At 36.3% G+C, this 108,815-nt stretch overlaps 3 protein-coding genes across 3 annotated transcripts; all 3 read right to left on the bottom strand.

The window, feature by feature from the left end:
* Nucleotides 1-8,787: 8,787 nt before the first annotated feature.
* LOC115420171 (interferon-induced GTP-binding protein Mx-like) lies at nt 8,788-17,951 on the bottom strand. The gene is made up of 12 exons (XM_030135423.1): nt 17,565-17,951; nt 15,006-15,143; nt 14,729-14,883; nt 14,052-14,190; nt 13,723-13,921; nt 13,550-13,628; nt 11,556-11,678; nt 11,318-11,459; nt 11,067-11,225; nt 9,835-9,911; nt 9,218-9,481; nt 8,788-9,132 (listed from the first exon to the last, which is right to left on the bottom strand). Exons 1-12 carry the CDS (start codon nt 17,749-17,751, stop codon nt 8,908-8,910), a joined length of 1,887 nt encoding a protein of 628 aa, XP_029991283.1. The 5' UTR covers nt 17,752-17,951; the 3' UTR covers nt 8,788-8,907.
* A 4,765-nt stretch (nt 17,952-22,716) lies between these two features.
* On the bottom strand, nt 22,717-32,185 carry LOC115420172 (interferon-induced GTP-binding protein Mx-like). The gene is made up of 12 exons (XM_030135424.1): nt 31,861-32,185; nt 30,461-30,598; nt 30,217-30,371; nt 27,842-27,980; nt 27,554-27,752; nt 27,384-27,462; nt 27,167-27,289; nt 25,240-25,375; nt 24,976-25,134; nt 24,797-24,873; nt 24,482-24,712; nt 22,717-23,224 (listed from the first exon to the last, which is right to left on the bottom strand). Exons 1-12 carry the CDS (start codon nt 32,045-32,047, stop codon nt 22,976-22,978), a joined length of 1,872 nt encoding a protein of 623 aa, XP_029991284.1. The 5' UTR covers nt 32,048-32,185; the 3' UTR covers nt 22,717-22,975.
* Nucleotides 32,186-37,850: 5,665 nt separating this feature from the next.
* On the bottom strand, nt 37,851-102,677 carry synpra (synaptoporin a). The gene is made up of 6 exons (XM_030135425.1): nt 102,534-102,677; nt 102,332-102,397; nt 47,251-47,375; nt 44,745-44,943; nt 41,645-41,836; nt 37,851-39,506 (listed from the first exon to the last, which is right to left on the bottom strand). The coding sequence occupies exons 1-6, from the start codon at nt 102,549-102,551 to the stop codon at nt 39,270-39,272; spliced, it is 837 nt and encodes a 278-aa protein (XP_029991285.1). The 5' UTR covers nt 102,552-102,677; the 3' UTR covers nt 37,851-39,269.
* Between the last annotated feature and the right edge of the window lie 6,138 nt (nt 102,678-108,815).

The following is a 108,815-nucleotide window of genomic DNA, read 5'->3' as shown; positions in this document are numbered from 1 at the left end:
ATGTGCCAGCATAGGAGCACTGCCTGGATGTGTGAGACCTGTGAGCTGACAGAAGCGTTTCTGCAGAACCATGAACATGAAGGCACTCTGCAGACACAGAATGGACAAATGCCCTGTGTGTGTGGGTAAAACACCTGTAGAGTTTGCACTTTTACCCTGTTTTTTGCACAATATAAGGCAAATACTCAGTTTGTCGTAAATAATTTTTATACTTTTCAAAGTTCATATTTAACATTCAAATCTTGTATGCTGTGACAAATACAACTGGAACCCAAATGCAGACCGACACAGAGGTAAGAGTTAGAAAAGCCTTTACTGAAACTGTGCTGTAGCAGCAGGTGTTCAATATTACAGCACACAGTCTCAAACAAAGTCTCTGAAAGCCAACAGGGGTAAGGCAAAGGGGGACGTCAGGGACAGGCAGAAAATCCAGTAACAGGAGAGACAGATGAATCCAGAGGAGCAGTAACTGAAGACAGGGTCTGAGACGGAAACAGGTCGGTACCAGGCAGCGGACGGAGAGACGTGGTCTGGGACGAAGGGCAGGTTGAGTACCAGGGAACGGACGAAGAGGCAGAAGCAGGCAGACAGGTCAGGCAGGGGATCAGGGATGAACTGGGTCAAGAACGGATGGTCAGGCTGGAAAGTTTTCACACAGGGCCAAAGAACAATCTGACAACAACAGACATCAGAGCAGTGAATATATACACCACCCCTGATGAGACGCAGCTGCGCTCACAGGTGAGTGGAATCAGGATCATGAGGAGGTGTGTCAGGGTTAAAGGGCCAGAGAGAGAAAAAGAGCAGAGAAAACAGACAGAGATATGACATATCCATGTGAAATTTCAGTGTTTATCTCTGCTAAAACTAAAAAAAACAAATTCTGTGTTTGTGTTTTTCATCATTTTAAACTGTTATTACAGTATTAAAACAAGCAGTGAATTATAAATGACTGCTATATTGAACGTTTGACGTGTTCTGCAAAAATGGGCAATAGGACTCAAAGGATATTTTCTGACCTTTTTATGGTCAAAATAAGAAAACAAGTCCAGGTGAACCATTTTAGGCTCAGGAGTATAAAGGATTTTAACACAATGCGCACATCCTCCTTTCTCATAGACCATTCACTCTTGGTGCACATCCACCTGTATCCACGAAGCTGCCCACAACTGTGAAGCTGGGCAAATATGAATTTCATTCAGAAACCGTTGGAATTTTTCCGATCAGACAAATAATAAAAGTGTTAGGGTCATACTACACAGGACAGGGGGGCATGTCAGACCTGGCACAGTAACTGGAGCCCAACCTATTATGTACAGACCTCAAGCAAGAGAGAGCATATATGATTGCAATATAACGCAAAAACTATTGCATTAGACAGTGACAGATGACCGACAATGACACCGGACGCCACATGACGACAATAGCTTACGGCCTGTCGGCTGGTAAGCTAACTAGGTTAGCTTCAGTTTAAGTTAGTTTACAAATCATGTAGCGCACAAGGTTGATAATCATAAAATGAAGACAAAAACCATGAAAGATGTGATCATGAAACCAAGAGCTTTACTAAGAAGTAACGTTAGCCAAAACAATACGTAATTTAAGGTATGATTTTACCCAAAAATACAGCATAAATTAACGTTACCTGACAAGAAAGGAGATTTACAAATCTAGGTTTGGTTTCCTGGATTCGTGGATCCATCTATTTCTCTTTTCTTTGTCTTTCGGTGTCTGTAAAACGATAGCTCCGACTGCTTTTCAAACCTGTTCATACAATCAATAGCACAACAGCTTGTCCCCATTTTTTTTGTTTTTTTATTATATATTGTTCTTCAGTTTAGACAGTATTGAAGCCAACGCTGCCACTCATGTCCCTCTTTCTGCCACTCAGTGGGCAGAACCGCAGTGACTTTTGCTTACAGTGACGTCACGTGCATACCCTCTATAAATTGTAGCCCTTTCAGAAAAAAAAAAAAAAAAGTCATTATGATGGCTGAAAATTGCAGTATCTTGTCTATATTTCTACATTCATCTTTTGCTTCTATTTCTAATATGTTCATTTTTTTCATTAAAAACTACAAGACTAGAAAGGTTTAGATTTTACCCATGATTTATTTCACTGCACTCGGTATACTATTTTAATATATTCAATGAATTTTAATCTACATTTGCAGGGGAGACCCTGGGACAGGTGTTGGCAGCCATGCAGGCCTGGCAGATCTTGGAGGGAACTTTGCCCTTATCAACTCTTGCATTACTAAGAATATTGAAATGAAAGGCACCCCCACAAAAACCTTTAATGTTATTAATGTTCTTCTTTAGTTTTGGTTCTTTTTGCTGTGTGACACTCACTGTCATTTACCTGAATTATTTAATCCTTTCATGCATGAATTATGACAGCCTTAACCTAGATTTTTTCCTCTTTAGGCATGAAAAAAAAAAAAAAAAAAAAGCGATTGAAATTTTTTTAATGAGCCTATTTTTAATGGAATTTAAAAAATGTCCACTTGGCTGGACACCATGCGTTTCATTTCTGAAGTAAAGAAACATGCTAATCTGATGTTTTCTCACATTTTAACATACTCTAATACTATTCATTACTCACCTCATGGAGATAATATGCAAAAGAAAAAAAAAAAAAAATTTGGTTTAAAAAAAAAAAAAAACCTAACCAAACTGTTAATTACAGTCTAATAACAATATGTATGTGCTGCCCTTTACCATTAGTGCTATTGTAGTTTGTTTTTTTTTTTCTTACCATTGTTGGTATGTAATTATTGCTGTTCTTTACCACTTGTGGTACTGCAGTTTTTTTGTCTTTACCATTGTTGGTATGTAATTATTATCATGTAAATTGACGGTTAACTGTTACCTGTGCTAACACCACCAGGAATGTACTTTGTTTCTTTTTTTTTTTTTTTACACACATTTTGGTTATGTAAAGTAAATACTGTCAAATGAGTTTATTCTAATTTGGTATAGGCCTATTTTGTTCTATTTTGTTCATTGTTCTGGCTTGAAGTCGAAGGACAGGAGTGAATATTTAAAATGTTATTATGTTCAGTTATTTGATGATGAGAATGGGGGTGGGATTACATGAGTTTTCTTCTTTCCACTCCTTTTCGAGTATAAATGAATGATTTTTGGGGGGGGAATTTTGAATTTGCTTGTATACTATAAATGCTCGAAATAAACAAACAAATGAATGAAATGAATGAATAACAAGGTCAAGGTTTATTTATATAGCACACTTAAAAACAGACACTACTGTCCCAAAGTGCTGTATATAATGTGTATAATAATGAAACAGAATAGGAGTAAAAGACAATAAATAGAATAAAACAATACTGGCACATAGTTCCTGCATTGAAAACAAGCAATTGATTTACACTTAAACTTGTTAGTGCAGATCAGGTTTATCAAAAACAGCAAAGTTACAGTAACAGTATGACTGTCAGTGTATGGGATGCTGCATGAGTGTCCACTGTGTCAGCTGATATGGAACTAAAACAACAAAACACATGAATATATAAGAGAACGGCCGGAGAATAGCTGTCCACTGCAGTGACCAGTATGCATGAAAGGGTTAACCGTAAAACACTGACTCTCTGTGTAGTATCAGCTCAGTTCGAACATTAGCTGTGTACAGTAGTGTTTAGAGGAGTACAACAGAGAGTACAACTCACAAAACCTGTTTTATCTGTGTTTACAGGTGGGTTAAGTGCACAAGCATTTTACAGGGAACAGTATAAGAAGTTCATTTAAGCGTAGGACAATGTTTTATTCATCCAGATTGCATTGTGAGGTTGTTCTGTTTATTTAAAGTGTATGCTAACTGGCACTAGCTTAAACGTTAAGTACCTTTAGCTTCTGTGCATTGATGTTTGTCTCGTGAAAGTTATTAAGGAATATTCTTGTTCATGAATGTGGTATTACAAGGTACGAGTTATGTAGATTCATTTATGCATTTGCGCAGTTGTACAAATAATAAGAGCAAGGCTGAACATTCTACTGTACATTTTTAAGACCATATGTTAAGTTCATTGTTATTTTCATATAGAAATGAACATGTGGTTCTGTTGTTAGTTTTTTTCATGCATATATGTATAAAATGTAAAATTATTAAAATATTAATATGCATAGTAATAACGCAGAAACAGCTCAGTTCAAGCATAAGTTGTGTACAGTGGTCGCTGTAAACCCGGAGTTTGTATTTACTAAAATGCTTTAATTACAGTGCACTTAAATGATTTAAGTTTTATGACATTACAATAAAATGTTCAGCATATTCTACTAATTTGTAGACATAGTTGAAAGTACAAAAAAGTTTAAGTTGAATGGAATGAAATCACTAAGTTTTAGTCATGACCACACCTTTTTAGCTTCGCATTGCATTGTGGGTATTGGGCATGTTGTTGAAAATGTGTTATTATTCTGTGCAGGGGTTCAGCGGGGTTGTGGTGTTAGTGTTAATTTGGATTTAATGTGTGTATGGCAGTGTTTATTGGCCTTTTTGTGTTTGTTTTTGTATTTTTGTACAGCTGCACCATGAGCCAGAGCCATAGGAAGAATTATGGCTTTCCTGTTCAGCTAATAGCATTATTGAACAATGAAACTTATGATGTCTTATGAAATTACACACACTACCTGTACTGACAAATATCATTAAATTAGCTTACATTAGTACAATAATATATTGAGTTGAATGCTTTCACATCTATAATGGTCAGGAATAGAATTTTGAGTTTGATTAACTTAAAAGTTGCTTAATCAATGATAAATTAATCTGGCTGCAATTGAGAAAATTAGTCAGTGTAACCTAAAATGCTGAGTTGAATGGTTGGCCAGTAGGGTTGATTTTACAACAGATTTAAAGTACAAATAACTTGTCTTTTAGTGCTTTCTACTTAATAGTATAAGTTCAATACTTTTAGCATTAAAGTTGAACCTATGTAAACCAATTGATTAGTCGATCATTACTCAAATAATTTAAGTGCTATCACTTGCCACAAATGTTTTGAGTAAACTACTTATCTGGGCTTACAGTGTACTGCTGTTTACAATGGCCCAGGTAAAACATCTCACATGTCACATCATAGTAGTAGGAATCTGTCATCATGTGCTCTGTTATTGATTTTAGCATTTTTATTACTTTTCACTTAGGAAAGCAACAAAGGGACCGGGACCATGGAGTTCCAGACCGGCTGTCTTGGACCAGCTGGTCCACACACTGGTCCAGAGGCCTGAACCTTTCACATGTGTTTATTTCCCTTTTAATCTCAAAGCACCTTGTATTTTATTATTTTTTTTTAATTTTTTTTGCATCTTTTGTTTTGTTTCAATTTTTAATAGAAAAAAAATTCTAACCTAATATTGTCTGTTCATTTACTGGGCATCAAAATATGAGTAGAGTGTAAGTATTTTTATCAGTAATATGCAGTCGAATTAAATGCAGTCATTTGTGTAAATCTGTCTGACTTTAGGGTTGAACCTGGACTATATCTATAAAACAATAGAAATTTAAAAAAAAAAACAAAAAAAACCCCCCATCAATCACACTTAAAGTTAGAAGTGACTGACTTTAAGGAATGAAAAGTTGAAAATACATGTTCTACCATTTCTGAATAGAAATGAAGGATATGTAATGATGGTTAACTTCATTTAAAATGTATTCCAGATGGATTAAGTGATTCAGTAACCAGTAAAACATTTAACCCAAACCATCCGCTTAAGTACTGTGTCATTTTATTGTGTTAGAGGTTAGTTTGTGAATGTACATGAACTGGACTACAGGTTCTTTTACTGCTCCCTCATATATCATCAACCTGATTTGAATAAATTACCCTGAACTTTGGGGTGCAATGGAAACGCAATTACCAGGAATTCTTTTACCCAAATAGGTTCCTGGTAAACAAGATCCTGATAATAAAGTTCCTGGGCTTTTGGTGGAAAAGGGCCCTCTTCTCGCATTGTGTATCTTCCTCAGTCATAGAAACACCCATCAGTCAGTATTTCTCCATTCTCTGAAATTAGAGAGATTCTCAATAAAAGTGCAGATTTTAAACCCACATCAAAGTAAGCATAAAACTAACCTGTCATTCGGCAAATTATAGGAATGTTTATGGTTAATGTATGTTACAGTGACTAATTTCAAGAAGAAATATCAATCTGCTTCAGTTAATACCACTGCAATGGAGAGCTGATCTGGAAGCAGCAGCTTTATTTTTTTATTTTATTTATTTATTTATTTATTTTTATTATTTCGAACATGCAAAGAAAAATAAGACAAAACAAAGCAAATTAAGACACAAACAAAATAACATTTAAATGGACAGAATCTGTCTTCAAGCACATACAAGTCTGAATATTGCATGGTCGAAAAGGAGTAGGAAGAAGTATAAACTTAGCCAAACTATGCCCAACAGCATGATGGGATATGTATGCATTTCCAGAAAACAAACTAACATTTGTTCAACGTAAGCAGCAGAAGACCTAACAGTCAACTGTGAACTATAAACTTATGAATTGATGATCCTACCTCAGGTTGGTCCTAGCTAGTTAATGATAATGTTTACAGAGCTGTTCTTCAGCTAACTGTATCAGCATTAGTAGGCATGCTACTGAGTAAAGAAAATGGATACACACAAAAAGTTATTATCACTTTTCCTGCTAACTAAGCACTTAAACACTATTTCATTCCACACCATTATTTCACTGGAAAATAAACTTACCTTCCTGCTATGAAGAACACAGGGCCTTCTGTCCACTATAATAATGATCCTAGCAAGAACTGTTAGCCACTTGGCACGTCCTTCTCGCGCCTCTCCTGTTTTGATTGGTTGCTTGATTGAACCATTCACAACAGTTTCTGCCCTCAGAACATCAATCAGTAAGAAAAACTCCCATCTGCAAATAAATGCATCTTCCTTCTTCTTGATTTTTATCAGTGGGAACCATATCAAAACAATCGTAAATCAGATAAGTACCACCCTCTGATGTGTCAGAGTGTGATTACTGGTTCTACATCACTTCATTATCTAGGATCGATTTGTTTGGACTTGCAGTGCAGGATAACCAATCAGATGTTAGTTTCTATTGACAAGCCACGGTGACAGTTAAAATATATTCATTGTGGCGTTCTTGGGCAGACACCATGAAACAATTAATTAAAAAGTGTAATAATTATATATGCATAGATTGCTATTTTAATTAATTCACAACCCATTTAAGTAATTATTGATAGATGTATTGATTTATTTAATATATGTATTTCCAATTTTAATTAATTAATGACACATTTAAGGACTTTTTAAATGATGTATTCATTTATTTTTCAATTATTTTGGCAGCCCTGGTCTTCCATACTTTTCTGTGACTTTTATTGTAAAAAGGAAAATGTTTACTAATGTAATTCCCCTATGTAACTACACAGGTGAGCTAAAGTACATGGTGTTCATACCAAGGTTATAATTGTTAACGAAAACGAACGAAATGATGAAAACTAAAACTGAAAAAACATTTTCGTTAACTGAAATAAATAAAAACTCTAATTAAAAGAAAACAACGATAACTGAAACTGTATTGTGAGCTTACAAAACTAACTAAAACGTATAAAAATTATGGATAAAATTCCTTCGTTTTCGTCTTTGTCAATGTCGGATTGATATCAAATTGATTTATTTCACTCCAGCAGTTTTAGCTAGCAGCACCATATGACACTTCACAGTCTGTCATGTGTGGTCACTGGTGGTTTCCAGTCGTCTTCTGGTCCCCACTCTACCTGGAACATACAGACTAAAGCTGGGACACAGCAGCACAGTCCTGTCTGGGATTTACTTTAGTGATGGGGTCGGGTTTTTTTTTTTTTTTTTTTTTTTGCGCTCACTGTGTGTGCGTGTGAGTGACAGAGACAGAGCAGAGCTAAAGGACAGTGTCAGTGTTGAACTAGCATCCAGGTAAAAACTGGAGAGTTTATCACCATGAAAAAGCCTTCCAAGCCCTGAACTGCACAGTTTAGAAGAGGAGAAAAGAGGAGGATGAAAACTAATCCAATTACAGAGGTATGGAACCTGTTAGAATGTTAAAAAAACGTTTGATGTTACTAGCTACAGCTAGCTGAACTGAAATGAAGCAAAGTTGGCTAATAATGGAACTAGAGATGATTAAGATATGAGATATCTGCTAAGGTGTGGTTTACCGCTGCTGAACTGGGTTATATATGTTTATGTATGTTTCTATGCGGTTTAACTGCTGGTTAGCTGGTTTATGTATGTTTCTATCTGGTTTAACTGCTGGCTAACTGTTTATATATGTTTCTATCTGGTTTAACTGCTGGCTGCTTTGTGCATCTCCTCTCACGCTTTGCACATCTTCGCATTGTTTTCACATAAGTGATGTTGTGTATGGATCACACACACACACCCAACCCGCTATAGGGAATTTATACATCATAATGTACATGTGTTTGTGTCTCTGCTCAGTCAGTGAGCCGCCCTAACCCAACCCCCAAATAAAGTGTCCAGAGTAACCCGCTGATTTGCACCTCACTAATTTCTTCGAATAGGATGGTGGGGAAGATAAAATATATGAAATAACTAAAACTAATACTAAAACTAAACTAAACTAAACTAAAACTAAGCATTCAAAAAAAAAAACAATAACTAATAAAAACTAGCAAACATCCTCTAAAAACTAATTAAAACTAACTGAATTAGAAAAAAAAAGTCAAAACTAAATAAAACTAAACTATAATTAAAAATCCAAAACTATTATAACCTTGGTTCATACTTCAACATAGTCTTAATCTATTGCTCATAATTTGCGCAGGTGTTTGCAGCCAGGCACCACCAGACTAACACAGCTAAACTTTACTTGTGGTCATGACTCATACTGTCAGTCCTTTGCTCTCTAGAACTTCACCAGGTATGCTCGAGCCTGCACGAGGCGTTTATGGCGACTCTGCAGAGCAGCCCTTTTGCTGCCGATATCGAAATCCTCTTTCAGTAGGAGCTCAAGATCTCCCTTGTCCTGAAGCATCTGCAGCATCTCCCTCTGCAAGTCGGTTGCCATCTCCTGGAGCATCTGGTAACGGATTACCAGAGGGATCTGGTCAGCCAAACGCAGACTGGCAATCTGGAAAAATAAAATAAAGGAATAAATAGGTATTCTTCTGTTAAAATCCAACACTACATTTTTACTCACTGAACATTAGACTTACACGGTAGTATGACTTAATGTGCAACATCAGCTCTTGGATTGTGGCCTTACTATCCTCGCAGAACACAATGCTTTGTGCTTTTTTTAACCTAAATGGTTTTGCAAGCTGCATTTCTTCATAGTCTTCCTCCTCTCTCTTTCTTTCACTCAGACTGTTGCTGTAGGTCCGGTCCTGGGTGTAAACAATCAGCTCCATCTTGAACTGAGTTCTCAATGTGACCTCTGCAGTTGACTCCTTTTCTTGCTTAATGGACTCGATCTTTGCCTGGAAAATGAGATTGTGGCGACTCAGATAACTGTCCAATATAACAAAAAGGTGACAATGATTATCATTTATTCAAGTGGCTTCATAAAGCCACCTTAACCTCCTAAGACCCAGGAAATGTCAGCAAAGTACAAGCTTTTTTGTTTTTTTATTAAATAAGTGCCTATATTGGAAACATCATGATGCGATAGTTTTTTCAGATACAGTTTTTAAAATTTTTATGGAATGTCCTTTGTGGTGGATAGTTTTCTCTTCTTTTTTTTGTATAATGTTGTGAAACTCTTGTCCACAAATGTGGACAGAAAACCCATAGCTGGGTCTTAGGAGGTTAATGATGTCTCTTTAATGGCTACCTTGACTGCTTTCAGAAGGTTAGGAAATCCAGTGAAGCTGATGTGGGCCAGTTGTATGAAAACCTTCCTGACGATATCTGGAAGAAAATAAAAATACAATAAAACGTTCCTATATATTGTACAGGGTACTTGCACAGGTCTTGAAAGTCTTAAAAAGTATGGGATTTTGAAACACCGTTTTCCAGACCTTGATAAGTCTGGAATTTTGTGTGAAAGTCTTAAAGTATTGAAAAAAGTTTCTCTCACAGTTGAATTTTAGAGTATGATTAAAGGCGCATAATCTTGTAAGATAACAAATATATGAGGAAAGTATTAGTTACTCAGTTTCAGTTTATTTTGAATATGCAAAAAAAAAGTAATCCTACTTTTGTCCTTAGAAATACAACAGATTGCAAGAAAACATGAAAAACTTATATAAACACATGAAAACAACATATGACTTCATTCGCATATTTGAAAAGGAGTGGGAGGAAGTATAACTTATAACACTTACAAAGCATATGAAAACTTGATATGATTTCACTAACTGGTTGGTACTGGAATGATTCTAGTGAAACTTGATTGTGTAACACATTTTTGTGATTTTCAAATGTTTTGATAATATTTCTGTCAGTAAAACATTATTTACTGCGAATTATGCATTCATTCATTTATAAAAATGAACTCTACTACTACACATAACACGTACAATCTCAACCAAAAAAGCAGACACACAAGTATAAAAGTACAGAAAGTCAAGGTCTACAGGGAAAGAAAATAGCAGTTTTGAAAAAGTCTGGAATTTTAATTTGAATAAAGAGCAAGTACCCTGATTCTATATGCATTATAGACACTTTTAAATCCAGTCCAACCTTTCCTTCTCATGGTCCTGTGTTTGAACTCTAAAATGTACACTTGATTCTTATTGCACTCTAAGTCTCAATTAATTTTTTACCACAAAGTATGACTTATTGTTATATTATACTTGGGTTCAAACCATTCTAGTAACTCTTTAAGTATTGTATTCTCTTTTGTTACAATTTTCTAGACTTTCTTTTCTTGGTAATTCACTCTTCTGTTAGTGTTCCAGCATTTTGTTTTGTTTTTGTCTGGATTTCTCATTTAGACACATTGAGTTGTTCTTGTGTATGAAATGCTCTATGAATGTACCAGTATTGCAAATGAGTAGATTATCTGGGTATGTATGGTATTATGGAATTATTAAAAACATCATCAGATACATCTATACATACCTCCTATGTCTTTAAGTCTCCTCACAGCTGGTTCCTCTAGCTTCTTGATCTGCTCCTTGATCATCCCCTCAAAGGTTTTGTAGTTGATGAAACCTGGCAGTTCTCTTCCACGATACTTGTCTTCATATTGCTCCACCTCTTTTTCAATTCTGACATTAACTGCAATAGATTTCATATTTTTGTTGATGTAAGAACCTAGTGTCAGATGACAGATCCAGATCACCATCAGCAGACCAACAGGTTGCACTTACAGTCATCTCCTGATCGATCAAGGAGGTCTCTCCATTTTGCAAATTCTCTTCTGAGTGCAGAAAAGACATTGAGCTTCTCTCCACACCTGAGTTCCTCTCCTACGGTCAGATTGAGTGCGTCTTGGTTGAACGCTGTAACTTTCTAAAACACACATTTGACCACAAACAATGTCATTCACAGGTATTTGATATTTATGTGCTGATATCTATTTACAACATCTTTGTAAATGGACGTTACATCGATGAGGAATGTAAGTCTCTCTGCTGCATCAGTTGGAGGTCCAGAGCCATATCTCTCCATCTCTGCCTGAGTTTGAGCTAGTTTCACCTCAATTTGCTCCTCCAGTCGAGGTAGAGACTTCTGCAAAACACACCAGCATCAATAATTTAAATCCTTTTGGTTTAAAGCCAACGGAAACACTGGAACACAATGGACCCACACCCCCCTCGCCGTAATACGTGACCGACCAATCTGCGCAGACTCCGATCAGATGGACTGGAGTTCAGATTCATACACAGGAGAGGACTGAATTGCAATAAACCGTCATCTTCAGTCCTGTGTAAAAGTCTATGGTCCATGTCCATGTCAATAAAAAACTAAACTAGAAAAGCACTCGGAGAGTGCAGACCACCACCAAGGCAGATCAGTGCCCCCCCTGATCACCACCAAATTTTAGTCATTTGTTCCTTGTGCCAGTATCAACATTTCCTGAAATTTTCATCCAAATCCGTCCTTAACTTTTTGAGTTATCTTGCACGCGGACAGACAGACAGACGAACAGACAAACCAACGCCGGCAAAAACATAACCTCCTTGGCGGAGGTAACCAGAAAAGCACCTGGAGAGCGCAGACCTCCGACAAGGCAGATCAGTGCCCCCCCCCATCACCACCAGAATTTAATCATTTGTTCCTCGTGCCAGTATCAACATTTCCTGAAAATTTCATCCAAATCCGTCCTTAACTTTTTGAGTTATCTTGCACATGGACAGACAGACAGAAAAACCAACACCAGCAAAAACATAACCTCCTTGGCGGAGGTAATAAGAGCCATTATATTTCTTCCTAATCTGTGTGTTACACCCCTAAATTTACTCTAATCTGTGTGTTACACCAGTAAGTTTAGTCAAATCATCCCATAATGTGAATGTGATGAAGTCATACAGTAACATTACTGTAAAGCCCTTTCAAAGAAATATTTAAGGTCACTATGAATGCATTCTTTCCTGTTACTTTAGATTTAAATACAAAAGAAATGAGGGCCATTATATTTTTTCCTAATTTGTGTGTTACACCACTAAATTTAACTCAACTCCCCATTTTATGAACTCTACTGCTTCTAGAACCCGTTGATTCCCATGGGTCAACACGCTAGTTACACATAACTGTATTGTACATTTCTCATTGCAACTATTGCACATGATAATATTGCACATTTCTCCCAATCTCTATTGCAAATATCCCTGTCTTCATCACACATAAATACACTATACATGTCCCATTATCACTATTGCACATAACCCTGTAACACTATTGCACTTGTTTTTAACCATTTTCTAACACTAACTCTGGTAAACCTATGTTTAATAAGGTATCTATTAATAAAACCATGCCTCATTGGTTCAGACTATGGCACATCTATTTTATCAATTTAGAATTTTCTGCAGTTTATAAAGGTAGTAAAAATTGTTTGCTTAGTTATTCTCTGGTAAAAATGTGCCGCTGATAGCTAAAGTTTGCCCCGCTTACACTGATATGTGTATTTTTTTAAAACAGGTATTTTAAAAAGAAACAGTACACATGACCTTCACTTTACAAAATATTAAAAATGACTCGAAGAAATCAGTGTTAATGTTGGACTTTACATTTCTGACATTACACAACGATCGGAAGTGAAGAAGAAGAAGAAGAAGAAGAAGAAGAAGAAGAAGAAGAAGAAGAAGTGAAAAGTGTTCATTTGGGTTTTTGAACTACATGTTATATAGGTTTTTCCATAACACCAGTACATATGTCCACCTCCCAAATGTGTCTGTGCTGACTTTGACCTACTGGAAGTAAAACATTACTTTACACATCTATGCGACCTATGTTTGATGTTTGAAGTGCATATTAATTACACAAACTGGGTGGGACACCATGTTTTTCTGATTTGTTGGAGTTATTGAAGTCTACATGTGGACAAAAGGCTCAAACATAATTAAAGTGTATACTTTGTGGACAGATGATTAACTCACCTCAATATGATGCACCAGTTCAAGAGTGAGTTTTTCAGCCAGTTTAGGAATAGTGGCATGGCCGTCATCATAAAGCGCACTACAGAAAAAATAAAAATGTACTTTGAGAATATGCAGATCAGTCACCAAACAATGCAAATACCTTGCAAATTCACCAAATACATTAAACTTACTTGAAAAATGTATGATCTTTGAAGAAGGCTTCCTCTCTTTCGATTGCATCAGTGAGGGACACCTTCTCTGTGATCTCCTTCTGACCCCTGCACCTGACGATCATGTAGCCCTTCTTCAGATGGATAACCTCATTATGGACGATGTCGACCACCGTCTCTTCTGTGCCTTTGTCGACCAGATCAGGTTTGGTCAAGATACCTGAGAGAGAGAGAGAGAGAGAGAGAGAGAGAGAGAGAGAGAGAGAGAGAGAGAGGTAAAGTGACTTACATGACTGTGGTGGGATTGGAGGAAGGCCTGGAGGATTCTTTTTGTCATTGTGTCTGTTTACCCAGAGTCCTCTCTCCATCCGGATCCACTTCCTGTGCCATCTTCAAAGCCTCTGTGGTGGCTATGTCCACATTACATGGAACGACCACCAAACTGATGGTCTCTTGTTTTTTGATGAACTTACTGATTAGTCTTTTTATCTGCAAGTATGTTACACAAAAAAATCATGATATGAGCAGAACTATTGAAACAAGTGAAAAAGGAAGTTACTAACACTGTGCGCCTCCTGCTCCTTGATACCCTATCTACCCATGGATTAAATTTTGAGTCGTTACTTTCAATCTTCTGAGCAACTTTTTAAAAAAATATTTAAAAAAAAATGCAAAAACTGAGAGAAAAGCATATGCAAAGAACATGTGTCAAATTTGAAAAGAATCGGATGAATAGTGTCAGAAATTGGTTGGATAAAAATCTCAGATGGACGTAATTCCAGGTATATCTATATATTACAACCGTGCCCTATAGTGCAGAGGGTGGGGGTACAATTATATTGTTCTTAGTATGTTCTCACACATAATTTGCGAATATAGAGAAAAAAATCTATACATGATCTGGGTGAAAAGCTGGATATCTCTAGACTCAATTAGTTTCCTGAAACTTCTGAAACTGTCACTGAAGCATCCTTCTGTAAATCACTGCTCCTTATGAAAACTGTCCAGCATCTGGACTGAGACAGACCTGATCTCCAATATTCTCAGGTTGTCCCTTCACGGCCACTCTGGCGATGCCGGGCAGGTCGATCAGTGTCAGATCTGGAACATCAGGAGAGGCGATCTCCAGACTGATGAGCTCATCACTGATCCCCAACCCGATCCCAGCCATCTCATTCTGAGCTGAAAGGAAAGCACACAATATTAAAAAAAGACGAGGTCATGTCTGACATTAAATAAAAGCATGTTGAAGCTGTCACAGCCCATGCTCACTTTTTAAATTTCTATTTAACAATGTTACATACCTTCTTTAATCTTTTTCTCCACATCTGCAGGGTCATCTATATCTTCCTCATGATCCTGGTAACTTATCTTTCCGTACCACTCCTCCCCTGATTTCTGTCTCTTCATCTTCAGTTCCAGGGGGCATCTTGTCACAATACCTACAATAATAATAATAATAATAATAATAATAATAATAATAATACAAAGTGAATAATAAGCAACAAGAGGAAGAGTAGTAAAATTTGTTTGCTAAGTTATTCTCTGGTAAAATATGCTGTTGATAGTAGGGGTGGGGAAAAAAATAGATACAGCATAGTATCACAATATTTTACGTGGCGATATTGTATCGATACATAGACACCAAGTATTGATCTTTTATTAGGCTCTGAAATTGCAAATATGTAATGAGCTTTTTGTGCACTAGACAACTAAAATATGCTACCTTTTAAATCCACTAGATGGAGATGTTGATTTGTTCCTAGTGAGGTCAGCCGAGATGAATGTCAAGGTATGGGGGACAGCAGAAGTGTAGTCCAGGGTATACGGGGGTATACAGAGTATACCAACTTATTTTCAGTCAGCATTTTATATACCCACTTCTAAATCCCCTTGATGTGTATACCATTCAGTAGTATCTGAGCCAAATTGCCCATTTTTTCCCCTCAAATGGTGAAACCATGACCCGCCCTACTCTGCCTCTAATTGGCTAGTACTCGCTGCCTTCACTGATTAGATCGGTTAATTTTAGGCATGAGGACTGATGAGCCAATCAGAGGCAGAGTAGGGCGGGCTATGCTAAGGAAAATATTGCTAACTAGTGCTGGCCACCTCTGGAACCTTATTGGACACCTCAGGTGCCAGCGCCACCCCGGCTGATTGACAGGTCACTGCACATCTCATTGAAAGATGCGATTATTGGAAATAAGAAAGGCAGAATAAACATCTTTCAAATGAGTGGCACATGTCGAGAGAACCTACTTTCATGGAATACATAATTCTGAGGTCAGTTTTAAAGTGGTTTCAGAATGAGTTACCATTTTAAACTACTGGCCATATGACTGCTCATTTAGAGAAGAAGAGATGGTGTCACCAACAGTTAAACTGTGTGAGTAGGCTAACGTTATGAAAGGCTAACGTTATGAAAGACTAATGTCATGGAAGGCTAACGTTATCCTATGTTTGCCTCATGTTGAATACATTTACATTCATGCAGCTGCTTGTGTGACCAGTAATACCTACAAACTGTCCTGATCAAGTCATGATAATTTTATAATAGTAAGCAAATACTACTGATAGATTTTTGGATAAATTAGAGTAGTCTGACATGTCACTGTTTCTAAAACAGCGTTTTTGTGGACTTTAAAAACAAAAACAGAAGAAGCCAAGAATTTAGAGTACACCCACTTCTCCAGGGACCACTACACCACTGGGGGAAAGTGGGTAAAACAAAGATCGAGTCACTGGAGAATGAGACCAGGAATGCGCCATTAGCCTTTAAATCAAATGTATGGTTTTATTTTGGATTTTTCAACAAGAAAGGGACAAAGAAAATGGATATGACCCACACGGTTTGCTGTCCATGCTATGCTGTCCACGGTAAAGGACATTCCATTAAAAATGTCTTTATTTATCATTGTAACATGTACAATGAAATTAAAAGTGCCATCTAATCTGTACATATGGTCTCAGGAGGTTGAAACTGACAAAAAAGACAGCATATTTAAATGAAACTGACAATTTCTCAGTTCGACCATCATTTATCTAATGTCTTACGTCCATTTTACCCCTTTTTTCCTTTTTAACCCTTTTGTATCGATTTTGTTTTTTCTTTACATTTTTTAATATCATAAATGCATCCCAGCATTCCTGTTCTAGAGAGTTTAGTTCTTAATTTTGTATCGTAAAAATTACATGTTTTGTTTTACTGAGGGAGGACTAATCATCCTTTGTTTGTATTGTCTGTGGAGTCATGGAAGTATCACTGTGTGATTCAATTGTAATTTTCAGATGAATGGATGAGAATGGTGAATTATTTTGAGAATAAACATGTGAACCATGGAAAACCCTAATAAAACGAGAATGGGCTCTATGCACAGCCCCACTACTTCCTGAACTTCAGGTGGCTCCTTTATTTCCTGTCTTTCATTATCGGACACACTAATTAATCCAGATGTGTCTGCTACTTCTTGTTGTGACTGTTGATTAATTAGGCACACCTGGATTAATTAGTGTGTCCAATAATGAAAGACAGGAAATGAAGGAGGATTGAAAAAAAAAAAAAAAAAAAAAAAAAAAAAACCTGACAATTTCTGAGTGAAATTTTACATGACACAGTCACAGGCTAATTTTAAATGTTAAATCATTTATTTTTCTGTTTCCTAAAATACATACAGTATTATACAGGATTTTAAGTTTTGTGATTAAACTATTTTGCATATTTTGAGAAAACCAGTCTCCTAAAATAAAACAATAAATAAATAAGGTTCATTCATATCTCTAACTTCACTGCTTCCTGGTCCTTTTCTTTTATCGCCTGTTGTTTCAGAGCTCTTATGTGTTTTAAAGTGATGGAGACCTACCACTTCCTCTGGGCAGAGCCACCCCTGACAGCGCCTCCAACACTGAACTCTTCCCGGAGCTTTGGTCTCCGATCACGGCGATGGCAGGCAGCGCCAGGTCCTTCTCCACTCCCAGAGAACGGAGGGAGTCGATGAGGTCGATGCAGGGCCGGACCTTCTCCTCATACTGCTGGTTCAGTGTGTTCATGATGGATGCAGACTGTCTCCTGCAAACACTCACTATTTACCGCACACACAGTCTGACTGATAGGAGACACTGGACCAGCCTTTAGGTTCAGATGGAGACAGGAGATGATCCGCCCAACACATGGAGAAAAAGAAACTTAATTCATTGAGTTTCGTTTCTCTTCCTCAAACACTGGGTATATGATACCTGACCCAGGGCGCCTGTATGGAGGACCGACCTTGCCAGATTCAGAAATATAAAAATGGTTCAATAGATTACACTGGGTTACAAAAAAATGCCACAAAAACGCCACAAAGTACCCAAAGTGCTGTACAAACAGGGACATAAAAATACAAGATATGTAAAAATTAGTAAAAACAAGTCTTGCTAGGCACAACAAGCCCCGCCCCTCACACATATTGTAGCTTATTTTGGCATTGATCCAGCTGATGTCATCATGTCTATGCATGTGATGATGTCAGCATATCAATTGCCTCTATATATGTGCCAAGTTTGAAGTAAATTGAAACAAAGTTGATGTTTTTTTTAAACATGTGAAATTTTGCCCATTATACGTAAATGGGAGGAAAAAAAGATTCATCAAAAATTTTAACTTTGACCTACTTGTTGTATTTTGCACATCTTCCCTGAACAGTTTCAAGTAATTAGAGGAAAAAGGAAACTTTTAAATTTTTGTTTATTACAAGCCAGTTGAGTCATTTCTTTGAAATGGAAAGATATTCAAGGACCCACAGCGAACCAATGGATTAAAGAAATGTTTTCTAACCTGGCAATGGAAAAGCTGACGTACCTGGCTAAAGGAAAGATCAAAGACTTTTATAAGATTTGGACACCTTTCTTGCAGTTTTTAAAGGACTTGTCTGTATAGTCAATAAAGTTGTGTCAGACAAGTATGTTTTGTTGCACCGGGAGTGGATGCTATTGTGTGGGTGGGGGGTGGTAGAGATTGTTTTGATGTGTTATGTTTTTTGCTTGTTATTATAAAACAATGAAAAAGGACAATAAATATATTTATGAAAAAAAAACTTTGACCTACTTTTCTGGGTCACTGCCAATCTATCAACCCAATTTGGTGTTAATTCAACCAATAGTTTTCCTGCTACAGACATTTTAAATTTCGCCCATTATAAGTAAATGGGGAAAAAAACGTTTTAAAAATTCATAAAAAATTTGATCTGTGACCTTCTTTTTCTAAAATGTAATCACATCTATTACACTGGGTTACAAAAAAATGTTTTTTGCAAGTTGTCTAGGTTTTTTCAACTGAATTAGGACTATTTTGCACCGCTAAATCCAAAAATGACATCTGTTTTTCTCAATCGGGTCAGGTTTTTTTGCTAATTTGATTTTGAAAAATTTGATCCTCTCACAAAATTGATTACATTTTTGTGACTTTATCAGTTGATTTTTCTTATATAGTTCTCACCCAAAATAGGTTTTAAGAGAAAAAAAATCATTTTCTAACAGGATTCCTGTTAGGTACAATGGTGTATTCACCGCAGATGTAGCAGAATACGTCAGGCTTATTTTGGCAAGATCTTCTAGTCGAAGCCATTTCATTTGCCTGTAATGTTAAAAAAAAAACAATCATAAATTGGCAAAAGTAAAATCTTCAGAACTCGTTTATTGCAAGAAATATGAAAGAATTTTGTATCATATGATGTGAAAATGCCCATAAATGTAAGCAAAAATGTTAAAAAGCCAATATGTAGCATAGTTCAGAAAGTTGACCTGATTGAGCACAATTAATGTGATTTTTGGATTCAGCAGACCAAAATTATCCTAGATCAGATCAAAAAACTTAAACAATGAATTTGTTGTTGACCAATGTTATTTCATGTGCCAATATATGGCACAAAAAATGAAACGATATTTTCTATGACCTTATCTATAAAATGTGACAAAAATGGTTATTTGCATTGTCATTTCTAACCGTTTTAATTTCATTTTGTGTTAAAAACCCTAATTCTTTACTTTAACATTTTATCTACTGTACCATTTATTTATTTATTTTGTCCTTATTTATATTTTTTCGTTTAATTTTTTTATCCCTGCATTTATTTTTGCATTGTTTTCTATTTACATTTTCTTCATCTCTTTATGACCCCAAAATTATTTATTTCTTTGTTTTATTTTCATCTGACATTTTATTAATTTATTGGCATTTTTTTTATTCAGTCATATTTACCTCCCCAGTATTCCTCCTCTTGCATTTTCTTCCTCTATTTGTTTCTCCAAGCCTATTTATTCCTGCGTCCCTATTTTAAATTTCTGCATGTCCTTTTTACCCCCCCCCCCCCCCCCCCCCCCCCACACACACACACACACACACATTTCATGACAGGTGCTAACCCTATATATTATATTTCATTATTATATTGCATTTGTAAATAAGTAAAAAAAAAAAAAAAAAATCTAATGCTGTTATCATTGACATATTTTTTTATGTAAAAGGTGGCCTGCACCTTTCTCATCAACCTTGCACAAAAATAATAAAATCTATTGTAAGCAGAGTGTTGATCTATGCCTGCACAGTGTTGCACTTTAAAGATTTCCACGGTTTGTGGCACTGAAGTGGTAAGGCCCAAAGTAGTATTTATTTATTTTTATTTTTTTTTTCCACAGGGCCTCAAATCCCTGGCAGCACCCCTGCATGTACAGTATCTATCTTTTCTTTAAACACATGGCCTGACCACATTGACTTAATTCCATATCATAACACTGCCCCCACCAGCTTGTACTGTAGGCACTAAGCATGACGGGTAATTACTCCATCTGCCTCTCTTCCCACCGTGATGTAACCACACCTTCATTCTGTGTGGTTTCTCTCAGTCTCTCAGTTTTCACTATTGTAAGATCTATTGTAAGTGTCATCATACTTAGATTAAATATCCATTAATATTATTAAATATAATTTAATATCAATAAAACCTATCAATAAACCTAAACCTATACCTGAAGGTGTGGTCAGATCTACACCTGGACCTGGACCACAGTGGCACTCAGTCAGTGGTTTTCTCAAAGTCCTTCATTTTCCACCCAAGTAAGTTCTGTCAGAAGTATCTTCTACATGTAAATGTCATAATACATATATTAAATTAAAAAAAAAAAAAAAAAAAAAAAAAAAAAAAAAAAAAAAACTATCAATAAACCTAACCTAAACATCTCTGCTTAATACAACACATTTCAACAACAGTCTTAACCCTAATTTTCCAGCTGCTTTGTATTTTCATATACATTCAGATCCTTTTTGGATCAAAAGTAGCTGTGAAACCAGTTTGAATATTTTCAGTTCAATTCAGTTAGCACAGTTAAATAGAAATACAATGCAAATATTTTATTTACATTAAGATGCTGCATGGTGTCTCAGTTTGATGATATGCAAAGTGCTGACATCTGTTCATCCACAACCACAACCACTCCTATTTTTTATTTTTTTTTAGTAAGTTTCATTTTTACTCATACTGCAAGGTCTAACCAAACCTGGCATCTCCAAAATTTCATGGCATTACAGTTTATTTGTAACTGTCTCATTAAGAAAAACTATTCTCATGACAATGCATTGTTTGTGATGGTTATTAACTGTCTCCTGTAAACAAAGATTGTTTGATAAAACACTTCAGATAAAAAAAAAAAGTGAATAAAAGCTACAGTTTTGACTGATGCAGACAGGAAATGACAAATTCACTGAGAGATCAACAGAAAAAACTTGTCAAGAAACAGAAACTTTACAGATTTAGTTCCACTGAAATGAAATAGTAGTTTCATTTGCCTGTAATCTACTCAAAGAAATCTACCAGAGTATAATGTGTCATGTCAAGTAATGAAAAATACCAAGGTTTATTTGGTTGCATTGGGTTTATTATTAGGCTTATTATGTATCAACACCTAAGCCATCACATTTAGGTTGGATACATGTCTGGTGAAAGTGAACACAAATAGTCTAAATGAGGGAAACACATAAACCACTGAAAAGCAAAAGTTATTTAAAGACAGTTTGGTTGATTTAAATTTGCCCTCTCTGGAAAGGTCATAGTAGAGCAACAGACAAGAAATGCATCTAGAGAAATGTATAATACGTAACAAGTCTTTTGCCAAATTTTGCTCTAAGGTAGGTATGATAAACTGCAAGTAGTGAGCTTGGGTTCCCAAAAACCACTAATATTGAAAATCCATAAAATCATCAAACACACACATTAACATCTAACAACACTACACAACTATTATCCAACTAAACTGACAAAGCTTCCACTTAATATATGAAATAGATGTATCTTACATCTAATAATGTAACAGGAACCTCCTCTATTATACAAGTGGTTGAAATTGCCTGATTTTAGATGTTTAAAAAACACCATCTAAAGACTAAAGGTGATAGAGCCTTTTCTGTGGCGGGTCCAAGGCTCTGGAACATTCTGGCTCAAAAAATCATACATGCACTGTCCACTGAGCACTTCAGATCTCTTTTAAAGACACACCTATTTGCACTGGCTTTCAAAACAAGTGTGTGACTTTTGTTTTTATTACCCTGCCCCCCCAAAGGGGAGGCAAGGGGAATTGCTTTTGGTTCGGTTTGTTTGTTTGTTTAACACTCTAGCAGTAAAACCGTATGTTGAATTCATACCAAACTGGGTTTATAGATTGCCAGTGATGCAGAATAGATGTCATTATATTTTGGGAAAAATAGGTCAAAGTTTCAATTTTTTCTGAATTTTTAAAATCTTTTTTCCCCATTTAATTATGATAGGCAAAATTTCAAATGTCTGTAACAGCAAAACTATTGGTTGAATTCATACCACATTGGGTTTATAGATTGCCAGTGACCCAGAATAGATATAGTTACATTTTGGGAAAAATAGGTCAAAGTTCAAATGTTTTATGGATTTTTTAAATCTTTTTTTTTCTCCCATTTACTTATAATGGGTAAAATTTTAAATGTCTACAAAAATATAAATTTTGCTTCAATTTACTTCAAACTTGGCACATATATAGAAGCAACTGTTATGCTGACATCACCACACGCATAGACATGATGACATCAGCTGGATCGATGCCAAAATAAGCTACAATATGTGTGAGGGGCGGGGTTTCTTGTGCCTAGCAACACTTGTTTTTACTAGTTTTTACATATCTTGTATTTTTATCTCCAAGTTTGTACAGCACTTTGGGTACTTTGTGGCATTTTACATGTGCTACATAAATAAACTTGACCTTGATTTTAAATCTAGAACACAATCATCCTGGCGTTGTGAAATTCAGACAAGCGAGCGTGTGCCTTTGTCAGGCGTTTACAGCGACCCTGTAGATTGGCTCTCTTGTTCTTTATGCCGCAGTCTTCTTTAAGCAGGAGCTCAATCCTCGTCTTGTCCTGAAGCATCTGCAGCATCTCCCTCTGCAGCTGGACTCCAGTTTCCTTCAGCATCTGGTAGCGAATCACCAAGGGGATCTGATCAGCCAGACGACTACCAGCAATCTGGGATTTGGTGAGAAAAATAGTTTTAGATTGTTTACAAGATTCACTTTAATATAATGGCTGACTTAATAAATCCCTAAATTTCTGCATTTCCAGATTGATTTGATTTCATTTATTTGAATGGGACAGCATATACTAATAAATAAACAATGCAAAATTGTTGTAAATACAGGTAGCACAATTGATAATTTCCATTCGTAGTCCCCAGACATAAAAGCACACATAAAGGCAACATTGTAGACATAAAAACAATACACCACATACAGTATCAACAGCAGATATAAGACAGCCTATAAATAAAGTGCCTATTTTTAAAATAATTTTCAGAATAGTTCCGATTCATAATTAACCAATTCCTCCAACACAGCGAAATAACTTGTTTGTTTCTGCTTTGATCATACATGACTATAATTTTCATGGTTTTGAAAAAAAAAAGTCTGTGCACACCTACTTCGGCAACAAATATATTTGAGAGGTGAACTCTGAAAACAACAATAAAAAACCTCACACACTGTAACTTTAAATCTTTAAAATGATGTTTGAATGTTTATCAAAGGCTAAAGTCAATGTTAAATGTGACCTCTGACCCCATGACAAGAAGCAGCACACACTGTTAAAAATATTAGATGTTTGTTGAATGAAACTTGGTATACAACATTAGAAAATGAATGCCATGAATGTCATATTGTCTCAACAAAAGGGTTAAAGCACAAAGGGACGTCACACTAAATAATACCTCTTTGGTTTATAGAAGCCGTTTCATTCCCTGAAACTTTAGTGTTTACTGCTGTACATTCTTCCTATATGTCCAGATTTGATCTTAATACAAAAACAGAGTCACTATAACTCATTATGAAACCAATAAACCTAATGTTGGCCTTGGACTTTTGCACAATATTGTATATATGTCTGAGAGTAGCTCATTATCAAATGAAAAAATGGAAACATTGATAATATTAAAAAAAAGAGGGAGAGAGAAGCAAGATGAGTGTGTAGGAGCTTTTTTCTCATTTTCATTAACATGTTGATAAAAACGAAGACCCAAAGTAATCTAGTTTGTAATTCTAGGCTGTTTTCAATGTAATAAGCAACCCGTCAGACCATGGAGAACCACTATGAAAGTTTTTGTGTATTTTTTAACAGAAACTTCAAAACTACAACTGCATCAAACTTTTCACAGCACTTATGTATACAAATCATTACTAATGTTGTGCACTGATACTTTCAACAAATCACACAACATTAAATGGCACGTACTTGGTAGTATGATTTCAGATGTTTCATCATCTCTTTCAGGGTGGCTGAGGTGTCACCTTCTGCTCTGATATGGTTAAACCCCTTGAGTGCATCTTCCTCTCTCTTCCGCTTCCCTAACTTTTTGCTGTATCTGCTGTCCTGGGTGTAAACAATCGACTCCATCTTGAACTGAGTCCTCAGCATAGACTCAGCAATAGTTTTCTTCTCCTGACTGATGGCTTCAATCTGAAACTATAAAACAAAGAAACTGTGACGAAATACTGAACTCATACTTACAGTCTTATATACATAAGTAATGGAAAATAACATTGAGACCTTAGCTGCATTAATGAGGTTCGGGAATCCAACAAAACTGTTCTCTGCCAGATTAAACAACCGTTCCTTTATCATTTCTAAAAAACAAAAAGGCAAAATCATAGCACAAATAAAGAGGAAAAGGTAATTAATGTAATTTGCTTTTTCTGTAATCACTGAAAAATTATCATGAGACTTGCCTGCTACATCTTCGAGTTTCTGAACAGCAGGCTTCTCGAGAAGTGTGATCTGCTCTTTGATCATTCGCTCAAAAGTCTTGTAGCTGATGAATCCTGGCAATTCTCTACCACGATACCTTATGTCATACTGAGCAACCTCTTTTTCGAGTTTCGAGTTGACTGTATTATAAATAAGCTTGTTAAAGAAAAGCTAAACATAAAATACTTTTGTTCAAACAGTGGTTAATTAACAATAAACTAGAACATCAAAAGTGATGTACTTACATGCTCGGCCAGAGTTCTCTACTCGAGACCTCCAGTTCTCAAACTCTTGTCTCAGTGTGTAGTAGATATTTTCTCCAAATTTTTGTTCCTCCCCTGTTGTGAGACTGATCATATCCTGAAGAAATGCAGTCACTTTCTAAAAAATGTTCAGATAAAAAGAACAGGGTCAATCAAAGTAGACACATGTGAGTTATCTCAATGGAGCTATTGGTGTGGACAGTGTGTGTAAAGTTTCCTGATATTATGTCAAAGATGTCACATCAGTATTCTGTATTGTAGAAGTATGAACTAAATTTATTCAGTCACAGGCTGGCATGTCACTGTGAATGTATACAACCACTAGAGGGAGTAGTGAGTCAATCTGCCACCCTCCCATGGAGTTAAACATAACATGTGCACACTTAAAAACCCTCGGCCTGACTTATCAGGCGCACTACTACCCCCAGTAGCCTGACTTATCATTGCATGCCAAAGGTTTTGGACAGACAGACAGACGGATGACCAACTGATGACAATACCCTGCAGCCAGTGTGGCCAAGGGTAAAAACTAACGCTAATATCAAGTTGTGGATGAAAATCGGTTACTGATAAAAATAGAAGCTTTGCTGTTGTTTTCACTGCTGGACACAGCTCTAAAGTAAATGTACTAAGCTCAATGCTGAAGTCAGATGAGTCTGATTATGAGGCTTATGAATGTATAAAGTTACTATGTTATAGTGTTATATACTAGAGGTAGACCGATATTGATTTTTTTTCAATATCGGCTATTGGCCTTAATTTTTTTTTTTTTTGAAAGACGATATTTGATCAGTAGTAAAAATGTTATAAGATATTTGATCAGGTATCTGTGTGGACAGTACTTGAAGTTCAGTAAATGCTAAAAGAGTACAATGTGTATGTGTATTAATAATTTCATTTATATTGCTGCATAAAAATCTTAATTATCTGAGTGTTTTAATTGTATTTTACAGTCTATGTGCTTTAAATAAAAAAAATTGGCCTAAGTATCAGCCTCAAAAATTGCCTGCAGATATTAGCCATTGGCTGACTAAATTTTTTAAAAATCAGCATCGACCTTACAAAAAACTCATATTGGTCAACCTCTATTATGTATGTCAAATTTACTATTTGATGACGCACGATTCAGACTAAACTGTGATAGGTCTGACCTTGTTCGGACAATTCCAAACAGATCTTTAGGGCAGTTCTTTACCAACCAAACCATATGGAAAACAAAAAATTCTGGTTTTACTGCAGATGTTTTAAGATAAGATAAGATAAGATAAGATAAGATAAGATAAGATAATGTGGGGAAACTTCATAAACAGCTCTGTTTTTTTCTGTCAAAAATCAGAGTTAAGCTAACAGAGCTGACAATATTTGAGAGAGTTTCCATCACGTGGTACCAGCTCCACTCAACTTGAACTTTTTGTTTCCATTATGTAAAAGAACGTGGAATCTGGTACCCAATACCTTTTTTTAGTATCTGCTCAGCCAAGCAGCATGTGGAGATGATAAGAAGCACTGTTGTTTTGACTAAAATAATTTGAGGGACAAAACTTGTTGAACTTTATTCAGTGGAGACGCAGCATTAATTAATTGGTAGATTTGCTAGCTTTGAGGGCATTCTGGCATGCATCTTCCCCCTGCTGTTGATAGTTTAGAACAGGGGTCAGCAACCCTGGTCCTCGAGAGCCACTATCCTACATGTTTTAGATGTATCCCCCTTCCAACACACCTGATTCAAATAATAAGCCTATCATCAAACTGCAGAAGCCTGATAATGACCGTCAGGTGTGCTGGAAGAGGGAAACATCTAAAACATGCAGGATGGTGGTTCTCAAGGACCAGGATTGCTGACCCCTGGTTTAGAATATCAATACTACTTATAACCCCATATAACAACACAAAACAGGACATGACTCACATCAATAAGGAAACTGCCATTGTCACTTTTATCGGTTGGAGGTCCATCACCATATCTCTGCAGCTCTGCATTAGTTTGGATGAGTTTATTCTTTATCTGCTCTTCCAGTTGAGGCAGACACTTCTGAAAAAAAAAAATATCACAGGCATGGTTCAAAGTTTTTAAAGCAGAAGAGAACTAATAAGTGGTAGTAGGGGAAGTGGTTAGAGTTACTCACCTCAATATGATGCACAAGCTCCAGAGTGAGATTTTCAGCCAATTTAGGAATAGTGGCATGGCCGTCATCATAAAGCACACTACAGAAAAAAAAAAAAAAAGTACTTTGAGTATATGCAGATCAGTCACTTCAAACAATGCAAATACCTTGCAAATTTAACAAATACTTGCTTGAAAAATGCATGTTCTTTGAAGAAGGCTTTCTCTTTTCGGATAGCTTCACTGAGGGACACGTTCTTTGTGATCTCCTTCTGACCCCTGCACCTGACAATCATGTAGCCCTTCTTCAAATGGATAACCTCATTACGGACGATTTCAATTACTGTCTGTTCTGTGCCTTTGTCAACCAGATCAGGTTTGGTCAAGATACCTGAGAGGAAGGCGCAAGAGAGATTCTATAAGAGTTGAGAGGCAGCAAGAGCTGGATAAGCTTTTGTACCGTCAACCACGTCTGTTTACCCAGAGTCCTCTCTCCATCTGGATCCACTTCCTGTGCCATCTTCAAAGCCTCTGTGGTGGCAATGTCCACATTGCATGGAACGACCACCAAGCTGATGGTCTCTTGTCTTTTAATGAACTTTTCAATTAGTGATTTTATCTGAAAATATTGAAGACTAACGTAAGTTAGAGATTAAAGCATCAATGGGCATGGTCAAGCGGTCACGTAGGGTAAAAAAATTGCTCAGATGATAATGAGTCAGCCTACATTTACCTGACATATAAGTGTAATACATGGATGGAAAGGGTATTTCTAGTACTTTGAGGCCATGAAAGACATTTGTCAGTTTCAGCCATTTTCACTGAAAGCTTTGTGGAAAAACTTCTCGGTTCCATAGGGTAAAAAACGACATCAAAAATTGGCAAATTTTTCAACATATCAAAAGTTGCTGTTTTCATTTGAAGTTGCCAAAATCAACATTACTATTGTGTCACATATATTGTTGACTGCAAATCCTGCAATTTTGGTGAAAAAAAATAATGGGTCTAGGATTGGGGGATATCAGTATGAGGGGAGGTCTGGTTACGTAGAGTAAATTGTCAAGTCCTCGAGGCTGGTAACCAAAATTATCTGTCAAGCACAATTGATTTAAAGATATACCGTACGATGTGGCATTTTCACACTTTTCTTTTGTGATCTTAAAATGCTCCTAATAAGCATGTGTCAAACTAAAATGTAAAAGAAATCCACCAGTTATTGAAACTCAAAAATGTTTAATTCTCATATATTGCTCATATTTCTGATAAAATTCTGACCAATCATTTTATTCAGTATAAATGAAATAATTGGCTGTGCCTGACTGAGCCTCCTGTCAATCATCCATTACGGCCGTCCAGCATCTGATCCATTATCGCCGTTCCGTATCCAATATGGGTCCCTCTGAATCTGATGCTTCAGTCGCGCTGCTTCTCCTGTCACTGACCACAGTCTACTGTCTAGGGATGTGTTTGGATAGAACTCAAATGCACATATGGAAGGGAGAAATTGTATTTATTAACAGAAACAACAACCAAGGAGAACAAACAGGAGTCTGATGAATGAAGGATGGAGATAAAAGTCCGGAAGTCTTGGTGTACTGGACAAAACAGACAGGTCTGCACAAAGCTCAGCTTTTATGACCGTGGGACTCATACAGGTACATGTACTTGGTGTCACACAATGTAGGATGATGTAGGATGATAAATGCATGGACTATGAAACCTCAAATGTCCACGGAAAATTTGCGGAGGCCACGCGTTCACAGTGTGCGCACCCATCGCCTGGGCACCTCATCTCCCAGGTGATGAGTGAAGACACTGACCCAGCGCTGCACAGACCAGACCCTTAAATACAGGGTGTACTGATGAAACAGGAGCCGCAGGCCCACGGGAGGTGAATGATGTGTCTGATTACTGAGGGAGGGGTCCACGAACATGCCAAAGCGGATCAGACCTCCGTCTCCACCTCCGCATCAGGTGAGAGGAAGGGAGCATCAGAGCTCAGGCAGGGGGAAGTGGGCGGGGCTTTGGAGTGAGGCAGGTTGTTCATGTTCAAACTTTTACTAAGTGCTGTGAGAAATGCCACATCGGTAGGTATAGCTTTAATATTATCCCAATATCATGCTTTGAGTGAATAATTCTAAGTGTAAATAATGTTTAAAACCTAAGGTTGCAATATAAACCAGTACTCTCTCAGGAAAATAAAGTATGAAACAAAAATGTAAATGCAGACGTCTAATACAGTCTTTTAAAACAATGAAAATCAGTCGGCTCTCTTTTTTTGTAGACATAATTTAGAAACAGTAAAGTTGGTTTTAGGACTCCCAAACAGTTAGGCCTCTGACAAAATAAGTCTATCTTAAAGTTTTTGTTTTTTTTTCACCTATGTTCATAGTCCCCTGACTGTGCCCCAATGTATCTCATTCTTCAAATAGGCTTCTACGGACCTCTTCAACCACACAGAATGTTACTGACACTAAATCAGTGCAAAAGTTATGTGGATCCATTGGCTTAAGACTGTGGCTAAGAACAACTAGAACGATACCAAAACCAGAGTGTGGGAAATATGTGGTGAAACATGTGTCAGTGTGTTTGTAGTAGCAGAGCTGTAGTTGCAGGTCTGAGCTGGTTCCCAGACATCATCTCATTTATGATATTAAATAAACAACGATCCAACAAATTAGTCATATTCCCAAACTTGTGGTCTAAATTGATCTTGAAATAAAAGTCCAGACTCCTCTTTGTTTAACATAGTATAAAAAACACAGGTGAGACCTAGACATTCAAAAAGTGGCCTTGAGGTTTGTTTCATGACCAAGACTCATCCTGAGTTCTACAGTGTTATGGCACCCTTTTACCTGATCTCCAATGTTCTCTGGTTGATCCTTCACGGCCACCCTGGTGATGCCCGGCAGGTCAATCAGTGTCAGATCTGGAACATTAGGACAGGCGATCTCCAGACTGATGAGCTCATCACTGATCCCCGACCCGGCCCCAGCCAAACTTTCTTGAGCTGGAGAAAATTTCACATGATATACACATTATATGCACACTCATATAAAAATCAACCAAAAACTATGTGTAAAGTTTAATGCACAGTACCTTCTCTAATCTTGCTCTCCACATCGGCAGGATTGTTTAGCTTCTCGTCATGATTCCGGTAGGATATCCGTCCATACCACTCCTCTCCCTTTTTCTTTCTTTTCATCTTCAGTTCAAGTGGGCACCGTGTCACAATACCTGCATTGTAATGTGAGTGCTTACAGACATGTCTATATTGTTGTGCCCAGGCTTCTAAGAATCTACACTGAACAAAAATATAAATGCAACACTTTTGTTTTTGCCTCCCTTTTTCATGAGCTGAATTCAAAGATACAAAACTTTTTCTATGCACACAAAAGGCCTATTTCTCTCAAATATTGTTCACAAATGTGTCTAAATCTGTGTTGGTGTGTGCTTCTCCTTTGCTCAGATAATCCATCCACCTCACAGGTGTGGCAAATCAAGATGCTGATTAGACACTATGGTTATTGCACAGGTGTGCTTTGGGCTGGCCACTATAAAAGGCCACTCTATAGTAATAGTAACAGAAAATATATAGTGAGTTGAGAGAGATAATCACAATACACAAAAGACATGACAAACTGTGAAGCTGAAACTGAAGCACTGTGGTTCTGTTTATCTGTCAAATGTTGATTGTGGTCAGTTTCAGATGCTGCAGCTCTTTCATAATTCACAGTTTGACTTATTGTTTGTTCAGTATTAATTGTCAGCCTTGTAAATCTAAGCTGGACTGACTGTACATATCCTGACCAAGGAAAATAAAATTCTCACTTTGTGCAGTAATCTACACCTGGCTTTTCTGCCACCGTCCATAATAATATAGATTATATAGACTAAATGTCACTTAAAATTAACATTTATTTGCAATATAGTAAAGCAAACTAATACATGATCAAAAATAAATTAATTTTTGCAAAAAAAATTAAAAAAAATAAAAATAAATCACCAGAAATTTTTGATGTTAAAATGGGGTCACGAGCCAAAAAAGGTTGGGAACCACTGCACTAAATAGTCACTTCAACCTTTCGAACCTATTTAGTTCAATTCTTTGTGTCTTCTATCTTAAGAAAAGAAAATGAGAATGTCTGCTCATTTCAACCCTGCATAAACAATAATGTTAAAGGGGGGCAAAGACTTTTGCACAGTGCTGTATATTAGATACTTTCTGATGGCATCTTTAATATTACACACCAAAATACTGACATATATATATATATATATATATATATATATATATATATATATATATATATATACATATATATATATATATGTGTGTGTGTGTGTGTGTGTGTGTGTGTGTGTGTGTGTGTGAAAAAGAAACACTGATCTGAAAAATTACTTAAAGTTTAAATATTCATTTTTTGTTCCACACACAACTTTTGCATTATGGAACCTCATGTGCGTGCAGAATCTACAGATAAACCTTGTGGACCTACCACTTCCTCTGGGCAGAGCCACCCCTGACAGCGCCTCCAACACTGAACTCTTCCCGGAGCTTTGGTCTCCGATCACGGCGATGGCAGGCAGCGCCAGGTCCTTCTCTACTCCCAGAGAACGGAGGGAGTCGATGAGGTCGATGCAGGGCCGGACCTTCTCCTCATACTGCTGGTTCAGTGTGTTCATGATGGTTACAGCAGGTCACAAACACTAAGGATCTCCTGGTTTTGTTTTGTTTTTTAGGAAGAATAAAGACGCACTGTTGAGTCTGAATTCAAGGGATGGAAATGATCACACTATTTCCTGATGAAGGTATAACCAACCCACAAGAAACATTCAGAGGAAAGTGCAACTGAACTAGGAAAATGAAACTGAACTTTTTTTTTTTTAAATTCATTACATTTTTGGACACTAGAGGGCGTAGCAGCCAAATGTGCCATCCCCCCTTCATAGTATTTGCCATAACATTACACTTCATGAGAATATGTTATATTTTTATTTATCTGATCTATGACAGACTGTTGTTATATTTATATTCTTTAAGTATGGATTTGGAAACATTTACTTATTTTTTAAATTGAGTTTATAGAATTCAAAGTGTCACAGAACTGTACATCCACAGTCAAGTGCAAAAGTTTGGTGTTAGTGTTTTAATCTTGTTAAAAACATGCTTTTTTTCAATTCACTTGCTATAATAATGTATATATAACTACATATGATGTGAATGACACACACACACACACACACACACACACACACACACACACACACACACACACCAAATACTCAATTAATAAACAAAAATATATAATAAATGTAGTGTTCCTCTGAAGTTATGATTAAGTCTGCTGTGTTTTTTAATTTATTACTTAATAATTTGTAGTTGATTTCACTTGTGAGGCCTACTTTTTTCTGAAGGAACTGTTAAAAAAAACCAAAAAAACCCCAAAAACAAGTGGATTAAATTGCATAAGTTAGTGTACTCGTGGTAATGGGTTGAAAGAAAAAAAAAAACAAAAACGGTGTGTACTTGTTACTTGATCCTCTTTCATTTCCACAAACCTGAAACTGAACTTGTGTTATTGACTTTTAGTGTCATTTACAGACTCATCATCTCACCTTACTGGTGCCTACACCAATACTCGTTTCACTCAGTTATGCACATAGTTGTGATAGTGTTTATTATTTAGTTTCATGGATGGTATACATTTCTATTATTGGTACTAACAGTTGCAGTAGTTGTATATCCGCTGTTAATACTTGTTTTCGGAGTAGTAGTATTAACAGTTATGGACATTTGTTCTAGCTACTGGTAATTATACTAGCACCAGCTGTTCTAGTCTTCCAGTCACTCTCTCTCTCTTCCTTTATTCCTTTACCCTCTCTTTAACCCCCACTGGTCAAGGCAGACAACCATCCTCCAGAGTTGGGGTCTGCTCCAGGTTTGTACCTATTAAAAGGACATTTTTCCTTCCACTGTCAACAAGTGTTTGCTCCTGGAGGATTCTGTCAGGTTTCTGTAAATTAGCTTAAAAGTCTGGTTTAGACCAGCTCTAAATGTAAAATGTCATGAGATAACTTTTGTTATGATGTTTATTGTTTATATGGATCCCCATTAGCTTCCACCATAGTGGTTGCTACTCTTCCTGGGGTCTGTTAAAATACAAATACAGTTACAAAATACTTACATAAATAAAAACAAGTTCACAGTTCATTGTTATCATCAGCCAGCTGAACATTTCATCTCAACACATACGCCATAAAACATTTAAACTTTTATCTGAACAGGAACTTGGATTGCGATAGTCAAAACAATCATTTGCAACCCTGTATTTCCTTGAGTAGTTCCTGTTTGAGTGGGTTTTTTTTAATGAAAATGAGCTTTAAGTGTGTTTGATGTATAAAGATAACTTATTTCATAGTCTGGAGGCCCTGTAAATGACAGAATATTTCAATCGATTAATTTTTGGTTTGGGAAGTTCAAGGTGTCTCATGCTAACCTGTCTGGTGCCATGATTATATTGTACACCTCTATTCCTCACTGTGTCGGTCTGAAAGTCAGGTTTCCTGTTCACAATAGCACTAGAGCCAATGTGACAGCTCTATTTTGAATCAGTTGTATTTTTTAAGCTCTTTTTTTTGCTGCACAGGACCACATTGATTGATTGATTGATTGATTGATTGAACATATTTCAAGTGGTTGCATGTCTGGACCACACAGATAGTATTTCTATGCCCACAGTGGTTCAGTGTAATCAGTTGTAATCAATGTAATCTGAGTTGTCTGCTTCTCTTCATTTCTATATTTTGCATGTTAAAATTCTAAACTAAATTTAGCAGATAAGTCAGCAGGTAAATTTGACAGCAGTTGGTACTGGTACTAGTCTTAGACACAGTTGTATGTATGTTTAAGGCTTAGATGCTGTAAGTAAAAACTGTATGGTATCAATTGATACTACATTTCACTACCAATAATCTACATATTAATTATATTATGCCAGCAGACAACTTCAAACAGTGTTTTTATGCGATAGAAATGAGTGTAGAAAAGCCCCAATGAACTGAAAAATAAAACTATGAGTGATGTTACTTTCTCTTGTTCAAGTATTGAAAAAGTATTGTTTAGGAAATGGTACTTAACCCTTTAACCCTGATGTGTCTGTGGTGAGTGTTCTGAATGTATGATTTATTTTAACTATTAATAAAAATTAAACTGTTTGCTCAATAAGAAACATTTCAAAACATGCTGAGAGAACAGACCTTGTTCTGTCCGTAGACATCTGAGCATGCTCAGTGCACCCTCCACCACCTGTGGACCAGGGGGTAAAACACAGAGCAGTGAGTGAGACTGACTCGCTATAAAAATAGACGGTTTGGGCCTTTTTGTTCCCTCACACTGTTGTCTTTGTCATTTATTGTTTTTACTGTTGTTTGCAGTGTTGTGTTGATTTTTCTGGATTTTTTTTCTGTGTTTTGACCAAGTTTTGACCGTGTACTGTTTTTTGGAGTTCAACCAGGTGTCAAACAGCAGCTGGACTGCTTTAGAAAAAGACAGCCTCAAAACAAAAACTACTGGTTCAAAATTCAAATACTTGTTGTTCACTGTATTCCAGTTAAGCGTTCATGTTCAACATCCTAAATGTCTTATTGATGTTCATTCTGAGTGCCTTTTTTAGTAAAAATGTGTAAAACTTTTCTCTTTTTGTCTTTTTCTGTTATTCCACCCTGTGTTGACCTTAAAACACACAGTAAAGCAAAACCACTGAAGAAAAGGAACATAGGTACATACTGCAGCTTTTATGACACTGAATCAGACACTTTTTTTTAACACTGCCCCACCCATGGTGACGCACTAACAGGAATCTAGTGTCTCCTCACCTTTTAAATTTTCCCTCGGGATCTATAACTGTGTGAATTCATGATACAGGTGATCTCACCTTCGCTGACTGATGCAGATGTTCTGAATCCACCAGAACCAGGCTCAGCTTGGATGTCAGTCAGTAATCTGGGGAAGTGTGAGGGTGGTTCCGAGGGTGGTTCCTTCAGGCTGTCTTCTTTCACAAACTGAGGAGACACTGACATCACACAGCTGCCTCCAGGACGCTCCTCACTGATCAGTCCTCTGCTCATGCTCCTCTTCATTTGCAGGATGTTCTGCTGATCTGGGTTCAGGAGAAGTCTAATCTTGAGAGGAATGGGCCTCTGAGTAAATCAACAGGATGACCACATTTCTTCTAAATGTATCTACTGTGTACTTGAAGGACATAGTTCTATCATACTAAGTAAAATACTGCATTCATTAGAAACAGGTGGGGCCAGGTACAACAAACCCCGCCCCTCACATGTATTGTATCTTATTTTGGCATCGATCAACTCTTTCATCCTTATTTAATATTTGTTAAATATGAAAATTATATATGTGCCAAGTTTGATGTAAATTGAAATAAAATTAATGTTTTTATAGACATTTGAAATTTCGCTCATTATAAGTAAATGGGAAAAGAAAAAGATTTTAAAAAATGTAACAAAATATTTCAAAAACAAGCTATCACTCAGATATTTTGCAGAGTGGTGTCTAAAATTAATCTCTATATCTCTGCAATGTTTTAAGTACAGTACATTGAGTTAAAATTGATGTTTTTATAGCAATTTGAAATTTTGCCCATTATAAGTAAATAGGGGAAAAAACATTTTAAAAATTAATAGAAAAAATGTTTTACTTTGACCTACTTTTCCCAAAATGTAATCACATTCTGGGTAACTGGCAATCTATAAACCCAATTTGGTTTGAATTCAACCAATAGTTTTGCTGCTAGGGTGTTAACAAACAAAGAAACAAACAAACTGAACCAAAAACAATACCCCTTGCCTCCCCTTCGAGAGAAAAGTGTATGATCATATTAGTTGCTTTTCCGCTGACCCTCAAATTGCACAAATATAGATTGCGCAAAAAAAAAATTTACCTAAAGGAAAAATGACAATTTCGCCAAAAGTCTCATTTTTTGATTAAAAATTTTTGCGCTGGGAAGAGGTGTTTTTTTTTTTTAGTGTAGCACAAATGGTATATTACACAAAACTGCAATGGAGAGACCTTTTTTTGCAACTAGAGTCAGATGAATTAAAAAAAATGGATGTTGACGTACGTTACAGCAAGAGAAGAAGAAGACAAAACATGTCGCGGTATGTGTGGACACCAGGAAACCCAATCATTTTTTAATTTAGTACGAGATAGAGGGGTAATATGTAATAATAATGAATATATCTGTAAATCAACACCATGTTTACGTTGGTAGCCATGTTTATGGAATGACTTCTCGTGTCATCTTGCGATAATAAATAAACAAATTATCGCATTTGTGATTTAATGGAAAAAACGACATTATGCACTTCTGTTTTTTCGACATTTTGTAAATATCAGTAAAGTTTTGCGCAGATGTCCAATGGAAAAGCGACTAGTGTCTGTGTAGGTTCTCATTTGCCAAGGTCTGAGACACTACTTATTAAAAACCTACAACACCATTTTAAATAACATTACCAAAAAGTTTTCAACCAACAACCTTCCATACCTGGACCAAGGTTATAACAGTTTTGGATTTTTCATTATAGTTTAGTTTTATTTAGTTTTGACTTTTTTTTCTCTAATTCAGTTAGTTTTAATTCATTTTTAGAGGACGTTCTCTAGTTTTAATTAGTTATCTTTTTTTTTTCTGAATGCTTAGTTTTAGTATTAATTTTAGCTTTGTCGTATCTTTTTCTCTTCTTCGCTGTCGTATTCAAATAAATCCCAGACAGGACTCTGCTGCTTTCTCCCAACTTTAGTCTCCATGTTTCCAGGTAGAGTAGAGACGAGAAGACGACTAAACGACAAGCGACAAGAAGTGACTGAGTGTGAAGTGCTGTATGGTGCCGCTAGCTAAAATTGCTAGAGTGAAATAAATCGCTTTCGTATCAATCCGACATTGACAAAGATGAAAACGAAGGGAATTTTATCCATAATTTTTATAAGTTTTAGTTAGTTTTGTAAACACACAATACAGTTTCAGTGAGTTATCGTTTTTTTTCTTTTAATTATAGTTTTTATTTATTTCAGTTAACGAAAATGTTTTTTCAATTCTAGTTTTCGTTATTTCGTTCGTTTTCGTTAACGATAATAACCTTGACCTGGACTCACCTGAAACCAAACAATTGAAGAATTTGAACAGTGGCCCACCCCTTTGGTCAACGACACACAATACCTACCAACGACCCTACCCCAGGGACACACCCCCCAACACTTTAATTGGGATGAACACCTACACAGACCACTCCCCCCTGCAGGTTTATAAATTCATCTTCCCCAACCAGTTATTAAAACTAAAGAAGGATGAGAGACTAAGTGTTTTCAAAAGAGCTAAACCAGACCAGTTGAACTGGGAAGAACTACCAAAATGTATAATCATATTAATTGAGAACAAATGAACTGTTTTCACACAAATCAGGAAACATGATGCAAATGCCCATCAAATATGGACAAATTTGTGCTTCTTTATTTGCTTTAAATGCCTGTAAAGTATCATCCGCACTCAGGAAACTAATGCCAGTAAATGGATCCATACACAATATTATTGACATCAGACTATAATACATACATGGGTGTTTAATCGGCTTTGTTACACTGATGCAAGCCACATGCTTAGGAGGTAAGGAGACGGGGTTGCACAAGTCATATTAATGTAAACAAACAGCAACCAAAATGATCCTTTCATAATCACTACACATGAATTGCACAGACGTTTATAGTTTTGCAAACCTGAATTGTCGCTTTAAGTAAACAAATGCTCCATTATAGTTATGTACAGGTATGAGCCCACCGTTGATGATTCTTGAATTTTCACTGTGGAACTGATGTGCTTTTTTGCAGGGCTTTAACAAGATACATGGTTACTGTGGACATGCTTAATAGAGGTATACTTTTTTTTTTTTTTTTTTTTTTAAATAATTTTCCCAGTATTCTCAGGGTAGCATAGAAAACAGTCACAGTAACTTGTAGCAGGAGCAGCCACTTGTAAACAACAAGGAAGTCAATCTTCCTGTTTAAAAAAAGTGCTAAAAAATTCAAAAATGGAAAAAAAAAAACAAAACATGAAATTGTGGGTGATGTATGTATTTTTCCTGATATAAATCCTGTATAGATTAATTTGTTGTGTACAGTTATTGCTTCCAAATTGTCTGACATCAAAAGTAATACATGAAATTCACAACGACCTGCACTATATTTAACCTAAATGTGTATCAGAATTATAAACGTCATTATCAAATATATTTTGGCTGTTCTGTTAGATTAAAAACAAATATAACAAAATGAACCTGACTAAACTTCCAGAAGTAAGGGCAGTGTAAATTCTGTAAACTTTAAGAGATTAAAATGTACGTTTCTTTTTCCTGTTTTCACATAGATAGAACATTTGCACACAACATCATGCACTTGAAACTGTACAAACAGAGAGCACTTTTCCCCTTCAAAAACAGTGCAAACTAGTTTGAAAGAGACATCCAGTCAAAAGAATGAGTGTCCACTGAGCACAGATAAAGAGAAACTGTCACTAACATGTTTCAAACCACAAGAAGTACAATATTCAGCAAACAACACCTCCGAAGGAGAAGGAGAAGAGGACTATGTCTAATTATTTTGTACAATACCCAACAATACCTGTATCTACAATGGGTGTACGTAGTATTGACTCACAGACGTCTTTCTTTGACACTTTCTTTTTACGACCTTTTATGTTTTTCTTGCACAGACAGACTGAAACTGACCAAACTGTGTAGAAGATGAAAGTTTAACCCACTGCCCTTCTTTTCTTTAAGCCCCACCCACCCACAGCCCCATTGGCCCTGGTTTAAAATGCAGGAAAATAAAAAGGCATGACTACATTTGGTTGGAGTAGGACGTGGGCCCTCCCACCTGGCTATACTCAGATGGCTGAGTGTTGTAGCTCCCTGACTGATCAAAAGTACCCTGGTTGTATGGCTGTTGGTTAAAAGCGCCGGTCTGTTTCTCAGATGCTGCGTTTGGAAACTTTGAAGCACCCTTGTGCCAACTGGTCTCCTTAAAGACAAACCAGATGTTTCCTGCCCACAGAACAAAGTTGAGGAACCCAAAGACCTGGAGAAAAAGAGAAGGGAGAGAGAGATATGAAACATGGGGTAGATCAGAAAGTCTTATTTATTCATTTATTCATTCATTTTATTACCCCGCCCCACAAAGAGGAAGCAAGGGGTATTGTTTTTGGTTCGGTTTGTTTGTTTCTTTGTTTTTTTAACACTCTAGCAGCAAAACTATTAGTTGAATTCATACCAAATTTGGTTTATAGATTGCTATTAACACTGGACAACAACAAATTTATTGTTTAAGTTTTTTGAGCTGATTTAGGATAATTTTGGTGTGCTGAATCCAAAAATCACATTAATTTGGCTCAATCAGGTCAACTTTCTGAACTATGCTACATATTGGCTTTTTAACATTTTTGCTTACATTTATGGGCATTTTCACATCATATGATACAAAATTCTTTCATATTTCTTGCAATAAACGAGTTCTGAAGATTTTACTTTTGCCAATTTATGATTAATGGTTTTTTTAATATTACAGGTGAATGAAATGGCTTCGACTAGAAGATCTTGCAAAAATAAGCCTGACGTATTCTGCTACATCTGCGGTGAATACATAATAAATAATAAATACATCCTGTTAGAAAATGATTTTTTTTCTCTTAAAACCTACAGGGGTTGGACAAAATAATGGAAACACCTTAAAAAATCAACAAAATATAATTTAATATGGTGTAGGTCCGCCTTTTGCGGCAATTACAGCCTAAATTCTCCGAGGTATTGATTCATACAACTTGTGAATTGTTTCCAAAGGAATTTTAAGCCATTCTTCAGTTAGAATACCCTCCAACTCTTTTAGAGACGATGGCGGTGGAAATCGACGTCTTACTTGAATCTCTAAAACTGACCATAAATGCTCAATAATGTTGAGGTCTGGGGACTGTGCCGGCCGTATATGAGATGCTCAACTTCATTAGAATGTTCCTCATGCCATTCTTTAACAATTCTAGCTGTATGGATTGGGGCATTATCATCTTGAGGTGAAGGTGTTTCCATTATTTTGTCCAACCCCTGTATTTTGGGTGAGAACTATATAAAAAAATCAACTGATAAAGTCTCTAAAATGTAATCAATTTTGTGAGAAGATCAAATTTTTCAAAATCAAATTAGCAAAAAAACCTGACCTGACTGAGAAAAACAGATGTCATTTTTGGATTTAGCGGTGCAAAATGGTCCTAATTCAGTTGAAAAAACCTAGACAACTTGCAAAAAACATTTTTTTGTAACCCAGTGTAATAGATGTGATTACATTTTAGAAAAAGAAGGTCACAGATCAAATTTTTTATGAATTTTTAAAACTTTTTTTTTTCCCATTTACTTATAATGGGCAAAATTTAAAATATCTGTAGCAGCAAAACTATTGGTTGAATTAACACCAAATTGGGTTGATAGATTGGCAGTGACCCAGAAAAGTAGGTCAAAGTTTTTTTTTTCATAAATATATTTATTGTCCTTTTTCATTGTTTTATAATAACAAGCAAAAAACAACACATCAAAACAATCTCTACCACCCCCCATGCACACAATAGCATCCACTCCCGGTGCAACAAAACATACTTGTCAGACACAACTTAATTGACTATACAGACAAGTCCTTTAAAAATTGCAAAAAGGAGTCCAAATCTTATAAAAGTCTTTGATCTTCCCTTTAGCCAGGTACGTCAGCTTTTCCATTGCCAGGTTAGAAAACATTTCTTTAATCCATTGGTTCGCTGTGGGTCCTTGAATATCTTTCCATTTCAAAAAAATGACTCGTTTGGCTTGTAATAAACAAAAATGTAAAAGTTTCCTTTTTCCTCTAATTACTTGAAACTGTTCAGGGAAGATGTGCAAAATACAACAAGTAGGTCAAAGTTAAAATTTTTGATGAATATTTTTTTCTCCCATTTACGTATAATGGGCAAAATTTCACATGTTTAAAAAAACATCAATTTTGTTTCAATTTACTTCAAACTTGGCACATATATAGAAGCAACTGATATGCTGACATCATCACATGCATAGACATGATGACATCAGCTGGATCAATGTCAAAATAAGCTACAATATGTGCGAGGGGCGGTGTTTGTTGTGCTTGCACCACTTGTTTATTTATTTATTCACTCACTCACTCACTCATTCTGTGTTTCCTACCACTGAGGTGTTGAGTCCAGACCAGCGCGGTCCGTGCACAGAGCCACATTTGTTGGTCGGCTCTTTGCATGCAGAGATGAGGAGCTGCACTTCGTCTGGATCTGTGGCTAGTTTGACATCAGACAAAGCCTTGGCCCAAGCAGAGGAGCTGACCAGCCACATGAAGGAGAACACCACTGTCACTACGAAGTCCTGACGGCGTGAACGAGACAAAGGACAAATGACAAAAACAAATTTTGAAATGGGTAAGGTCTGGATCTGCAGACGCAACTCTATTAAAGGAACATGTGAATTTAAAATATGTGAATGTCTGATGCACTTTTTTACCTCTGCCAAGGACGTTATGTTTTTGTTGGTGTTGGTTTGTCTGTTTGTCTGTCTGTGTGCAAGATCACTCAAAAAGTTACAGACAGATTTGGATGAAAATTTCAGGAAATGTACGAGGGCTGTTCAATAAGTTCATGGCCTCACCCAGAAATACTGGTTGTTATAATACAGGATGTTACATTCTTTCGTGATGGGATAGTGATGCTTGAACATCGATGGACCAAGTGCATTGCTGTAAATGGAGATTATGTTGAAAAATAAAATATAAATTATCAGTCTGTGTTGTTCTGTTCTGGGTGAGGCCATGAACTTATTGAACGGCCCTCGTACATACTGGCACAAGGAACAAATGATAAAATTTTGGTGGTGATCGAGGGTGGGGTGGGGGGGCACTGATCTGCCTTGGCGGAGGTCTGCGCTGTGTTTTCTAGAAAAGCACTCGTAGAGCGCAGACCTCCGCCAAGGCAGATCAGTGCCCCCCCACCCCACCCTCGATCACCACCAAAATTTAATCATTTGTTCCTTGTGCCAGTATCAACATTTCCTGAAATTTTCATCTAAATCTGGGGCACTGATCTGCCTTGGCGGAGGTCTGCGCTCTCCAAGTGCTTCTAGTTTATGTCATTCTTCAAAACATAGGTAGAGGAATATGAATCCTACTAAATGTATACTGTTCCAAACATGGATCAAACTCACAACCTTTGATTCCAGAGTCGACTGTTCATTATGGTGGTCTTTAGGGAGTTGGAAGGTTTTTGCAATGAGGCTTATTTACATAGAAATGGGGCAGTTTGATCAATAAAGTCTGTCTTGTCATGTCTGCTCCCAGACTGTGGATTTGTCTGTCTTTTCTGTTTTGTCTGTCATTTCCTGTTTTATTTTGTTAAGTTTCCCTCATGTGTCTTGTCTGGTGTCTTTACTTCCTCTCCCTGATCGTGTTCACCTTTTCCCTGATTACCTGGCTCCACCCTGATGTGTTCCACCTGTGTCCAATTGTCTTCCCGCCCTCTTGTGTATTTAAACCCTGTGTCTTCCCCTGTCTAGTTGCCAGTTTGTGTTCTACAACTTGTGCTCACTCACCAGCGTTTTTGGATCCTGTTCGTTTGTCTGCCTGTTTTCGACCCGTTTTCGTCCCTCGACCACCGAATCTGCCTGTTCCTATCCTGCCTGCTCGTCAACGACCTGGTTTGTGTTCCCGACTCTGTCTCTGCCTTCTCCCTTTAATACCTCAGCCTCTACCAGTTACCTGTACTTCGACCATCCGCCTGGATTACTGACCGTGAATTCTGTCTGTCCCCCATGTACCGTTGCTTTATTGTTTGCTCCCCTGTGTATGACCTGGCTTGTTTTTTGACCTCCCTCTGTTTGTCCCTAGTGGGGATTCCGTTGGGGTTTTCCCGGCTCGGCCTTGCTGGTCGTCAGCCATTTCCACCCGCAGCCCAGACGTCTATCCCCGGACTCAGTGGCTTCACAGAATTAATATTTTCTCTGTGTTGTATTTTTTTTTTTTCACTTGTTAAAGTGTTTAATAAAAACACTCAACTTTACTTGTACTCTGTGGTCTTGCTTTTGGGTTCAGCCTTTGTACTTAGCCTTCTACATGTCTGTCTGTAAATCAGGGGTGTTAAACTCATTTTACTTCAGGGGCCACATTCAGTCCAATATGATCTCAAGTGGGCTGAACCAATAAAACAATTACAATGAAAAAAGTAACATTACATTATGAAAATGATGACATCTACAAATGATCCTTTAAAAATGTGAATAACATGAACAACCTGAAATTTCTTCTGAAAAATAAAGGGCAATTTTAGGTCTGTGTATCATTTACAAATGTGCATTACAACTTACACATCACAGTGGATCTATAAATACATAGAACATTTAATAACAGAATATTGGTAAAAATTTGCAGGTTACATTTATACATTTTTAAGGTTACATTTACTTTTCAGGTTCATATTTCTTCAGGTTATTCACATTTTTTTGTGGAAGGATAGTTTATTAATGTCAACATCGTCATGAAATTTTCCTTTTTAACACTAAAACAGAGAAAACTGTGAAGTTGTCAGTATTTATAGGTTATTATGATGATGATTATGTATTTTACTGGTCTGATCCACTTTAGATCATATTGGTCTGTACATCCTTGATTGTTAATATATTCAGTGTCATTTTTCCATTACACAGATTCATCCCACGAACCCTTTGGCAGGCCGGTTTTGGTCCACGGGTCATATGTTTGACACCTGTGATATAAATGATTTCGACACACCATTGTACTAATCGCTTGTCAGTGTAGTTTGCATTAAATTTAATTTGTGACTGCTCTGTGAATTACATGCTATATTTTGGTCTTGTTTTTTTTGGATAGTGCCCAGTGAGGTTCCAAAAAATTATATACCCCTGAGTTTGTTTGGTTGAAATAAAAAGTTGACAGAATAGAAAAGAAGGTCTAGATACGATTTAGATTTCACAAGTCATGATTATGGTGACAACAACACAGGCAGAAATTGTTATAACTATGCAAAACACTTGTAGATATTAGTGCACATTTTAATGCGATGCATTCATATTTATTTTACGTCTCCCTTTGATTTCTTGTGTTGCATTTTTTCCACTGAAGAAAAATGTCGAGCCCATTATCTTCACTTGAAAATGCTTTTGCTTTTGCCCCCCACAACCAGTTTTAGTGCCATAATAATATGGAAGAAGTAATAAAAAACAATAGAGAAAACAAGAAATTGCCCAGATTAGAGGCTGCTACACTCACAATCAGTGGTCCTCGGCTGATTTCACGATATCTGTTCAGAAAGAAGACGTACACGCCGGTGGCCACAAGTGAGTAAAGGAAGGCAAACACTGCAATGGTGACGAAGAACTCTGCAGACGATGAATAGTCTCCAATGAGATAAACGCGGTCCCTCCTCATAGCTTCACATGCAGGGGCCTCGAAGGACACCTGGTACAACCTAAAAACACAGAGAGAAGAACAGGAACAATTCACCTGAATACCTCCAAAAACACTGAGAGGTGGGATCTGGAAAACTATGTAGTTTACAGTTAGATTTCAAACTGAGTCTACAGGAATGAAACTGTAAGTTTAGATTTAATGAATTAACCCATAAAGGCACAATGCTACTTTTACGGCAGTTCCCAAATGAACTTTTCTCTCTATTTAAACTTTCTTAAGTGATTTATCACCATTTATTACGATATTATCCTCTGTATTTTGCATTTTTTCAATAAAAATCAGGCATTTTCCCATATTTCATTCACTGATAGTGAATGTAATAGTGACATTGCACTTTACTAACTTATTTAGTTATTTATTCTATTTCTTTGCTCTATTTATTATTATTTTGACTTGAAAATTTTTAAATTTTATGTTCTTATCTGGTTTTTATCCCGGATTGTTTTTATCTTTTCTGGTTTTTATTGTGTTTTATTGCATCTTGTTTTTATTTATTTGATCTTATCTTTTTTATTTACTTATCCATGCTGCTATACCCATGAATGGTGGAACACTGAGCACTTTTTGTCCTGTCTGTAAGCGTGATCAAGTGCCTGTCTTGCATGTTTAATATATGTGTTGTTGTAATACCAAGGCAATCACTTAGACTGCAAAACAAATCTACCTACGGGTATAAATAAAGTAACCTTGACCTTGACCTTGACTTGATCATGTAAATGTCCATAAAACAGGGTTCCCATTCTTTCCCTGAAATTATTTTCCAGGACATTTTCAGCCTCTGCAGAGAAAAGTTATCACATCATACACTAATCCATTCCCCTGTCCTCCTCATTCTTTTGAAGTGCTCTTTTCTACCTTTGTAACTTGCATTTACTCAGATTGTTTCTGTTTATTACTCAGACATTTGATGTGCAGTCTATGGCTATAATTTATCTATGAAAAATAATTATGACAAATGTATCATAGAACAACGCAAACACATCCACAGATTACAGCGTAGCACTTCATTAGCCTGACAAACTGGAGTTACAATGTTCAGCTGGGCAATTTTCAACTTAAGTTTCTCTTCTCTTCTACTTTCTCTCCTGCACTTTCTCTAAAAAATATTTGTATATTTTCAATAAATCACTGAAAAACTATCTCGTTTGTTTCATCTCAGTTTAGGTGCTAGGAGTGTTAGAAAATATCAGTTCTGCAATACATCGTGATATTTCATTTCACAATATTGTATCGACATTAAAAAGTACTGTATCAATATTTTTAGGTATTTATTCAAATGCAGATATTGTGGAGGTTCATTTTTGTTTTTCTTTTTCGTTTATATTTTATTTATTTATTTTAACCCTCTTTTATTAAATAATGTTAGTTCTTTTGTTGGGTTTGCACAAAAATAATGTTATGATGTTAGTTCTGAACTAATAGAAAATGAACATTTGAGCAGCATCTTAAACTGTAATGTCTGTAAAATATAATTTAAGTTTTAACCCAGGAACATTTTGTGATATAACATTAGATCCTTTTGATCAAATAAAAATGTGTTTAGTATTTGTGCATATTTCTGGTGTAACTCAATTCTTCCAGGAAATAATTATTTCTAAAAAGAAACAAACAAAAAAAATGCCTTTTTAACAGTATCATGATACATCGTGATATATCGTATCATGATCATAGTATTGTGATTTATATCATATCGCCAGATTCTTGCCAATACACACTCCTATTAAGCACATAAGGTCACAAGACAGGGAGGATCAATAATTTTCCAGGATAATTTAACCGTTTCCAGGACATTTGACCTTTTTTTCTCATTTTCCATATGTTTTCCATGACTGGAAAATACGTTAATCATTTTCCGGGATTCCAGGATGCATGGGAACCTTGATAAAACCTCAGATTAATGAGAAAAAGGAAGAGAACGTGATTTTTTTCTATAACATATATTATTAACTGAACATAAAATAAGTATGTTCATCCTCTGTCATTGATTCAACTCCATGGGCTTTACTGGTGAATCAATATTGTAGGAGATGATGGTGTTTCCACGGTAACTATGGAGCCTCTGAGCGTCCAAATGGGTCATATCTGATGACTATGAAAAGATAACAAACTGCATTTTATTCTAATTATTTACATGTATTGATAGGATTAGTGGATCGCCAGTGGCTGTTTGGGTCTTTATGGGTTAAAGAAACACAAAAGTTATGAGGGGTTGTGACTCATTGGCGTACGACTAATAAGGCACAGTACTAGCAAACTTTAAGACAATTAATTATGACGTACACATGCTGAGATTGCAGTTTCTCACCTGAACGGATAGGCGAAGTCAATGCCGATGCTGAGGTTGCTGCTGGCCTTCTCCATGCAGTCCACGCTGACCCGCAGCTGACCAGAGTAGCCCCCACATGTCGCAAATGCAAAAATGGCAAAAAGCTACAAATACACAGAGAAAGCAAAAATATGATATTAACTATCAGGTAATGACAGTTACGCAAAATATCATTATACTTCTATATTATCTGTAGCAAACGTATCCACAACTCACAACCACACATGTACAAACTGACTTTCATACTGTATTTATTTCAAGAAAGTAATTACATAACATTTGTGTACATTAAAAGAACAGCGCTTACGACTGGTCTGAACATTTCCTGAGATAGCAATAGAGCAGAAAGAGCTGGTGTATCAAAGAAGTAAACTCTACAATGTGTGTCATCTTGCATTAACCTGTTTAACCCTGACCATATTTTCAGAAAAACGCCTAAAAAGACATACCCAAAGTAAATGAAGAATTACTTCACAATAATAAGGTTCATATGGATGTTCTTAGTGTCTATGGACATTTAGAGACCTCACAGAATCTATTCCCATTGTCTAAAATATTGTATCTATTACTATACCTGAGTAAACTGTAACAAACTAAAAGAGAAATTGGAATTTTTTATCCTCGCCTGTTTTTTTTCGGCTGGATTGACGATGATATGCATAAATTAATTGTTCATGTCGGAGATTTTTAATAGCGTATATTTCACCCCACAAAGATTAAAAATCATGTTTGAACATTAAAGTTTGCACTAAAATACACTTTTGATGTACTTTTATTAACATTAGGGTCTAAACTTTGAGCAAAAGTTGAAAAAAAACATTCATTGTCCTGATTTATTACATTTTTATAGTAGATGAATATTAATATAATTTTTTTGGCCTACGGGCGGGCCGATAGGGCTAAAAGGGTTAAAAGTAAGAATGAATGTACTCAAATTAATCTGAAATCTAGTTTTAAAGGGGTCATATTTTGCTAAACCCACTTTTATTAGTCTTTGGTACATTTATTTGTGTATTTGGAGACCCTAATAGTTCATAAAGTTTCATTTTGAACCGTGCTGCAAAGCTATCTTCATATTCATTCCGGCAAAAATCGAGTGGATTTCTACAACCCGTTTTAATTCCTTCTTAATCTGTTACTTTTTATAACTAGTTACATCACGACATTTGCACACATAAGGTCAAGACTTCCGACGAACATTTCTCAGAGTACATTATAATTGTTTGTCAGCCACAGCGGTTGTAGTAAAAACTGAAAATATGTCCAAACTTCGAGCTGATTACCTAAAATGTTCAGTTGTTGGTTGTATTAATGAACACAAGTGGCTGAACGGGACACAGCAGCACAGCCAACAACCTGGAAGGGGGTGGGGTCATGTGTACAGGGTGGGGAAGCAAAATTTACAATGAACATTTAGTTGTTTTTTATCAGCAGGCACTACGTCAATTGTTTTGAAACCAAACATATATTGATGTCATAATCATACCTAACACTATTATCCATACCTTTTCAGAAACTTTTGCCCATATGAGTAATCAGGAAAGCAAACGTCAAAAAGTGTGTGATTTGCCGAATGCACTCGTCACACCAAAGAAGATTTCAAAAATAGTTGGAGTGTCCATAAAGACTGTTTATAATGGAAAGAAGAGAATGACTATGAGCAAAACTATTACGAGAAAGTCTGGAAGATACTATTAAAGAAGAATGGGAGAAGTTGTCACCCGAATATTTGAGCAACACTTGCACAAGTTTCAGGAAGCGTGTGAAGGCAGTTATTGAGAAAGGAGGAGGACACATAGAATAAAAACATTTTCTATTATGTCAATTTTCTTGTGGCAAATAAATTCTCATGACTTTCAATCAACTAATTGGTCATACACTGTCTTTCAATCCCTGCCTCAAAATATTGTAAATTTTGCTTCCCCACCCTGTACTTAAAGGGCCAGCTCTCAAAACAACCTTAAATAGGGTTTAAGATGGGCCTGTGGAGATATCCATAGCAAATGTATCCACACCCACTCATGTACAAACAGTGACTTGCCGACTTTCACACTGTGTTTATCTCAGCAAAGTAATTACATAACATTTGTGTATATTATAAAAACAGGGCTTACGACTGGCCTGAACCTTTTCTGAGTTAGCAATAGAGCAGAAAGAGCTGGTGTATCAAAGAATCAAACTTTATAATGTGTGTCATCTTGCATTAAATGTAAAAACAAATCTACTCAAATTAATCTGAAATCTAGTTTTAAACAAACCCAATGGATTTTGTCAACAACTATTAGAGAACGACTTGATATATAGCATTAAGAACATAGATGGATGGACGGATGGATGGATGTAGCCTGGACAGCCATCCGTCTTTCTCAATAAGAAATCCGTCTGGAATCGTGGGGCTTAAATCCAAATATGAAGGCGGGACTAACAGGTACCGAGTAAACCAATCACAGATCAGATGGATGTGATTACTGTCACTTTTGTCAGAGAAACTTGAGAATACAGGGTGTAATCTGTAATTCAATCCTTATTTTTGTGTCAAGTAAACAACCTACAACAGTTGTAAAAAGATTTGCGGACTTGGAAGTGACTTTGACCTGCAACAAAAAGAAATCGGTGCATAAGACACACCCGCCCCCCCAGACTTGTGATTGGTCCGGCATAGAATAGATCAGGCATGTCCAAAGTCCGGCCCGGGGGCCAATCATGGCCCGCGGTCAGATTTTCTACGGCCCACAGCTTCAGTTTTATAATGTATTATTTATGGCCCGCTTGGACTGTTGAACCGAGTACATGAATCATAAAAGGTTCAAAATGCAGTTTCTCTTTTCACCTCATGGTGGCAGCACCACTCTAACTCTATCTGGCTCTGTGACCTTGCCGTGAACCCTTTTCGCTAATTTCTAACCATAGCGCCTGTAAATAAAAAAAGGAAAGTTGACAGTGAGGGCCGCTGCTTCCAGGAGAGATGGGAATTACAATTTTTTTTCACTGAAAATCGAGGCGATTGTGTTTGCCTAATTTGTCGAGAGACTGTTGCCTTGTTTAAGGAATTCAATGTAAAGAGACACTAGCAGACAAAACATGCTAACGCATACGACAAGCTAGCAGGGAGTGAGCGCTCCGAAAAAGTGAAGCAAATTCAAGCTGCTTTAAACTCACAACAGTGACTCTTCATGTGAACCTGAGTTCAGTGAATTCACCACCAGGGCAGGCTACCAAGTTGCCAGGTTAGTTGCCTATAATTGCTAGTGTTATGTACTTGTAGATGTGACACAAATATTACTTTCTGAACGATTTTGTGAAAGACAAGAGTAAGAGTCATATGTTTTCATCTTAAACGTTAACAGACTTTGCATTACTGAGTAATATATGAGTAATGATTACTCATATAAATCATGTTTAAAATGAATGTGGGGTTAAGATTTGTATCGACTTCTTGGACGTTTAAGATACTCCACACAGTTTGTTCTATGTTATCTGACTCCAGAAAGGAAGGCAGAAATGTCTTTTTTTTTTTTTTTTTAATTTGTTCACACCTGAGTGGTGTAGATTTGGTTACATTGCCATTTAAAAAAAATTATATTGTGACACTGAAAATAAAATTATTGTAGAACAGCGCATTTATATGTAATTTTTACTGTTTAAAAAACGTCTGAAGGGACCACTGGCCCCTGGCAATGTCCACATTATCAGATCTGGCCCTCTTTAAAAAAAAGTTTGGACACCCCTGGAATAGATCGTACATTTCACAGCAACTGGCACGATTTGAGACTGTTTTCTCAGTACTGAATACGCTGACAAAACCGGATGGCTGGCCAGGCTAGGATGGATGGATGGATGGTTGATAAAAATGTAATACAATTGTTCAGATTAGGGATGTAACGATATGAAAATTTCATATCACGGTTATTGTGACCAAAATTATCACGGTTATCATTATTATCGCGGTATTGTTGAAATTGTGCTCAAAATGTTCAAAAAGTACTAATACACACACTAAAATAATTTAACCAAGTTGTATTTTGAAAAAAAAATAAAATAAAATAAAATAATTGGCAAAATGTACTTTCCGTTGGCAGAAACATTCAAATCTTAACTCTTAGTGGTCTGAGTATTTTGGCCGTTTTTCAGTCCTTTTGATTTTGCCTTTATATACTATATAAACAAATATTTACTATACCCATGTTTGGTATCTTTTTTTTCAGCACAACTTCATCTCTATCATCTGCCTATTATTTTTTCACTTTAACCTACTATATCAACACAAAAGGACAGAAAACACAAGAAAATATATAAAATCCTGTTTGGAAAATGTATAACGAACGAAGATGTTTAACAAACCTTTTCAAAGACTTTAAAAGTGAATATTGGTTCCAAGTATTAGGTATATAAAATTAAAATTGTAATAAATTAAAACTATACTCAAATATTTGACATAAAAGCATAGCTTTACATAAGCGTTTTCTCCAGAAAAGTGCGGTAATCAAACACAGTTATCATGATAATTAGAATTTAAACGGTAATACTAACCGTTGGCAATTTTACCGTGGTTTATCGTTATACCGGTAATCATTACATCCCTAGTTCAGATACAAATGATGGATTTACCCACTGGCTCACCTTACCCCATTCTCCCCTACACAATAATATGATGACACTTTTAATGAATAGAAAAAAATATAGGGCTGTCACAAAATGCTATTTCTGAAAGTGATATTGGATTAGCCTATACCTCAAGCTCAAGCTGGACCTGCTGACTCTACACTAATAATATGAGACTCAGATCAACAGCTGATGGAAAAACAGGAAATAGAAGTGAATTCATTATGGGCAGGTTAAACAAACAGCAGCAGGCGCAAACATGGTGAGCAGAACTCAGTGGAGATGCAGATGCTAAGTGGATGCCTTCTGCTAGCACAACATAATTTAATAAAAAGGGGTGAAAATATTAAACATGGCTGCAGTTTGTGTGCTAAACCCCACAATGCATGCATTATGTAATCAATCAGAGGAAGCAGTGGAAACATAATGCTCATAAAATGTCCAACATGTTTAAACTAAAAATGTGTGATCTGTTGAAGGGTCAAAACACGGTATTCGAAATCTCTCTGACGGGACATTTTAGAAACAATTTGACAGATCAGTGTTGCTAAATGACCCACATTTTTACTTTTAAATTCATTTTTGCTTTAGTTGGACCGTAAGGGATTATCCAAAACAAGGAGCTACTTTATATTGAACTACATGTTTGAATGGCAATCAATTAAAGTTCGCTCTCTGACGGGACATTACTGTGTTTTGACCCGAAAATACAAACAGGAGTGTTTTGTCTGGTATTAAAATCTACACACACTTACAAAGACATATACACACACCAATTTAATGGTTGTTCTTTTTCGTAAATGTGTAAGTAGTCTTCATAACAGTCAGCTTTTCTCTCACATCTGTAACTGCATTTCTATTGAAAAGACTAGAGTATGTTGGCACGCTTCCCCTTCCACTGCTGTGACTTAATTAAGTTGTTGCCTCTCTTGGCCACTTCAATAACACTGTGGCCCAAAGAGACATATTCATGAAGCTGTATGTAGAGTAACCGCCGAGAACTTCCGCTGTCTCTTTGCCTGCTTCATTTCACAAACAGGAGGATAATTAGCTCTCCTTTCACCACTTATCTCTAAAAATGGTAGTTTTAATCGCATGAGTAGCAGCCCTGAATGAGCAGTAAAATCGATCAAAACAGTACACCACAAAGCCAAAGACGACACTTCTACAGAATTAATTTGGCACAGATGTTTTAGCTTCATCATAGATAATGGTGATAACATTAATTTAATGAGTCATTATGTGAAGCCAGTGACTCAGATCAACTCCAGTTACTGTGTTTTCACCCTAGGGTGCAGTAGGATGCACAGCAAAACTGCAAGAAATTAATTGAACAAAAAACAGTGAGGAGACAAGTTTGGTATGTATGCAAAATAGTATTTGAAGAATGGAGCAACACAGTTCTGTAATTGGAATTCAGTTTAGATGCACTGCTGCACCTAAATATATCCCTAAATATGGACAAAAACTTTGACTTTATTGACATTTATAAGCTGAGGACTGCTTCTGCACTGTAAGCCCGGACTTTGTATTTACTAAAATGCTTTAATTACAATGTACTTCAGTGATTTAAGTTTTATTACATTACTATAAAATGTTCAGTATATTCTACTTATTTGTAGACGTAGTCGAAAGTACGAAAAAGTTGAAGTCTAATGGAATTAAATCCCTAAATTTTAGTCATGACCACACCTTTTTATCTGCGCATTGCATTGTGGGTAGTGGGCGTGTTGTTGAAAATGTGTTCTTTTTCTGTGCAGGGGTTCATCGGGGTTGTGGTGTTAGTGTTAATTTGGACTGAATGTGTGTATGTCAGTGTTTATTGGCCTTTTTGTGTTTGTTTTTGTATTTTTGTAGAGCTGCGCCATGAGTCAGAGCCATAGGAAGAACAATAGCTTTACTGTTCAGCTTGTATTATTTTTGTGCAATATAAATCTTTATTCTGTGCCCAAAACTACTTCTTGTGAAGGACAAAGTACAGTGAGCTATCTTCCTGCTGAACTTCCATTCACACTGCAATATATTAAGTAGAAAAATTACATAAAGCAATATATATTGCAAAAGATTATAATTTAAATCCTCTTGGAATTAAGTCCAATGAACTGATGATATTAAGTTAATGATTATGGAAGGCAATTGACATTGGAACAAATTTTAAGTAAAATTAACTTGGCATTTAGTGTGTTGTACTTAAAATAGCAATTCCATTCAAATCAAGCATTTAAGTTTAATACACTCAAGTTTTCATTACTCATTACTTGAATTTTTTAAGGCAACGGGTTACCTCAGATTTTTTAAGTAAACTCAACTTATCCGGTCTTACAGTGTGGGGTGTCCTATTACAAACTGTATCTTCTAAATGAATTGTCCATTTTGACTGTTTGTAAAAATTTTGTAATAAATTGATTGATTGATTAACTTAGCCTGCAGCCACCAATTGGTAAAAATACACCCTATCTATTTTGCTACTGTGTATCACTCTGTTTAAAGAGGAATTATGCAAGATTCTTCTTTCTTCCTTGTTGTATTTGTAGCATTTTTCTCTATGGAGCTCCCCCTACAGTTTGGAAGTGTATATTCACTGTCATAAAACCCACACCTAACCCTCCCCCTTCCGACCATGTGCATTTGTTTTCAATGAAGCCTGCGATAAGAAGGCCATCCTGGGTCATATAATGAACTACATACATCTCACAAAAACTATGAAACTGGGTTCATTTTGGTATCTGGCACTTTGACAGCTTTCTAGACCCAAAAATAAAAGTGAAATTTGACATATTTCCCCCCAGGATGTACCTTATAATGAAAAAAGTTGTACTCTTGCTCTGAGCCATCCCAAAATTAATGAATTTTTAATAAAATATTGGGGCCAAAATTGGGACAGGAAAAGCTATCTTCAGTGCATTTATCTTGACAAATGGCTGTAAATGGTCTTATATATGGCTAAAAATAAAGACACTGTGTGAACTTTGTCGATCCTAGTGGTTTTTCTAATCCAGACACGTGGGTTTTTCATGACTCTCAGTCTCATTCCAGCTTTTGTGTGTAACTCATCGTGTCCACTCGTGTACATGCAGAACCTGCCCAGTTAAACACATAAATCGCAAGTGACTTTGCAACAGCGGCCATTTTTGTGAATCACTCCACCTTATATATTTACTTTGATTCCCAAACCTGTGAGAGAATAAAAACATATTCGAAAAAACAGTAGCGCATAATTTTTGTGTCCTTTTTTACTGTGTTACATGCGGATTTTTGTATAAAAATAATATAAAAATTTGTTATATCTGAAAAATAGTTTCTCTTTTATCTCAGTAAATATTTATTTTTTAAAATAGACCCAAAGTGCTTCCAAACTTGCTTCACAACATTAGTCTATATTTTGTTTGAATGTTTAGCCCCTCTGTCCTGTTTTTAGGGACCAGTTTCAAACAAGCACCCAGATTCAACTGACAACATTCTGTGGCTAGTAGGAAAAACGCACTCCTGAGGCAGACAAAGAGCGATCTAATAAACTAAACAAACACACACCTAACAACTGTGATTAGTGAGTATGCTAACATCTTTGCTAGCTAGCAAGCATCCAGGCATCGTTCATAAAATGAGTTCATAAGCGATAAACAAGCCATTTAACCATCGCAATTACTTTGAAGTTGTTTAAGGTAAAAATCTTGCAAAGTTCCCCTTTAAATAAAGTGCTGCGGTAACCACAGTTTTTACTTTTCTCTGTGTTGTGTTATATTCCCTATTGTTAATTACAGTGGCCAACTGGATCAAATTTACCCATATAGAATTCAGTGATATTTACATAGACCTGGACCATGTCATGATGTTAGACTGTAATCAATCTTAATATGTCATATAATCTACTTGTCAGCTAACATTAATGATAAATGACCTGTTTATCACTGTAATTGTGATATTTTCCAGAGAGCATCGCAGTAACTTGCAGTAAAGTCTGGGTTTGTAGCATTAATGTCATTAGCACATGCTGCTAGGCTAGTGAGTTTACATAATTCGGTACATGGTGATACTTTAACATCTGTCCCCTTTAAAGTGTGTCAGTCTGCATTAAGTTGCAGAGTTTGTGTAACATGCTGTTTCATGGCTGTTGAAGAAATGATCAAAAATGATCAGGCAGTCAGCAGTGGGTGTGGCTTATGAAATCTGACATGCAGTGAGTGTGATTGCAGTAGCTCAAGAGTTCTGAAAAGGTTATTAACCCTTTCATGCATACTGGTCACTCCAGTGGACAGTTATTCTACGGCTGTTCTATTGTTTATTCATGGGTTTTGTTGTTTTAGTTCCATATCAGGACTCTTATGCATCATCCAAAACACTGCAATACATACAATTACTGTAACTTTGCTGTTCTTGATAAACCTGATCTGCAGTAACATGTTTTAGTGGAAATCAATTGCTAATTCTTATGAGACTGAAATTAACAAACACATTTTTTTTTGCATATCCCCCTGAGACCCAGCAATGCATTTTGTCCTCGGTAGGGGACAAAAGTTTGACAGTTTTACTATAAAAATGCTGTGCATTGCAAAGGACATTCCATTAAAAAAAAATCACTCAATAAATAAAAATAGTTTTAAAAATGTATCTGAAAAAACTGTTGCATAATGCACTTTCCAATCAAGACAATTTTTTAATGTAAAAAAGCTAAAACTGTCAAATTCCTGGGTCTCAGGAGGATTTTATCTCCATGAAATGAGTAATAACTAATATTAGAGTATGATAAAATGTGAGAAAACAGTAGCAATTTAGCAATTAGTGGTGTAGCCGGATGACGGTGGAGTGAGTGAACAGACTCAAAAACAGAATCATAAATTATATTATCTTCCTCTCCGTGTCAAACCAAATTCCTGAACAACCATGCTGATTGGTCCGTCACCAGGTCAAAGCTGGGACATCCTCTACAAATGACATTTACAAAGACAGATGATCTTAAAGAATGAGCCTAATGGACTCGGTTTTGACACTAAGCTGACCTTTTGCCTCTCAACATCTGTGTCCCATTATTCTTGCTTATCCAGAGGTGAAGATGAACCCAGAAACGAACAAAGGACTGAATGATAAAATCACTCTATGTGCCATGTAAATAATGTATTACATTATGTGTTAATGTTGATTAACTCAGCACGTTAACTCTTTTATGCATGTAATACTTAAGCCATTTGCCTGACCTGTGGTTTCACATATGTGTATCCTGATCATGTTCACGGTAAATTATGTGAAAGTAAGAGTATCACTGCTTATAGCATGTCTGAATAATCATGCTATTATTTTACTGATGCTTAAGTGAGGTTACAGGTGATGTATAAAGTTTAAGAGGATCTTATTTGAGGATGCAAAGTTTTCTTACAAGGCTAAGCCACAGTCCTCTCCCCCTCTGTCTTCCCAAGAGGGAAGAGAAACGTGATATTTTTGAATATTCACGAGGAGGCGTTTTCCCGCCGAAAACAGACAAAGAAGGCAACGCCCCAAGGCATCGATGACTCATCTATATTCATGAGGAAGGTGTTCCGGGTTGGTTTTTGGACAAACTATAAAAGTAAAGGAAACCAACTTTTCATAAGAGCTTTTTCCACCCTTGCTGCTCTCACCTACGCAAAGAGCTTTTTCCACCCTTGCTGCTCTCACCTACGCAAAGAGCTTTCTCCACCTCTTCTGAGCTCTCACCTAAGAACAAAGAGCTTTCTCCAAGGAGTCTTGACCATCTCCTTGGCTCTCAGAGCTGTTCCATCTTCTCCTGGTGAGCTTTCCAGAACCAGCCACCAGAGCCAGCTGTGAACCTCCTCCAGCCATCAGAACTTCAGAACTTCAGAGCATCAGAACTTCAGAACTCCAGACCTTCAGGCCTCCAGCGCAAGCACGTCGCTTCACAGCCTGTTCCTGCTTCGAACTACGTCAGAAGACTTCATCCATCCGCCGTCAAGGCTGTGCCAGTTGCTGCATCCGCACCGCAACAACTTGTAAGAAAACTTGCTCCTGATTTATCTGAGTTGGTGTTATTCCAATTTAAGTAGGTTTACCTCAACGTAACCTCACTAACATTATAATATCTTGAATATAGCTGTCTGCCAGCTTAATCTACATAGTCTCCTGTCCATAATGTCCTGCTCCTTTGGTTGTATTTGTCTTATGTCTTTATGTTATTTGTGTGTCTTAGTTTAGTTAATAAAGTATTTATATGTATATAAATCCATTGCCTCAGTTGTGCTTTGTGTACTATTATTCACACATGGGTTCACTGTGCAGTCAACGAACTATCACCTATGCAAGATTTCCAAATTATTGTTTTGAGTTGATTTAAGTTTAAGTTTGGTTATAAATCTATAATTAAATTAATCAATAAATCAACACTCAATTAATCAATAAATTGGTATCCTATTCTTGCTACAGTGGCATTAAAAATGCTTTTATTTCATAGTTTTTACACAATAGATCACTTTCTGATGATGATTTTTAAATAAATGTTTCTTTGCTTCAAAACTTAAATGCATGGTGTCCAGCTGAGTGGACATTTTTGTAACTCCATGAAAAATATGTTCATAAAAAAAAAAAAAAAATCAATTGCATTGTTTTTTTTCATGCCTAAAGTGGAACAAAAACACTCAAGAAAAAAAATATTGACTATGGTTCTCATAATTTGTGCATGAAAGGGTTAATTCATTATAAAACTCCAAAGGGGCAAAATTAACCATCACAATCTGGATAATTAATGGAAACACTGCAGCTGTATGTGTAAGAAAATCAAGTTCAGGTTTACGTGTCCTTTGTACTCATTTGCATGTGTGTTTATAGCATAAATATGATAAAATGCAAATAAATGGGGTGTACTCTGTCTCTGTCTCAACCCTTAAAATCTATGAATAACACAAATAATGCTATAAAAACCATTAAACAATACCTATGACAAATGTAAAACAAAAAATAGAGCATTCATAACAGCAGTGGTGTATATCAGAAATGTAGAAATGTATGTTTACTTTATCAGGTCTAATGTCAAATTATTGAATAATTTCAGTCAAAAATGATGCAAAAATGCAGTTTTTAGTTACATAACAACACAAAGTCTTCATATCCAGCCTCAGCCTCCAGAAACAAGAGGCTATAACTTGAAACTTGCCTGCATTTGAGAAAACTGTAATTCTACCTCAAAAGATCTCATATCATTTTGTGGCAAATTCACACAGCCCAATTTTTCCCACACAATTTATGCAAATTTATTGTAGTAGGTTTTTTTTTTTGTTTGCTTAATTTGTGTGATCTGAAAATATGTCTCTTTTTTATGACTGCAATGAAAAAGAGACAGAGATTCATGAACTAAAACAATATGCAGATGTTTTCTTCTAATACTACTGTCATTTTAGAATGATTTTGACATCTGTGCTGTGATTAGTGTTCTCAGAGATACTTAGAAAACCCGATAACCAAAGCAAATTCATTTTATGACTTGATTCATACCTTGATGAAGAGAATGACTTAATACAATGGGAGAAGGATATAGGTAAATGTGACCTTTTTGGCTGTTTTAGGTATATATAGCAACTTCTGGTGGATAAAAGTACAGTAGATACAGATGTGGAAAGTTACTGAGGCATTACGTCAGTGATGCAAAACATAAAGGTAAATGTAAAACCATGAACCCATGACCCAATGATGTGATGATTCCTGATATGAAATGTGTTTCTACTGGGAAGATATTCATGTTTTACTTTTAAAACAAACTTTCTAGACACATCAACACTGTGAATTTAACTTGCAGGACCGAAAACATCGCCAGGACATCCTTAACAGGCGTCTAATTGAAATCAACAAATGTGGAAACTGTAGCAAACACATGATTACACACACACACATCCAACCTTCTAACACACACACCCTTGGCCTTAATAGGCTCTCTCTCTGCCCAGTTTTCCGTATAAAGCTTCAATAGCCTCAAGAGTACTCACAACCATGATCACCATAATCAGACCTGACGCCTAGTTAGCATGAGCCTCCTCGCTCTCATATTACAAGCAGCTGGATGTGCAGATTGCCAGCAGCAGGGGAGGGCGCCTCTGTAGTTAAAACACGCATTAATCTCTGGGGGGGGCGCTAGTCACTGCACTTAAATTGTACATGATAGTTTAACCAGACTGCATGGATGCTGAATACACATGGACACTACCTTATTACAGTACATTGCTGCTATCTTTTAATATTGTATTTATTGAGCATCAATGTTACATGGTGCAGGTATCCACATGGTACGTAGTGTTCATATAACAATCACAAAAGTGCCTTCAAACAATACTCATCCCTTACTTTATTTTTTTCCCCTCCCATAATCCACCCCCCACACCCACCCTTCCAAGAACATAGAGGACACAAACCCAGAGAGAGAAAATAGTAATAATAGTAATAATAATAATAATAATAATAATAATAATAAATAAGATAAAATAAAATTAGAATAAACATATACATAGGTTCATTACTGTTATAGCTGTGCGGTATAAGTTTTGATTTACATTAGTGCAGGGGTGTCAAACTCATTTTAGTTCAGGGGCCACATACAGCCTAATATGATATAAAGTGGGCCAGACCAGGAAAATAATATAAACTAGAAGCACTCAGAGAGCGCAGACCTCCGCCAAGGCTGATCAGTGGGCCCCCCCGTGGGCCCCCCCACCCCCGATCACCACCAAAATTTTATCATTTCTTCCTTATCCCATTTCCAACAAACCCTGAAAATTTCATCCAAATCTGTCCATAACTTTTTGAGTTATGTTGCACACTAACGGACAGACAAACAAACAGACAAACAAACAAACAAACCCTGGCAAAAACATAACCTCCTTGGCGGAGGTAATAATAGGATAAGAACTTTTGAGTGAAAAAAGTAAATCTACGAACTGTACTTGAACGTAACATGAGCAAATATGAATAACCTGAAAATTTATTAGTAAAGTAGGTGCAATATTAACAATATATGCCTTAGTTTATCATTTATACATGTGAATCACAACTTAGAGTTTACAGTGGATCTACAAATACACAAAACATTAAATAACAGGGAGAATATTATTACAATTCCACATACTTCTCTTAAGACATTTCAGATATTCACATTTTTTGTAAAAGGCTAGTCTGTAAATGTAAACATTTTTGTACAATTTTACTTTTTTTACACTAAAACAAAGAGAGATTTACAGTTTTCATTATTTATAGGTTATTATGATAGTATTTTACTGATCTGATCCACTGAAGACTGAAATGATTTTAACATCCTTGATTGCTAATATCTTCAATGTAATTTTTGCATTTCACAAATTCATCCCACGGGCCAGATTGAACCCTTTGGCGGGCCGGATTTGGCCCCCGGGCCGCATGTTTGACACCTATGCATTAGTGGTTCTCAAACTTTTTACGGTGGAGTACCCCTTGAAAAATATTTTAAAGTACAAATACCCGCCAACTCTTGCTTCAGGATTTTTGATCGAAAAAAAATTGGCAAAATTTGTTCCTGTGCCAAAGGTGTCTGTTTATATTTTCAAAACTTTGTAAACAAACAACATATACTTAACTGTAATCTATTTTTTAAAAAATAACAAATTTTTTAAAGTAAATTTTGTGTGCAAAATATAAACTGAGAAGTGCCCTCTTTCATTGATAATAAAAAAATAAATAAATTGGTCAATAATTAATAAACAAACCTTTCGTCAACAAAAAATAATTACTTAACTACTCAGATAAACTCATTTTGAATAATATAAAATAGAATTGTTTTTAAAATGTTACCAAAGCTTAAACATGATGATTGACAATAAAACTATTAAATGAATGTATTTATTGTGTTTTATATTTCACCATTAAATCTCATTATTTATTTTGTATTCAGTACATGATGACTTATTTAATATATTTTTCCCCAAAAAATTTCAAGCACCCCCTGGGCTTCTTCCAAGTACCCCTGGGGGTACACGAACCCCTGATTTACATGGACGAATAATTTAAATACAACATTACTCCTATCTTTAATGCTAAAAGGTTACATATGTAACATAAATATGCACTTACAACCAATAATTCACCCTAAAATACCTTATCATTATATTTTCTGGCTTATTAAATAATGGCATAAATGTTCTTTGTGCTAAAGCTTGAATATTATGGCAACATTTAGGGCAGTGTTTCAACTATTGGCTTGGTTCAATGGCCTGAGAAAAAAAACTTAGAAATGTCTGGCTTGTCATCTCTGTTTCCCATCCAAACACTGACCTTTTCAGGTTTCCACAGGTTCATTATTATTGTGGTTACTCTACTGTTAACTTGTGTCTGCCTACACAAATCTGTAGCTCCACTGACAAAATGCAACAAGCTGATACTGATTCTCTGAAAATACTGTTTTTTATGTTCATAATAAACCCACATGAGATGGCTTTGATTAATAATTTCACATTTTCACAATTTGATCTTGCTTGGATACTGTTAACTTATTCCTCTATCAAATTACAATAGTACTAAAGTTAAGATAAGATAAGATAAGATAAGATAAGATAAGATAAGATAAGATAAGATAAGATAAGATAAGATTTATTTGTCCCACAGTGGGGAAATTGCAGCATTACAATAGCAGAGTACAAAAGCAATAGTGGAAAAGAGTTCCAGGATCAAAAATATTTAAGATAAGTGGAGTAAAAAATATAAGAAATATAAAAATCAACATAAACATAGAGTGCGTATAGACAGAAACTAGAATAATAATCTCTTATGTACAGTGAGTGATCAGCAGTGAGTGACTGAAAGTATTGCACAGGGTGACTGCAAATGGATGACACAGCTAATAATGTTGGTTGTAGAGCCTGACAGCAGCAGGAAGGAAAGACCTGTGGAATTTCTGCTTCACACACCGAGGGTGAATCAATCTGTCACTGAAGCTGCTCTACAGAGCAGACAGGGATTCTATTCTATTCTATTCTATTCTATTCTATTCTATTCTATTCTATTCTATTCTATTCTATTCTTCTTTTATAACTCTGACTAATATGTTCCAAGGATAGCTTTAAATGCTGGTTATAACTAAACAAACTCAAGCACAGTTTTTTGGTTAAATGTGCCCCCCCCCCAAAAACAAAAAACAAAACAAAAGCTGAACAATCTCCACCCTCCGAGTAATGAACAGTGCAATACTCACCCTACCTCAGCACAATAGCCACAACACATGTACCTTACTACTTATTGGTTATACATACCTCTTATCTGTAGTATACGGTCAGCTTTTATATATTTCTTTTGTATATTTTGTTCATTTCAGGAGTTGTTGTAGTACTTCTGTAGCATATGTGTATTAATATTTTATTCTGAAGCCTTTGCACTTTCCTACTTTTTCTTAATACTCTGTGGAATATTTTTCTTATACAGTCCCTTTTGCACTAAGTGTTTTGCTGCTAAATTGAACTGAGCTGCTGAACTGATTTTCATTGTTCCTGTGACACTGACAATACAATTCTATTCTATTCTATTCTATTCTATTCTATTCTATTCTATTCTACAGGGTGTCCCATAAGTCTCCATACATAGGAGACATAATACATATGGTTCTAACATGTATTTCTTTATATTTCTTCTTTATAGTTCTTCAGCAGTGGAGGACACGCATTGAAATATGTTCCCGACAAAATGGCGGTCATATAGAGCATATTATATAAATAAAAATGGTTTATGTCAAGAAACGTTTATTTTTCCTATGTATGGAGACTTATGGGACACCACGTATTCTTCTAAATTGAATGCATGGATGGGTGATTTAGTAGCAGATAAATTAGGGATGCACTGATACCGCTTTTTTCCAGACTGAGTACAAGTACAAGTACTTACATTTGAGTACTTGCCGATACTGAGTACTGATATGAGTGCTTACTTATACCTTTTTTTTTTTCCAGTTTTTAGTTACTTTTGAAAATGTACTTTATTGTCGTTGTTATTAGTCGGACTGTAACAAATGCTGCTACTGACATTTAATGTGTTGGAATGAGCGTTTCTCAATCAGTCCACCAGGGGGCGCCACTCTTAATTAACCATACTGGACGAATACCACGAAGAAAAGTGAAGTTTTTTGAGAAGAAGAAAGTCAGTGATAACAAAACATGAAGACGACAGAGGTAACACTAATGTGATACTAATGTTGATGTTGATACTGATGAGGGTAGTTGTCATAAATATGTCAGTAGTTTTTCTCTAACTCACACAGTCGCTGTTTGAACAGATCCTCTACCTCCACGGTTCCCGGGGGTATTCTCTGTCTGGGTACGCATCAGTGAGCACCTGGAAAACGGATGGAATGTAGGCAGAGGACAGACAGAACGCTCCATCCATATCGATCTTTTGTGTCTTTAACGTTACTTTTGTCACCATCATTTATTTTGAAAAATCTCTACACTGCTGACATTACTCCTCCACTGCGTACCTGCTGCACTTAACTGCAAATGTCATGCTGCCGTAACTGGTATCGGTGCACTTGTATCGGAGTATTTTTATGAGTACGAATACAAGTACACACGCTGAGTATCGGACCCGATACCCGATACTAGGGATGCACCGATACAGATACGAGTATCAGGCATCGGCTCCAATACTTAGTGTGTGTACTCGTATTCGTACTCATAAAAGTAATCTGATACAAATGCACCGATACCACTTATGGCCGTGTGACATTCACAGTTCAGTGCAGCAGGTACGAGGAGGAGGAATAATGTGTGTGGAATGTGAAGAGTGTGGAGATTTTTCAAAACAAATGACGGTGATAAAAGTAACACTGACTGCAAGTAACGTTAAAGACACAGACGGATACGGACGCAGCGTTCTGTCCGTCCTCTGCATACATTCCATCTGTTTTCCAGGGGCTGGCGGATGCATACCCAGACAGAGAATATCAACGGGAGTACGGAGCGGTGCGGACCACCAACTGAAGCTAAGTTTTTAAACCTTACCAGTGAAAACGCTGCAATATTAGTATCACATTACTGTTACCTCTGTCGTCTCCGTGTTTGTTATTACTGACTTTTGTCTTCTTCTTCTCAAAAAAACTTTACTCTTCTTAATGGTATTTGTCCAGTATGGTTAATTCAGAGCGGCGCCCCCTGCTGGATTAATTGAGAAACGCTCATTCCAGCACATTAAATGTCAGTAGAAGCACTTTTTTCAAGTCAGACTGATGACAACGACAATAAAGCACATTTACAAAAGGAACTAAGAACTAGAATGGGATTATTAAGTACTCGTATCAGTACTCGGTATCAGCAAGTACTCAAATGTAAGTACTCATACTCATACTCGGTCTGGAAAAAAGTGTTATCGGTGCATCCCTACCCGATACTGGTATCAGTGCATCCCTAAGATAAATCAGTCTGCACAAAGGCCCACACTCAATCACTATTCAACTATGGTTACTATAGTATCAGTGGCTAATATCAGTATATTTCACCGTAGCTAAATTGAATCAATACAATAGTAACATCCCAGATTTTGTTTCAGTATGAGGTGAAGGGGACAATATTTCCCTATGTTTGGAAAAACAAAATCCATTGTGGTACAGACAAGAAAAGCAATTAAAAAAAAAAAAAGAAGATTATTTTAAAACACCGTCTGGTCCTGTCATTGGTTTTTCCTCTAGTCCAGGGGTGTCAAACTCATTTTAGTTCAGGGGCCACATTCTGCTAAATTTGATCTGAAGAGGGCCGAACCAGTAAAAAAATAACATAATAATATATAAACAATGTCAACTCCAAACTTTTCTCTATGTTTTAGAGCGAAAAAAGTTAATTTGCACTATGAAAAGGTTTACATCTACAAACTATCCCTCCAAAAGATGTGAATAACATGAACAAACTGAAAAAATAAGTGGAATTTTAACAATATTATGCCTTAGTTTATCATTTACACATTTACATTATAATATAAAAAATACACCAAACATTTAATAACAGGCAGAATCTTGTTAAAATTGTACTTACTTCTCTTAAGACATTTCAGTTTGTTCATATTTGTTCAGGTTATTCACATTTTTTGCGAAATTATACTTTGTTTTAGTGTAAATACATGAAAATATTTACATTTACAGAGAAACATTTGGAGTTGTCATTATTTATATGTTATTTTGATAGCATTTTACTGGTCCTGCCCACTTGAGATTGAATTGGTCTGAATGTGGAACCTGAACTAAAAGGATTGTTAATATCTTAGTGTAATATTTGCATTTCACAAATTCATCCCACAGGCCGGACTGGACCCTTTGGCGGGCCAGATTTGGCCCGCGGGCCGCATGTTTGACACCTGTGCTCTAGTCCTATATCCCAAAGCTCAGAGTAATGTAAATGGTGAAAAAAGATGCTGTTTTCTGTATAAAATGCTGATTCTTTGTATGAAAAAATTGTTTAATGTCTATATCGGACTGGCAGAAAACCTAACCTAACACCACATGACCATGAAAATGTGGTCGACACTTAACAGAACATGGGTTGTCATTCCATGGTAATAAAAGTTTGATATCAGCTGCACAAAAATGACTCATTCCTTCTGGGTTAAGGATCCAAATGACTGTAACAGAACATATCGTACAGAACATAACGTATATCTTTTGGTGTGTCAGAGTAATAGTTTTATCAAGGGTGCCTGTACAGTGTGCTTAGACTTTATAATAACCACATAACTAGGAAGGAAAATACTTGATTTAACTTTAAGTTATTAGAGATAGTATATTTTAGTCTAATACAAATATGGGATGACTGATTTAACATGACTTGGTCCCTTAATATGGTGTTGTTTCCATTAGTTCTTTATTGTTTAGTAGAATCCTCTGTTACAGGTATTCAGGTGTATAAAACAAACACACCTTTCCAGCGGACCTGTATTAGTTCTCAATGAATTGATTGCCTGCTGGGGGGTGTGGTTATCTTACAAATGTTTGTTCATTGATGTTTTTTTTGTGTGTATGTGTCAAAGCAAAGTGAAGAAAATAGAAACAGAACTCTGTCTTCCTTGAAAACAAGTAACGTCATGCAGCATCTTCTGCTTCTGTGTTTAGTTGATTTGAATTTAAACTATATAACGCTGATGTCAAAGGCTCTATATTGGTAACCTGAGTAAACGAACAAAAACAAAGATTTTTGGGCACATTTAAATGCTGTTTTTAATGTGTTTCATACGTAAGGCCACAGTGTTGAACCAGTAGACTCTTTAATACCCCCTTGTGGTTAAATGTAGACACTGACATTGGTAAAAGTTCAACTCACGTCCTCTCTGTAAACCCAACTTTAAGGTTTTACTCTCTGAACCCGATCACAGAACACAAAAATATATAATTCAGTAAATCCTCTTTGAATTCTATGGTTTTACATATGGGAGATATTATAAAAATCACCTTTTCCTAAAACTAAAATGACTTAAATCTAGCCTCAAATGTAAAACAACACAATCCACTATGTCATTGTTTAACAAAAATAAAGCAAAAATAAACAATCTGAGAAAAACTAAATTTTATTTATTGTTCATAAGCTTGTAAAAACTCCTTTTGTACCAATATCTTGAAATAATCATTTTCTCCAGGACTTTATCGGTTTCTCACATTGTTTTGGTGGCATTTTATCACACTCTTTTGTACAATAAGACCTCAGTTCATGTACGTTTTTGGACAATTATGTATGTACAGCTCTCTTAAAGGGGTCATATTTTGCTAAACCCACTTTTATTATTAGTCTTTGGTTCATTTATTTGTGTATTTGGACCCTAATAGTTCATAAAGTTTGAATTTGAACCCTCCAGGTGCTGCAAAGCTATCTTTATATTCATTCCAGCAAAAATCGAGTGGATTTCTTCAACCTTTTTTAATTCCTGCTTAATTTGTTATGTCTGTAACTACTTATGTTACGACATTTGCACATATAAGGTCAAGACTTCCGACAAACATTTCTCCGAGTACGCCATAACTGTTTGTCAGCAGCAGCAGTTGTAGTCCATACTGAAAATATGTCCAAACTTCGAGCCGATTACCTAAAATGTTCAGTTGTTGGTTGAACGAGACAGAGCAGCACAGTCAACAACCTGGAGGGGGCGGGGTCATTTGCATTTAAAGGACCAGCGCTAAAAATGACCTTTTTTGTGTCATTACTCAGAAATAGGATTGAAGATGGATGTGTGGAGTTGAATTAATGAAGAATTCAGACCCAAGCATAACATTTATAGTTTGCATAGAGCACAGGGAGGTGTTTTAAAATATGCAATTCTATTTAAAAAAATCAAAAATATCAGTCCTTCAAGATCTAGCAAGAGTATTTCAGTCGGGTTGAGATGTAGACACTGACTTTGATTCTTTTGTTTCAGCCTTTTCTTTTTCTGTTCTAGGTTTGCAACCTCATAGTAGCAGCAGAATTCCTGTACATTATTAATGTTCCAAAACGCCTAATGATACAATTACACATTCGCTTTTAAAAAATAGTCTTATTTATCTCTGCCATAAATCCTCACATGGATGTTTTGTCTGCTCACAGAGCCAGAACTGAACAGCAGTAGACGATAGAAAAGGCTAATCTGGGTCACAAAGGCATAAGTGAGGTTTGGCTGTGTTAGTGTAGCTAAAATCAAAGCTGTGTGATAAACCTCAAGCTTGAATTTCCAGTCATTTCCTGCAGCCTCAGGTGGAGGATTCACGCCGTTTACCTGGCTGAGATGCCCAGCTGGAGCCTCTGCAGACAGATGCAGTGTTTTTACAAGTAATTCACTTTCAAGCTGCCTTTACACTGAGGCAACTAAGGCCACAAACAAACACTTAGAAATGTGTTTACATGTGTGCCCACGCACTTTTTATAAGCTCAAAAAAGGCGAGTATTCAGCTACATCATATGCAGCTAAAAGATAAACACCACACATGCAGGCTGTAGTTATCTGAGCAAACAAATGGAAGAAGAAAAGTGACCAGAAGAGAGAGAGAGAGAATAAATACTCCCTCCTAATTATCACAAACACCCCCAGATAAGTATCTCTCTGGCTTTCTCTCTGCACATCTCCACTTTCTCTTTTTCTCTCACAGCTGCCTCCTCTCCCTGTGATTTTCGGCTCCGGTTTAGCCCCTCTCATTTCTGGCTGGGGCCTTTGAACAGGAGAGCGTGGCATTGTGGAAGGAGGGTGGGTGCTAAGCCCTGTGCCCCCGTGTGTTTATCTGCCTCTCCCAGCTGGGCTCCTCAGGGAACAAGAAATAGAGAGAAAGAGGGGGGAAAGTAAGAGAGAGAGAGAGAGAGAGAGAGAGAGAGAGAGAGAAAGAGAGAAGGCAGGGTGCAGGAATGAAAACCAGTACAAACAAAGCTGTCAAACATCTCCCTGTTTACCATGCTCTCCACTGACCTACATGGCATTGAGGAGCACAACATTAATACAGACACATGAAAAGCATGGCCGCCCTTCTGTCAAACATTAACCCATAAAAACCCAGTACTACTTTTGTGGCAGTTCCCAAATACGGCTGAAAGATATATCATTATTGTATCTATATCTAAATATGAACATTCGAGATATTAATATCGAAAAAGCAACGATATAAACGATATAGATTTCCCCCGCGCTCGCCCTGCATGTACAGCTCTGGAAGTCAAAACAAATTTCAAAATGTTTGATTTGTAATTTATTTATTTGTACTTTATGTTAATGTTGATGACTGGCAGTGAGTTCTTACAAACAAAACTGCACTTTCCACATTCTTTTGTATTATGATGTTTGTATTTTTCTGAAAAATGCTTGGTTTTCGCCGAACCCGTAGTCATATCGTATTGTATCAATATCACTGGTCTACAAGGAAAATGCTTCCAGAATAAAAGTAATGAAATTTTACCACATGAGAGTCACTGATAAAGAAAAATCAAGTCAAAAATGCTGGTTGGCTGAACTTTCCAAGATACAGCCTTGGCTCAAAATGTGAAATTCAAGAATTAACAAGAGAATGGGTTTGACTCAAAAGGAATATTTGTCTCAGAGCTACAAGATCTACTTCAAAACACTGTCTGCACATTAGAATACATTCACTTTACAGGTTCTATTTAGTGGAAGATTTATAAAATTATAATATAAATGTACATAAATCAATATATATGTGTAATAACACTTTATCATGTACCTTGAAAACATCAGCAAACCGGCACTTTTGTCACGTTTTCCAATTATTCTTATTAAAATACGAAACATTTAGCACATTTAATCTCTGAAGCAAATCATTTCTAAAAATTTGTAGACCAGTGTATCGAGATATCTGGCATTGATATCGAGATATGAAATTTTGTCCATATCGTTTAGCCCTATTCCCAAATATATTTTTCTCTATATTTAAAGTAGTGTATGACTTTCATCACAAAGGTTTTTTCAAATGTCTCAAACCCCAGTGATATCCTAGTTAACACTAATCCATTAGTCTTTCCGTGCTTACACACCTGAATTACTTCCCTCAACACCTTCGAAGATGACTCTATCATAAACACAGTCCACTTGTTTACATAACAAACTGAAATGTCACTCGGGCCTTTTTGGAAATTTTGTCATGAAGTGCATTGTGGGAATGGGAGTTCCACACAGCAGCAATTTCGCTGTGTCTTGGTGAGTGCTGAACCCAAATGTGGCCTTTACCTCCATCCACCGAATATACTCTAATGGAATTTTCTGATTCCCTTCTTTGTTTCCATATCGTTTCCTGATCACTCTTCCCAATTGCATGCTAATTTTCTGAATACCCCCCACTGCACGCTAACTTTCCTGTCTCCCTACCTAAATTCCCCTACTGTGTGTGTAAATTTTCTTGCAAGGTAACAAAAGGTGACTGATTGTTAAAGCCATGAGTTCATCATTCAATCAAAAGGCCCTTTGAGGAGACTGGAGGTGTCACTTGCAAATGTGATTCACCCTATAAAAGGTGGACCTTGTGAGAAGCTCTTTGTCTTTTCTTCACAATCGCCGCTCGTGTGCAGAACTGACCTTTCTTGACAAAGAAATAAAATATTGTTGGCCGGCAGATGTCTCTATTTCATTACTCACCAGCAGCAGAGAAAAACTTCCATAACAATACCCATTCTGTAAAACAACTCTGGTGGACTGGAGAATTTTATGTTGTAGCGATCTGGCTCGTTTTCTTGCCAAATCTGTGAGAAACCGCTTTTGCTTCCCACAATGCACTTGCAAAATTTCACAATGCACAATGCAAAATGTCCGAAAAGGCCTGAGTGACATTTGGGTTTGTTACTTAAACATAGGCACTGTGTTTATGATGGAGTCATCTTCAAAGTTGTGTGAAGTGATTTAGGTGCGTAAACACAGAAAGACTAATGGATTAGTGATACAGTCTACTCTCGTTAAACCGCCCGCCGTTATACCGCCATTTTCGCTCACCGCCGACCAAAACCATTGCACAAAAATCCCCAATGCATTATTCCATTAGCTACCGCCATTTCCGCCTATCGCCATCCGCCAGCCCAGTTCCATGCACAAACAACACTTATACCATTGATTTCCCGACCGTTATACCGCCAGCGTGATTGCCATCGAGTACACATAAATTTTAACAATGCACTGAAACAAACGCGCCAGACGCTGATCGCGACAAGCTACGAGTAGGTCTACGGAACAGCCACCGTTCATTTATCGCAGAACACTCCGTAGGTCAGGATGTCGGGAAGAGGACGTGGGATTAAGCCAAAGCCTCAAGATGATGGGGTGTCATTTCCCGACACGGTATAATAATGCTTAAAGTGTTTCCCCACTTTAAATGATCCCTTACAACATAACAGAATCAAGATTTATTTAGAAACGCAATTAGAACGGGTTAACGGAGGCAGCATAGACATCATATAGTAAAGACATGCACGTTATGGACGCAACCCGTTGTAACGCCATTTTCGCTATACCGCCAATTTGGCCGTGAACGGAAGTTGGCGGTATAACGAGAGTAGACTGTAATTAGGCTATCACTGGGGTTGGACACATTTGAAAAAAAAATTGTGATGAAAGTCATATGCTGCTTTAACCTTTCTTAAGTGATTTGTCACTATTAATTGTAATATTTATTACAATATTATCCTCTCTGTCAGCCCTGCGATGAACTGATGACATGTCCAGGGTTAACCCCGCCTTCGCCCATAAGTAGCTGGGATAGGCTCCAGCCCCCTGACCCTAGTGAGGATAAAGCAGGTTCAGATAATGAGTGTAAGTATGAATAAATTATCCTCTGTATTTTGCATTTTTCAGTGTAAATCAGGTATTTTCCTCTATTTAATTCACTGATCATGTAGATGTTCATTAAAGCACAGAGTAAATTCAAAGCTTGTTATATCACAACCTAACAGAGAAACAGAGAAAACTGAAGAAAAAGTGACTTTTTCAGTAAAATCTATCATTAACTGAATATACACTTAGTGTGTCCATCCACTGTCATTGATCCAACTCCATGGGTTTTACTGGTGAATCAATGTTGTAGTAGATGACGGTGTTTCCACGGTAACAACGGAGCCTTTGAATGTCCAAATGGGTCATATCTGATGACCATGAAAAGATGACAAACTGTATTTTACACCAATTATTTCAATATGTTGATAGATTTATTGGTTCATAAATTATTAAACATTTTCGATCAGTAGTTGATTTGGTTGCCAGTGGCTGTTTCTTGGGTCTTCATGGGTTAAAAATATAATCACAGACATTACCTGCAGATTTAGGTGAATGGATATGACTTAGAGGGTGAATGTAAGGGATTGAGACATGAGAAATTGTGGTAGGCTGATGATTATGAAACCGATTTACTGGCATCAGGCTTGAACAGTCTGTGTCATTACAGACATCCTCCAAAAAAAGGAGAACAGGAAAACAAAGATGGAGTCAGAAGAGGGGACCATTGGCTGAAAACTGACAAGAGAAAAGTGTAGACGAACAACAAACAGAGGCGCTGCTCAAACAAGAGGATGTGATAAGAGCGACAGAAGAGGCGAGGGAGGTAGCGCTGAGTGGGGAGGTGAGGATCACGTTAAGTGGCAGACGAGCTAAAAGGTGCATTCACTGATGAGCTGCACTTGACATTTTCACACACACACACACACACATGCACACACACGCTGTCCACCTGCTCTATTCAGGTAGATAGAAATCGTTGCGGTGTCAAGTGGCCGCCTAGGGAGAAGAAAAACGCCTCAGATGTTGAGCCCCTTCCCCTGACTGACTGGGAAAAAAAAAAAAAAAAAAAAATCTAGGACACTCTTTATGAAGACAGGAAGAAGGATGAAACACAGACAGAGACTGAGAAAGGGTGTCCTATCTCTTTAAATTTGCTTATCCGTCCTACACTATAATTTACAGAATGAAAGAATCTGAGCCCCCCTCACATATAATACAGCGATGTGGAGTGTAGCTTAAGTAGTGAGAAGGCAAAATTGGCAAACAAGTAACAAATTTTTATGTGGTAATATCCTTTATTTCTCTTGCTGTCACTGTATTCCTTTAAAAAAAAAAAACGAAAGCAGTAAAGAAGTGATCCCACTAACAAGTAACGCCTGTTAAGCCAAACACTGACATACTGTATCTTAATCCTCTGCCATCGGGCTCCATTATTGAGCCAAAACAATTCTATGTGGTTGAAAAGAGAACTAGGCTTCAGATCAGGTTTATGACAGGGTTGAGCTGCAGAGCCTCGGTGACATTAATGAAAAAGTCACAAAAATGAGACAGTTCATTTTCTGAGGAGTCGATAATAAATGAGGAGTTTAAGGAAAAACACTGGAGCACACTGATAATTCAGTGGCTTTTAACCCATAAAGACCCAGTGCTACTTTTGTGTCAGTTCCCAAATAATTTTTTTCTCTATATTTAACCTTTCTTAAGTGATTTATCACCATTTATTATAATATTATCCTCTATATTTTGCGTTTTTCAATGTAAATCGTGTATTTTCCTATATTTAATTTTCTATATTTGATTTAGATATTCATGACGACTCAGAGTTAATTCAAAGGTTATTATATCAAAACAGAAAAAACTGAAGAAAAAGTGAGTTTTGCAGCAATGATATAACAAACTGAATGTAAATCAAGCATCTCCATCCACTTTCACTGATCAAACTTGATGGATTTTAGTGGTGGATCAATGTTGTAGAAGATGACGGTGTTTCCATGGTAACTACAGAACCTCTGAACATCCAAATGGGTCGTATCTGATGACCATGAAAAGACGACAAACTGCATTTGACACCAATTATTGACATGTATTAATAGGATTAATGGATCAGCTGGTATTAAATATACTAGTCAACATTTGCTAGGGATCAGTTTTATATTTGCACAATAATTGATGTTGTATAATATTTTGGGTGACTTCATATATTATGTGTGTACTTTGGCTAGTCATGTAAAGAAAAATGGACCAAAAGGTAAAAAACCATAAATTTTTATTGCACTTTCAGGCAAAAGGATGATACAACCCTAGAAATTAGAGTTCACAACAATTACTCTTCCAATTTTGTTTTCATTGAAACCACTCAGAATGTTCTGAAACACATATGGTGTGATGTCAATAATGTGTGTGGCCACCATCCGCATCCGCAGGCTGTACTCCACTGGGAAAATAAACTGTCAATTTTCCAGACTTACACCCCCGAATATAGCAAAGTTATAGTCCTGATCCCTAGCAAATGTTGACTAGTGTATTTTAGATCAGTAGATAGTTTTGATCATCAGTGGATGTTTGGGTCTTTAAGGGTTAAAGTTGAGGATTATTATATCAGAAACAGAAAAAAAAACTGAAGAAAAAGTGAGTTTTTCAGCAAATATATCAACAGCTGAACATAAAAACAAGTGTGTCCATCCACTGTCATTGATTCAACTCCATGGGTTTTACTGGTGAATCAATGTTGTAGAAGATGATGGTGTTTCCATGGTAACTACAGAGCCTCTGAACGTCCAAATGGGTCATATCTGATGACCATGAAAAGATGACAAACTGCATTTTATACTAATTATTTACATGGATTGATAGGGTTAGTGGATCAGCAGATATTAAATATTTTAGGTCAGTAGATGGTTTTGGTCGCTGGTGGATGTTTGGGTCTTTATGGGTTAATGGTGCCAACACGTTTCAACACTACTGTCATCAGAAAAAAACAGTAGTCTCAAATCAGTAATAATTGCATGAAATGTAAATGCGTACATATTATAGGTAAAAATCAAGGGGGGTACAGGAATTCTTATGTACTATTTATGTTATATTCTACATCACATGAAACTAAAAACTCACACTAACCACAGGAGAAACGGAGCAGCTAGAGTTTCAGTTGGACTTCAAACAAAAACAGTAAAACAATGCAAAGAATTTACAGCATTTTTATGACTTTCAGTCGATGAAGCCAATATCTGAGCTCTCCTAGCAGAAAAGTATTAACCTGTAAGGACCCAGTGGGACTTCTGTAGCAAATCCCAAATATTTTTTTCCTTCTATTTAAGCTTTCCTATGTGATTTATCACTATTTATTATAATATTATCTTCTGAATTGTGCATTTTTCCAGGTGCAAATGATCTATTTTCCTATGTTTAATTGACTGATCATATAAATGTTTGTAAAAGCTCAATAAAATTAAAGGCTATTGTATCAAAACAGAAAAAAAAATACAGAAAAAGTGACTTTTTTAGTAAAATATATCATTAACTGAACATAAACCAACTGTTTCCATCCACTGTCATTGTTCCAACTCCATGGGTTTTACTGGTGAATCAATGTTGCAGAAGATGACAGTGTTTCCACGGTAACTATGGAGGCTCTGAGCATCCAAATGGGTCATATCTGATGACCATGAAAAGATGACAAACTGCATTTTACACCAATTATTGACATGTATTGATAGGATTAATGGATCAGCAAGTATTAAACATTTTAGGTCAGTAGATGGTTTTGGTTAATGGTGGAGGTTTGGGTCTTTATGGGTTAAAGTTGAGGGTTATTATATCAAATACAGAAGAAAAAACTGAAGAAAAAGTGACTTTTTTAGTAAAATATATCATTAACCCTCCAGTATCCGGGTGCACCTTTTAGGCACACTTTGCACTTCGTGTTAAAAAACTTCATATTATTTTTCACAATTTAAATAAGGTTAGAATTCAAAAGTTGTTCATTTTTGAAAGATCTTTAAAATTCTGGCCACCAACTAAAAGTTGCACATTGTAAACAAAGGAAAATTACAAGACTACCATCTGTCTCCCAAGTGTGCCTAAAACGCACTATTTCTTCCATTTGATATGTATGATTAGGGCTGACCTTGATTTACAAAAATAAAATCAAATGAGAGCAGAAAAATAAATCAATATATAATATTTAATAGTTTGATTTATAGGTGTGCATTTTACGCACACTTGGTGACAAATGCTAGTATTTTTGTACATTTGACCTAGCGCCAAAAATAATAATGCAAATTAACTGATGTTGGAGTTAATCATTGACGTATGCCAGGATGAAAAAATCAAATAATATGTGATTCACTTTTTATGTAGTATATTGATAAAGAATTATTTTTTGTGTTTTTTGCATCCAAAAAATGGTTTGTTTACAATACAAACACATCATTTAAAGGATTAAAAAATGTGACAATTATTGAGTATTTGGTATTTTTATTTACGGCTCAAGTTGATGAAATAGAAAAAAAGTGTAAAAGAATTAAAAACAAACTGTATGAAATTTTTTTTGACATTATTCCACAAGTGTGCCAAAATGACACACTTGGTGCTTAGTAAGGGCCTTTCTGGACGGGATACCGGAGGGTTAACTGAACATAACCCAAGTGTCTCCATCCACTCTCACTGATCCAACTCCATGGGTTTTACTAGTGAATCAGTGTTGTAGAAGAAGACGGTGTTTCCATGGTAACTACGGAGGTTATGAACATCCAAATGGGTAATTTCTGATGACCATGAAAAGATGACATCAAGTATTTACATGTATTGATAGAATTCGTGGATGAACAGTTTAGATCAGTAGATGCTTTTGGTCGATGGTAGCTGTTTGGGTCTTTATGTGTTAAAATGTTTTATGCCTCAGGATGGTATTTCTATCCTTCTCTGATGCTGTTTTCTGTTTAGTCTGTTGATCATAATTCAAGTAACATGCTCCTTATGTGTAATCAATTGTATGTAATGATATTAACATGTGTACGGCTGTCTTCTAATATAGGTGCACATATTTGTCTTGTGCATCCATGCTTGTGTACTGCCTTTTCTTTAGTTTACATTTCCACATGTGCACATGGCTGCACGTGAGAGTAACCTCTCTTTCTCTGTGTGAATAAACCTACATGTGAGCGTGCATGTGTATGAATGTGGACGCCGAGTAAAAATATCTCGCTCTCTCCACTCAGGCAGAAGCATTAGCCACAGTTCACACACACACACAGTCTCACTTGCTTTTACTGCTGCAGTGTGCCAGCGAGCGAACATGAGCAATTTTACGGCAGCAAGTTAAGCACAACACGAAAATTGCATATCAGAAATAGTAGGCATACTTGGAATGAACTTTTGCAAATCAGAAGATGAGTTGTAAAATTAGGCTTTTGAGTTAACAGTGATGTGAAGCGTGAGGTGTGTTCCAACTTTAGTGTTTGAGGAGGAAAGGTTTTGAAGCAATGATGCTAATTTTGGCAGCAAGTCTTGAAAAAAAAAAAGACTTCTTCAGCGACTACAAAAGAACAAAAGAAGTGACAGTTTGATCTTTGCCTCAGAAGCAGCACCACAAAACACAATCAGCAGCTCATTTCGTGGCAGCTAATCCCTCCCTGCACGGGGAGCAGTGTGTGCCCTGCATAGCCCCGATTCATCTTACCCTCTATCTCCCTGCTCTCTTTTTCTGTAAGCTTGACTGACCACAAGCAGGCAGAATATCTCCATTTATTTTTGTAACTGTGTGTCTTGTGGTCCTCCTCTTCTCCTCATGGGGTTTCCATGGATACTTAGTAGGTGACCTAGCTGGAACTTGGCCTCTAGATCCTGCGGTGGTAGTCACTGCGCTCATCAGGCTAAGGGCACCCCATGGAAATGCCATAAATCTCACTATATGTGCATGATAATGTATTTAAATATACACAATCTGAGTGTTTTAAGATGAAGAAAATATTGCAGTTTTTAGGTTCTCACTTCTTTTTGTTAATATTTCTGGTAAGTTTTATTCTGATGTCAAGTAGGGACATATTTAACTCTTTATAGCTGTGGTTCCCAACCCTTTTTTGACTCGTGACCCCATTTTAAGATCACACATTTCTGGTGACCTCAGACATTTTTTTGCTAAAATTAATTTGTTTTTGATCATGTAGTAGTTTGCTATACTATGTTGCAAATAAATGTTAATTTTAGATGACATTTAGGCTATATAATGCAACTTTTTGGTGTCTGCTTCTCAGTTTGGAGATGTCTTAGCAGGGCAGGCAGGCGAAGAAATCTTTCCATTCTCTGTTCGGTCCGGTTTTCTGACTGTGACTGTGTCCGAACAGGTTGAAGCGTAGTAACGCACGTAGTCACATGATCAGGTCGATCAAGATATGCTCTTTAAGATATTATATCCTGCATATTATTTGAACTTGATTTTAATAGGAAAAGTGTGTGGTGTTTTCATTATAATGAAATGTACAGGGTGTCCCATAAGTCTCCATACATAGGAGACATAATACATTCCATACATATATGGTTCTAACATGTATTTCTTTATATTTCTTCTTTATAGTTCTTCAGCAGTGGAGGACACGCATTGAAATGTGTTCCCGACAAAATGGCAGTCATATAGAGCATATTATATAAATAAAAATGGATTATGTCAAGAAACGTTTATTTTTCCTATGTATGGAGACTTATGGGACACCCTGTATATTGAATCATTAAAAACTCTGCTTTATAGGGTACTCATAGGCTAAGTTCAGACAGCAGGTCTTAATGCACAATTTAGATTGTCAATGTCAATATTTTCAAAAAATTTCACTATTACACTAAAGCAAAGAAAACTAGAAATACACTCAGAGAGCGCAGACTTCCGACAAGGCAGATCAGCCCCCCCCCCCCCCATCAACACCAAAATTTAATCATTTGTTCCTTGTGCCAGAATCAACATTTCCTGAAATTTTCATCAAAATCTAAATTTTCATCATTTTTGCATTTTACAAATTCATCCCACGAGCTGGATTGGACCCTTTTGCAGGCCGGTTTTGGCCCAATTTGGTAAAAGGGTTGTTTCTTTTTTTTTTTTTTTTCCTTTTTTCTTTTTTAATGTAAAAAAAATTTTAATTGTTTAATTCAATTTGGTAAAAGGGTTGTTTCTTAATGGTTCTCATCCTCAACTCAGTATTAGCTATGTTCAGACAGCAGGTCTTAATGCACAATATGGATTTTTTGGTAAATCCGATTTTTTTGTGTGCTTGTTCATATTACACATTAAATGCGACTTCTATCAGTTTTGAGTGTGAACTGAATGCAACCCTGAAGTGACCTGCATGCACAAAAGAGGTCCTGATGTAATACGTGACCACGCAGGAAGTAAATATGGAGGGACGCAGAATTGTGACGTTTGTAGCATTTCAGTGACTTTAAGGTCGGATAAATGTGACCTGGCCATTCAAACTGAAGTCGCATTGCAAAATATCAGATATGTATCGGCCTGGGTCGGATTTGAAAAAAATTGGATTTGTGCTGTTCAAACTGTCTTTAGCAGATCGGACACAGGTCACATATGGGCAAAAAAAATCGGATTTGGGCCACATTTGCCTGCAGTCTGCACGTAGCCTTAGAAATACTCAACCTTAGTGTGTTATTGGAGGATACAAGAAGACTTTATTACTTTTGTGAATTTTTCACAATTTTTTATTGTTATGTGGAAGATCAAGTTCAATGAAGTTACCATATTTGGGTCCTTACTCATAAGTGGCAAAAAAGTAAATATAAAAAGTACAATAAAAACACATGTAAGGTGAAAGGAACATGTATTCTACAGCACCACTTTCATAACATTAGACCACCATAAGTGCTGATCCAGACTCCTGTCCACATCCACATTCTCCCTTTGAACATCATTCCTTACATTAGTACCATTACTTCATGGTACCGAACAAAGCAGGTACACTCACTGTTCATGCAGAGGTGGACCTTACAGATTGTTGCCTCACTGTCCTCACTGGAACTGTTGCTGCCACTGTCTTGTAATGTATGCGGAAATTACCAAAAATAATCACTTGCCCGATAAAGGGTTAAGCAAAAATCCATACATTTTAAAGTTATTTATTTGAATGTAACATGCAATGTTTGCAACACATATTGCAAAAATACAGGTGAAGAGTACCTCATCAATGCAGTATGTGTCATAACAGTCCCCGGACTTCTGCCTGTTTTGTCTGTCTTGTCTGTCCTGTCTGTCATTTCCTGTTTTATTTTGTTAAGTTCTCCTCTTGTGTCATGTCTGGTGTCTTTGCTTCCCTTCCCTGATTGTTCCACCTGTGTGTGATTTCCTGTCCCTGCCCTGATTTGTTCCACCTGTGTCTCATTGTCTTCCCTCCCTTTTGTGTATATAAGTCCTGTGTTTTACCCTGTTCGTTGCCAGTTCGTATTCGCCTTGTGTGTCTACTTACCAGCATTTCCTCGGATCCTGTTTGTCTGCCTGCCTGTCTGTGTTTGACCCGGATTGTTTCCTTGACGCCAGAGTTTTTGCCTGTCCCCTGTCTGTGCTTCTGCCTCAGTATCCATTCCCGTGTTCGACCTTTTTGCCTGGATTAACGGTACGTGAGTTTGTCTTTCCCCAATGTCCTGTTGCCTGTCTGCTTGCCTCTCCGTGTATGACCTGGTCTGCCTCCTGACGCTCCTTTGTTTTTTCCCTAGTTGGGTTCCCCTCGTGTGCTCCTGACCCGGGCCGTGGGCTTTCTCATTTGGGTTCGGAGGTCGTGACGAATCCACGAAGCAGTTTCACTGAGGACTCACCCATAACCCTTTTGTGTGAACTGTATTTCCTGTCTGTGTTTAATAAACACAATTACATTGTATTTTTGTCTGCGGGTCATGCATTTGGGTTCAGACTTCGTACTTCCAGTCTTAACAGTATGAAATTTCATGTTCAATTTTATAAATAGGTTTGTTGGTTCATCAATCCATTAGACACTGGTAATTATACTTAAAATCAATTTTCACAGCCATTTAAAGCCAATAGGTTATTATGATTGAGATTACGCTGATGCAAGGATAGTACATGTATTGTTGAATTTAAGGTGTTTACTTCATTTGCTAATTACTTTTAATATAAAAACACAAAAGAATAAAATCCTTTATCCGTCTAAAACTACTTCTTTATCCTCGTGTGTCATGGTACTGTCCTGACACCTGTGCTTTTCCATGTTCTGTGTGTGGGGGTTGTCTTGTCGTACCAGACATTTCCCCCCAACATGAGACGACAGGCTAACCTTTCCCTGTCTGAGTCACAGATGGTGTACCAACGTCTGAGGGTTGAAAGAGAGACACAGGTCCTGCTCTAACCTGATGGGTCACGGAAAGCCACGTCAGGCTTTGTGTGTCCATCCAAGAGGAAAGATCAGACAAAAAAAAATGTGCATAGAGTGCATACGTAATCAGACATTAGGATAATATCGACAAATAGTACGTTATCAACCTAAGAATTTTGATGGGTAGTCAAAGCTAACTGTGTTTTTTTTAAGCATTTTATCAGTGATCACGACAAAAATATACAGGGTGGGGAAGCAAAATTTACAATATTTTGAGGCAGGGATTGAAAGACAGTGTATGACCAATTAGTTGATTGAAAGTCATGAGAATTTATTTGCCACAAGAAAATTTACATAATAGTAAATGTTTTTATTCTATGTGTCCTCCTTCTTTCTCAATAACTGCCTTTACACGCTTCCTGAAACTTGCGCAAGTGTTCCTCAAATATTCGAGTGACAACTTCTCCCATTCTTCTTTAATAGTATCTTCCAGACTTTCTCGTAATAGTTTTGCTCATAGTCATTCTCTTCTTTCCATTATAAACAGTCTTTATGGACACTCCAACTATTTTTGAAATCTCCTTTGGTGTGACGAGTGCATTCAGCAAATCACACACTCTTTGACGTTTGCTTTCCTGATTACTCATATGGGCAAAAGTTTCTGAAAAGGTATGGATAATAGTGTTAGGTATGATTATGACATCAATATATGTTTGGTTTCAAAACAATTGATGTAGTGCCTGCTGAGAAAAAACAACTAAATGTTCATTGTAAATTTTGCTTCCCCACCCTGTAGATTTTTCTGTAAATCAGAAGCTCATTCATATTCAGATTTGTCTTCCAAATGGATGAGTAGCTTCAGTACAGGATTAAAATAAGTGTATTTTTTTCCTTTGTTAAAACCCATTGTCAAAACAAATTTAGTGACTTTTGTGCCAAAAACAAACCTTTGACCAACAAGTCTCTGGTGATATCTGTCAGCAGATGTTGCCCATCTCTCTGTAACTCCCTCTTTTCGCTCTTTCACTTGTTTTCCCTTTTGTGTGTTTGTGTAACAAGACGCAGCCATCTGTGAGAACATACATTCCAACAAATCACTGAGGCAATAGGTCAAACTGTGACAGGCAATTAGATGAGGACAGGGAGGGACCTTTAGTTGCCAGTTCCTGCATTTAAAATCTGTTTAATCTGTGATGTCTTTGCTATATTTACATATGCACAGAATTATTCAGATTCCACTCACATTTTTCCACCTGCATTCTGCATTTGGGAGAATTTTTCTTTTCTTTCCTCTACAAATCAGTGCAATTTTTTAAGATAATATAATATATCTATGTATGTTGTTTTCTTGAGATTGTTTCACATTTCTTCTTTACTAGCGCGTTGATGTGTTGGGAACCACAAGCTCCAGATCAGGGTTGTCCAATCCTGGTCCTTGAGGGCCGGTATCCTGCATGTTTTAGATGTATCCCTCTTCCAACACACCTGAATCAAGTGATAAGCCTATCATCAAGCTCTGCAGAAGCCTGATAATGACCGTCAGGTGTGCTGGAAGAGGGAAACATCTAAAACATACAGGATACCGACCCCTTGAGGACTGGAGTTGGACATCCCTGCTCTAGATCCTCTGTTCCAGTTCATTCCTTTACTGTCTTTATTTTCTTGTAGGGCTGGGCAATAAAACGATGACGATATATATTGCAAAATAACTTTTCTCAATAGAAATTAGGAATGTAACGATTACCGGTATAACGATAAACCGCGGTAAAATTCCAGATGGTTAGTATTACCGTTTAAATTCTAATTATCATGATAACCTTGTCTGATTACCACACTTTCAGGGGAAAAAAAACAATGTAAAGATGTGCTTTTATGTCAAATATTTGATAATAGTTTTAGTTTATTATAAATTTATTTTTATATACCTAATATTTGGAACTAATATTCACTTTTAAAGTCTTTGAAAAGGTTTGTTAAGCATCTTTGTGCTATTTATGCAATAAAGTATATAAATATACATTTTTCAAATCAGATTTTTTGTGTGTGTGTGTGTTTTCTGGCCTTTTATGTTGATAGTAGGTTAAAGTGAAAAAAAATAATAGGCAGATGATATAGATGAAGTTGTGCTGAAAAAAAAGATCCCAAACATGGATATAGTAAACATTTGTTTATAAAGTGTATAAACGCAAAATCAAAAGTACTGAAAAACAGCCAAAATAGGCTCAGACCACTAAGGGTTAATATTTGAATGTTTCTGCAACAGAAGGTGCATTGTACCAATTATTTTATTTGTTTTTTAAATTTTTTTTTAATAGAACTTGGTTAAATTATTTCAGTGTGTGTATTAGTACTTTTTGAACATTCTGAGCACAATTTCAATAATACCGCGATAATAATGATAACCATGATAATTTTGGTCACAATAACCGTGATACAAAATTTTCATATCGTTACATCCCTAATAGAAATATAAGACATGTTTGATATAATTTTGATAGAATTCATTCATCCATGTTTTGACAGGCATAAGAACAGCCAATCGTAATTAAGTAACACCACACCGAACAAATCATGCTAGAGCCACAGCAAGTTAGGCTGACGCCAAGGTTATAATCGTTAAAGAAAACTAACGAAATGACGAAAACTAGAATTGTAAAACCATTTTCGTTAACTGAAATATATAAAAACTATAATTAAAAGAAAAAAAAAAACGATAACTAACTGAAACTGTATTGTGTGCTTACAAAACTAACTAAAACGTATCAAAATTATGGGTAAAATTCCCTTCGTTTTCGTCTTTGTCAGTGTTGGATTGATACGAAATCGATTTATTTTGCTCTAGAAATTTGGTCTGCTTGCATCATACGACCCTTCATGGTCCGTCACTTGTGGTTTCCAGTCGTGTTCTGGTCCCCACTCTACCTGGAAACATGGAGACTAAAGTTGGCAGAAAGCAGCAGAGTCCTGTCTGGGATTTATTTGAATGTAACAGAGAAGAAGAGAAAAGATACGACAAAACTAAAATTTACACTAAAACTAAGCATTTAGAAAAAAAATGAAAACTAATAAAAACTAGCTGCTCCAAAAACGAATTAAAACTAACGGAATTAGAGAAAAAAAAGTCAAAACTAAATAAAACCAAATTATAATGAAAAATCCAAAACTACTAGAACCTTGGTTGACGCACACAGTACAGGCGTAAGAGCTGCCGAAGCACACAAGCTAATGTTTGGGCAACAGCGACAGGTAATGAGTGTTCCCACAGGAGAAAATGAGACAGTGAACTCGGGCGACTGGGTTACTGAAAAGTAGGGTGAGAACCATTTAGATTCCATCGTACAACAGAGGCATAGAAGCCAGGAGTTGGACGTTCAAAGGATGTTTAGAACGCACCCCCACCTATATACAGGGTGGGGAAGCAAAATTTACAATGAACACTTAGTTGTTTTTCTCAGCAGGCACTACGTCACTTGTTTTGAAACCAAACATATATTGATGTCATAATCATACCTAACACTATTATCCATACCTTTTCAGAAACTTTTGCCCATATGAGTAATCAGGAAAGCAAACGTCAAAGAGTGTGTGATTTGCTGAATGCACTCGTCACACCAAAGGAGATTTCAAAAATAGTTGGAGTGTCCATAAAGACTGTTTATAATGGAAAGAAGAGAATGACTATGAGCAAAACTATTACCAGAAAGTCTGGAAGATACTATTAAAGAAGAATGGGAGAAGTTGTCACCCGAATATTTGAGGAACACTTGCGCAAGTTTCAGGAAGCGTGTGAAGGCAGTTATTGAGAAAGAAGGAGGACACATAGAATAAAAACATTTTCTATTATGTCAATTTTCTTGTGGCAAATAAATTCTCATGACTTTCAATCAACTAATTGGTCATACACTGTCTTTCAATCCCTGCCTCAAAATATTGTAAATTTTGCTTCCCCACCCTGTACACCCGGCATTGTTTGGTAAAGATGGTCTGTTTTGTTTGTGTTCTTGTTTAAAACTTGAAAGCTGTTGCCTGCTGGTCAGACTTCTACTTTAGTTTTAACCCTTTCATGCGTGAATTATGAGAACCTTAATCAAGATTTTTTTCCTGAGTGTTTTTATTCCTCTTTAGGCATGAAAAAAACACAATGTGAGTGATTTTTTTTTTTTTTATGAACCTATTTTTCATGGAGTTACAAAAATGTCCACTCAGCTGGACACCATGCGTTTAATTTTTGAAGCAAAGAAACATGCATTTACTGTCATATTGTGTGAAAATTATGAAATAAATGTTGTTTTAATGTTGCAAATCTGATGTTTTCTCACATTTTAACATACTATAATAGCAGTTATTACTCACTCAAATAATATGCAAAAAAACAAACAAACCACAACTTAAAAAAAAAAGTTAAGTACAGTCTACTAACAACTAGCAATTGATTTACACTCAAATATGTTGCTGCGGATCAGGTTTATCAAGAACAGGAATGTTACAGTAACGGTATGAATTGCAGTGTATTATGGGATGGTGCATAAGTATCCACTGTGTTGGTTGATATGCAAGTAAAACAACAAAATCCATGAATACACAAGAGAACAGCTGTAGAATAACTGTCCACTGTAGTGACCACTGTGCATGAAAGGGTTAAATATATGCACCTGTTTCATTTATCTGAAACAGTTGTATTATGTTCTTCTGCACATCTGTCATGTTCAACCTCTGACAGAAAATAAATCATATTTACATCAAAATAACCTTCAGATGTCCTCACAACTAACTTAAGAGTAATGGAAAATTTAAACTTGACAAGAATAGTGATTTGATTTATATCATGATACATATCGATATCGTCTGATTTGAAAAAAAATATCGTGATATGTTTTTTTTTTTCATATCGCCCAGCCCTACTTTCTTGGTAAATTCCACTGGCATTTTCTGTTGAATAACCTCTCAGACACTATGGCAATGTGGCCCTGTTGTCTATCTGTTGCTAGGTAACCAACTTCAATGATGATTCTATGATTCTGGGCATTTGTAAGGCTATTGTATTCCAAAATTACTATCTGCCAAAATATTAGTCCAATCAACTTGCCGTTTTTGCTAGTCTCTTCCTTGACCAAACATACATAATATGCTAAACTGCAGCAGTCAGCTCTTTATGGATTTTGTGTGATGCTCGAGTCCACTTCCCCTTTGTAATATAGATTCTTGGGCTACATTTGTAAAACACAACAATGCCTTCTGGCAAGAGGATGTATATAATTCCTTGAAAAGAGGAAACTGGAGTTACTGAAATTTACAGTCCATTAAGTAAGATGAAAAAAGTCATTTACACACTTTCGTCTAATTTACTTGTATAACAGTTAACATTAATTTGAAATAGCCAGACTACCAGTGAAATTAATGCATTTTACTTAGTATTACATTATTGGTCGTTTGTAGTGTTACTGTCATCAGTTGATTTTAAGAGCAAAATATGAAATACATACAGATAATACGTTTTATTTGTATACTGCTTTTCATGGAATTCAAACACACTTTACACACAGCAGATAAAAACAGAAACCAAACACATTAAAAACATAAAAAAGCAGGTACAGAAGACAGGTATATTAAACATTAAAATTAAACATTAAAGAAGATCATCATAGAGAGATCATATGATCAATGCATACATCATCAATCACGATTAAATGTACATAATCTAATGATTGTGATGACCTTAATTACACTAGATCATAGGTGTCAAACATGTGGCCCAGGAGGCCAAATCCAGCCCACTAAAGGATCCAATCTGGCCAGTAGGATGGATTTGTGAAATACAAAAATTACACTGAAGATATTAACAATCGAGGATGTCAAAATCATTTTAATTCAGATTCCGCATACAGCACAATTAGATCTCAAGTGGGTCAGAACCAGTAAAATACTATCATATTAAACCTATAAACAATGAAAACAGCAAATTTCATCTTTGTTTTAGAGTAAAAAAGTAAAATTACATGAAAATGTTTATATTAAAAACTGTTATTTTACAAAAAATGTGAAAAACCTGAAATGTCTTAAGATAAGTAAATCCAATTTTACCAATATTCTGCCTGTTATTAAATGTTTCGTGCATTTGTAATTGTAATGTAAGTTGTAATGGACATGTGTAAAGGATAAACTGATAATCTGAGGCAGAATATTGTTAAAATTGGACTTATTTTTCTTAAGATGTTTCCAGTTCATATTATTCGTTTTTTTGTAGATGTTAACATTATCATAATTTGATTTGACTTTTTCACTGTTATTATTTTACTGGTTCGGCCCACTTCATATCATATTAGGCTGTATGTGACCCCTGAACTAAAATGAGTGTGACACCCCTGCACTAGATGCATTTAGTGTCTAAATTTGGACAATGAAATGAGGCTGTGTATCATTAACCCTCCGGTATCCCGTCCAGGAAGGCCCTTACTAAGCAACAAGTGTGCCTTTTCGGCACACTTGTGGAATAATGTCAAAAAATTTTTTCATACAGTTTGTTTTTAATTCTTTTACACTTTTTTCTATTTCATCAACTTGAGCCATATATAAAAATACCAAATACTCAATAATTGTCACATTTTTTAACCCTTTAAATGCTGTGTTTGTAATGTAAACAAACCATTTTTGTAGATGCAAAAAACACAAAAAATAAATGTTTTTCAATATACTATAAAAAAAAAAAAGTGGATCACATATTATTTGATTTTGCAGCCTGGCATATGTCAATGATTAACAGCAACATTGGTTAATTTGCAATATTATTTTTGGCGCTAGGTCAGATGTTAAAAAATACTAGCATCTGTCACCAACTGTGCGTAAAATGCACACCTATAAATCAAACTATTAAATATTATATATTGATTTATTTTTCTGCTCTAATTTGATTTTATTTTTGTAAATCAAGGTCAGCCCTAATCATACATATCAAATGGAAGAAACAGTGCGTGTTAGGCACACTTGGGAGTCAGATGCTAGTCTTGTGATTTTCTTTTGTTTACAATGTGCACATTTTAGTTGGTGGCCAGAATTTTAAAGATCATGCAAAAATGAACAACTTCTGAATTCTAACCTAATTTAAATTGTGAAAAATAATATGAAGTTTTTTAACACAAAGTGCAAAGTGTGCCTGAAAAAGGCGCACCCGGATACCGGAGGGTTAATGATATATTTTACTAAAAAAGTCACTTTTTCTTCAGTTTTTTCTACTGTATTTGATATAATAACCCTCAACTTTAACCCATAAAGACCCAAACCTTCACCATTAATCAAAACCATCTACTGACCTAAAACGTTTAATACCTGCTGATCCATTAATCCTATCAATACATGTCAATAACTGGTGTAAAATTCAGTTTGTCGTCTTTTGAATTCTAACCTAATTTAAATTGTGAAAAATAATATGAAGTTTTTTAACATGAAGCATAAAGTGTGCCTAAAAGGCGCACCCGGATACCGGAGGGTTAACACACACCGCGCTCTGTCCAGCTCAGGGTAGTACATGACGGAGTACAGTAAAATGCTGATGGTGACGTCAGAGGACATTGGGTCAGACCTAGATTTTGGATGAGGAGAAACCTTACTCATAAATAAGACTCATGATAGACTCATTGTTTGTGAGTCATCAGGAAATTGCTGTGTTTGGCTTTTACAGGAAGCAATTGAGTTCATACAGTGCTGGTAAAACCGCTGTGCCTGAGATGATACAACAGTCGTGGTGATGCTTTAGTGCATAAAAAAAAAAAAAAATGCATGTATATCATTTGCATCATGTGCTCAATCAACTGTATATTTTTGCTCTCTTTCTCCCTCCATCTCTCCCTCACACACACACACACACACACACACATACACGCACACACATACAAGTGAAGAGTCTGGGCACATCTCAAAGGACAGCTTCTGCATGAGTTGGTCCATGGTAGAGAGTGGGGGACCTTACAGCTGTTTCGAGCAGAATATGCCAGCCACTGACAGTGTGCCAAACAGGCCAAGAGCCCGCACGCCTTCACACACACACACACACACACACACACACACACACACACACACACACACACACACTCATATATATATACACACACTGAACTGCACATCCATCCTCCAGAATCTCCTTCAGATATGGCAGATGGATTTTCCTCACACTTGTTGGTGCAGGTTACACACTGGTCTGTAGATGCAGGAAACCTACTCATCAAAGTAAGGTAACCTTTAAAGAACCTTCTGTTTATCCACATGACAATCACTTCATTATTATTAGCAAGCATAATGTCAGTCAGCGCCTCAACAAAAGCTTACAGGGCCTGGGGACATGTAAACAAACCAAACATGTGCTTCTACTGGTGTCATAATATGCAAAAATATCTACTCCATTAATAATTTACTGGGATGAGGTCACTTCTAAAGGCTTGTATGGAATAACGTCAGATAATAATAATTTGTTTAATCATTATAAGACATGATTAAGATACAGTATATTAAAAAAATTGATTTATGTGTTAGACTAATTACACTAGTTTACAATTTTTTTGTAATTATCTGCCTCAGAGATTGAATGTGCTAAATGTTAGGTATTTTAATAGGATTAGACAATTGGTAAACAAATGACAGAAGTGCTGGTTTGCTGATGTTTTCAGTGTATATGATAAAGTGTTATAACACATATATGTTGGTTTATGTACATTTATACAATAGATTTATAAATGTTCCACTAGATAGAACCTGTAAAGTGAATGTATTGTCATGTGCAGACAGTGTTTTGAAGTAGCTCTAGTAGCTCTGACACAAATATTCCTTTGGAGTTAAACCCATTCTCTTGTTAATTCTCAAATTTCATATTTAGACTCAAGACTGTAACATTTTTGACTGGATTTTTTTTTTTATCAGTGGCTCACACATGGTAAAATTTCACTGCTTTTATTCTGGAAGCATTTTATTTTTAGATCAGTGTTATTTATGCAAATACATCCAGAAACTGAGGCTAATAGCTATAAGTGAATGTTCTGATAGTTTCTATAACCACTGAGATCTGTTTTAAATCGAATTAAATCTAAATATTAAGGCACTTCGTTGCAAAGATTTGAAGTCTCTAGAGTACAATTATACAAAACACCAAACTGAACTTTAAAATTGTTAATATTTTTAAGGAAAATGCTGTACATCTTGTATAGGCATGAATGCATACATACACAATTACTTCATTAATCTAGACTTATGTTTGGCTGATGCTATATATTAGATGAATACAATCCAAATATTTCTGCCAGAAAAACCATAAGAAGTGGTGATCATCAGCACTGTAGCAAGTAGGGATGTAACAATATGAAAATTTCCTATCATGGTTATTGTGACCAAAATGATCTCGGTTATCATTATTATCGCGATATTGTTGAAATTGTGCTCAAAATGTTCAAAAAGTACTTATAAACATATTGAAATAATTTAACCAAGTTGTATTTTGAAAAATAAATAAATAAATAAATAAATAAATAAATAAATAAATAAATAAAATAAAATAATAGCCACAATGTACTTTCTGTTGGTAGAAACGTTAAAATATTAACATGTAAACAATCAAATATACAAATGTGCATTAAAGATGTCACCTTATGGCCATTGTTTGACCATTTTCCATATAAAGTTTGAGTTGTTTTAGCTTCTTTTTCATAGATAGATAGATAGATAGATAACGCCTGGAGTGCTGCTGCTTTTCCAGGAAATGAGCAGTACCATGAATTTTCAAAGTGCAGTAATCAAACATGGTTATCATGATAATTAGAATTTAAACGGTAATACTAACCGTCTGGAATTTTACCGCGGTTTATCGTTATACCGGTAACCGTTACATCCCTAGTAGCAACTAAACAATTAGTTATTGGCAACTACATTAATATCCAACTATTCTGATAATTGATCATCAGTTTGAATACATTTTGAAGAATAAAAATAGTTTCCTTCCTGCTCTACTATATTAAACTGAATATTTTTGGAGTTGTGGACCAAGTAAGAGATTTCAGGATGACCATGTCCACTTTCGGAAACTCTAAACATATTTTTTATGAGTCATTAATCGACAAAATACTCAAGACATTAACTGACACTGAAACTACAGCCCTAGTGGTCAGGAAGAAGAGAAATATCTGATCAATAAACAGGTGATTTCAATAGAGACTGTCGTGCATTTGATATTTTTGCCATTTAGCTCTACTCAACTTTCGGTGTCCTCCTGTGTTTGACAGTTATAATAACCCAGCTGGATGTTAGTTGATGGAGGACAGTGTCTGTTCCCGCAGGCTCCTGTGTCTTTACACCCAACTGGGACCTCATTTATATTACAGTTTTTCTCAACTGCTGAGACACACTCAATGAAAGTGTGATCTGCTTCATGTTTATCACCATCCTCTTATCACAGCAGATGTGTTCTCTTGCAAATGTTGTAACACGTTTTCGCTGCTTTCGTTCCCTTTTCCAAAACAGTTCACAGATCTCACAGAAAGAGTTTAAGGGGAACTTTTATTCACAGCTGTTAGAAATGTAAATGTAAATAAAATGGCCACTGATTTCCAGTTTAAACCTCTGTTGAGCTGTTCCAAAGACATTCAAATAAGAACAGAGAAAATATCCATCCATCCATCCTTTTTCTGAACCACCTAGTCCTTCTGAGGGTTATGGGGGTGCTAGAACCTACCCCACCTACCATCAGGTGAAGGCGGGGTACACCCTGGACATGTTGCCACAGGGCTGAAATATGAAACAGACAAACCACCATTCATATCCACACCTACAGGTGATTTACACTGACCTATTAACCTACTCAAACTTATTTTAGTTCAGGGGCCACATTCTGCTAAATTTGATCTGAAGTGGGCTGAACCAGTAAAAAAATAACATAATAATATATAAATAATGTCAACTCCAAACTTTTCTCTATGTTTTAGAGCGAAAAAAGTTAATTTACACAATGAAAAAGTTTACATCTACAAACTATCCCTTCAAAAGATGTGAATAACATGAACAAACTAAAAAAATAAGTGGAATTTTAACAATATTGTGCCTTAGTTTATCACTTACACATCCACATTATAATATAAAAAATACACCAAACATTTAATAACAGGCAGAATCTTGTTAAAATTGTACTTACTTCTTTTAAGACATTTCAGTTTGTTCGTATTTGTTCAGGTTATTCACATTTTTTGCGAAATTATACTTTGTTTTATTGTAAATACATGAAAATATTTACATTTACAAAGAGAAAAATTTGGAGTTGTCATTATTTATATGTTATTTTGATAGTATTTTACAAGTCCTGCCCACTTGAGATGGAATTGGTCTGAATGTGGAACCTGAACTAAAAGGATCGTTAATATCTTAGTATAATTTTTGCATTTCACAAATTCATCCCAAGGGCCGGACTGGACCCTTTGGCAGGCCAGATTTGGCCCCCGGGCCGCATGTTTGACACCTGTGTGTTAACCTATCAGTGCATGTCTCTGGATTGTGGGAGGAAGCCCATTCAGACACGATGACAACTGAATTGAAACTAAACTGATGTGTTTATAGACATTTGAAATTTTGGCGATTATAAGAAAATGGGAGAAAAAAAAAGATTTTTAAAAAATTCATAAAAATTTCAACTTTGACCAACTTTTCCCAAAATGTACTGACATCTATTCTGGGTCACTGGCAATCTATAAACCCAATTTGTTGTGAATTCAACCAATAGTTTTGCTGGTACAGACATTTGAAATTTTGCCCATTATAAGTAAATGGTAGAGGAAAAACGATTTCAAAAAAATTCATCCAAAATTTGAACTTTGACCTACAGTTCCCAAACTGTAATAAGATCTATTCTGGGTCACTGGCAATCTATAAACCCAATTTGGTAGGAATTCAACCAATAGTTTTGTTGCCAGAGTGTTAACAAACAAAGAAACAAACAAACCAAACCAAACCAAACCAATACCCCTTGCCTCCTCTTCGGGGGTCAGGGTAACAAATATCAATTACTTCTCAGATGAGTGATTCACAAGCTCATCAAATGCATTTGGATCTTTCCCTTTTATCTTTTTCAAAAGGTTGCCACAGCAGGACTGCAAGTAAGCTGTGGTATCATGGGAAGTTTAAGTGCTATTCAGGGGAACTCTAAATCATCATCATTGTGTTTTCAGATTCGCAAAGAAAACATACATTATATGGAGGGTCAATATCTTGATACACTCTTTGTACGCTGGCTTGTTCTGTATGGGATGTATTAAATGACTATATTGCCAGTTTGTCACAGGTTTTTACCAACTTTCTCTCTTTCACAGGTGTATATTCATCGAAATTGAGCCAAGTACATTGAGCATTACATCATTGATTGCAGCATTAATGTTGCAAGGCTTGCAAGTTTTAAGTCTATTTTCAGTGATTCTTCAGCACTGAATGGGTGTGGTTCATCAGTTTTAACCTACAGGCATTAGATGTTTTGTTGCTGTTGGGAAGACTGACTTCTAAACTTACCTTACTGCAAAAATAACACATATTATACTGGACTGGCTGCTATAACTGAGTGGGTTTTATAGCTGTGTACATTTATTACATTGATCTGTCTGTCCATCATTGGGTACGCTTACATGATGTTTTTTAAATCCGATTTATTTTTCCAGAAGAAATTAATTCAGAACTAAAGTATTTTCTCTTCTGTTTACATGGAAATGTTAAACCTGAATAAAGGTTTACATGAAAAACGTTTATTCGGTTCTCGCAGCCCCTCTGTTAGCTTAGCTTAGCATAGTCACTGCATTTCCATGGTCACACGTAGCCAGTTTTTTAAAGGTGATTTGTTGTCTATTGTAAGTGATTTTGTAAAATTCGATTCTCCCTAATTATTTCTTTAGATTCGCGACTTACTGCACTCATACAATGTGTTGTCGGAAGTTGGAAAGTCTTTTTGTTGGAAGGGATACATGGGCTAAATTAGCTTTGCTTTACTGTTTTAGCTTTGCATTAGTTTTTATTTCCCAAGATTTTATTAGTGCAGTAAGTCACATGACCATGATTTGAGCCTCAATTTGTGATCATACTGACCCCACCGGACTAAAGGAATGATTAGGGAGAACTGAATTTCACAAAATCACTCATAAAATACTACAAATCACCTATAAAAGCCTGGCTACGTCTGACCATAGGAATGAAGCGATTATGCTAAGCTATGCTAAGCTAAGCTAAGCTAACGGAAGGGCTGCGAGAACAAGGAAATCGGTGCACTGCAGTGCAAACTGTTTTGCCCACTTATCGAACTCATTAGTGCATGACAAATGAATTAATAAAAACAAGTGATGAACTAGTCCTTTGGGGTTTTCCAGGCTGGTAGATCCCATCAGAATAGCCCACTGGAACGGTTTGGGTTGACTAGACTGCATTGCATATTCTGCCAACGCAGAATGTGTGCGTCATCGCGACGGGACAAGACAATGAGCATGTGCAGAATGGAAGGAATAAAGTCCAAACAGAATAAAAGGTTTACATGTCCGAGGAATAATTTAGCCCGGATTAAAAAGTGGATTAAACCAGTGACTTTAATTAGGTTTAAATTTAATCCAAACTTTTCTTTTTCACCAGGAATAAGGTGTTTACAGGCATCTGAAATAGGATCTAACCTTTAATCAGTTTAAACCAGGAATAAAAGTTGTCATGTAAACACACGGACTGTAAAATCTACATCACATTTTGACCTAAAATGCTTACATAAGGTAGGTAGTATCCATACCTACCATGGTACACATACACATGCTGCATGACAGTATCTTCCAACATGACCAATCTCTTGCCGATTCAGAACTGAGGACATGTCTTCATTTCTAAATACGACTATCCTTAATGGATATTCCTGACCTATATAAGTTTCTTTGACTGTGTTCACTACATACTGCAATTTTTCAGGCTGGTGGATCTAAAGGGACAGACTCAGATTTTCTATCAACAGAAAATCTGAATGTTTTCGTTGTAGATCCTGTTGTGTTTGTAATGCAACATGTCACATCACTTCACAGTTACTGTTTGGTTGGCCGGAGTCACAGACAGGTCGTTCTTTTCCTGTTGTCTTCTATATTAATATTACTGTCTGCATTTCCATTTAACTTTCAATTCTGTACATTTTCCTGTCTTTTTTTTTTTTTTTTACTTACATTTAAAAATATTTTCTTTGATTTACATTATATTGTTTACCTGCTTTGTTTACTAAGTACACTTTCATTAAAATACAACAGATCAAACTTTATAATACATTATTTATGACAGGCATTACAATCTTTTGTCATGTACTTCTACCATATATTGATAAATAAGGAAAAAATGCATCTATTGTTTTGGTGTAAAGTTGGATTATTATTATTTTTTTTTACAGATTTAAAAAAATTATCTGATGTAGTCTTCAATTTAAGTCAAATTCATAAAACTTATTCATTTGGAACTTCATATCTGTAAGAAAACATCAGTGCAACCACAAAACTACACAACATTCACATACAATTGTACATCCATTCATCCATCCATATCCATACATGTGCATCTTTAAGAGAAATGCTTAAAAGTGTAGAATAACTTAGGCCCAAAAAGTGTTCTTGAGTAATAAATAAATAAATAAATGAATAATTACTTGGAAATGGGTCAGACCCCCAGACTAGCTCAGGCATTCAAAGGTTTAATAGACGTGGGTACAAAGCTGGGCATGGCATGATTTCTTTTGAGTGGGAGGGATCTGTATGTTCATCCTAAAATAAGTAGGTATAGTAGTTATGGAGCGAGTGGTGTCCTTTCCTTTTGGTCCTCTAATACATTTACAGCATAATCCATTGATTTTGTTTTATACTGATGATGATTGTTAAGTCTTAAGGACCTCAAACTACTTTTGTGGTGACTTCCAAATGAATTTCTCTATACATTTAACCCCCTCTAAGTGATTTACCACCATTTATTGTTATGTTATTCACTGCATTTTGCATTTTTCAGCAAAAATTGGATATTTCCTTATATTTAATTCACTGATCCTGTAGACCACAGGTGTCAAACATGCGGCCCGGGCAAAAATTACACTGAAGATATTAACAATCAAGGATGTTAAAATCATTTTAGCTCAATTCAGTCTAAAGTGGGTCAGACCAATAAAATACTATCAAAATAAACTATAAATAATGAAAACTGCAATTTTTTCTCTTTGTTTTAGTGTAAAAAAAAAAAGTAAAATTGCACAAAAATGTTTACATTTACAGACTAGCTTTTTACAAATAAATGTAAATAACCTGAACAAATATGAACAACCTAAAATGTCTTAAGAGAAGTAAATGGAATTTTAACAACATTCTGCCTGTTTGTGTATTTGTAGATCCACTGTGATCTGTAACTTATAATGTTCATGTGTAAATGATAAACTAAGGCATAATATTGTTAAAATTGCATTTATTTTCTTAAGAATTTTCAGGTTGTTCATATTTGTTCATGTTACATTCAAGTACAGTTCGTAGATGTAAACATTTTCATTCAATTTACTTTTTTCACTCAAAAACAGAGCGAAAACATTGGAGTTGACATTATTTATAAGTTCTTATCCTAGTATTTCTATAATTTTACTGGTCCGGTCCACTTTAGATCATATTAGACTGTTATGTGGCCCCTGAACTAACATGACTTTGACACCCCGGCTGTAGATGTTCATAAAAGCTGTACAGTAAATTCAAATATTATTAAATGAAAACAGAGAAAACTGATTTTTTCAGCAAAATGTATCATTAACTGAACATAAAAACAAGCATTTGCAAACACTGCCATTTGTCAGACTACATGGGTTGTATTAATGAATCGATGTTGCAAAAGATGACAGTGTTTCCATGTTCACTAAGGAGCCTCTGGAAGTCCACATGGGTCACATCTGATGACAGTGAAAAGCTGAAAAACTATATTTTACACTAATTATTTCAATGTACAGTTAGAACTGGTAAAAGTCATTAAACATTTTAGATCAGTAGACGCTTTTGCTCTCCAGTGTCTGATTACATCTCGGAGGGTTAACAGAATCTTATTTTTGTCAGGTGCAGCAAAGTTGCCCATGAAAGTGTTGCTGAAATGAAATCTACAAGACAACGTGTGTCTCAAATGAGGACAGATACTGTATGTATCATCGTTATATCACTGACTCCAACTGTTTAGCTGAGGCGGCATGGAGATTCCATCCCTCTTTGCTGTTAAACATGGCCAACAGCAGAACCACAACCACACCACAGATGGTGAAAAGCCTTTCCTGCAGAATAAATCTGAATACCCGGGTCATAATTTGAATTTTTTGCATTTTTATAAGCCCACTGGCCAACATAAGAGCTGCTGGAATTTTGTTCTTTTAAAGTGAAAGGGGGGAGGAAGATACAGCAAGTAAAAGGTCATTTTCATCACACTGTCATGAAGGTGCTGAGGTATAGCCTGGCCATGGGAGTGTTGCATTTGTGTGTGCAAGGGTGAGAAGGAAAACTGTGAAACTACCCATGACTTGCTTCCAATATTGCACAAACTATGCTGAAGGTGTATGGGGGTGGGCAAACAATGTCCAGCTTTAGATGCTGCTGAAAACAGAGCAATCAGCTGCTTCCATGGGGTTCGTAAATTTGTTTCAGTTTTGGCAACGCAGGGTGACATGGGCTGGGTTCCAGTTCAATTCAAAGAAAATGTGAAATGGTTTGATTATGGAATCAAATTATTAATATGCCAGATTAGTGCTGCGTACCGGTACGATGGACCGGTTCTAGACTTGTAAAAACGTTTCGGTTTAAGTCCAAAAAAAACCGGAACGTCGGGAACCGGTACTGGACTTGCAAAACAAACTAGCACTTATGTACGGTTGCCATATTGGATATCAGATCACAGGTCAGGTAAACACAATGCTGCGGCGTACCAACAGTGAAGTGTGGGACCATGTGACGAAGCTGCCTTTTGATAAGGCAAAGTGCAAACTGTGTGGGAAAGAGATCCAGTGCGCTGGGGGAACGTCAAACATCGCAAGGCACTTGAGACACCACCGCGACATAGAGACAACCCCACATGCTGCCTCAGCCACATTGACGGCGATGTTTGGTGGGCAAAATAACAACTGTCAAGGTGAGTTTTACCCTACGTTTTAAGGATTTTCAGTTCAGGAAAATAGGCATGTAAATTGTAATAGGTGTCTGATAGCCTGAATTTTTCGTAATTGTTGTCGTAGCATCATAGCATATATTAGTAGAGTAACATCGGGAGTCTTGCGTTCGTATTGCATTACCTTTTGCAAGGGGCAAAACAATGTACCAAGAATGCAAGACAAAGAGTCAAAGACACTGTCAGCATCGCTAATTTATGGTAAAACTCACAGACTCACAGTCTGAAGCACACTGAAATATATATATATATATATATATATATATATATATATATATATATATGTATATATATATATATATATATATATATATATATATATATATATATATATATATATATATATATATATACACATAAGTCATGATGACTTATAAGTCCAGACCTTAACCTAAACCTCTGGACTCGAGTCCGGACCTGAACCTGAACATGGGTTTAGGTACGCAGCACTATGCCAGATAATCGAATAACCAAAAAAGTATTTGGCTGGAGTAGGACGAGGTTCCCTTGGGTGGCAGAGATCAGAGCTGTCTTTGGAGAAGCACAACTTCAATATACATTCTACAACAACCTTTCATGTAGCGTTAACAGAGATCAGAGCTAACCTACTGCAGGGTTCCGACACATGTGAAATTTAAAAATTCCACATTTTTTCCAGACCCTAATTTCCAGATGTCTTGGTAAAAATTTTCCAACCAGCCAAGCGGTCTTTATATTTGGGATTTATAAGCAAGTCATCAGAGAATTTACATCTATCCATTATGAGTTCTGTCAACAGTCATACAAGGCATGTTGGATAGTTCGCTCATAAACAGTGTGTGGACATCACCTGTCCGTCAAAGCAGCAGTGAAACTTGACGACACCTGGGCGGGCCTTAAAATGGGTTGGAGGAGGATAAGAGCAGAAGGCGGGGCATTCAACTTGTCAATCTGCCCAAATGTTTTCTGGGATGCATAGCCTACTGCATGTGCTCTTACACAAACATCTTAGCTGCTCTAGCAAGCACCTTAAAAAAACAGATCGATCCATTTCTTTTTTTAGATATTCATAATTTTATGTTTTAGAAAATAGAACAGTGGTAACAGTCTTGAAAACATGAATATTTTTCCATACATTTGCTTCCATTTTCCATACTTTTCCAGACCTGGAAATTTATAAAGTCAAATTCCATACTTTTCCATACTTTCCATACTTGTGTAGGAACCCTGCTAATGTCTGTTATCGAAGAAAAATGGGTGAATGGGATCCTAGCTAAACCGAATCTGCGGACATACATTCAACTGAAAAACATATAAAACAGAATTTTACGTCAGCGCAAACTTGACCAGGAATCAAAGGTCCCTATTGCTCAGTTGCGTACAGGAATCTTTCCCCTGGCCTTAGAAACTGGGAGATTTACCCAAATGTTCAAAGATTTGGTGGAAGTGGAAAATGAATCACTTCTTTTTTTTTTTTGTATTGTCCTCTATATGATGAACTGAGAGCCTCGTTGTTCAATGTTTATGTGTTATGTTTTCGATGTTTATCTGAAACCCTGATATGTTCTGGAACACTGATGATGACAAGATGAAATGGTTGTTTAGTTCAAATGTATATAAATTCACATTATTTGTTTATAAAGCCTGGAAAAAGCAGCACATGTGTTTGTTTAAATAGTTAGGTTAGGTTCCCAGATAGCAAATATTTTGGCAGTATTATGGCATACATCTGGCATTTTTGGCTTTCTTTTGGCATTATGAAAGCCTTTAGGCTTAACTGTGGTATGATTAAGGTTATCCATAACAGATATGGAGACACCAGTTATATATGGCTGAGTTATGGCATATGTCTGGTTAACCAAAAGACTGGGCAAAGAGTGGGATCAAGTATAGGGATGGTATGGCATGTTTATGGCAAGCCAGAAGATTGACTAAAGTGCGGCAACATCTTATTCCATATATGGATGTGTTTTGGTTGTGTTTTGGTAATTTCTGTAAATATGTGCAAAGAGCGGGAATTTCTACCCAGAAGAAAACCCCACTTCGTTTTAAAAGCATGATCAACACAAATTTTGGGTGAATTTTGGCCACCTTTTGGCCTCTCTTTGGGTCAGTTTTGGCAACTTTTTGGCTGGATTATAGGGATTTGGGGCTTTTCTGGGACAATTATGGCTATATTTTGGAAGTCCGCACTTAGTTTTGGATGAATTTTGGTTTCCTTCTGGTTTGATTTTGGCTTGCCTATTTTAGGCCATTTAGGGCCCATACATCCGCCCAGAACTTTGCCAAAATGGCATGCCAGTTTTGGGCCAGATTTAAGCCATAATGATTTTGCTTTCGGGGTAGTTAGTGGGTTAGTACATTGTCTTGTTCATACCCATTGTGTCTATTGTCTGGTATTTGATCTTTGGTTTATATTTTTGGTGTCTTATTAGCCCATGTAAGGGCTGGGCATATTTTTATGAAGGACACAATAATAAACATGCACTCATTCATTCATTCATTGCATGAATACATGAGTGTGAATGCAACCAGGTGAACCTCTGATGAAGACGTCACCAGATGTCAAAGGACGGTGTGCAGTCATGCTCACACAATCACACATGCTGCCCTCCACATACACTGAGCAACAAGAAGACCCACACAAGGGGAGCTCTGACGGAGTGTTATCTTCATCATACAGATGGTGCTTTGGATCATCTGCTCGTTCTTTGGCTCTGGCCCACAAATATCACAGTAAATCTGGTCACTTACAAACAGCCAAGGGGACACGCTCGGGAACTCACCTCGCTGAAAGACATCTGCCTTATCTCAGCTAAAATGTCACATGTCTAAAGGAAGTGAGTTGAAACAAGGTTCCTTACTTCCGCATGTCAAAAAAATCTGTTTTTATTTTGCTTTGATTTTCATGGCGCAGAGACACACTTTGCTCCTGGAGGAATCTCTGCACATTTGATGGCATTTATAAAAGTGGGGAAGACAGGCTCATACACAAACGCTCACACACATAAACTCATCCTGTCTGCATGAGCTGAATACCCTCGTGGCTACAGTAATTTCTCTAAACTCACATCAAAGAAAATCACTTATCTCTTTTTTGCCTCTGGGCTGCTCTGCACTGTACAATAAACAACAGAAACAGAGACTACAAACGGCACCCAGACAGAAAGAGGTAGTAAAGCTTTGATTCAGTCAGAGCTAGGACACCTTTTTTTTTTTCTTTTTTTTTTTTAATTGTTGATTCCGGTAAAATCATTTAACCTGGAGTAAAATGGGGGCGTTTTAGTGCAGTTGCGCAAAAAATGTGCAAAACTGTTTTAACACAACCAAAAATAAATAAATAAATAAATAAATAAAAAATGCGCATAATTGAAAAGCAACAAAGCAGGTTTCACTGGCATGAATTCTCACTGAGCTATAAATCCTTACATAAACTTGAGCCATTTAGTCACGGTAAAACGGATCATTACCGAGCTGACTGCGGGTAAAGTCCGAGGAACGCAAACGCAACCATTTACGCACAAAAATCCAACAGATGAGGTAAAGTTTTAGTTTCACCAAAGAGCTACAGGAATCCATCAGGGTAATGTTTACTGAATGAATGAAATATAGGATCCAGTCAGTGCTTTGTAAACACACACACACACACACACACACACACACACACACACACACACACTGCAAAGCAATGAGCAGCCAATATTACATAACTCATTGTGCTTTTACGCGGCGTAATTAAGTTATCGCATGCAACAACAACAAAAATCTGCTTTCCAACTCACCCATTCCAAAACGCGGATAAATCCCAGAGGTAATTTTAGCACTTGAAATGTCCCCGCAGATGCAAGCTGCATAAGGACACAAAGGTTGGATGAAGGCATTCACATTTCTATGACCAATTAACGACACACTGAGCAGCTGATCAGACAAACACACACGTCTGAGTAAAAAAAAAAACACCTTCCTTTGAGTGGACTCACTAACCTGATTTGCGCTGTCCATCTCTGGCTGAGGCTGGTTTCTTTCTTACTTGTTTGATTGGATGTAAACAATCTCAAACCGCAAGCCAAGACCCGATTGATGTGAGGCGCGCAGTCAGGGGCTCTCGGCTCTGATTCCGACTGTATCCGGAAAAACCCGAGTCCGCTTCGGGGAATTGTTTTCGGGAGGAATAATTTCCCATGGAGACAGGCAGAGATTGGCTTCAGTAAAGAGGAGTGACGCCTTCATTTTTGTAATTGGATGGGTCTAATTTGTTGTTTTATCCATCAAGGACCTTTTTATAGATTTTTTTTTTTTTTTTTTTTTTTTTTTTTTTTTTTTTTTTTTTTTTACCTGCAAGGAATATTTTTGCTGGAAATACAAATATATCTTTAGTGGCTTATGTAAGCATAATTGTTCACGTATTATTTATGCGCACCAGTACTTATTAATTCAAACAGAAACCAACAATGTCTTTTTTTTTTTTTGGAAGTTGTACCCCCCCACAAGATCATTTTATCTTAACCCATTCATGCATTAATTATGAGAACGTTAATCAAGATTTTTTTCTTTATTCCTCTTTAGGCATTTAAAAAACAATGAGATGAATTTTTATTATTATTATTATTATTATTATTATTATTATTATTATTATTATTATTATTATTATTATTTTATGAAGCTATTTTCCATGGAGTTGCAAAAATGTGCGTTTAATTTTCAAAGCAACGAAACGTGTATTTACTGATATACTGCGTGAAATCTATGAAATAAAAACATTAAATGCTGCTAATTTGATGTTTTCTCACATTTTAACATACACTACAAACAAAAAGTTATGGATATTTAAAATTTTTGGAGCTATGTTTTTTTCAGTTGGGATTTTTGCACAACGCTTTTTACTTTTTTTGTGTGTGAATTGAATTGAAACACATTTTTTTAATGACCAGACATAGTTTTATTTACAAATGGAAAAAATGACAAAAAAAAATAAAAATAAAATAAGACAAAAAACAAAAAGAAATATCCTTAACTTTTTGTGTGTAGTGAACTCCAATACTAGTCACTTCATGGAGATAATATGTCAAAAAAAAAAAAAAAAAAAAAAAACTCTTGTTGTTAATTACAGGCTAATAACGATAACAAGGAATTGATTTACACTCAAACATGTTAGATTTGGTTTATCAAGAACAGCCAAGTTACAGTAATGTTATCAGTTGCAGTGTTTTGTGTATTGTGTTGGCTGATATGGAACTAAAACAACAAAATCCATGAATATACAAGAGAACAGCTGTGGAATAACTGTCCACTGTAGTGACCACTGTGCATGAAAGGGTTAAATGAAAAATAAAAGCAAGGACAATGTCTCAGTACACAGGAAAAATTACTGAGCATTTTTTCCAGAGCCAGAAGTATTTTCCTCAAAAAGAGTAAATTTGGCTTTATATTGCGTTTGGAGAGGGACCAAATGTTATCTGAATAGAGTAAAATTTTCTTCAGTTTGAGTAAATTTTACTCAACACAATGTTCCTGTGTAGGTAAAAATGTTCCTATTAAATTCAGTATAAATCTAGTCCCAGAAAATGTCTTGGCCAAATTAAATAGAAGAAATACATTAACCTTCATTTATAACTTATTTACTTGTTTTAGTGCAAAAAGAAGCTACATGTACATTCAGTATTCTGCCACACTGTCTGCTTATACAGCATAATGTTCACCTGCTGTCATGCCAAGCCAACAATGCCAGCAAAATATTCATTTCCGGAGCTGGATTTTGTGAAAACTGACCCGTTGCTGTCTCCAAAACTTTACAAAGATAGTTTAACCCATAACTACTTTTGTGTCAGTTCCCAAATGAAAGTTTCTCCATATCTAACCTTTCTTCAGGGATTTATCACCATTTATCTATAATATTATCCTCTGTATTTTGTATTTTATCAGTATAAATCAGGTATTCTCCCATATTTCATTCACTGATCCTGTAGATCACAGGTGTCAAACATGGTGCCCGGGGGCCAAAACCGGCCCGCCAAAGGGACCAGTCCGGCCCCTGGGATGAATTTGTGAAATGCAAAAATTCTAATGATGATATTAACAATCAAAGATGTGAAAATCAGTTAAGGTCAATTCAATCTGAAATGGGTCAGACCAGTAAAATACAATCATAACAACCTGTAAATGATAAAAAAAAAATGCAAATTTTTGTTTTTTTTTTGTGTAAAAAAACAAAAAGTAAAATTACACAAAAATGTTTATATTTACAGACTATCCATTCACAAAAAATGTGAATAACCTAAACAAATATGAACAATATGAAATTTCTTAAGAGACGTATGTAGAATTTTACCAATATTCTGCCTGTTACTAAATATTTTGTGTATTTGTAGAGCCATTGTGATCTGTACTTTGTAATGCACATGTATAAATAATAAACTAAGGCGTAATATTGTTAAAATTGCAATTATTTTTCTTAAGAATTTTCAGGTTGTTCTTATTTGTTCGTGTTATGTTCAAGTACAGTGCGTAGATGTAAACATTTTCATTACGGAATTTTACTTTTTTCACTCAAAAACAGAGAAAACTTTGGTGTTGACATGATTTATAAGTTCTTAACCTATTATTTATATTATTTCACTGGTCCGGCCCACTTCAGGTCATATTAGGCTGAATGTGGACCCTGAACTAAAATGAGTTTAACACCCCTGCTGTAGATGTTCATAAAAGCTCAGATTATAGTTGAGGGTTATTATATCAGAAACATATAAAACTGCAGAAAAAGTGACTTTTTCAATAAAATAGATCATTAATTAAAGATAAACCAAGCATCTCCATCCACTGTCACTGATCCAGCTCCATGGGTTTTACTGGTGAATCAATGTTGTAGAAGGTGATGGTGTTTCCACGGTAACAACGGAGCCTCTGAACGTCCAAATGGGTCATATCTGATGACCATGAAAAGATGAATAACTGTATTTTCCACCAATTATTTATATGCATTGATAGGATTAATGGATCAACAGGTATTAAACAGTTTATATCGGTAGATGGTTTAAGTCGATGATGGATGTTTGGGTCTTTATGGGTTAAGAGCTGCCGTTATAAGAGCATTTAGACTACATCACAAGAAACATGGCGTACTTTGCAGAGACTGGCATAATGCAGTCTTTGTCTTTGATTATCTCTTTCATGGCCAGGTCTGCTGGAAAAGCTACAGGGCAGTTTATAATGTGAGTTTGCCCAGGCAGAGGGAGAGATTGGATCTGACTGCAGGCAAGTTGGTTGTGAGCGCAGGGGGGCTTCCCTCAGTCTGCTGCACTGATGACAATTTCTGTAAAGCCAAGTGCAAACTGCTCTGACAGCATGGCTAATTTTACAACATCTTTTCCATCGTTGCTTCGCTTTTACTCTTTAATTTTCCCTTCACTGTCTCTCTCTCTCTCTCTACCCCCTTTCTCAAGCAATTACACTCGCTCACACACACACACATGCATGTATACACTCCCTGCCTCAAGGGCTCTGTCCACACGATTAGGGAATTGTTGGATCTGACTGGCTAATATTTTCACCACAGCAAATCAAAAGGATCTGAGCAAGAACAGTCTCTCATGCGCCCTCCACCCTTTGAGTTCGGATCCATTTCAGATAATGAGCCGAGGCACATCAACAGGCTTTCATTGAATCCAGTCTTTGACCAGAATGAACAGATTAAAATCATGCAGAATGTAGACTATAATTAAAAAAGCTATCCCCTGTGTGTTACTGTAATATCTGAAATACAATTGGTAGCCTAAATATAGGTTTAAGTTTATTCAGTCATCTTCCATAACACAGAACATACAATCAATGAGGTTGATTTCAAGTCAACCAACTGCGAATTCTGTTGAGACTGAACAGGCTTAGGCAGAAACTAAATCAGTGTTTTTCAACCTTGGGGTCAGGACCCTACGTGGGGTCACCCGGAATTCAAATGGGGTTGCCTGAAATTTCTAGTAGTTGATAAAAATTTAAAACAAAAAAACAAAAAACAACTTACTAATAAAAAAATATATGGTGAGTTGACGGAGACAATCACAATCCCTAAAAGACATGACAAACTCTGTGGTACTGTTTATCTTTCAAATGTTCATTGTGGTCAGTTTCAGATGCTGCAGCTCTTTCATAATTCATAGTTTGAGTTCTTGTTTGTTCAGTATTAATTGTCAGCCTTGTAAATACAAGCTGGACTGACTGTACATATCCTGACCAAGGAAAAAAAATTTCTCACTTTGTGCAATAATCTAAACCTGGCTTTTCTGCCTCCGTCCATAAAAATATACATTATATAGACTAAATGTCGACTAAAATTAATGTTTATTTGCAACATAGTGCAGCAAACTATTACATGATCAAAAACACATGAATTTTAGCAAAAAAAAAAAAAAGTCTCCGTTTTGAGTGTCTGTGGTCGGCAGAAATTTGTGATGTTAAAATGGGGTCACGAGCCAAAAAAGGTTGGGAACCACTGCGCTAAATGCTTATATCAGTGGTTCCCAACCTTCTTAGGTTTGTGACCCCATTTTAACATCACAAATTTCTGGCGACCCCAGACATTCAAAACAGGGACTTTTTTTTGGGGGGCAAAAAACAATTGTTTTTGATTAAGTAATAGTTTGCTATACTAAGTTGTAAATAAATATTAATTTTAAAGGACATTTAGGCTATGTAATGCATATTATTATGGACGGAGGCAGAAAAGCCAGGTGTAGATTACCGCACTAAGAGGGAATTTGATTTTTCTTGGTCAGGATATGTACAGTCAGTCCAGCTTGTATTTACAAGGCTGACAATTAATACTGAACAAACAAGAACTCAAAGTATGAATTATGAAAGAGCTGCAGCATCTGAAACCGACCACAATGAACATTTGACAGATAAACAGTACCACAGTGCTTCAGTTTCAGCTTCACAGTTTGTCTTTTATGTATATGATCGTCTCGTAAACTCACCATATATTTTTTATTAGTAAGTTTTTATTTTTATCAATTACTAGAAATTTCAGGTGACCCCATTTGAATTCCAGGTGACCCCACATGGGGTCCTGACCCCAAGGTTGAAAAACACTGCCTTATATACACCTCGCCTACATTCAAATCAAAATCAGTTTTTGGCTACTAATCAATACATCAAAAATCATTCTTACTTGTATCCCTTGAAAATATATGGATATGGATATTAGCTGTATGTACGTAGGTGCAAAGCCAAGCACCGATGCATCCCTTGAGCCTATACTGAATGTGTTGAAACGGTTGCATTTCCTCACTCAGGGGGAAAAATAAGAGAATAACCTGTCATGCGTATTGACAGGTGTCTGAATGCATCTCAAGAAAATAGAAAGTGTACTGGAGATCCTAAGAGGAGCACACCTGGGTACAGTAGCTGAGGGCCAGTGTGTTTGAGTGCATTTATAAAAACAAAGACAGTGGAGGAGAAAATGGGGCAGCAGAGAATAAGATGCAGTACGTAAATGTGTTTCTACAGGGCATGTGTGCATTTTAAATGTCATGATACGGATGAACCACATAAACTTGGCAATATTGTGTGAAATGATCATACGCTACAATATTACCTGCTGGTTGTTTGTATGTTGCATGGATGTTACCCTTAAATATAACATAAGCAGATGGGGACTAAAAGGGCGCCGTCTGAGTAGATGAGAGGGAAATAAAAACAGAGCGACAGCAGAGCAACAGTAGGAACAATCGCCATTCCTTTCCTCTGCTTAAGCCTCTTTCATAGTGCGACACACAGAGGAATTATAGCGCAGAGACTAGGTCAGCCACTTATCCATCTCATCCAACAATACAACACGCAGCAACTCCACAGCAAATTACTGCTGGGCTGGAACCACTGCCAGAGCACATCCACATCTTCTGGTGCTGATGCAGTTTCATGTAGAATAATAATACTGGGTTGCAGACGATGGAAGAGGTATCCAAAAAAAACCCAAAAAAACATCCAGGGTGTTCAAATGGAGAATATGAGCAATAAGAGATTTATGCAAAATAACATAAAAATAATATGAAAGGGGGGTTGTTACAAGCAGGAAAAAAAAAGAACAATTTTTTCCAATGTGGCTTCGTTTTCTGCAGTGAAATGTCACAGTCGACCGAATTTGGATGGATTCATATATTTCACACTCACTTGTTAATTAAACCTATCCTCAAACGCCTGTGACAACACAAAGCAATGAAACATGATTAGATACCGAAACAAAAGACGAGCTTTAGAAATGTTTCTGGGTAAAAT

Source organism: Sphaeramia orbicularis, chromosome 5 (genome assembly GCF_902148855.1).
Source record: "Sphaeramia orbicularis chromosome 5, fSphaOr1.1, whole genome shotgun sequence".
NCBI lineage: Eukaryota > Metazoa > Chordata > Actinopteri > Kurtiformes > Apogonidae > Sphaeramia > Sphaeramia orbicularis.
The sequence above is the reverse complement of the archived record's forward strand: the minus strand, read 5'-3'. Positions and strand labels throughout refer to the sequence as shown.

Excerpts from the sequence above, each read along its gene's own strand:
- LOC115420171 (XM_030135423.1), bottom strand. The coding sequence starts at position 17,751 with ATGAACACACTGAACCAGCAGTATGAGGAGAAGGTCCGGCCCTGCATC. Across the intron at positions 13,922-14,051 it reads GGATGGAGAGAGGACTCTGG|GTATCTTGACCAAACCTGAT; the intron begins GTAAACAGACAC and ends TCTCTCTCTCAG. Across the intron at positions 11,679-13,549 it reads AACTGGTGCATCATATTGAG|AAGTCTCTACCTCGACTGGA; the intron begins GTGAGTTAATCA and ends TGTGTTTTGCAG.
- LOC115420172 (XM_030135424.1), bottom strand. The coding sequence starts at position 32,047 with ATGAACACACTGAACCAGCAGTATGAGGAGAAGGTCCGGCCCTGCATC. Across the intron at positions 27,753-27,841 it reads AGATGGAGAGAGGACTCTGG|GTATCTTGACCAAACCTGAT; the intron begins GTAAACAGACGT and ends CCTTCCTCTCAG. Across the intron at positions 25,376-27,166 it reads ATGGCAGTTTCCTTATTGAT|AAAGTGACTGCATTTCTTCA; the intron begins GTGAGTCATGTC and ends AACATTTTTTAG.
- synpra (XM_030135425.1), bottom strand. Across the intron at positions 44,944-47,250 it reads GACTTCGCCTATCCGTTCAG|GTTGTACCAGGTGTCCTTCG; the intron begins GTGAGAAACTGC and ends CTGTGTTTTTAG. Across the intron at positions 39,507-41,644 it reads CTGGACTCAACACCTCAGTG|GTCTTTGGGTTCCTCAACTT; the intron begins GTAGGAAACACA and ends CTTTTTCTCCAG.